This window comes from Vigna unguiculata, chromosome 1, assembly GCF_004118075.2.
Source record: "Vigna unguiculata cultivar IT97K-499-35 chromosome 1, ASM411807v1, whole genome shotgun sequence".
Lineage (NCBI taxonomy): Eukaryota > Viridiplantae > Streptophyta > Magnoliopsida > Fabales > Fabaceae > Vigna > Vigna unguiculata.
This window is the reverse complement of record NC_040279.1, coordinates 27,592,927-27,700,095: the sequence shown is the minus strand read 5'-3', so window position 1 is coordinate 27,700,095 and position 107,169 is coordinate 27,592,927. Positions and strand designations below refer to the sequence as shown.

General features: G+C 29.9%; 7 protein-coding genes across 11 annotated transcripts; 2 read left to right on the top strand and 5 right to left on the bottom strand.

Moving 5' to 3' along the window:
• The first annotated feature begins 4,701 nt into the window (after positions 1-4,701).
• LOC114195486 (rhomboid-like protein 20) lies at positions 4,702-12,682 on the top strand. Its single transcript, XM_028085976.1, has 8 exons — positions 4,702-4,945; positions 5,091-5,191; positions 5,727-5,867; positions 6,197-6,263; positions 9,638-9,789; positions 9,879-9,980; positions 11,630-11,758; positions 12,116-12,682. Exons 1-8 carry the CDS (start codon positions 4,921-4,923, stop codon positions 12,278-12,280), a joined length of 882 nt encoding a protein of 293 aa, XP_027941777.1. The 5' UTR covers positions 4,702-4,920; the 3' UTR covers positions 12,281-12,682.
• Positions 12,683-14,033: 1,351 nt separating this feature from the next.
• LOC114184890 (protein arv1 homolog) lies at positions 14,034-20,356 on the bottom strand. 3 transcript variants are annotated; one of them, XM_028072314.1, is made up of 10 exons: positions 20,263-20,356; positions 19,715-19,878; positions 19,557-19,604; positions 18,917-19,006; positions 18,229-18,274; positions 18,021-18,103; positions 17,828-17,922; positions 15,181-15,247; positions 14,992-15,067; positions 14,034-14,368 (listed from the first exon to the last, which is right to left on the bottom strand). In XM_028072314.1, the coding sequence occupies exons 2-10, from the start codon at positions 19,799-19,801 to the stop codon at positions 14,208-14,210; spliced, it is 753 nt and encodes a 250-aa protein (XP_027928115.1). In that variant the 5' UTR covers positions 19,802-19,878; positions 20,263-20,356; the 3' UTR covers positions 14,034-14,207. The 3 variants fall into 3 exon arrangements, with proteins under 3 accessions (XP_027928115.1, XP_027928195.1, XP_027928269.1); XM_028072394.1 differs by having other exon boundaries at positions 19,557-19,601; XM_028072468.1 differs by lacking the exon at positions 20,263-20,356 and having other exon boundaries at positions 19,557-19,593; positions 19,715-19,783.
• A 1,788-nt stretch (positions 20,357-22,144) lies between these two features.
• On the bottom strand, positions 22,145-25,447 carry LOC114164152 (dual specificity protein phosphatase 12-like). The gene is made up of 6 exons (XM_028048699.1): positions 24,897-25,447; positions 24,759-24,811; positions 24,041-24,105; positions 23,858-23,936; positions 23,013-23,318; positions 22,145-22,785 (listed from the first exon to the last, which is right to left on the bottom strand). The coding sequence occupies exons 1-6, from the start codon at positions 25,310-25,312 to the stop codon at positions 22,631-22,633; spliced, it is 1,074 nt and encodes a 357-aa protein (XP_027904500.1). The 5' UTR covers positions 25,313-25,447; the 3' UTR covers positions 22,145-22,630.
• Positions 25,448-39,931: 14,484 nt separating this feature from the next.
• LOC114183168 (CDPK-related kinase 1-like) lies at positions 39,932-45,070 on the bottom strand. 2 transcript variants are annotated; one of them, XM_028070088.1, is made up of 11 exons: positions 44,579-45,070; positions 43,768-43,898; positions 43,467-43,508; positions 43,233-43,341; positions 42,900-42,975; positions 42,518-42,814; positions 42,308-42,423; positions 41,405-41,512; positions 41,262-41,324; positions 41,001-41,168; positions 39,932-40,531 (listed from the first exon to the last, which is right to left on the bottom strand). In XM_028070088.1, exons 1-11 carry the CDS (start codon positions 45,068-45,070, stop codon positions 40,394-40,396), a joined length of 1,740 nt encoding a protein of 579 aa, XP_027925889.1. In that variant the 3' UTR covers positions 39,932-40,393. The 2 variants fall into 2 exon arrangements, with proteins under 2 accessions (XP_027925889.1, XP_027925898.1); XM_028070097.1 differs by having other exon boundaries at positions 40,140-40,531; positions 44,406-44,637.
• Positions 45,071-61,513: 16,443 nt separating this feature from the next.
• LOC114164432 (general transcription factor IIH subunit 2) lies at positions 61,514-65,507 on the top strand. 2 transcript variants are annotated; one of them, XM_028049105.1, is made up of 5 exons: positions 61,514-61,654; positions 62,053-62,336; positions 62,777-63,238; positions 63,416-63,788; positions 64,835-65,507. In XM_028049105.1, exons 2-5 carry the CDS (start codon positions 62,058-62,060, stop codon positions 64,975-64,977), a joined length of 1,257 nt encoding a protein of 418 aa, XP_027904906.1. In that variant the 5' UTR covers positions 61,514-61,654; positions 62,053-62,057; the 3' UTR covers positions 64,978-65,507. The 2 variants fall into 2 exon arrangements, with proteins under 2 accessions (XP_027904906.1, XP_027904913.1); XM_028049112.1 differs by lacking the exon at positions 61,514-61,654 and adding an exon at positions 61,746-61,881.
• A 21,956-nt stretch (positions 65,508-87,463) lies between these two features.
• On the bottom strand, positions 87,464-89,280 carry LOC114174445 (transcription factor bHLH106-like). Its single transcript, XM_028059287.1, has 2 exons — positions 88,826-89,280; positions 87,464-88,299 (listed from the first exon to the last, which is right to left on the bottom strand). The coding sequence occupies exons 1-2, from the start codon at positions 89,153-89,155 to the stop codon at positions 87,871-87,873; spliced, it is 759 nt and encodes a 252-aa protein (XP_027915088.1). The 5' UTR covers positions 89,156-89,280; the 3' UTR covers positions 87,464-87,870.
• Positions 89,281-102,828: 13,548 nt separating this feature from the next.
• On the bottom strand, positions 102,829-106,595 carry LOC114164391 (probable auxin efflux carrier component 1b). Its single transcript, XM_028049051.1, has 6 exons — positions 105,137-106,595; positions 104,175-104,445; positions 104,012-104,097; positions 103,769-103,926; positions 103,573-103,649; positions 102,829-103,486 (listed from the first exon to the last, which is right to left on the bottom strand). Exons 1-6 carry the CDS (start codon positions 106,239-106,241, stop codon positions 103,420-103,422), a joined length of 1,764 nt encoding a protein of 587 aa, XP_027904852.1. The 5' UTR covers positions 106,242-106,595; the 3' UTR covers positions 102,829-103,419.
• Between the last annotated feature and the right edge of the window lie 574 nt (positions 106,596-107,169).

Here is a 107,169-nt window from a genome sequence, read left to right as displayed (position 1 = left end):
CCAATAAACCTGACATGTTTTAATATCCTTACTATTGAAAAAAAAATACATAGGAATTTCCTCCAAGAAACAAATTAAAGAAGACTTCTATAAATTAAAAGTATTAATGAATAATGCTTGTAATTTAAAGTCTCAGGAGATTTTCCAAGAATAAAATTTAATCTTAATAGTTAAAAGGAATCGATTCAGAAAAACCTACCACATTTATTCCTCCTTCTATCTGTACTTTAAAACTTGCTTTACAAAAGATACACCATCTCTAATTTTTACTCCAAAACCTACAATCACTTTTATTAATACTAGCGTAACACAAGCGCTATCGCGCTTATGTGTATGCATTTTTTAAATATACGTGATATTATATTAGTAGGTGATGATATTATAATGTTATTAAGTTAATATATAAATTAAAATTATATTTATTAAAAATAAAATAAAATATATCAAAACAGATAAAAGAATAACCATTGATAAATAAAGAAGAAGAGAAGAAGCAAAGACATCCGATTTTATAAAAAGTTTGTAAAAGTAACGGTCAATTTTTAAAAATTTAATAAATTATTATATTTAAAGGGTAAAATCGGTATTTTGAAAAGTGGACACAAAAAGGAGAATCCCCTTTATATATTGTTATAGATTTCATTTTATATTTTAAGTACATAATTTAATTTAATATTTCATTATTGTTTAGAGTTATTGAAAGGAACAATTGAGGTTAAAAATTTTATTTCCTATAATAATATAAAAATAATTATTATTGTTTATTTCTAAAAGCATAATCTAAAGTATATAAAATATTTATTTATGTAAATTTTATTATTATTTAAAAAAATTATCATTCATAATATATTAAAAATAAAAATAAATTATAATTTATTTATTTATTTGTTAAAAATATTAAATACTTTACTTAATTGAATTAGACACATAAAACAATCTATACAATGATGTTATAATTATCAAAATTAATATATAGGAAATAAATTATACTATTTAAATGTTTAAAAAATATTTTGATAAAATACATTTTAAAAATATTTATACGTAATTAATTTATTTATATTAAATAATAAATATATTACCTAATTAAATTAGGTACTTAAAAAATTAATTATCTTAATTTGAAATATTATTTGTCAATTTAATTATATTATTTGATTTTAGTTTTTTATTATTTAAATACTAGTTATTGATTTTTGTAAAAAAGAAAAAATCATGTGACATCCCATTTATAAATTCTATTAAATAAAACATCACATATTATAATATAAAGTAGAGCACGCGATAGAAGTATATGAGAATCAACCTTCTACAGTTATCCAAAATATACCAAACCAGGAGTATTATAAGCACAAAACAATATCATAAACAAAACTTAAACATTAAATAGTTTTGCAAAAGGACTGCTCAACAGAGTAAAAAAATACAATTAAAATTGTTCTTCAAAAGGGAGCTCTAGTCTAAACAGCGACATCTCCCCATCAGAATGATCTCCAAGATTCTTCACATCTACTCACACCAAAATTTAATGATCTTTGCAAAAAGGAAAACCATACAAAAAACATATACAAGGAGAAAAGAGTAAGCTAATTGCAAAAAGAAAAAGAAATACACACACGTGTGCGCGTGTGTGTGTGTATATATATATATATATATATATATATATATATATATATATATATATATATATATAACACTCAAAAGAATTGCAAAACAATATACCAATTACACCAAGCTAAGCAAAATCAACTAACCCATCACACATGATGACACTCTAGACTCAATTATCCGGATCTAGACATTGATGTATGATTCTTGGTGGTTTTTGCACTTGTGGTGGCTTCTACTACCTACAGAGTCATTGTCAATGGGTTTCACCCTACCACACAAGGTTGTCCCTTTAACCGTCATAAGAACCCTGAGACTATTCTTAGAGACATAACCTCATACCCCTCTTAATACATGACTCATTCCACTCTACATGAGTCTTGAATGAGCATTAGAGTATCAGGATAAACCAGTACTGACTCCTTACATCAATGAACACAATACTAATTAAATCAAATATGATTTCCCTCATGGAATCTCCTATGTTCTCACACAAGGATTTAAAAACACATATTAGAAACCATACAACATATGTCTCTCTTGGACGAAATTGGGTGTTGACAAATATGAGATAAGAGATAAGAGATAAGAGATACAAAACAAGAGATAAGAGATAAGACATAAGAGATAAGATATAAGAGATCAGAGATAATAGATAAGGGATAAAAATTAAGAGATAAGAGATAAGAGATGAGATATAAGAGTTAAGATATAAAAGTTAAGAGATAAGAGATGAGATATAGGAGGTAAGAGATAAGATATACGAGATACGAGATATGAGATAAGAGATACGAGATAAAAGATAAGAGATAAGAATAAACAAAAATAGTTTTTTGGTTGTAAGGGACCCGACAAGGTTAAGTGATAAGTGATAAGAGATAAGAAATAAGTGACAAGTGATAAGCGATAAGTGATAAATGATAAGTGATAAGGGATAAGTGGTAAGGGATAAGTGGTAAGGGATAAGTGATAAGTGATAAGTGATAAGTGGTAAGTGGTAAGTGATAAGTGGTAAGTGATAAATGATAAGTGATAAGTGATAAGTGATAAGAGATAAGAGATACGTGATAAGTGATAAGTGGTGATAAGTGATAAGTGATAAGTGACAAGTGATAAGTGACAAGTGATAAGTGATAAGTGATAAGTGATAAGTGATAAGTGATAAGTGATATGTGATAAGTGATAAGTGATAAGTGATAAGTGATAAGTGATAAGTGATAAGTGATAAGTGACAAGTGATAATTGACAAATGATAATTGATAAGTTATAGGTGATAAGTGATAAGTAATAAATGATAAGTGATAAGTGATGAGTGATAAGTGATATGTGATAACTAACTAAAGGGAAGAGACAAGAGATAAACGATAAGAGATAACAAATAAGTGATAAGAGATAAAAGATATTATCGTAACCGGCATCGCGACGGGATGATAAATTAAAAATATAATTTGAAAAAACTTAGTTTGAAGTCGCCACCATAGTTTGTTTTAAAAAACTACGGAAAAACCAAAAAAATAAGACAATGTCTGCAAAAACTAATTTTAGGTATGAGAGTTGGTTACGCGTGAGACATGTATTAGCACTCCGATATTGTCTGTCCTAACCTAAGACAATTTCCTTTACTTAAATTTGCAAAAGGATGTAATTTTTTCAAAATATTTGTTTTCCCAAAATATAATAATAAAAGAATGTACAAATGAAACTAAAATATTTTTATTTTGGGTAGTATCTCCATTTATAAGGGAGAATGAAGGTTACATGTAGTTCTTTATGAAAAATCTATTTGAAAAAATATTTGATTTTTTTTTTATAATTTTGAAAATATTGTTATGTTTTTTTAATATTTTTAATTATTTGAAAATCATATGACTTGAACCGTCAGAAAGATATAAAAAGTAAAAAAAAATTATTTTTTAATTTTAGTTTATATATATATATATATATAATAAATTTTAAAATGGGGTCGCACGAAATTCTAACCACAATAAAAGCAATAAGATAAACTTTTTTTTTATTTCTAGAGTAAAATATCTGTGAATAATAAAAAATAATGTTCTTAACCCGTAATACAAATGTCATGTGTAAAAAAATTGCTCGTAAAATATTAAAACAAAATATAATAAAAATTAAAAATTCACAAATATTTTAGTTACTGTACATGAAAATAGTGATTTAAGAATGCGAAATTGTTGAATTTAAAATTCACCATTTTTTAATAATATTAATAATAATTTATATTTATACTTTATATTGTTTTTCTCTGTGACCGTTATTTAGTGACATATTTTATTATCTATTTTATCTATAGTATTATATAAAGAATGTGTACATTATTTTAAATTTACCCTTTAAGTAATATATATATATATATATATATATATATATATATATATATATATTTATATAACCGTTTTTTATTTAATTGTTTTCTAACTTTAACCATTTTTAAATTAAATAACTAAAAATTGTTTACAAAATAAATAAAAATTATTATAATCAAATTTTAAATTTATTTAAATTTATTTTTATAATTATAATTTTACTATTTTTTGTTATTATAAAACATAAATACAAATGTGTATAAACTTATGTGTTTTAACTAATTTTATTGATATACATTATTTTTTTTATCCTTTAAATTTTGTATTATTTTTGTAATAATTTTTAAAAATTAATAATTTTTTTATTTTAATAATAATTAGAATAATTATTTTTATTTTTTTATTATCGTAAGATATATGCACGGACAGGTGTTTATATTAGTAATAAAAATGATAATTATTTGTGTTTATTTTCATTTTTCAATTACTAATAATTATTATATTCTTTTAATGTTTATATGTTTTTTAACTAATAACATACATTTATAAGAATAGTGTTTACTATTGTTTAATTTTTAATTTTTTGATATGGAATATCGGTTTTGTGTATATAGCTTTGTAGTTTAATTTGTTTATACTATAAATAGATATGGAAAATATGATTTTTTAAAAGTATTTAAATTCTTTAAATAAGGTGTTTTTATTGAATATTCTTTTAAGTAGAAAAGAAGGGTAAGCCGCCTTACTCTTTCCATGGGAGAGGCTGTTAGACAGAAGAGAAGAGTCCAAAGAAAGAACTCATTCAGTCACTTTTTTAATATATTTTCATTTCCATTAATATATTCTAATTCAATTAAATATTAAAATTGATTCATTATAAACTAAACTCAGAAAAACTCTAAGGAGGAGCAACACAATAACAGCGTAGAGAAGGCAAAAAACCCCAAAAACACACTGTCGAAAGGTCGTTACTTTCTGCTTCACTGCGAAGATGAACGGAGGCCCATCTGGTTTCAGTGCGTCAATTCTCTTCCCCAAGCCGAATAATCATCTGGGGTGTTCATTTCCACACCCCCTTTATGTTTTTGTGTTAAAGTTTTGCCCTTTTTGATTTGTGTTCATTTTGTTCAAATGCTCTGTTATGTGTTTGTGTGTTCACAGCAAATGCTCCTGTCACAAGGCTTTTCATCGTGGCTTCGGCTATTTTCACAATCTTCTTTGGGATCCAAGGCCGTTTCGGCACTCTGGGGTTGTCTTATCAGGTGCTCCTCTGTATTTTATTTTTAATTTCTCGTTTTTTTTTTCTTTAACTTTTATGTAACAAGGTGATTAGGTACAAGGTGTTGTTTTAACAATGTGTAACTGGTTTTTTGTGTGATGTTCGTGTGTTTTTGGACTTAAGGGTGAATTGGGTCGGTCATCTAGTTTTGAAATTTTAATTTTGATCCAAAATTAATTTGAAGGTCGTTTTTGGGGAATGATTTGGATTTGTTTAGAATTTCCTGGCATAACATGTTAACTTGTGATGATAAAGGTACATAGGATTGATCCACGGGGTAAAATCGCCATTTAAAATTGAGCTTCGGATTCATTTCATTATTTCTCTTTGAATTGTAGTTATGGAAATGGTACGAGTAAGCAAATCTGGTGGTATAGAATATATGCTACATGTTCGACATTTGCTTTCTCGAGTGTTTAAACACTTGAAGCACTGGAATTGTGGTATCTCTCACACGGAGCTGAACTTATTGTGCATTAACTATATTGTCTTAACCTGTTCTTTTCTCATTCTGGCAGGATATTTTTGGAAAACTTCGCCTTTGGAAGTTGATCATGTCCATATTTTCCTTCTCATCAACGCCAGAGTTGATGTTTGGACTGTATCTGCTATATTATTTCAGGGTCTTTGAAAGACAAATAGGCTCCAATAAATACTCAGTAAGTAATTGATCTTTTCTAAGTTATATTCAGGAGCTTATGTTCCATATCTATATATATTTTTTGGAACCAAGTTCTAGCTCATAAAATACAAGGTACATGATTTGTTAGATTGATTTGTAAGATTGTCCCCTGATAAAAAATAACCACTTATTGGTCATCAACATGTGCCTTGATGTGTCAATGCTACCATATCTATCCCTATCATTGGTTCTCCATCTGCATGACAACAACCTTACAAATGTGCATGTGCACATAGTTGAGGGAGTGGGATGTTTTGCTTTATACATTTTTTGTGGTTTGAAATATCTGTGTTCGCCCTTATGCAGGTCTTTATCGTGTTCTCAATATTAACTTCACTACTCCTTGAGGTCTTTGCTGTAGCACTTTTAAAAGGTATTATTCTTGATATTGGTCTTTATATCGCTTTCTTTCAATCTTTAACTTCGATTAATCTTCGTATTTGATTTTTTTCTTATGATACATTTTGCTTAATGTTCAGTTCTACATTTCATGTCTGTTCACTTGCTGAATTTTTCTTCTTGACTGTTTCTTGTCTTATCTTTTGACCCTTTTTTGACATTTGGTGACCATTTTCTAATATCAATCTATTAAGGAACATATGGCAGTTTATATAGTTGACTGTTTGTCAGGAACTTCCCATCATATGAGATGTTAATGACAATAATCATAAGCTACAAATTTTCAGATTCAAGAGATCAAGTTATTTTTGCAGAAAAAACTTATCTTAACAAATTTAGGTTATTATCACAAACACAACTTATTTTACTAACGACACTTTTTTCTCACTAAACAGCTGAAATTCCAGACGTGCTCATCATGTGATTATTTTCCTTCAAAATGTCTATTATCAACTAATCAACTATTAATAACTTTCTGTTCTAACAAACAGGTTTGAAGTTTACTGTAAAAATTGTTTGCTAATCATCCTATTGTTGCCCACTAATTTCCATTAAAACTAGTTCCTAGTTCAAAAGTGCTCTTGGCATTACATGTAACAAACTAGGTTCTGAGATAGTTTTTCCTACTGATCATTTTAACTAAGTAGGGAATAAAAGAGAAACAATGCCCAGAGTAATAAATTTATGCTGATATTTGATGTAAAGGTTGTATTGCTAAACACAATGCACTAACCTAGGCGTATACTAGTGTTAAACTTCTAGTCATAATTAATAAGAAACAATTCGTGCAATATAATGAAAGGTGGAAACAAGTCCCAAGAGATCATCTAAAGTGGTTTACCTCCTCTAAGTGAGGAGCCATGTAAATTTAGAAAGTAAGAAATATCCACCTTAGTTCAAACTAAAGCATTTCATTAGCATAATCCATTTAAATCAATGATAGATAAGCCTTAGCTTTCTTACATTACACATCTTATGGTAGAGGAGCCAAATTCATCTTATTAGAAAATGGAATTTAACTCTAACTCAATCTCATAAAACCGGCTTTTAAGGTAATGATTGCACCTATTTATATATTATAATATGACCTTGTTTCTGGTTGATATGAGATCACCAATACACCTGCTAATGCTAAGAATTGGATTTCTCTAGTGTGGAACTAAATATTGTATGGGTAGTTTGATGGAAGATGACATGATAGAACCATTGAACCTCACTAGGATAGACTCTAATATCATATTAGAAAGTGGATTTTAAGCTTAACTCAGCATCACAAAATTAGTTTTTAAGGTGGGCTTTGCATCTAGTAATATATTACTATTTGATTTTATCTCTAGCCAACGTGGATTTTTTGACACATCTAAAATACACTAAATATTTTATAATACAACATTGATCATGAGGTATTTTCTAGGTATTCTAAAAGATCCTTGGCAGGGACAACACACCCACCCTGTTTGATTAATGGTCTGGAACTTCTTTTAAGCTTCAATTCTGTTTTGAATTGAGTTCCAACACATTGTGTTGTGGGTTCATTCTTTATTCATTCTTCAAGCTCAAAGAGCGTTCACATGATGGGGTGTTTTAGAAATGAAACAATTGTAAGTCATATTGTTGAAGATCCCTCATTGACTGTTGATATGGCAAAATCATAATGTATAAGTAAGTTGTAAACTTCACCTTACAAGCTTGTGGTTGAGTTTGGCATAAACTCATTTACTAAGGTGGTATCAAAGCCATTTAGAGCCTATGCTAGAGAAGTTCTTTTGGGGCTATTATGCCATTGTTGTCGGGCTCCTTTAGACCATCCACAAATATCATTCCCACGATCAAGATGTTCATTCCTCTATGTGAGGGGGTGTGTTGAAGATCCCACTTTAACTTGTGATATGTTAAAATTATAATAGATAAGGTGAAATATATGTTCATAATATATGGCAAAATCATAATACATAAATGGATGAAAACTTCACCTTACAAGCTAGTTTTTGTGAAGTTGAGTTAGGTATAAACCCATATACTAAGACTCATAACCAACATTCCCCTTTGTTTTTCATCCTAACAAATAACTGGCTCCAATATCAGAAGTATTGTGAGAAATCATCATTATTTGAGAAGTCATCCTTTGGAAGGCCTGAAAGGGTTTTTCTTTAGGTATATTTCATCTGCCCAAGCATGAAATTTTGATTCCTAAAACTCTACTTCAAATCTTCATATTGTGAGCTGGGTTTTGAATTGAAATCAACGCATGACCCATGATTATGATATCTTCCATCAAGAAGGTTGAAAACCGTGAAACATATTACTCGTTTATTGTAGACAGTTTGGTCTGCAGCAGCATACCTAAGTTGCAGTATAAACGAGTTATACTAAGCTGATCACATAAATCCCAAGCCTTGCTTGCAAAAAAAAAAAAAATGATGCATAGTATTGACTCTTCTGTTTAGAGGAGTTAAATTTAAAGCTTTAGTTACTTGTTTAATAATGCAAAGCTTGAGCTGAACTTATTTAACTCTATTAATTTAGTATTTGATTAACAATTGTGGTAAAAGATGAAACAGTGATTTAAATCAAATGGGCTAAAAAATCTCTAAACATGGGAGTTTGGAAATAATTGATTTAGATAAAATATATTTTGCTAAGTACACAGTTTTCTTATCTAAAATTTATACCTCCTCAGTTATTTTATACAAGAAACAACAAATGAGAGCAATTTTTTGGTTCTAATTATTTGAAAAATTATCTCACTTAGAAATGTTTGAATTGCTAATTGTCTTTCACACTGTTAGTTTATTGTGAAATCAAGTGATGAGATATTGGCTCATTGAGAGAAAACGGATGTATTCATTGGGTATTGACAATATAAGTCAATATAATGCATACTAGGTTGAAGAAATTATCCCTTAAATTATGAGTAGTGTCATTGAATATTAACACAGTTTATAATTCATTTAATTCTATGGACTCTTGTAGAATGAAAATAAAATTTATAACATTGTTAATTAAAATTAATTTATGATTGGAGGTGGTATCCTTTTATCATTATATGAACACATACAGTCACGAGTGACTCATGAGTTTCTGGTGTTGAACTTAAAGTTTGAGCTTGGCCGAACTATCTATTTGAGTCTGTAGTCAAGCTTGAGCTTGTTAGCTTTGTAAACATAAACATGCCTGATCAATATTCAACAAGCGGAACTCAAATAGTTCACAAATAGTTTTTCTCAGCTGTAATCCTCTTTTGGGAATGTTGAATGATATTGAATGTTCTGCCTTCTTTTTTATAGTGTCAAATGAAGCATACATATTATGTAAGAATTTGATACATTTATGTCCAACTCTTTGCAGATCCTACAGCAAATCTAGTCACTCCTGGACCATATGGCCTTATATTTGCTTCATTTGTACCCTTTTTCTTTGACATTCCGGTTTCAACACGGTTTCGTGTGTTTAGCTTCTTCTTCTCAGACAAGTCATTCATATATCTAGCTGGTATTCAGGTATTGATCAACTTAATTATGGGTGCTTATTTTATAACTTGCATTTCTAGAATCATTCAATGTCTAAAAATTAATTTAAACTATTGTAGCTTCTTTTGTCATCATGGAAAAGGTCCATCTTACCAGGAATGTGTGGCATCCTTGCTGGTTCCTTGTACCGTTTGAATGTCTTTTACATCCGCAAAGCAAAGGTAAGTTAAAGTCTGAAATTTGAGTTTTTTCTTTTCTAATTTTATTTTAGTTCAATTCAATTATGTGTTATGGCATTCAGATGCCCTGTAATATCATCACCTTTTATGTATATAAAATTTTATATATACTGTGTCAGGTTTCATTGATATTGATAAATTGTGTTAGTATATGTTAATATGATTAACTAATACAATCATATTAACATATACTAACAAATTGAAATCAATCTTAATCAAATTAATCACATTTACTAGGTTGAATATTTCGTCTGTCTCACTGATAAGGAAAGTTCCATCATTCACATAATGTTTTGTCATTTGATGATGTATCTTTAGATTAATAGAAGTCACAATTTTTGAGGAAAAGTTCATAACCTATGTGATCCGTCAAGGTTATTTTAAATTTTAAAAAGTTGGTGAGCAAGTTCAACATATCAATTATAATTAAATTATCAGATTGTGTCCCTGTATTTATACACAACATACTTTTGGCTGTTTATGTTTATAAAGTTTGAAATGCAATATCGACATTTTAAATACAATTGGTGCTTAATTTTATGTAAACACCTTCTATATTGAGTCACACGCACATATACAAGTATCGATATGCATTCATACATATAATTACATAAATGTATTTTAAAATTTTCAAAATTCAGCACAAAAAAGTCAACATATTCATTACTCATGATTCCATAGTCAAATTGATTTAAATCACTTTTCAGGTTATGCATGTTTTGAACATTGCTTCTTAGAGGTAAAACCAAATGAAAAATCTTTCTAGTATTTGACTATTACTGTTGACACACAATTTGTATCGCTACCTAGTGATAGCCAGATTTTCAAGTGTACTCTAGCCACTGTTATCAATAGCACACTTTTGCAAAAGTGCGTGGCGGAATGGCCACTGGCTGCCATCTTTTCAATAGTGGCGTGTTTTTCATTTGCATGTGATGTCATTTTCACAACCCAAAATATGGCATTTTGCATTTGCATGTGCTATTCACCACTATCCAAGATTGATTACTATGATTCTACCAAGTGAGTCTATTCATCTAGGTTTGTGTGAAGTCTATTTCATCGAGCATGAGGATAAACGATTAAATTCCTCATTTATCAGTGGCAGTAGTTGACTCTATTAAAATTCACTGACAGCTTTAGGATATGCATCACGCAACTTAACAAATCCATCTTCAATCTTCGTGGGTATTTTTCAGATTTTGCCTGCCCTTTTATCTTTAAACCAAATGCTAGATATTGATATTTTGTTCTGATTTGAGGTGGATGCTGATGATAAATTAAGACTTTGTTTCACTATCAGTATGACTCCACAATGTGTTTCCTTCATTCAGTGCATTGCGTAGGTATTAGATATCTATCTGTTCTCTTCATCGAAGTCTGCTATGTGAAGTATATTCATGTTTCTCTTGTTACTGTCCATTACATTGACATCTATTATTATGAAGTGCAACTGCCGTAAAAAACTATTTTTTGAGTTTAGACTATCTTGTTATTTCACTGTCTCCACTTTTACTCTTCCCCCATAATCTAAATGTGTAAATTTCAAACAGTATGCAGTATATTATTAAAACCATAAGTGCATATTGATAAATTGTTATTTGTCTTGTTTATGTAATCTTACACTACAGTTCCCAGAGTTTATCTCGTCATTCTTCTCACGAATTACATTGCCATCTATGGGAAGTACACATGCAACATCATCATCAACAAGGCATAGTGTTGGGAATTTACCTTCCCATCCAGCTCGCCAAATGGAGGCAAGTTTTGCTTTGTGCCTAATTCTTTTATCGTTACAATCTATTTACTGTGATTCATCAACATCTCAATATGCAAGGCTCATGAGTTGGTGAACTTTGCTTGATACTCAACTTAGCTTGGGGCATTTCCAACCCTAGAGCTAGTTAGTAGTGTGTAATAAACCCAGAATGCTGTGGCTAAACTTTTTCTGATAAAATCAAGTTTGTTTCAAGCTATGATTTGGCTTAAGAAGTGTGTGATAAAATTTGATGATGTGATTTATGGCCTTGCAATATTTAATGTGTCAACAACATTCCTAGAAGGAACATTTAGGATTCTATACTCTCTTGACAATGAGTATGATCTTTGTACTGCAGAGAAACTACCCTCCTCCAATGCAATCTGTAGAACCATCGGAGGACTCGATCACTACACTTGTCTCGATGGGCTTTGACAGAAATTCTGCGAGACAAGCTCTAGTGCAGGCCAGAAATGATGTGAATGTGGCCACCAACATTCTATTGGAGGCACAGTCCCACTAATTGCATTAATGTTGCAAGTAAATGAGAGCCACATTGTTCAGAGTTGATTGATGATAGATGAAATCCTAATCATGAAGGATTGGAAATTCGCTAATGATGTGAGGATGTTTGTGAACTTCAGGCATTCGTATATATTCATATATATTATCATCATCATCCTCAAGGACTCCTCCTTTCTCAGGATCATTTTTCCCACCTTAACTTGAATCTTGACATTTTGATAGACAAATGAGTTAGGATCTGTACAAATTACTTCAATATATTCAAAGTATGCACATTTATGAATTGTGAATCAGATATTTGTTTGTAGTTTCAGGTTCTATGTGCTGTTTGTTCAAAGCACATAAATGCATACCAGTTCCACTCTGTTGAGGTTTGCTATAATATTCTACAATGAAATTACTTGCCCCTCCACTCCCACACTAAATAAATCAGAAAAAGAAAATCGTAATATTGCAAGTTGTTGAGGATGATTTCGTATCCGAATGGTGAAAAAAATTTAAGCTTTTCTTGAGGAAAGTAATTGTGATTAGTTATCCTTTACTGGTTTTCTCTTCGGTATATAATTAAATCGAGAATTGCCAGCAACATTATTTTTCTCCTGGTTTAAAATTTATTGAAAATTATATATTTTGGGAAACATCACTTCATATTTAAGTTTTTCAATAAATTTTTATCATGGATTATATTTGAAAGAATGTGTTCTTGTAATGCATTATTAAGGCTTGTTGATTGTCAGTCATTGTATGTGTTACTTTTGTTATGTGAATAAAGGTTTACAAACAATTATGAGATTAGATTCTTGTTTCTTAGGGCAGCAACATGGTTGTTTTATTTGCAAATTACTGAAATTAGTTGTGATATTCATCCATCATAAAACAGAGCTCTCCTTTTTATCCTTAAATTATTAAGTGCTGATCATTTTAATTATTAACTTCATAATATTATTGTTTTAAAGGGAGGTACAATCTCCAGAACAAAAATATAAGTTTTCCCCCCTTTGTATAAGAAACCGCTGGTTGCTTCAATCAAAGCTGAAAAGAGCTGAAATTGGATTATACTTATTTCTTGGGGAATAATGAAAAACATTCAAATTACTCTATTTTTCAAAGATTTGACAGCTCAACATATCAATATTGAAATCTAAATTATGCTCATCTTATATTAACAAAAAAAAAAAACATTCACATTAAAATAAAAAGTTGTTTGAATGCAAATGAAAATCCTGATACAAGAACATATTTCACGTTATTTCTAAATTCTGGAAAAGTCATTAGATGTAAAAATATTGACAATTTTTTAAGAATAAAATTCTTTAAAGGCTTAGACATTTAATAAATTTGAAATAAAACTAAAATAAACTTTATATAGATCTTTAATTGATTAACAAAATTTTGTTTTTAAATAGTTATAGATATAAAATTTTAATTATTTTTTAAATATCAATTCTTTTTAAAACTGACTTTTTGTTAAACATTACACTATTTAATTGAAAATTTGAAACAAATAATATCAAAATAATTGAGATATGCATTGAGGAGATGCTTTATTAAAATAAATCATGTCATATTTAATTAAGTAGAGGATATAATTTTATTAAATACGGTAAGTAAACATGAAAAAAGATAAGGCATAAGCTCAAAATGTTATGCCAAGTGATGTTTGGAAAAAAAAGGCTATAGGTTAAGATCATGTTTATTAATATTGTATTCAAGCTTAGAAACTAGCCATTAAAAATACTTGTAAAACACTCTTTTAAACCGAAAATGTTCAATAAGGAACTCGACAAAATTTGTGAAGCATAATAACAGCGTTCAGAAGCACACTAGAATTTTAAGAAATAAAAGAAAGTCAAGGAACATATATACAAATCAGAAACACTTCCTACGAAATTTTACTTCTTATATATTAAGATGAGAGTGCAAAATTAAATCATGCTGGCTTTCAAGAATGAGCTTGAAATTTGACTCCAGCCTTGCATTAATTGCCCCAATAATATGAACTCCAATATCTGAGTGACCAAAAACTTCATAGCATATGCAAAGAAGCAGGTCCAAACACAACGACTCATTGTTGACTCAGTCATCACTAGTTGACAAGAAAAACTTCATCAGTGCTCAATAAAAAGCATTAAGATCGTATTTGAAATACAAGCAGCAACCCTAGATTCAATGTTCCGAAACAGTCACATATGGTAGCACTTGAACAAACGCAGTTTGGAAGTGGACATATGTTCGGATCATAAACGTGGGAAAGAAACTTATTACACAACTTAAGCAATTAATGCCACCAAAGGAAATCAATTGACTGTAACAACAGTTGGATTGTCAATCCAAGTGATATAATCAAGTGACATGTCAGGTAAAACACTCAAATAATACTTTCCTTTCATCTTTATTTCACTTAGCAACTTAATTCTTGTATGAGAGCAGGTATTCATTTTATTACTACCACTGGCTACTCAAACTAAAACAAAAATACACCTACTACATTGTGTGTAAAGAACCTAAGCAGAAAAATGGCTTAAAGTTGGGGATGAAATATACAATATTGATGGATCAAGGATTCATAGATGATACTGAGTTTTCTATGAATCCAACAACTGCTTATGAAAAATATGGTTTGAGAAAACAAACAGTCGTCTAATGCTTGCATTTTAAAAGAGTATAATTAAGATTTTTCCAAGGATTCAGCAACAGTTTACCGCTAACCTTTCAATGCAACAGCATTCGATGATAAACAGAATAATTCGATGATGAAGATCACTGAAGATGGAAACTCCCAGACCTATTAAAGTTAAACATGTATTGCATTTAACATCATAGACATTAGAAGCCAGAGGAAGCGGTCAACAATAAAACTAAAAGGACCAACTTAGATTTCCTCATTGCATATATTACCATCATGGCAACAAGAAAAATCTTGAAGTAACTTGAAATCATTAGTATGAGCAAAAGGTCAATGCCCCTGCATACATGGATAATTTAAGCTGAAGTGATCATGATGGTCCAGAAACACCAAACTGACATGATAGAATTATAGAAATTTAACAGAAAAAAAAAAAAAAAACTAATGCTTCCATAACAATACAACGAGAAGAAAAAGTGTCCCAAAATCTATCATGCATTATCTTTTCTCATCCCATTCATTACAAGGTTTAAAAGTTGCAACTTGATTGCTTATCATTAGGTCTATCAACTTATGGCGGCCATCTAGGGCATTAGTATAGAATGCTAGTCCATTACAAGTCAGTCACAGCAATAAAGCCACAGCTGTCCTAAGGCTAATTCAGCTGTAACCTACATAGCACAAATTCTGACATGAACACTGGACACAGACACCTCTCAACACATGTAGTCTCCAAAATGTAGGATACCCGGACATAGATTTATATATTAAATCATTATGAATTATTTAACTTAATAACCAACATTTTCATATTCAAAATCATCTATAAATTAGGTTAGTCAAATATAATAATCTACAAATATTGTCACTTAATACAAAAATAAATTTAATCCATCTATCTAATATCCAAAAAGTTAAAAGTAGTGATCATATAATATTTGTTTTTTATTTCTATAATCATAGTAAAAACTTATGCAATAAGTTTATAAGTTTATGACTTTTAGAAAGTCATTGTATTTGTTCTTATTAACATTGTATTTCAACCATGTCTAAATTTTGTAAGCATAAGCAACAAAAATATATCTTCCAAACTGGACACTTCACATGTGTCGTAGGAGTGTCATACGCGTGTTGGTGTCTAGTACTTGTCGGACACGGACACACCATTTGTGAGGCATGTCTGAGCTTCCTACCATTTTCAGTCACTACATAAGCTAAATTTGTACTCTTGCAAGTTAAAGCAATGAGTTTCTTCTTTTTACCAAATTACTTAACTTTTCTAAATCTCTCTCTCAAACTTTAACAATATATCATGTAAAAATATTTCTAAACTCATACTCATTTTTGTAACAATAGAAATAAGGAACTCATTTTATATAATCTAAGAATGTTGAAATAAGGAATTGATGGCATATAATAAAAAAAATTCTAGATTATATATGTATTATTAGGAACATTTTTATTTATTCCCATATCATATCTTTGTTATTAAAGAATGTAAAATCTCCCCAATTTATTATATTAATTCCTTTTTTTCTCAATATAAATAAAGCACCTGTGTTGTATCAGAAACACACTATTTCATCTCAATGTTTTTTTCTTCTCTAGACTTCTGAATACAATATTGGAATCTATCATAACGAGTTTTGTTGAGTATAGTGTATTACTAGCTATTAGATAACTATTGGATCACTCACAAATATCTAGTTTCACACTTAAGATATTCATTCTTCAATGTGACGTTTGTTGAAAATCTCAGATCATCTAGAGATATGACTAAATTATAATACATAGGTGGATGCAAACTTAGGGCCGACTCGCATGGTATGTGTTGAAAGTGTCCCATATCGACTAGAGATAAGGCCACTTCACAATATATAAGTGGGGTGTAATTCTCATCTCACAAGCCGGTTTTGTGGGGTTCAGTTAGACTTAAATTCCACTTCTAACATGGTATCAGAGCCAAATTAGAACCTATCCTAGCGAACTTTCTTGGATATTTTGTTCCACTAACGGACCACCCACCCCACTTCTAACATAATGTGATTCAAGTCAGGTCAGGCTTCAAAAACAAGCCAAAATAAGTATAGCCAATTTGGCCCAATGCCCATATGGGCCAAGGCCGGGATGGCCCACAGGCTAATACACTGTCCAATTTATTCTTCTATTTTAAGTTCTTAATTCTTATGAACCCATATGAAAGAAATAAATCCTTAGGGAGCTATAATGGGCGAGTTAATAACTTGAAACTAGAATTGGTTGTGTTATATTTGGGGAGTTAAAATCTTGAAGAAACATCTTAACTATATGAATCTTTACATGTTTTAATTACACATGTTATGGACGTTGGAGATATTAACAAAATTGTTTTAAGCAATATTTAGACTAAGAGGCATGTTGCATCTATTAAACTTCAGATTTTTGGCCAACGATATATCATGATTTTAGTTATGGACAAATAGTAATCTTTTTAATTGTCAATTAGGCCAAAAATGAGATGTTAGTGTGTCGGCCTAATATAGGCCAAGGTAGGAAAAACATTATGGCCCATTTTAAATATAAGTCAGGCTGGGTGGTCAATTTTTTTTAACTCGGGTGTAAGCCTAGGTCAGGTTGGGACAGATAGCCTATTTTGGTAATGCAAACCTCAACTTACAAGTCAATATTGTAATGTTCAGTGAAGCTTAAAGTCCACCTTCTAATAGTCAAAATAGGCAAGACCCTAGAAGCAATTATCCTTATCATATATAAAAACACACAAAATGTCTTTAATTTATAATTGTGATAGACTCGGGGACAGTTTTGTTACTAAATCTTTCTTTCAATTGCTAAAATAACAAACATATTTTTACTTTTTCCTGTATTACTAATTGTCCTTTCTTCATCACAAGGTATGGCAAATAAATAAAAAATATATACCTGGAGATGGTGATTGATACATGAAAAAATATCTTAATCATAAAGAAGAAAGTTAAAAGAAACATAAAGTTCCCAAATAAAACATCCACCAGCACCTGACAATTGAAAGCCACAAAACATTCATCATAATTGATATAAAAATCCAGACTAAGTAATTTGAGAAAAAGGGTGATTTTAATATAGATGTCTGAACCTTCGAGCATATTGATAATAATGAAGAGAAGCTCATTGATGAACCCGTTTTTCCCTTGCCACTTTCCAAGATCAAACATCTGTCTTCAACAAACAATGAAGTCCTCCTATGTGATACACGGTTTCGTAAAAGAAAACCAAAAGCTAGAATATATGATTTTATACTGCCTAAGCATTAAAAAGAATGATGTCTGCAAAAGAATGCATACGAGCTTCAAAGAGAAGAAAAACGACAGCCAATTTCCAGAGTAGTCCCTGCAAAGTCATGGAAAGTATCAGCTTGTTAGTGTTGTAAGGTAAAAATTAACAGAGTATGGAGTACAAGTAAAAGAATAATGATGAATTGGATCTCAATATTCTGAGCATTACACATGCCACACGTTAAAATGAATTTTATCAGTGTTTATTCTGTGAACGTTCATTCAGAAAATGCACTCTTACATAGAACCATGCATATTATTCAAGTTCTACCTGATTATAAAACCAAAAGAAATATCTTGTCTGCATTAATCAGGCAAAAATGCAAGTAGCAACTGAAGCATATTAATTTATTTATTTGACTATCCAAAATCTAATGATGAGATATTCTTAATATAAAGATTAGGCTTCTCCAAAAGTAACAATGTAAATACTGTTGGAGATTCCAAATATAGTTCAAAACTAAAATGCTTCACGTTTGTTATTATCAGACAATAAAATTACGACTGCATAATAAAGCAATACTAATGTCAGCAGCAATGCTAACCGGAATAATTTGATTGCCAATATGTAAAAAAATAATAATCACAATTGCACTATTCAGAACAGCAAAAATAAATTTAGTGCTCATTAATAAACATAAAAAAACAAGACTCATGCAATAACAGCAGGAGGGATAATGGAGGAGCTCAACCATACCTGAAACTTCATTGTTTTTTGATTGATGACATTGTGGAGGAGATGTCTATAGGCCTTGGGCTTGTGAAGTATCAAATCTATTACCAAAATCTACAAAGGGGAAGGGGAAACAGAGTCATCTCAAGAAAAAAACTACGGGTCCGCTTGGCAAGAGGGAAAGAAATAGGGCAGATGCAAATAGAAGTGGATGAAAATAAGTGAGAATAAAGTGGATTTTATGGGTGTTTTGTTTGAGAGAAATAGGAAAGACACAAATAAAAAAAAAAAAAGTTTGTAAATCATTTTCAGAGAAAGACAATCCATTGCCACCTTCATAAACAACGAGAAAGAAAATAGATTATAGGCAGCTGAAAATGAACCGATTTTATAGTGTGACAATCTATTGTAGACATATGAAAATCGTTCCACGACAATCAATTGAGTTTGCTTTGAAACTGTTACTGTTGAATTTTCAAATAGTTGAGCAAAGAAATAAAAAGGTATTATTCTCCTTATTTCTACGCTGCCAAATGATTGCAGATTTAAAATCTCCACTCTTTTTCTCTGTCCTCCCTTCTCTCGTCCCACCATTTCCACCATACCAGACAGACTGTTAAGACGTTTTAACTCATAAATCAGTGGCAAAGGGAGTACTAGGCACCATGATTTCACATTCAATATATTCGTCTGCCACAGCCCTGCAATTCTTCTACGACACAAAAAGGGTCCGAAAATCAGTTCACGAATTGGGTAATTCAAGACACAATAGAATGAATAATCATGAATTTCATCTTATTCAGTAAAAAGAAAAAGACCTACGCATTTCATCAAGCGAATGTTGCCTGGAGAATACTGCACGTAAAGCGTTTTGACAGGGCACCCGCACTGAATGCATTTGTAATCCATTGGTGATGAATTTATAGTTTAGATTTTATCAAAACAGCACCTTCATGACAGTCAGCATCCGGAAACACACCGAAGTTCTACAAACAGAGACAAAGGAACCTCAGGTGCCAAACCCGATAAGAACATAAAGAAAGAAAATATATTAAAATTTAAAAGTTAGGGTGACGCATTTTCTTTCAAGGAAGGTTAATCAAGTTGCAAATGAACTCAGAACAGCAAAAGAAAAAAAATGCATGCGCAAGGTCAAAAACACCAACAAAATTGAAAAGCCAATATGATAATAAAAACATGAGGAATAGAAAAAAAAAAAACAAAGAGAAATTGCAAGCAGATTTTATCATCTAGCATTGAAGGTGGAAGTCCTCTGCACTATCTACGGCAATGCAACCATTAAAAAGAAAATGGAGCAGAGTGCAAGATTTATCCTTCAATCAAAGAGACAACGAAGCTTACAAAATTACCTCAAATAAGCATAAATCAATTCAAACTGTGTCACAGATGGCGAAGTGGTGCAGTTCTGAACCCGCAAATTTGTTGGGTGCTAGCAATTCTAAAGTCTCTCTCCTCTGATTTTCAAAAATGGACTGGGCCTGTTTTGGGCTTTTAATAATTTTAATAGTTTCCTCATTGGTGTTTGTTAACTTTACTCCCCAAACTTGTAATTTCTTTTATCATGATAGAAACTTATTTATTTTGTAAACAATACACAACAAAGATGTAATTTTGTCAGGTAATAACTGGTGTGAGCGGTTGTGACATCGCATTACTTAAAAATACTTTTTTTTTTCTCTTATTGGAAAGTCACATAGCCTAATAATGCAATGAAAATACATTTTTGTTGTGCTTTGAAATGTCCAATGAGAGACAATAAATAGATACAAACACTTGTCATTTGAACAGATTCTACACACATTTTTATAATTTTTCTAAATTTAGGTTAATTAAACAGTTTTAATTATAAAATAATTAATTAAAACTTAAAACTACAACTTTTACTAAACATAAAATATATTTTTTATTTTTTATTTAGTTTATTGTTATTTGTGTATTTTTTATTTAAATAAAATTAATAAATTGATATATAATTTAATTAACATGTATGTAAAAATAAAAATTGTCAAAAATGATGTAATAGATTATTTACAATTGATAAAACTCGGTAGATGGTCATGGATATTAAAATGGTTGATGGACTACACGAATCATCTTAAAATAGTTACTATTTATTTTCATTTAAAAATATCACATGCTTCTATGTAGGATGTCAACGGGGCGGATAGGGATAGTAGCTCCTCGTACCCTATCCACTGGTTAAATATTCATCTTGTACCCGTACTATATTCGTCGGGTATCCGTTATGCGGGTACTTACCAATTTTATTTTATATTCGCGGGTGTCCAAGGATACCCGCGAATATTTACAAAATTATTTACAAAACAAATATTTAATCATAAATTCAAATAAAATAAAATAAAATACATCACTGTCATAAATATAAATATATATATATATATATAAGGGTATTTTGGTGAATTAAAGTTTAACAGATACGGGTATCCACGAGTACGGATATTATGATACTCGTACCTGTCCCGTTAACATGCGGGTATAAAAAATATTCGTACCCACGGATAGCAGGTATCCATTTTTAATATCCATTTCCTATCCGTTGCGAGTTTTATCCGCAAATACCTACGAGTACGAATTTTTTTGACATCCCTACTTCTATGTTTTGTTATTTGACTGATAACAATGAAAATATATCACTTCTAACTGGTCAAGGGGATTTAGGTCATTTTATTGAGCATGGTGCATGGGTTATTCTAAACTATCTAATATATATATATATATATATATATATATATATATATTCATACAAAAATTGTAACAACTCATTTTTTACATAAGTGGAAAACAAGCCTTGGTAGTAATATTTTTTGTTAAAGTCTAGGCATAAAACCACTTAAAGCTACTTTATCTTAATCAGTTTTAATTTACAATCAGTTCATAAAATATAAAATCAAGCATACGAATATTTACTTACAATAATATTAACTAGTGTTTTAGTATCATGTTAAGTGATGCCACGCAAATTTAAACACCCACAAGAACTAGATGTATACAAAAAATGTTAAGCCAAGGAGAAATCCTAATTTTTTTTAATATATTTTAAACCGTATCCTAAATCAAAATTTGACAAGATATCTTTGTACATCCAGCGCATCTTGCGGAGACATGATAAGATCTGATGTAATGTTTAACAATTAATTGTGATCTAAGCAGCAATCAAGTTCTTATCCAATTGCCTGGTGGATAATGATCAAAAGAGAAGGGGCCTGGAAATGATAGACTAGAAATAATATATCAGCATTCGGGTTTTCGCGTATGTATTTCAACTTGTAGCCAATTTCTTCACACCACAAGAAAAAATTTGCATATTTGAGAATAATGAAAAGAAAAGTACAATGGTAAAATCATTCGAAGATTGCTTATGGTAAAATCATTGGAGGAACAAATCCTAATATTGAAAAACCCAAATCATGCCTCTCCATCTGCTAAAACCCGTAATTTTTTAATATCTAATCGTAGCTCCAAACGCCATTCTGGAAGAAGCGCAAGAGTGTAACACTATAATCCTCCCCCTTTCATAACAGCATTGGTTTTACCTGGAAAACTTGAACAAGACTTCAATCTTCTTTCCATTACTTCATTGGCAGTGGACCGACTTGGAAAGCTTGAGGCAGAACACAAGTCCAAGAACAACGACAAAAATATAGGGTGCATCCCTTATTGAGGAATGAGGATATGCATAAAGTGGCGAAAGAAGGGTTACATGGGGCTTATGTCTATCCGACTTTTGTGGAGTTGAAATGCTGGGGTTATCCAGCTTCCGCAGCTGCACTGTAAGCCTGCCCAAGTGAAGTATCCCAAACGAGCATCACAATGAACACAGGACAGCTTTCCCTCCAGTGCACCTTCCTCAACTGAGTAACAAGAAATATCAGTAAAAAATTGTCAATTTTCTGCATATTTATGTGTATAATTTTCCAAGAGGCGCAAGAAAAAAGTGTTAACACACTTCAAAATATCAAAGACCATTCTTTATCTATTATACAAAAGTATGGGAACATTCTTCACAAAAAGTGTGGCATAGATTCCCATCTCGTTTGAAAAATAGACATTGTAGTATTGTAGTTGAATGTTTTCTTACCAGCTTTCATCCACCGTAGAGGCTCAATAAATATGGATGAACATTCCGATTCTTTAGATTTGTTGAAAGGGTTGCCACCTCTTCGCTTGTTCCACCCAAAGGCTGTCTCACCCTCACCAGGAACATGATCTATGACATGTTCATGCAATGCAACAAGTCGTCGGCACTTCCTACAGCGATATGTAGGTCTTCGATTATTTTCTACTTTAGTAGTTTCTTCAGCCCCTGAAGAAATTTCGACAGGCATGCCAGGATCTGCACCAAGTTTAGAACTGTCTATCCTCAACCCTGATAAATGATTCTCACCTGAAAAAAACATCCATTTCTTTCCTCAGATTGCATAATTTTTTCCATATTCAAACTAAAACTAGTAAAAAGGATTAATATGAGCACAAAATAAGCGTAATCAAAACACTAAAACAGAAACTACAAGGAATAACTCAACTTGAAAATTAATACAACTAGATAGGATGATGACACATAAGAATGAAGAAATAATGAGAATAAACACTTAACTTTTGTCAAACGTGTTTCTGTACAGAATTTGGGAGATGAAGGAACTCTAAAATCTAGCCCATGATTTTCCTACTTCCTAAAAATGTACTGGGCATGGTGACATGTGAAAATAAAGTAAACAATGCAAGTTGAATCACTCCAGCGATGACATGTGACAAACAAGAGGGTACCATACACACCAAAATGATGCATGATGTAGCTTAGACCCACCCACTATATTCTTTTACTAAGTAGGGTCAAACCAAACATCTCCATTCTCTTCAATACCGCCATGACACTTGTATGAATAATAATAAGTACCAAAATAAGTCGGGGAGAAGAAGTCATACCTAGTGCTTTTAGACGAAAGCGCTTGTATATAGGGCTGGAGTGATCAACCTTGAAACCCATCCCCTCAAACAGTTTCAACTAAGATTTGTGAGAGAGAGGAAAAAACGTCATAATTTTGATTGGTGTTTCGTTAAAAAATAATATCTTCACGACCATACAAAGAGACCTTTAACAGCACACACCTGCTCTAGAAAACCATCATTGGGACAAACATTTTCACAGCTCTGCCTCAACGATTCAAGGGCATCTGAAGTACATAAAAATACATTTAAAAACAGAAGAACATATAAGTCCGAGACACAGACCATTCAACTTCTAAAAATAAGCAATAACTACTCAGCCTATTTTCAAAAAAAATACTTACATCAACTTTTAACAACAATACTGAATTGATGATAATGATGTTAATGCACTATGCACTATAGAAACTAACAATAATATTTAGGTTTAATTATGTATTTGATCTAATACCTACATAAATCTTTATGCCTCATCTCTATGTCTAGAAACTACTTATTTTAGTAATACACTTTTAAACTCGTCTTAATCCCAACAATTTTGGATGACAAAGACTAAAAACGGATTAAATATCATTTGTGTAGTGACTAATACCACCAGTGTTTAGGTGTAGAGACTAAACCATCAAAATGTGAGGGTAAAGCATCAAATTAATAATTAAATATGGTATTTAAAAATAGCTATACATAATTTCTTGAACAAAAAATTTTCAACTCAATTTAATAAACTTGGCAGAATAAACTTATTTTCAAGCTTATTTCACTCAGCTTTTAGGTAAAGCTTATAAACAAACAAACTTTGTATTGAATTATTAGTGTTTATTCAATCGCGCGTCAAATACACGGTATCATAACTTTTTAAGTATTGGTTTCAGTTTCACACCTTCTACAGATAGACGTTCGATTCTCATCAAATAAGCCGTAATAACCGCCGCACTACAAGAACCACCGCAAAATCCATCAAACTCAGAAAAATGATAATAGTAATAAAGAAATCGACAAAATTAAAATCAATCGGCACCTTCTGGAAACTCCGGCGAAACAGTGGACGAGAACGGAACCTTCCTTCCGACCGCGATCAATGAAATCGATGCAAACTTCCAGGTAATCCAACAAGTTCTCGTTCTCGGTATCTCGGAGAGGCACGGCCATCCTCACGAGCTTCAGGTCGCGACCGGCGTACTCGAGCGAGTAAAGAAGCTTATCCGACGCGAGCGCCGATTTGGCGGCGCCAGCCCCGGCGTCCGCCACGTGGACTTTGGTGATTTCCTTGGCAGGGATGGAGATGCTGGGACGCCATTCAGAGAAGAAGGAGATGGAGGCGGAACTGAGTACGGAGAGAATGTGCGTGACGCTGTGAACGGTGTCGTTTTGAAGAATCCTCGCCGCGTCGCCGATGTTGCCGATCGAGAGGTTCTCTCGTACCGTGTAAGGCATCACAGTGAATCGAAATCGAAATCCAAATTCAAATTCAAATTTAAATTCGATTGCGTTAGGAAACTGGACTTTGTGTATGAGAAACTCAAGAGAAGTGCGAAATTAGGGAATCGAAGGAAGACGAGTAAAAGGTTGGGACGATTGGAATAAATAAATAGTGACGGCCAAGTGGGCCCCGCATGTCTTTATTCACAAGGGCTATTATGGTCAATTACTGCTTATCCATCAGTTTGTTCATATTTTTGCGGGAAGATGGCAAGTGATCTAAATTTAGTTGAATTTAATTTAATAAAATTTTGAATTAATTTTTTAAGCTTTCAAAATTATAATTTAGCATCATTTTATTTTGATGGAAAGGAAATACAGACAAAAATATAAACTAAGTCAATGCGTCTAAATTAAGAAAGTCATGGTCCCTAACTTGGAAGAGTATACGAAAATATTAAATTTTACGATAAATAAATAAAGGAGATGAACTCCATATATATATATATATATATATATATATATATATATATATATATATATATATAAACAAACGGAGACTTACGTTTTAGAATACAAAATAGATTTGATATAGTAAATTTAATTTGAAGGGAGTGGAATACATATAAATTTAAATTTAGGAAGGAAATTCAAAACATTTTTTATGTCAGGTCTTATCGAAAAAGTTTCATTAGAGAGATACAACACCAAATCGACCACACTGTACTCATTTGAATAAGTTTTAACAATCAGCTCTGATACCACTTGTTAGCTTTTATAAAGACATTGATGACACCACTCTCAACCCAAAACCTTAAGACAATGAGTTTATGAATTTTTGTTTTATATGTGATTCTAGTTTCTCATTTATAGTCAACATGGATTTAGACTTACATTGATCCCTAAAATTTAATATCACTTATACTTAAAATTAGAGAAAACGTTATATTATATATATTTTAATTAAAACATTGATATAACACCAATTTAAGTTAAGAAATTTTACTGTTAATATATAACGGTTTGAAAATTTAAATACGAAAACACCGAATCATATTTGAATAATTAAAATTATAATTCAAATTTATGGTTTGTGAGAAGTAAATTTTAGAATATGATTTTATCAAAGTTTATCGTCAGTTAAAAGACTAAGATGGGGTGGAGCTACTGACATTGTTATTATTTAACTCTAGCATTGGATTTAAATTTTAATTATGTATTAATGCTAAATATGTAAACACAACATATATTATTTTCTATTATAATTAATATAGTTAATTAACATTCTTAATTATATTATTGATATTTGATTCCTATCTATGTGAATAAAAAACTTAGCAAGAAAATATAATTTTATTTTATTATTTTATGCAATGAAAATAACTACTATAAAGATAAGAATAGTAATATGAATTGGTCTATTCTCGTCTAGTTCCGTATAAAAAATATTAGTTTTTCTAACGTTAGGCCAGTTGCAGGAAAGGAAATAAAAATGAATAAGTTGCTTAAAAGAAACACTACAATATTTTGTATTGATATTGCTGAATTTTAAGAATTTAAGTTAATATAAACTGGACCAGTTTTTTATTGACCTGTGAAACAGAAATCATCGAACTAAAATATTAAATCCACCTCACGATTTTTTTTTTCGAATTGACCCATCCTAGTATTATTCCTAAATATACACATTTTATACATATATATATATATATATATATATATATATACTTTATTCAAATGATTTTTTTTTTGCGTCATCAGAATTATGTTAAAGGTAATATAAATATTTATAATATCACGAAGGTCCATGTCATTTATGGTACATTTAATTTGATGATAAAAAATAAAAACTAAATACATTAATTGTAAGTTGAATTGTGAAGTCTAAACCAGTGAGTTAGGTTCCATTTTTCGAAATTCTTGGCTGTAATGAAAATCATGCCTTCAAGTTTCACTGATTATAATAAGCTGAATTTTAAAGTCTTAATGACACATAATGAAATCAAATCTATTGACTCATATTGTCTGATCTAATTAAATGTTGACATGGGATTAAAATGACACTTTTAAACACTTAAGTTACCTATAATGTCAATCCTTTATGTATATAAAGGTTATGTTACAACTTTGACGCATGTAAAATTTATGTAAAAGATAAGTGCTTTATTTTATTATTTAGAAGATAAAAATGTCATTGATAATTTATTTGATATTAAAATGTAATTAAGTAATAAAATAATTATATTTAATATTACTAAAATTAAAATATAATTAAATATAAAAATTAATAAAAAAAAATATTGGTTGTTTTTTAATACAAACAATATTACATTAATTATTTTTTATCTTTTTATTAGAAAACAAATAATCTTTCATTTCTTGTTAATTTTAGTTTTTTTAGGTCTAATTATATTTTAATTTTTAGTAAAATTAAAATATAGATACTTTATTATTTAATTAATTTTTTAAATTTTTTTTAGTACGTAACAAATATATTATCAATTACAGCTATATAATATTTATGGACAATTTTGTCTTCTCAACAAAATAAGTCTATTAATATTTATTAAGGTTATATAATTCATTTAATAGTGTAGTTACCTATGAACTTTTACAGAACTCAATTTTTATTAATTACACCTTCAACAAAGTCTCCTAAATCTTACGATACTAATTAAAAATAATTAATATGCATTGAATCTTATAAAAAATCAGAATTAACTCTAATTTATGACCGTTCTTGTTTCCCAAGAACACTGCCTCTACATAGTTTTCTTGGGTACCTTCATCAAAGGTTATCTGATTCTCTCGAAAATTGTACACTTGCACTCTTCGTCAAAGCCTCTCCAACTGAGGTATATAAGCATCTTGTTGTAAGAATTTGGCTTCCAATTCTACACCCCTTTAAGATAATCTTGCATGCAATCTTATTTCTTCAAAACTCTTCGGTAGTTGAATATCTGCAACTATGGTTTTCTCCAAAGCCTCCATTCTTAATTTCATGATTCTTGTAGTGACCGTGTGCAATAAACCACAGAGTTCAAATTGAGCTCTGATACCAGCTTATAGAAACCTATTTGATACTTCAAGTGCCATCTAGTTTGAACTTTCATTTGAACAATCTACCTCTAAATTTCATAAATTCAATAAATACATTGAATAAATATATTAATTTGTAAAAGTTGACTGAAACTGTGTAACTAACATTAAACATCATTAAATGTATCTAAATGTTTTTATCTAAATGTTTTTAAGGTATTTTATAAATTCTTAAGACAACTTCTATGCCTACTACTATTTTGGCTCTAAACTAGTCTTATCCCTTTATTGCTTTTTTAACACTAAAACTCTTCTCGCCAGCTCATGAGACTCGTCAAGATGTGTTCATGCAACATAATCGGTCGTTGTTTGGTGCTTGTTAACTAACTCACCTTACTAGCTTACGTAAGTGCTTTGAAACTGTAGCTTTTTAATATTGTTAAGTTAAGATAATTATATTCATTCATTTTTAAAGTTTGAGAATCAAAATGTATCAAAATTAAAATTGAATTTCGATCTCACATAAAAATATTGAGACTAAAAATATATTTAACCCTTAAAATAAATCTCATAATAAATTAATTATATAATATGTTTTCATCTAACATATTCATTTATAAAAATTTATTGCATCCAATCAATTACGACAACCAATTATATCTATTAAAATAATCTATAAATTCTTCAACACACATTTAATGTTGTTCTGTAATTAAAATTATAATATTTCCTTTAGCTGTCTATTCTATTTAATTTAGTTATACTCATCCATAATATATAATATAGTTTTGAAAATTCTCATCTGGTAATAGCTCAATCTTCTTTCTCGGTGCATGGGTGCGTGGCCTCTCTTATCTATATGCACTTACTAATAATAACTTGAAAACTCCACATTTAGAATAATTCCACCTAATGACATTCGCAACGTGGAGTTATACTGAGAGTCGTAAATTTGTATTTTAAAACACTTTCATTGAAACTTGTTGATGTGATGTAAGAAGTTCATAAATTTAAGATAATTATGTGTCATGGAAATAAAAATTTAATAGAATTTGTTAAGTTTATTAATCTCTTCCTTTAAGTATGATATTATTTTTCATTAGATCATATAGTGGTATTAAAATAATATATAAATATAATAATTGAATTAATTTTAAATTTTAAAAATTTAAGTGTTAATAAATATTATTAAAGTTTGAGTCTTGTACAATTTACATTTTAGAATAAAAGTTGCAAAAATATTTTTAAAAATTTGTAGTGCAATTAGATACACATAAATTAAAATATAGTCATATAATATGACCCCGTAGAGATCACTTAAGGTCAACATTATCATTCCTTTATTGAATTGATGTATATAATAGAGTTCAATTTATGTGCTCCATTGTTTCTTTATTACACATTACATCATGACTCTAAACTCTAAAAATAACTAAAACAGCCTCACATTAGTTGATCATCGTGGTCAGTGATATATTAAATTTAATCTTATATAAGTATTAATTTATATTTTTAATTTTGTAAGTTGATTTTAAATTTTAAATTTTGGTTTAAAGTAATTTTATTTAATTTTTACATTAGATATAAATTAATAAGTCTAATATTAAACGTTACTGCTAATTAATTTTTTTTAGAATAAAAGTGTCTAGACACATATCACTTTATTGTAAAATTAATTTCGTAAATGCCTAGTCTAACATTCAGTAAATTAATACAAGGAAGTCTACTTGGGGAAGAATTTAAAAAAGGAGGACCAACAAAGAATTGTTTATTTGTTTAGATCAAAGGAGAGGAAACACACTTTTGGTGAGATCCATTTCAAATATTGAGTAAATTATACTACCCATTTCAAGGATAAAATCACAAAATTTCGCTACTTTTTTTTTATCGCTAATTAACTTCCACTACTATACTAGTTCAAAAATATTACATTCTTGTTATTTATATATTATATTACCTCCTTTATTCTTTGAAAAATAAACAAAAATATTCACTGGTTTTTTTATGTTAAATAATGTTTTCAAATGTATAAAATAAAAATTGTGTTAAAAGGTGAATTTTAAGTTTAATTCAATGTCTCTATATACATATCGATGAGACTAGATTTTAATTAGTGGTCCGATAGGGGCCTAGTGGATGACAAGATAGGCCTAACAAATAACAAATTTCGCTAAGATAGGTTCAAATTCATGACCTTGAAACCATGTTAAGAAGTGAACTTTTAAGTTTAACTCAATCAAACAAAATCACTTTATAATGTAAGGTTTGCTTTGCACTCACTTTTATAAACTCACTTTATCTCTAGTCGATGTAGGAGGTTTGCACTCACTTATATACTACAAATTCATTTTATCTCTAGTCGATGTAGAATTTTCAACATTGTGATATCGATAATACTAATACTAATTCACTGGTTTTAAAAATGATTCATCTCTTTAAAAAAACCAGGTAGATCACTTATAACAAATATCTTTTAATTTTTGTTTTCATCACAATAGTAAAACTAAGGTATTAACTTAAAGGGAAAAAAACTTAAGGAATTTTAATCCACTCAAACCATTAACATTAATGAGAATTTTCAGTGGAAATGGTTTTGGCTTATCATTAATCCAAATGAACAAAGTTGAGAATCATGGAACCAATTAATTTGCTTAAACTTTGACATAACTATGCAATTGCCAAGAAATTTGAAGTTTCTTGCGAAGATAGTGGTCGTAATTTTATATACGGGAGGAGACACAAAATATCATGTCCTATCATTTAGCAAATTATATATATATATATATATATATATATATATATATATATATATATATATATATATATATATATATATATATATATATACTTGTTTGGTGTCAACCAAATTGCAGATACCTCTCTTGGCCAATAATGGGAGGACAAAAGAGTTGGAGGCAATGAAAAAGTCAAGATACTTGCTATGGTACGTGAATGTAAGCTTCATGCACCAATCTTTTTCTCATGAGAATTATATCAAGAAGGGATAAACCTACCTCATACCATGTACCCATCTGGGTCCCAAAGACATGTTACTTCTCCATTTAATAAAATTTAATTAAAATATTATAAGTAATTGTTAATTTCTATTGATATTAAAAATTTAAAGTGATAGTTTTTCATTGTACAAATAAATTTTGTATATATCATTACGTTTCAATTCAAAATCTTGATCAACTGTACGATTGATCTTCAAAATAATATTTTTGTAATTGTTCTTGATTAATCTCAAAAATGAATTGTGCAGGTTTATGAATGTTGGGATCCAAGTGTGAGTTTAAGTTTCACATTGAGTAAAAATGAAAAAGTTGAACATCATATAAGAATTGAGACTCATAAATCTATCGCTTATGTGTTGATCCCTTATGTGTTAATTGGACTCATGTCTTATTGATGTTGTATCTCCCAGTGATCCTCTCTAGAAAGACCCAACAATGAAAAACTTGAAATTTGAAAATTAAATTTATGCACTTACTAAAATAGAGAAAGAGACTTGAGACTTCAAGATACTAAATTCTATGATCAAGTTTATTTTCTAAACAATCAAAACCATATTTTATTGATTAAGTTATTATTTTTTATATATTTATCTTCATTAGTGTATCATTTTTTATTTCATATATATATATATATATATATATATATATATATATATATATAACTAGAAAATATGAATCGGATTATTCAAAATTTCATAAAAAAAAAGAAGAATTGATATTTTAATTGCATTACAAAGAGATATGGATAAATTACAAAAATAAATAAGAAAAATAATTAGAAATTACATGTGTGATTTATGTGAAAGCAACACTAAAGAAAAAGAGATAGTTAGTGATTAAAATTTATGTAATTTTATATTTATGTTTGATTATTAACGTGTGCATACCAATATAATAATAAATATATGTCATCTCTTTTCTTGAATTGAAATTCCATCCACAACAATATAATTTAGAATTAATATTTATACTACTTGTAATTATTAAAGGAAATTTAAGCATGTAAGTCATATAATGTTTTACATGCATATAAATTGTTTTTCATATATTGAAGTTATACCTAATAAAATTACAACTATTGATAGTCATCGCCATATAATTTTATCATCATATTATTTCATCGTCATATTATTTCTGTGCAAAGGAAAAGTTAGACTTTACATGAGGTTAGAGTAATAAAAACGTGTAACCCAATGAAAAAATTAACATCAGGAATAATATGATATGTTCTCAAAACAAATGTATCTTCTAGAAAAGTAATTATCATGTTTTCAAATTCTTATTTTCTTCATATTTGTTTGACTCAAATGATTAATTTGTTCAAATTATATGGTATGATGACAATATGAAGAACTTGAAGAAGAAAAATAACGTTTGAAATTTTCGCCTTATCCACACCATAAATTTCCTCTTTTTTGTCTATTTCTCTAACAACAATTATTTGGGTCTGAAAAACACTTGTGCATCACCTTTAACATTATTGTGTGCCTTCTTAAAATTATTCCAAAATGTTTGAGTGATATATGCATTTTATTTTTGAGTAAAAAAATTAGTTGAGTTTGTAATTTAAATGAAAACATATCATTAAATTGTATTTTATTGCATATACATAGCAGTCGAGAAGCCTTTAGAGACATATGTTTCTATCTTTTAATTTGTTTTGAATTTTTTTATAATAAACAAAATGATATTAATTAAATTTCAAATAGAATTTATGTATAAAATTATTCTTTAATATAAGTTAAAGAAGTTATCATTTCTCAATAAAATATTTTCTTAAAAATAAAAAAAAAACAGTTGATTAAAAATAGTAGTTTATAACATTTACACGTCTTTGGGGCTTCATCTATAATGTATGAGCAGTTTTCTTATACTCTAAGCGTATAAGAACACATACCATGATTTAAGTACAAGAAATGGTACCTTTTTGTTCAAAAAATTATTTGTATTTTCACATATTTTTATTGAATACTTCCAAATAGCATTAACCTTCGGAATTTTGAGGAAGCTTAAAAGAGCTTGTATTATAAAATAGTAGAGTTAAAAGATTGTGCGAAAATGCTTGAGAAATAAGGAGATAACGTTGCCTTTATAAAGAATAGTTGGTATACGTCATAAAAATCTTATATTTTTGACCAAGAATTAAACGAGAATTTAAATATGTAAAATGAATCATTCCATTTATAATTAAATATAAAGGTTATATAAGAAAAATATTTTACTACCCTCTAAGATTTATTTAATTATATGGAATAATTTATTCAATCGTATTGATATAAATCAGTTATAAATTCTTTATGGTCCTAACTTAAAATATAAAAATTAATGTTTAAGTAGAAACCATTAAACCAAAGTATATTTTTTAAAGTTATAAAAGACCGTGTTTAAAATCTAAATAAACTTATCCAAATATGAATGAATTATGACTCTAAGTTTTTTTTTTTTTTCTGTATAAATACTGAAAAAGAAAATCTCTTTGCTACCAAATTAATGAATTTATGTATAATGAATATGTGATATGTGAGAAATCAGGAATTGAATTTATGTGATATTCATTCTCATACCAATTATTAGAATTGAGTGTTTATCATTAGATAAAGTTATTAAAACTGATAATCTGATCCAGTCCAGCTTAACCTGCTACGGACTGGTCACTTAGTGAGCCAACCTAACCTGACCAATTTATTAGCGAGCCAACAAAATTTGAACATGTTCTGATTTATCACAAGTTTGTGAGTTAAACGAGTTAACTCACTTAATTAAAAAAAAAATTTCTTCAATATAAAAAAATTTATAATTCTGATTAAAATCTAAATAAACTTCAATAAAGTCCAAATGCAATCTAAAAGGATGTTAAACTCCAACTACAAACCAAAATAACAAAAAATATAAATGTGTTGCCTAAAAAAACAACTTAACCCAACCCAAATACAAAATTCAACATAATAAAAAACACTTGTGTGATTCTTTATTTATGAGTTGGTGAACCGAGTTTCAGGTGGATCGGATAAAAAATTAATCCGTATTAAAATTTTAAAAAAATTTCAACCCAATGCGTAATAGGCCAGTTGGCTCGCGAATTCCGACATATTTTAACAATTCTACCAATAAGACAAATATTATAACTATTAATAAAAAGATAACTTTTTTTACTTACAAATATAACCTTCCAAATGTATAATTTAATTATGATCTGATCACTTAATATCGAGATAATTAATATCAGATACGATAATTAAATTCTGATGTGCCAACTACAAAACAGTATATTTAAAACCCTAAGAAGACTCCTAAGTGAGACCAGTCACTATTTAGATAAAGGAGGTGCTTTGGAATTTGATTCCAACAAGAAATGTGGTGGAAAATATAATAAAAAGCATATACACATGCATATGGTGAGGTCAAAGAATGAAGAACGAGTGTTTACAACAATACAATAATTCAAACACTTTTTTCCATAATTTGGTTTGGAATTGGTGGTGCCAAACAGTTCCAACATGCAGTCACATCTGAAGTTAATATCAGCAGGATTCAGGGGTAACATCGTGTGTGTTACACCTAGAATGTCTGGCCACGTGGATCTCACTTCTTGGAACATTATAAACATCACAACAACTATCCAAACAGGTGGCCATTTCCAGACTACAAAATGTTACTCATCAACCAACACATCACATGCACACATATTATTCAGAGTAACATGTTTTTTTTTTATGACCAACGAAACTAAATATCATTTTTTTTAACCTTTTTTTAATAATAAAATCAACAAGTAATCCTCTATACATAAGAAACTTCTAAATATTCTAATTAGGTTATTGGAGTTGGAAACAGGTGTGGTACTATATTGCATTGCATGGAACAAGCTCCATTTTCTATGGGACACATATGCACCACTCTCACTTCTCATCGTACCCTTATCTTATCTTCTAAGTATTCAAGTTTATTTTAAAGTTTTATCTATTTTTCTTAAATGGTATTTTATACTTTGAAACTTGGTAGCTCCAATTCTTATACTTTTGAATAGAGAAGTAGTAATTAAAGTAGTAGCTTTTGTAAAAGTACGTTGAATGTGTCATCCAGGATAACTTAAACAACCCATTTCAAATTAACTATTACATAATTGTACTTATCTGTTAACATCTACCCTACCCTCATCCTTACATTTTTTTTCTTTTGGATTATTTAAATATATATATTACAATTATCAGATTTAATTTCCATATTATTTTTATGATATTTAAAAAAAATCAAAGTAAATATATATAAACTAGCTTTTCTTAATTTTTTTAAATTGATAATAAAATTTGTTACGCAATTTAGCTATAAATAATATATTAATCATTGTTTAGTATTTAAACTTATATAATTTATTTTTTAAATACTTTTATAAAGTTTTGACTTACTAACTTCATTTGCTTCACATAAAACACGTTAAAATGGTTTTGTATAAGAGCATTTTTTTTTTCTTTCTTTGATTGCGTGCATTAATTTGTTATTAAAGAGACATCATATGTGCACATCTTAATCTTAATGCATAGAGTTATGTAATGCAATTAGTTTCCGCATTAAATCAAATTTTTAAAATTTAATGAGTTCAAATTGTAAACTAAATTATTTATTAAACTAATTTAAGGATTGTAACATATAACTGTTCAAAAACTTAATTAGCAAATAATCTTGCATTAGTGTTTTTTTTTTCTTTTAATAATGAAGAATGTCTTGTAAAATGGATGAGATCATTGTCATACCAAAGGATAAGCATAACTTGTGGTGTTGTTACATGCGCGACTTCTTTCTAAAAATATATTACATTGATTAGTTATTTTGATGTGTTTTATATGTTATCCTTTCTTTTATATACTTCTGAATATTGAGTAACTTTTTTCATAACAATTTATATTAAAGAGGAATATAACAATAAAACATTATTTATAAATTAATACTAATTTATTCATAAAAAGAACTTTATAATTTAGCTACTTTTATTTAACTTCTATATGCATTATAGTTTCATTATAATTTCGTCCAATACATCTAATTTCATACATTTATAAACTTGTGAAGGATCCAACCGTGAACAGTAGCTTGTTTCCTAGCCTCTTTTTCATCGTCTATAGTACATATGTGGATTTGAATAGATCATTATTTAGGAATAATAGAGATCGACGATATTTGATGTTAAAATTTTAAAATTTTTCTTATTCCTAAGTAATAACACTTGGTATCTTAGCATGAGAAAAAGATAAAACAAAAAATGTGTACATCTTTTCAACATCAAAGGAACCAATAAATTTAAAGAAAAGAGAAAACATTATAAAATTAATATTTTTTAACTTCTTTTTTTAACGAACTCATGTCACTCGAGCAATATTAGTTTTAAAGGAGTGAAAATTGATATATTATGTGTTTCGTTCAAGCATGCACTTATAACTTAAATAAGCAAAACTCTAGATAAATAACATCAACACTAAATTTTCTTTACTCAAGTGTGTCATTATCTCTTCTCGATTCTTATAATGCTTTTAAAAAAATTTATGTATTGTTCATCGCTTAAGCAATCATTTGATTCTTGAATGATGATAATTCTAGAGTAGATAATTACTTTGACATTTTCTTTTGTCAAACGTCAAGTCATAATTTGAGTGAGAAACATTGTCATCTAAATAACAATACTCAATGCAAAAAAGATATGTAAATAAATATTACTTAGATTTACTCAATCGACAATTTGACACTCAAACAAGATATGCAAATAAATAAATACAACAACAATTTCATAATCATAGATCTTGTGTACTGAACTTTTTTTAAGATGTTGTGTCTGATGATCGTAAATGATAGCATAAATGTGTCTAATATAGTAGGAGCATTTGATTACTCTATTATATGTTATCTAGTGAACCAGTCGTCCAATATATACATATAATTATGTTAACTAGTTGTTGTCATGTATTTCTAACTAACATGTAATCGTTTTAAAACTCTATGTACAAGTATCATGTACTTCTTGTGAAATTATGAAGAAATATGATATGAGTACTCATCTTTAACATGTTTTAATGTGCTTTTTGTTTGTTATCTTTTGTTGGTGTGATTTGTAATCAATATTGCACTAAGTGTACAACAAACTAGTATTAGAGCCAAATTTTATCTTGATTCATGTTTGTTATTATTTCTTTTAAACAATAGATTGTTTTTTGTTACATATGAAGAAAGGTATATCCCTCACGGTCAATTTTGATGAGTTTAATTCAATTTTGGTGGAACTATAAGATAGAAAAGTCAAGATAGAAGATTAAAACACAACTAACTTTAATAATCTATCTCAATTCTACTAGAACTTTGTGGTTATTTGAATATATAAAATGATTACATTACAGTTAACAAGATTAAATCTAAAATTTACATAAGAGATTTTTATTTCAAAATTCATTGTGTATCATCATCAAGATTGATGGTCTTTAAATAAAGACAAAAAGTCATCAAATAAAAAAATGTTTATACTATGAACAATCAAGATGTTAGAGAAAAAATTGCCAAAAGACTAGGAAAGTTAAATCATGTGACAATTGCAATTCAAAAGGAGAAATTAAAAGGTATGAATATGAAGTTCATATTTTAGAAAAAACGAAATAATAATAATAATTTACTTTATGAAAGAAAGGAGAAATATATAATAAAAGTTAATATGGTATAAAACAGAGTAAACCATTTAATAAATAATATAAATAAACACAAAAATATAAACATAAAAAAATGAAAATTTAGAAACTAAGTATTTTTTTTAAAGTAAAAAAATTAGTAAAAGTATATTTATTAATGTCCATCAATATATAATCAAATAAGATTTTGAAACCATAAACAAATCTAGAATGTCAAATATAATTTAAAAGTATATTAAAAGTTACCAACATTATTTGATGGTAGTGCACTTCACTTCTATCTCTCTATTAAGTTGATAATCTACTACTTTTTACACTCTTTTCATGTTTAATTGGTTAATTTAATTTTTCGGTATGTAAAACTCTACTTGTTGATTTATTACTAGCAGAGTACTATGTTGTTTATATTTTATCCATAAATATTATTTAAAAAAATAATTTAATTATATTCTAACGTTTTATTATAAAAAAAGCCATATAAATGTTTCAACTTCAATAAAACTTTGATGGTAAAATGTAAAAGTAAAATAAAAGTAAAAGTTGTATTTAAATATATGAATTTGTTTTAAAAACTACAAAATATATAAAATTTTATGCAACGAATTTAATATTATTAAAGGGAGGTGTTGAAATATATGATTTTTTAATAAAAAGTAAGAAAGAAGAAATCACATTATAAGAAAATGTTTTATTAGTAACCAATTTTAATTATTAAAAGTTGTTAGTAATTATAGTGACCAATTTTGATACCAATTTACAAAGTAAAAAATTATTAATTACTAAAATAGTCACTATGATAAAAAAAAATATAATTGATCTTTAAAATTAACTATCATGATTCTAACTACAAAAAAGAATAATTGGTTACTAAAAATTAGCTATCTAGGTTTTGACTACCAAAATGACTTAGTTTATAAATTGGTTTTAATTAATTAATTAATGACAAATTTAATAATCAATTAAAATTTTTTATTTATAATAATAAATATTTTATTAATCAATATTTTTTTATTTTTTGAATTGGTATTTAAATTGGTTGAATAACAACTTTTAATCACCAAAATTAATTATTAATGAAGTATTTTCTTTTAATGTCATATGTCAATTGATAAAATAAAAAAAAAACGTAAAAACTAAAATACTAAACCCAACGTCTTCGTTAAAAGTCTTGTTATTGAAACGGAATGTATTTATTTATGTAACTATAATAACCTAACCATTTTTTTAATTTTTTGTTTTAAGAAAATAGCCATTCGTATAAAGAAAAATTACTCGATGGTGATATTCTGAATAGAAAATATGACGAATAGGTTAGGATTTTTTTTTTCAGAAAGCTAAAACAAAACTAATATTTTTTACAAATTCGAGTTAATTTGTAGAAGTTATTTTCTATTAGTTTCTTCAAATTGATTTTTAACTCTCGTTTTAATTTATAAAAAAAAGTGATAATATATTTTATTTAATATTTATCATCTAAAAATTCTTGAAAAAAAATAGTTGCTCCAAAAGACCTGGCTTTCTTCATAAAAACTATTGAACACAACTTCCAAGATAACAAATTTCCTTTAATGGTGCTCTCATTTCTAAATTTTAATTTCCATTAAACGTTGGTTTTAGTCTTCATATTTTTCAAAATACTCAAATTTTGATTCCATACGCTACATATAGAAGACAAAAATTAGAAAATAAAGTTTGAATATTTCTAAAAAATAAAGACTAAGAGTATTAATTTTAAAAATCCGATTATTTTTTAAGTAAGCAAATTTTCCAAAACACTTAGCTCTCTTATATCGAGTATGACCTATTTAAAAGGAATGTTAAAATCACACCATCTGACAAATTCTTTTAATAGATAGTTGAATATCAGATAAAATTTATCAAAATCTAAAAAAACCATTAAATAGAACGAAAGATCCATAAAAAGTTACCATTTTTCAATCAACTTGAATAATAATGTATGTAGTTTTCCTATTATGAGAAGAAAAAGAGATGTAAAAAGAAAAAGCAGTTGAGATAAGTAGAAATAGTTTATTGACAAGTGTGATGGGTAACAGAGATAGATAAACCCCAAAACACAACTCACTTTTATGGAAGTTCCACTACTTTCTAAGTACAACCTGTGCTCTACTTTCATCTGTACAAGCCTTAACTCCAGCACCACCAATCAATCTGAAGCAAAGTGTTGTGTTTCAAGAACGCATAAGGAGGGAACTTCACAGAGGGAGATGTTGCAGATCACCACCCTTCTTCTAGCTAAAGCTTTTGCCTTTGCTGAAGCCATGTGTGCAACCAAGATCAAGAAACTCTGCTGCTGTTGGAGTATCATCAATAAGGGTCACAAAAAAATAGTACCAATCATGTCTCTTCTCTCTCTCTCAAGCCTTCTGAAATGTGCGAGAAGAAACGCCATGCAGGAGTCTCACAAACCCCAAGAAGCTAAGCTTCCCATCTGAGTGTCTTATCCAATCTTGCAGTACCACATGAATTGGTACTGAAGGGCTAAGACCAAGTTCCTGAAACAAATCAAATTGCATAAGCTTACGATATAATGTGGTATTGAGAATTTGGATTATCTGTTAAATTTTTCTAAATTTTTCTCGATTTTATCTTCAAAATACACTGATTGACACTTAGTTTGATGTTAATGTTTGACAGATGACAGCGCCAAAAACTCCGATAAAGAATCTGGACTCAGTAGAAACAACATGTTGGTCATCAAGAATCTGGTTTTAGGTAAAGAGAACCGTAAAATGCTCTCTTAAAGTGACATTGTATGTGAAATGCACAGATGAAAGGGTATCCACCCCTAGACACATTAAACTTTGAATATGTGCACGTTAAAAAATGGTGATTGTTGGGCCTTTTTCTGAGTGGTTTATTGCAGTTCATTGGTTCTGATTCTCTACATACATGAAAATCAAAATTTGAAATGTAGTGTTTGTTAATATTAGAAAAAAAAAGGTATTGGAACAAGAGGAGTACCGAGGCAAGCTCTTCAATCATAATTGGTCTATTTCCTTCCTTTTCAAACAACTCATAGGCACGCCTTGCATGTTGCTCCCAGCTCTCCATGCCCTCTAGCTGATGGACACTTATAGCAGCAGCACAAAATTCCTCAAAATCTAATTTGCGATATTGGATTGAACTAACCTGCAAACATAAATAGTAACAGTTCAATTTTCAAGGGAAAACAACTATGTCATGTGAGTAACAGATATGAAAAACATTCCCTCATAAACTTACCATGTTCACATAATCTAAGACCCTTGAATCCTTTGAGGCATCGGTGACACTCCTCAAAATACCCTGTTCATGCAAATGTGTTAGTGGCTCCAAAGTTATTTGAAGAAAAAACTACACAACAACTTTTGACGTGTGCCACTGACCGTCTTGAAGTTCTGCATGGAGATTAACCCACTTTTGTTTGGCCCTAACATGTTGAACTGTTCTCTCAGATATGCTAGCTGCACTAATGTTAATGTCTTTGCAAGAGCCTGCCAAAATGACAAAACCGATCAAAACATACGTATTCAACAAGAATTACCGAGGTTGTACCAAGACATTTCAAGGGTTCATTACACATAATGATAAGCAAGTACACAAAATTCTCCTACTTGTGCTCAATTTGTCAGTAAATAACATAATCTGCAAATGCAAGCTATTATTTCATATTAACAGATCAATCAGAATAGATAAGATTATACCACTTAAGATTCTCTCGCTTCCATATTTATCTAAAAAATTAGCAATTAAAAAGTTTCTATTTTCTTTGGGTCCATTCTATTGTTGCCATTATATCATATTTGCAGGTGAATTCATTTTCGGCCACCAATATTTGAATTTAATTTCTATATTAACTACTGACCCATATTTGCATGATTAATTTTAAAAGCTGAATATTGGTTACACAACTACACCAGTTACAGAAACTCTGCAAGCTGCAGTTATGATAGATAGAAGAATAAGAGAATATGAAAATAAGGAAGGTGGTGGTTAGTGATTACCAGATGTGGATCAAAAAATCTAATAATAGATTAAAAAGCTATGAACAGACACTTCAAAATTGGTAACATGTTCATATAATACCCCATATTGTATTACTGCATTTGTATCAAACGTAAAATCTTTTATTTACACATTGTGTTGTGTTGTGTCGTATCCAATATACTTCCATAACCGAAACCAAAACCATGCATCATTGTGAACAAGAAATATCCAAACTCTATTCAGATATAACATGGAAGGGGCAAAACATAAGCAATAACAAATGACTAGGCAATATCACATACCCCTAATGCTGATTTGCGTAAAGAAGATGAGCATATATAAGCTTTAACAAGCTTGTGGATTATCATATCAAAAGGTATCTTCACATCATCACAATGACTCGTCAGCCATGGATGACCTGTGCATAAAATCAAGCTATGAGCAAGAATTCATGGGATTATAAAATGCAGAAGTTAATGCCACACACAACCTATGGGAAATGGAGCACATACTGAGAGCCTGAGCTGCAGTTAGCCTTTTCCGATAATCTTTGTTCAACAGTCTCTTTACAAAATCTACTGCATCAGCTGATAAAGATGGCCAAGGAGCTTCATCAAAACTTGGATCTGCCTTCAGGACAGCCCGGAATATGCCAGATTCTGTCCTTGCCCAAAAGGGTCGGCTTCCACATAGAAGAATGTAAGCAATTACACCAATGCTCCACATATCTGCTTCTGTCCCATAAGATCTATGCAAAACTTCAGGAGCTACATAATATGCACTTCCAACAATATCATTCAACCTTTCATCTGCAAAAAACTTCTGATCGTTAACCCTGATTGTTTTGTTTTCGGTAAAAAACCAGAGAAAATAGACAGATGCAATAGGCCAGACCTGGCTTCACATAGTCAGAGAGTCCAAAATCAATGACCTTCAGAGTGGAATTTTCCTCAGAAATATAGAGAAAATTCTGCAGCAGAAAATCAGCTTTCTTGAAAATGAGGAAAACAGTATAAAATGCCCAAATGAAAGAATCATTTGGGGTAAGGAACTATATCAGAGGGTAGACAAGGTCACTATTAAACTAGAATAAACCGTGCATCTTGAAGCAAGTAAAATTTATATCAGTGTAACAACGTCGTTCTGTAATCTAATAGAACCGAAAGGTAAAACCTATCCTGATTAATTTTCCCAGATAAAAATTGGTTAGCTTTATGAGCTAGTTACCTCTGGCTTGAGATCACGATGAACAACACCCTGCAGATGACAGAAAGCTACCACACTTAATATCTGAATCATAACAGTTCTTGCATCTTCTTCTGAGTACTTTCCACCCCTATATAGATCAGTATTAATTTGTTAGTCAGAATGGCAGCAGCAAAAGAACAAAACCGGAATGCCTATCTTGGGTTTAATTCATTTTTTCCGCACAGAAAAATGAAAGTTGGAGAAATATGTTACCTGGAAAGAATCTTATCAAGCAGTTCACCTCCTTTGCATAACCTGAATAGCATATGACAGTAGACATGAGATACTGGTGAATGGAATTAATCAACAACTTTCAATTCCCAACAAATACAACATTTCCAATCAATTAGCATTACAAACATAACTATAAGGAAGTATATCAAAGATATATTAAAGAACTAATGCATATATGGAAGTTCTGCCTACTCGGGATTATATCCCTAATTTAGCAGTAGCATCAAAGATTTTGAAGATGGTTCATACAAGAAAAAAGAAAACTTCAATATGAACTTACTCCATAACTATATAAACATTATCGTTGTCTTCATAGGCATCATAGAATTGCACCAGATTCTTGTGCCCAGTCAAAGCTCGCAATATCTTTACTTCTCTCCTTACATCCTCTATAGCAATTGCTGTTGTCATCTGCCAAACATCCCCACTCTCATAAGAACAAAGACCCAATTACTGATTTTCATAACCAACAACAAAGAACACAGATCCGAATCATCACATAAGACTGGAATATAAACAAATCCATGAAAAACAGAGATAGATGCCTACTGGCAGCTAGAATCCACTGCAATATCACGATCATATATACAAGGTTTCTGAATTATACCAAATAAATCTAAACATGGATTCCCCAGATTAACATGTATTCTCCCAGAAGTAATAAAATCACAGAACAAGCATACCCACGAACTTTCGTACAACACGCATTCTTCCAATAACAAGAAAATCAGTCATCAGTGAAGTAATACCACCAAGATTTCAAAAAATTGTGGGTGATCGCAATTTTAGTCACACCATCTAGGATTTTAGAGTCTCTATAGCAGAGATTATGGCCACATTAGTTGAATTTGTCCACGATTTCTTACAATATCAATGATAGCAAGGATCGCAGACAAAAATGTGATCACAATTCGAAACCTGGGATTTTACGATCAAGTGACCAAACACCTAAAAGTTACATCTCTTGGTACTTCCACAACTCAAAGCAAGGTTTCGCAAGATCACGCAAAGACCATTCATGAGTCACCTGTAACCAACACAACACCCAATTTAAAAGGAAGAAACTCAAACAAAAACTTGTAAAAATCAACCTTGGACTTTGGAATGACTTTGACAGCAACATCATGACCCTTGAAGGCGCCCTTTCTTCCCTTGGCAGAGCAAGTGTAGCCAAAGTGGCCACGGCCCACTTCGGGCCCGAGCTCATAGTGAGTGTGGAAGTGGTTGGAGAAGCCGAAGCTCTTGTCGAGCCCAACCTCACACTCACTCCCTTCTGGGATGGAGGCTTCATTGGGCTTGACGGAGCCGTGGCGGCGGGCCAGTAAGGCCCGAATGTGCTTCGCCGGCGACGGAGGCGGAAAGGGCCGCTTGAAGAGCCGCAGAGGAGTCGAACTCACACTAGAGTTCGCCGGCGAGTTCTTGAACAGGCTCGGCAACGGGCTTGGGCTGTAAAACGGAAACTTTGAACCTTTCGTGGAGGTTTTGGGACTCGCAGCCACCACCACCTCTTTCTCGCCGGGGAAAACGTGGTGCCCACCTTCACTTCGTGAGGTTTCAACGGGTTTTCCATGACACAGCCCCATGGAAACAAAAACCCAGAAGCAGAATTCAAAACACCAGACAGAATTACCAGAAAGTTCAGATTTTTAGATCAGGGGAAGTTCCAAAACTGGATTTTGTTTTCTGGCCTCTTGCGGGGTGAACAATGGGACCCTGAAAGGAGATCAGGGCATGTAGTTTTCTAATTGAGAGAGGAGGGTTTGAATTTGGGAGGGTAAAATATTGAGAAAATTAAGAAAAAAGGAAGCAAGCTTTTGTGAGTAAGAAAATGAAAACCTGCAAGAATTCACCTAAAGAAGAAGCAATTTATGGGAGAGAAGGGATAGCAATATATAATGGCATGTAAGGAATAGAACTAAAAACAAGGTAATCTGGTTGAGAAAAGAGGAAATTCCAAGAGGAATGAAGAAGAAGGAAGGGAGATAAAAGAAGAGAAAAGTGAAGAGGCAAAGATGCTTAGCAGAGTCTACAAGGAAAAAGAAAAAGGAAAGAAAGAAATCAATCCTCTTCCTCTTTTTTGCTTTTTGTAAGGCTCTTTATTTTTTTAATTTTATATTTAATTTTGTTCTGCTGCTGCTGGTATTGGTGCTGCCTTGGTTAAGAGGGTGAAGAGTTTTGTGTACAGAAATACACTTTATTGGAGAGGGTAGTGTTGTGTTGGTTTCTTGCTGATAATAATAATGGTGAGTGGGGTTGGTTTTGGATCCTTCCAGGCTGTCCTTATTGATCCCAAAAAAAAACTAGGATGTATCCATTTCATATGAGGTGGAGAATGTAGCAATGAAGGAGTTAAGGGGCTGAAACTGTGTGTGTTTATGTATTTAGCCTTTGAAGTTTGACCTTCTTTTGTTAGGCTCTGAAAAATTGTCTTTTTCTGCCTTGGATTTTTATATCTTTAGTTTTTCCATGGTGGGTCGCTCTTTGTTGCCAATAAGTGACTTGAGATCTGAGAAGAATGGTTCAAGTTAAGGGCAAATTAAAGCTGAAACTATGCCAATTTGGTGATTTGTTTTCGTGGCATTCTTTTGTGTCAGAGACAGATTGAACACTTTCTGCTACTTTTTTTTATTTTATTTTTGTAGCATCACTCAGATTAAATATGAAAATGTAATGAGCAGCAACAAAAATGGAATGTTCCATGGAGGGAAGGAACCTCAGTGCCAGAGAACAAGCGACAATAATAGTTGTAGAGTAAGACAACCAATATACTATAGTTTCTGCACTTCTCATGACAGTGTAATTATTTAATATCAAATTTTAATTGTTGTTAATTGTTAAATTGGATACATAATTTTAAAAGATAAAAGTTAAAAAATGTACGAAAATATTTTTACTATTCATATCAAACATTTTAAATATAATATATTTTTTTAAAGTAGAGAATTCTCTATTCTTAAAATCAGTTTATATGTAGAATGAGCATTGAAACAGAAAATGTTTTCTTTTTTTATTTCAGAAGTATGAGGACCTGTATTTAAGTACAGTTTTGTATTATTGCAGAAGTAACATCTCCATCATTATATGCATTTTCAGAAACTGTGCACCTACAGTTTGTCCAAACAATTGCTAACCAAATACCCTATATTTAGGTGAACCCTTGTTTGCAATACTCTCATTGCATGTGCTTTTCCAATAATGAAGTAATTCCACATTTCATTTCTTTCACTTTTTTCTAATAATCACTTCTGAAAGAAATGTCTTTTGGCCTATCTTATAAGCATCTTGAGAGTAATTAAGAACTGAAAGATCCCATTTTTTTTTAAATATAAACTTTAGAGAAAAATGAATCTCAAACCCTCTTTGACTTTAGACCCCAGTTGGCCACAACTATGCAATGCATATTTTGAATAAAATAAATAAACATTGAATTGCTTAAATTTAGACAAGTTTGACTTGGATGATTGAATATACAAGTTTTATTCAACAGATGAACTGGAATAAGTTTATTCTTCAACATTTAAAATAGTCAAAATTATATTGGTTTACAATAAATTAGATGGAGTTGATGAAAATTTAATTTTTTTTTGAGGCAGGTGAGTTAGTTAGATTAGATTCAACACAAAAAAAAATTATTCTCCTTAGTTGGTATTGATTGAGTATTCTCTTTTTCTTCTTTTCTTTATAAGTATTTTTAATCATTCCAAATCATTCACTACTTGACTTATTTAGGTGGTTAATATAATCCTAACGAAAATGACACTGATAAAATAGACAAAATGAAAAAGGGTTCAAAATAATAGACCATGGACCACTTTTTTTCAAGATTTGAAACCACACCTTCTTTATGCTATATATGGACATTGTTCTCAATCAAAGATATAATACTTATAGTTGAGATCACCTTGAATGTAAGCATACAAAGCCAAACAAAAATAATAGGTAAGATTAACACTTACTCCACTTTTACATAATGCATTTTCTTATATGTCATGCTAGTTGGTCAATTACTCCATCTTTCTTATTAAAAATATGATTAGATAATTAGAAGTAATAATGTACATTGTTACCGTTTATTTTGCTCCGTTTCACGTTAGACTCACAACAAAAATGATTGAGATTGTGATTTTTTATAATTATAATTTTTTGCGTTGTCATTTTTATATATTTGAACTATGATTTAAAACAAACAAAAAAATATGATAAAAGTAGTCTCAATTCAACTAATTGAGTTATCATAAAAAGTACAAATAATTGGTATTATGTATACTTGTTAATGATTTGAGACATTAAAAAAAAAAAACAATTTACCCACCAACAAAATTAGTGGTTAAATAGGTAAAATTGGTGACTAATACCCTTAGTCACCGAAAATAAATAGTGACGAAAACTATGGAAGTAAAACAATTAGTCATTAATTTTAAAAATGGTAGCTAAACAACCACCGCAATCAACGAAATTACAATTGTTAATTTGTCATTTTGAATTTTGTCACCTTGAAATATTGGAGACCAATTTAACAATCGATATTTCGGTCGTTAATAGGGGAAATAAGAAATTTATAAATAAAAGTCTTTTAACCTCATGATCATTTTCTGTTAATTGTATCTAAAATCTACATTACTAACATTATCCTAAACTATCACCATATAATTGAATGCAATTAAACAATTAATAACATCATCAACTGACTGTAAGTTGAAGCTATCTTTAATTTCTTTGACCCGATGTGTTGTTGCATCATCATTCTTTAAGTGTATATATGGGTAGCAGTCCTACTAGAACAAGCACAGAGTTCTGTGAATGAAGCTAGAAGCACAAGTTTGGTTAGTGAATATAGAATAGAGTTTGGTCATAATAGAAAAATTCCACACAGAGCAAGCACGAACAATTAACAAAGGCAATAAAAAAAGAGCATGCATGAGTTGTTGACGAAGGTAGAGTTTAATTTTGGACAAGCTGAAAAGATTTGAAACAAGTGTAACACGAAATTATATTTAAGGACAAACTAAAAATAATTTAATTTGAGGCAATTTAAAAAGAATGGAGGAAAGCAATGAAACTAGATTAACAACAACAATTTAATTTGAAAGTCCAAAGGCATTAAAATTTAAAGATGAAACCAAATAAAAGTTAAGATTCATGATAAAAGCGAGATTTGTATCAAGCTTTCTTTTTCTTTGTAATTTCTAATGCACAATTAAAAACTACACCAAGATAAAGGTGAAGAATTTTTTTACTTAAAAGCTTAAAAAATATCTTAAAATTCTCCTGCTTTAATGTAAACCATGACTAGAAATAACATACTTTGATTGAACTGAGGAGAGGGCAGCATGGTCCCAAAATGCAAGTGTCACATGTAGCTTTGTTGTTGGGTGCATTTGATTTTAAATAGATCTTGCTCCAAAGTTGGTGAAGCTACTTTTTTAGTTTCCTCATAAAGACTTGAGATTTAAGAAGGATGGGGGTTGACTAACTAGAGAAAGGAAAATAAAAGGAAAATAATTGCAAGCATATATAAAAAACTTGAAACAAACCTTGTCTTTGAACATCACTTTTTCCTTCCTACCACTATTGTTAGTGCTTTAACCCTAATTAATCAACTTTACTATCATCAATCAAAGACATGCATATACAACAAATAACTCTATTTAGCACATCCAACAAACCAAACACGTGATCACATTTATGCATATGCAAAGAGAAACATTTAATACACATATATATAGCATAGTCTTGAACATTACTTGTAATAACTTCTTATATTATGTGTAGGGAACTTTTTGGTATCTATCAACTATCAAGCATCAAATGCATGTTTATGTTTAGTGGGAAGAGTGTGTGAATGGCCCAAAGCTTTTATGACATTTAAATTCTGAGTTCGTCATTTCCTGCCTTGGAAAAAGCATAAAACAACTCCATTTATCTTCATAAAAGCTACCCAGAGAGAATAGTATATATTCCATGCCCACAACACAAACCTTTTTACTCCTTTTTTTTCTGTTCATTTAAAAAATCAAGGTACAATTATTGCTCTACATATTTTTCTTTTATTGTTATAGGATACTAAGATTAATAATATAGTTGCTTTATGTTATCATACAAGGGATAGTGCATTCGTTAAGTTACCTCAATACTCAATAGATAAATAGAAGCTTCTATGTACCAAATCAACATTCTTGTCACCCAAAATAACTATTACGCAATCACCTCTTTACCTAACTGCCACCTTTTTTTATACCTTTTGTTAATTAATTAATTAGGAAAAATAATGAGAGAGGTAAGTACTAATTAATCTCCATTAATTATCAGATTTGTTTTTCACTTATTGAACTCTATTCAATGGATAAGAATAAATGCTGTCAATAGCCAATGAGGTAAGCAATGAATCCAATCAAACCTCCAAAATCAGCAATGTATGTATACCAATTTAATAACTTACATGCTCTACTTTGGATAAGGTTAAAAGCTTTATATTATTTACAATAAATAACATTTGAATCCTTTAACGAAAATATAGAAATAATAAAAGTTTTTATGGACATCAGTATTATTTTCTCTGTTTCTTTATAACAGTTGTGGAAGGTTTTTGTTTCGGATAAAAGGACCTAACATTTATCTAAAAACACTCAATTTTGTTTTTACTCTTCCTTCGTTACACTTTCTACATTTTAAGTCTTTGATGCTTAAGTCAGTTCAAGTACTTTCGGGTAAATGCAATTAATGTTGTAATAAATGTGAAGTAAAAGTTCTTACCAATTTACCTTGGGTTCCTAATTACAGTGTTTGACATGGCCTGTGATTAGGGTTTTCTTAATCATGGTCCAATTGCTTTTTAAACTTGATTACTGACTTGTATTACTTTAATTTACAGATTTAGTTATGATGTAGCCGCTCGACCAAAGGGTCGTGCGTGCTATCGAAGCCCTCATAATTATGATAACAAAGTTTCACTAGAATGAGCGGCTATGACCACTCGAGTCGTGGGCTTCCTAAAATCACTCCGGAGAAATTACCACATCAACAACCTACGGGATTATCCGCCTATAGCGAGCTGCCTTCGGCCGCTTATTTTTGGACCGCCTGACCGAGGGTTTGGCTATGAATGTCAATAGATCATACGGTACAATTTCTTCATCAAAATTCTAAAAATTATTTATCTTTTTATTTTTAGTATAATTTTAACTGAATTGTCTATTATATTTTTATTTGTGTGTTTTTATATTTTATCTTTTTGTTATCATGACTATTTTTCCTCTCTTCACGTTAACTAACTTAAGGGTTCAATTGAAAATAAATTATATTATCTTGAAATTAAAAAATAATAAATGAAAAAATAAACAATTTCTATTACAAAAAATCAACTACTAAAAAAGAGAAGGGAGGAATCATATATGTGAAACCGTCTTACTAAATTAATTTTTGAGATAAGAAGGAGGGAGATGGTTAATAATATTCTTCTTCTTTCTATTTTATAGCATAAAAAATAAAGCCCATTTATTTCACTTCTTGAATAAATTGTAGGCAGTAAAACGAATAATTCAAGTCGCCAGACTCGTTATCAATTTCGCAAGTATGTTGACATTTTATATTTCTAATTTATTTTTCTACTTTATCTAACTTATCAACTCATTAAGTCATTAGTGAGATAGGAAAGGATAGAACAATCCTTCTACAAAAAAGTTGCCATATCTGTACAGTATTAAAATTAAAATAAAACTACAATTTAATTTTTTTTTGTGTGTTACATTGTTTAAAGATACCACCACACAATGTTTTAAATAATAAATATTTAAAATTATTAATTATTAACTTTGTTAATTTCTCTAACTACAACTATTAATTAATTAATTAAAAATACCCCTCTTAAATTTCTACATACATTTGAAAAATAATGGAGGAATACAAAATCCGCGACCTACTTCATCATAGAAGTCAATCAGCCCCAACCAATACTTAAAGAAGCAGAGAACCGAATCAGAAGATTTCCGTTTTTGACACACCTAATTCATAGAACTGTGTATGCTTATTATTACGAAAAGAAGAAATGACTAAACATGTGAAGTTAATTAACTCATGTGATAATATCTCACTAATGAGTATCTTAAGATACTGATTAAGAAAATATTTAAAACAAAAACACTGAATACTACTAATATGTTAGGTTACTGATTCCTAGTACTATTTTGCCTGTATGATGATAGATGAATTAAGAGAGTCATCATTGCATTGCAGACGAAGTTTTTGATATTGGGTCGTTATGTAAGAAAGGGAGTGGAAAAGCAAAGCTTTTTTTATGATGTGTTTCTCTTTCCTCTTCTCAATCAGAGTTTGACCAACTTTCTTAATTTGTTTCACACATTACATTACCCACATCACATTCAATACAAAGTCTCTTCTCTATTATACACCCCTTCACTCATAACACTCTATTATTTTGGGTTAGTCACAAATACACTGAAAATCAAAAATATTCTCTCAACCATATAAATATAAACACTTTCTTGCCCACTACTTATAATGAAGATGCCCAGATGCACAACAATTACCCTTTATCTTGCAGTGGACTTTTTTTTTTCTTTTCCAAAATCAAATTAAAGAAATTCTTATTCTTTGATTCCCACTCTCATTTGTCATCACATCACTACCCTTTCTTTCTCTCTCACTGTGATGTAAGAAAATAAAGCTGATTTGAAGAAATGTGAGTAGCGGAATAAAATAAGCACCCCACACACTCGCTTTGAATAGTGACGAAATGAAAATTTGTTTCGAAATCTGGTCAAATGTTTGTTAAAACCCACAATTATTTTGAAGAATCCAATGGCTCTGCGCGTTAATCACGACACACGTTAAGCTGGTTATAAGAATATATATAAGTTGGGAAGCAAAAAGGTGTAATTAATAGGATGTCACACTTTTCCATTTGAAGTTGTTGGGAGGAAGACAAAGTGGAGTGGTGAGTGAGAAGTGAATGCATCGGGGAATGTTATTAATTTGGGTACCTATCATGGTTAATTATTAACTAATCGATACCCTATTATGCTTTGTGTTTCTCTAAGCAAAGGGTATGAAAAGTTATAGACCCTTTTTTTGTAAGAGGAAGTTTTGGTGGTTTTCTTCAAGGTGGTGTTTCTTTTGGAGGATGTAATGTAATGCCTGGAGTGTTACTTAAATAAAGCATATTGTAATTGCAAAGGTATTTATTTGGGTGATGTAGTTTAAGGAGTGTATTATGTTGAAAGTTGAAGCTAGAAATTTAGTTTGATTAGGTTTTGGTGGTGAAATGAATAGCCATAAGAGGATTTGAATGAGAAGTGATTTTTTGGTAGGTTTGGCCCACTTTATCTTCATGATTGTATAGGTAGTAGGTGACCCACCACAAGGAGTTTTCATGTTGTACCAAAAACATATTGGAATTGCTCTGACCACTGACTAGGAATGGAGGGAAAGAGAAGAAAGGGACATCATTTGGGAGTTTTTGATCATTCAAGATCATACCATTGCATTTCCCACTCTTCTTTTATTCTCACAATGTCTAAACACCAACACATGTCACAGATCAGTGGCTGGATTCTCTCACACTTTCCTATGGAAAAGATTATGCTTTGCACAACTTTATTAGTTTAAATATGTTTTTTTAGTTTATATACTTTTTTTAGTCCATAAATTTTAAAAATTAATACATATAATTCTTTTAATATAATGGTGAAATTATTTTAAGGTGTTAAACAATGTTTTAGTTTGACGTTTAAGTTATTTATATAGTTTGATATTTTCTAACTTAAATATTATTCAATGTTATTAAATTAAAATGACTATATTAATTATTTTTTATATTTGACAATCAAAATATATTAAAATTTAAGATATGAATGAATTATAATTTTATATTTAAATTTAAGGACTAAAAATATATTTAACTCTTAATTAATTTATTTTTATGGAAGAAGTTATAGGGTGGCTTAGTGGTACAGTTGGAAGATAAATGACAGAAATTGTGAATATATTATTCACTAATATTTGAAAGTTATAAGATTTGTTTCAAAGATTTAGAAAGAATGGTGAAAAAAATTGTAGATTCAACTTTCCACTAATAACGGTGGATGAAAAAAAATTATTTGCATGAAGTTAACAAATAAGTTATATTTCAAAAGTACATGGTAAATAATTAAAATTCAATACTTTAATTTTGTAGTTTTGCAGCACACATACTCCACTTTGATTCCTATTTCACTTTTCTATTATTTAGCATTATTCTATCTTTTCTTGTTTGTCTTGTTGCACATAAACTCTTAGCGTGGACCTGGAACCCAATGGAGAGGCCCAATTAATAGCAATAATTGGGCCCATACGCGATTCTTAGTTTTGCGTAGCTTCCATGTTTTAGCTTGGATTATTATTATTATTATTCGTTTCTTTGTCTGCAAAAAAGGGGTTGATTGACTTTTTTTGCAAATCAGAACAGATTAATAATAAAGACAAAGTGACGGTTAAAACTGTGTTGTTGCTTGAAATGAACTTCTATGATTAACTAACTCACTAGTCATTAGCGTTAATCTAGCAATTAAAATTAAGATAACTACCGCGCGTGTGGGAATGTATTTTTTAAATATGGATGATATTATATTAGTAGGTGATAATATTATAATGTTATTAAGTTAATATATATATTAAAACTATATTTATTAAAAATAAAGTGAAATATATCAAAACAAATAAAAGAATAATCATTGATAATTAGAGAAGAAGAGAAGAAGAAAGACATCTGATTTTATAAAAAGTTTATAAAAGTAACGGTCAATTTTTAAAAATTTAATAAATTATTATATTTAAAGGATAAAATCGGTATTTTGAAAAGTGGACACAAAAAGATAATCTCCTTTATATATTACTAGTGTAAACACAGGCGCTATCGCGCCTGCGTGTACGCATTTTTCGAATTATATTTATAATTGATGATATTGTAATGTTATTAAGTTAATGAACAAAATAAAAGTATATTTATAAAAATTAAAGTGAAATGTATGGAGAAAATATGAAAAAAATAATTGTTGATGAATAATATGAGAAAAAAGAAAAAGGAGATAAATAAATAGTTTTATAAAAACTTGTAAAATTAACCGTTAATTTTTAAAAATTTAATAAATAATTAAATTGTAAAAGGTAAAATTGGAATTATGAAATGTGGACACAAAAGAGGGAATCCTCCTTATATATAGTTATAGATTATAGATATATGTTTTAATCTTAATATAACTATCAGTAACTAATATAACCTTAATGAGAAGATGAATTCCCTTGTCAACGACCGAATTTTTTTAATAGTAATTATGAGACCTAGTTTTCAAAAGTCAACGATGCCTATATTTCCATGAAACGAAAATGTGAGAAGGAACCAAACCCACGTGAATATATTATTATTAAAAATAACTTGAAAACCTACTTTATCCAACGTACAACTTGAAATAATGTATGAAACAAATTTGTGAACAAAACAAAAATCCTCCAACACTAAGTGGTCATTATTAAAAAAATATGTCCTAAAGTTAAAGTTAAAGCGACAACATTTACTACATTGCTTACTTTAGAACTGTTTCTCGGATGTCTTTAACTATTTACATATCTAAATATCTTGTAACGTGTTATAAATGTTAAAACTTTTACCTTATCTAATTCAAACTTTGCCAAACATATATGATATTTATATTTATCAAAATTTATTATATTATCAAAATTGTTTGTTTTGTATAAAATTATATATAACATAAAACATGTCAAATATAAATATATATAATATTTCTATTTAAATTTATAGATATATCAATTGATTTATGTTTATTTTATGTTTTTAAAAATTTATTTATAGAATCACTGTCTTACTAATAAATAAAAATAAAAATAGATAATTTACATTTTTATAGCCATTCTAAAAAATACGTTAGAATTTTTAATATTACACCATACAAAAGATAAGTAACATTTTTTTAATTAAGATTTATAATGTCAAAAAATATTGAAATATATTGTAACAAATTTTGAAATCATACTAATTTAAAATATTTCAAGTTCGGATGTGGATGGTGATCCCATCCGATTGCTACTGACATTTTTCTTTATATATCAGGTATAGTGTATGGGAAATACTGGCAAGTTAATGGAAGATGAAGACCAAGCTAGCTCATGTAAGAATAAAAATAAATAAATGATAAAATTTGATGCAGTGGTTTTAAGGTGCTGAAACCTTTGTTTGATTAAGGTTGTATTTAGTGATGAATCTTGGAAAAAAGAATTTAAGGATGTTAAATTATATTTTTTATATATAATTTTTTTTAGTTAATTTTTTTTTTCTCTCTTCTTTCTCTATTTAAAAAAAACATAATAGTAGAATCCAAAAAAATATGATCATCATTTATTATTATATCATTATATCAAACTAAGAATATTATTTTAGGTAAGTTATTCATACTTCATTAATTTGATTTGATAGGTATTGTCAAATTTAAGGACGTTTTTTTGAATCGTGTTCTAATGAATTTTTAAATTCATTATATGTAACTTTAGGAATGTTATAGATTTATTTTTATTGTCTTGAATTATAGGTTCTCATGAAATTTCTTAAGTTTAGTTAATGTAAATAGATACATCTTTTTTTATCTTATCACAAACTTTCCTCTTTATAAAAAGAATAAATTTTTTTACTCTTTATCATAATTTATACTTCAATCTCAATCTATGTGTGCCACACCCTCTGTTTCCAATCTATCTCATTGTATTTCTTCCTCCTCACACACTTTCATGATAACATCTATTCTATAAACTAATGTCTCCATTAAATTTTTTATTTTATTTTTATTTTATTTTTTATTATAATTTTCTATAATATAAACTTAATATAAATAATATAATAATATATAAATATAATTTTAAAAAGATATATAAATACATATAAAAATAAATTCCAAAAATTTTGGGGGAACCATGTATCTTAGTCGATATTTGTGGGAAATTATATATTTAATTATGGATTGCCATTTTTCCATCAAATTCTTGAATTCATTAATAATTGAAATCAATATTAAAATTTTCAGTTATTTTTTTTCTTCAATGCAAATAATCATATCGCCAGCAAGAAATTCATCATCTGTATTATTTCGCAATCTTGTTTTGATAAATTTTATTGTAGAAAATCATCTCTTTGTTATGACCGTAGAAACAATAAAAGTTAAAATAAGACTAGAGGAATTAAAGAATCAATCAAATAGATGTAGTTAACTTTTGTTTTTGTCAAAGATTGATTTTTTCTATTTTCTTCCCCACGGTAGCTTCTCTTTTATCATTTCTAAATAATTAATCTTTTATTTTATTTCTTCATCAATATACCCATGTTTAAAAAAGAAAGACTAAAATATAATTTATCATAATCTAATAAAAAATTGCGATACGTAATTAATAAAAGAAAAATATATGATAATTAAGTCACAATTAAAAATCCGTTATGAAAAAACCTTGGTGCATTACTTTTTCTTCTATATTTATAAAAATGAATATGCTAAATGTTCATAAGATAAAAATTAATATTACTTATTAAACTAATATTTCACTATCAATTGAGAAAAAAAGAATTACCTTTTTTTCTTCAATAATATAAGAAAGCATAAAAAAAATGAGAGCACAAAATAATGATTATATTCAACTTTTTTTTTCTTCCTAAACAAAATAAAACAAATAAAAATCTAAAGTGGTTATGAGAAAGAAAATAAAAAATATTTTAATAAATTTATTTACTTTTTATTAATTTTAATTGTATACTTTATTAGTTATTAACATTGTTGTATTTTATAAAATAAATAAAGTGATACCTAATTTAGTTTTCATCGATTTCTAATATATACTTTAATTATTTAAAAATTTTAAACAAATCAAATTTCCTGCTATAATTTAAAAAATTTAAAACCAAATCAATTTACATAATATATATATATATATATATATATATATATATATATATATAAAAGAATTTCCAAAAAATTAGAGTGTCACGACTCTCCTATCCCTTCAATGGTCTGCCATTGGAGCCATGGTTCCTGTCACAATAATGTTCCACCCCGATTAAAATACACATAAGTAGAATTTTGAGTATACCTAAACTTTATGAAACTAAATTACCGAGTCTTAACAAAACAATTATTAATTATTTAAGGATTCAATTATACTCAATATTTATTTCATTTTGTAACGGGGAGGTTTAGGAGTTTGAAATTAAAATGTATAACAAATAATTTATTAACTAACGTAATAATAATAATATCAGGTAACACAAAATATATGTTTTATTTTGAGAATTTGTTTTAAGGAAATGCTAACCAGTGTTTTTCAGTGTCCTAAAAGCACATATTAAGATATAACTAATGATTTTTAATTTTATGATGAAATCTGGAATAATTAATTTAATTACTTAAAATTATATAAAATCACAAATGTTATGAAGCTGTAATGTAATTGATTCTCAATGATGAATTTTAACTCCAATAATTATTAATATAATTTTATTTTATTTAGAGGAACACAAATATTGATAACATAAATGTTATACAACTGCAATTAATAATTTATTTGATGTAAAAAAAATAGTGCAATAATTTTAACACTATTGTTTGTACGTTCCTATTTCTTTTTAACTATTTTTTATTTTATTTTAATGTTGTTAAAAATTAAAATATTATTAAATGTAAAAACTTAAATTACCACAAACTAGACAAACGAAAATAAAAAAAATTTAAGCAACCCATTATATCAACTATCAAATAATAAAGTTTTAAACATCTAAAACTTTTTATGCTATGTGCATCAAAAAATATTATCAATTAAAACTTTATAACACTTATGAACATTACAAATATATTTTATTATTTGATTATTATATGTCAAATAAATTATTAATTCCAATTGTATAATATTAGTAGACATTTTTGTCCTCTAAATAAAATAAAATTACATTAATAATTATTAATACAAAAATTCATTTAATATAATAATTAATTATAAACTTTTATAAAATTTATCGTTTATTAGTTATTCTTAATCCATGATCTAAGTACTTTATTAACGATTTTAGTCCATTCTAATAATTAAAAACTTTATTTAATAATACCAAGTAACATAAAATTATGTTTTTATTTTTAGAATTTTTTATTGATAGTCCATATTAATAATTTAAAAAATTTATTTAATTAATTTCAACGATTATATATAATAACTCAATTTATAGTATTTATTAGAAACATAAAATTAAAATTATAACTAAATGTTATTATTAAAGCAAACACTATATTAAATAATGTATATATAATACAAATTAATTTTATCATGAAACAATAATTAATGACATGTTAACTTGAACTTGAACAACATTATTATGCTGATTTATACATATCAACTATTGATTTGTCTGTTTGATTAATGACACAGTTGGTCGCTGGTCCAAATTGTAAAACATTGAAACGAGAAAAAAGAGAATTGAAAGAGACAAAGACAAACAAAAAAGGAGTCAAATTTTTTTAGCTGTGTTAAATTCCATCTTCAACAACCTTATACAAAAATTGGCATAACATTTAAATATACATCCAATTTAATAGTTTTTTACTACTAAATAAAATATTAATCATAATAACCAAAACAGATAGTGGAAAGGAGAATATATATATATATATATATATATATATATATATATATATATATATATATAAAATACCTAACGAACTAGCTATATTTACAGCTGATGCTAGAAAGGGTTAATAAAAACACTCAAAGTTTAAATGGAACATGAAATAGAAACTACTACTAGATATTCACTGTTACAGTTCAACTCCCATCGAGGAAGGGAGTATCTTCGCCTGTATTTGTATCTGCTCACACCAAAATAGACGATCATTGCAAAAAGAGAAAAACACACAAAGGAAACAAACATAGACAAGAAGGGTAAGCTAACTTAATTAAGAGAAATCACACAATTCGATAATAAGTATAAATCAGAACTTATCACATCCGTCATAATAAATCAAGCTCCCATAACACAGTATAATACACATGACTCTAGACTCAATATCCAGATTATGTAAGGAACATTGGAGCTCTTGGTGGCTTGCACCTGTGACGATTATCAAACTCTACAGAGTTTGGACACATGGGGTTATCTTATCACCCGACCGCTCACAGGGTAAGTCCCCTTCGCGTCTAAGACTTGATCAAGTCCAAAAACTAGGACCTCCTGCTACTCCTCACCATTCTGCTCTACCTGAGCGTGAATGATCATTGGAGTTTCAAGATACCAACCAAATTAGGAGTCCTCATGTCCTCACACATACACTAACTTATTCTCTAAAATTTCCCTTGAAATTCTAGTGCAACCACACCTTCTGATGATCTGATTTCATACAATCCTACCACATGTACTATCAGTCGCAATAATCCAAGCATAGTATAAACAAACATCACATTATATCATTTATTATAGCTTCCAATAATTAAAACAGAGGAATCATCAACAATTCCGTAGAGAAACTCGCTCAAGCTAGAAGGTCTCGCCTGGGCGAGAGGGTCATCCTCACTTAGGCGGGTCACTCTCGCCTGAGCGAGACTCAAATAGTGGGCAACTCTAAAATTGAGCAAATTCTTGCTCAGGCTAAGCTATTTCGCTTAGACGAGAGCGTCTCTCGCTCGGGCGAAACCAACTCGCCTAGGCGAGACCTCACGCAGTTTCAGGGGTGAGTTTCTGGTGTTTTCGCTCAGGCGAGAGCTACTCGCTTGAGCGAAAATACCAGCTTCCCAATCTGTTTCAACATGCAACAACACAAGATTTTGCACAATCCATTCATACATTCAATCACACCGTTCAAGCCCTCATACAACACTCAATCATGAACTTTAAAACCATTAGAAAGACTTCTATGCAAAAATTAAAGAAAATTGGCTAGCTTTCCTTACCTTTTTGAAATCATCAAGAAGCAAAAATGCTTTCAGCAAAGGAACCTCTCAAATACACAACCTAAGAAGCTACAATGTATGAACTTAAAGTGAGAATAGGGCTCCCGTTAGGTTTTAAAGAAGGAGATGTTCCAACATTCATATTTGTAGAGAAAAGAGAAAGAATTAAAGTGGACTTACGAGAATGGGAAGGAAGAACAATTTGAGGGAGAAGTTCTGCTCCAATTTCAGTGTTGCTGGATGCAACAAGAAGAGAGGTGGATCAGAACGAGAAATTCAATTTTCTGGTTGGAGAGGAGTGAAAATTAAGAAGGTGGTTCCTGTGTGTGGTTCCTGTGTGTGGACAGTGGAGAGAAGAATGAGAAATAAATGGGTTTCACACATATTTTGCATAGTTTTAGAATATTATTATTAGTTATAATTATAAATACCATGTAAGCCATGAAATAAATAACATTAAATTTTGCTTTCACGAGAACTTGATTGTGAAATTTAAATAAAATCTCATTTGTTTTTTACTTTTTGGTGTGTGCCATTTTGGGTTGAATTATTAGGTTTCATAAAGTTTTCCCTTTTTCCCAATTATTTATAAATTATAAACATAAACAAAAAACAAGAAAAGAGTTTGGTCTGGTCTACGGGTTAAATTTTGTTCTTATAATACGACGATTGTAATTTATAGTTATTGAAATATTAATATTTTAATTTAATTGTGATTAATAAAATGAAAAAAAGATATAGTTTTTCTTTAAAATTACGAAGTTTGGCCGTTGTCTTGGAAGGAAAATAGATTAATTTTGTTTGAAATGTAAATTTTTATTTTTGAAATAATTTGTACGACAATTAATATCGAGACGAAAATGTTATGCATTTATTTTTTTTTGAAAAGAAGAATTTAAATAAAATTTCAAAATATTTAGAAACATATTTGAATTAAAAGAAAGTAAAAGTAGAAAGAGGGACAAAGAAGCCTAAAAACTCATTTAGTAAGTGTAATAAAAAGCCCAAAAAGGCCCAATTTGTTGGTTTGGGAACTGAAAAGAATAGGACTTGGGCGTGTTGCAGTGTGACTTGCGTGAGAGAATTTTGAGAGTAGAGTTGCAGAGAGCGAGAGGAATCTTCAATACTTGGGGTTTTTTCCACTTCGGTATTTGAGCTCAATTTGAACTCATTGATTCATATTTCAGGTAATTTCTACACTCTTTGGATTCATTCATTTCCTTTTCGGTGATTGTAAATGCCGTACGTAGGTTCCCGCTTCAATAATAACACCTACAATGCTACTCCCTAGATCCTTTAAATCCCCTCGCAATTGCTTTTCACTTTGCATCTCTTCAATTTTGTTTTTCTGTTTTATTTTTCTAATTCCGTTCATTCCTCGTAAGCGGATTGCGACTAAACTCACAATATATAGGTAACGCAATGATCGAGTTACGCCTTTTTTTTTTTTTTTGTGACAATGATTCATTTCCGCGTGTTTGGTTGCACCGAAATTTTGTGATGTGCTGAAGTTTCAGTATAGAATGCGGATTTTTGTTTGGTTCATGCTGTTATTGGTTAGTTAACTGTGCCTATTTTGGTTTAGAAATTATGAATAATGCTGCTGAAAGGCCACTTAATGGAGACGTAGAGGAGGAGGATGACGATGATGATGCAGACCTTGAAGCCTGGGAGAGAACTTACGCAGAAGATAGATCATGGGAGGCTTTGCAGGAGGATGAATCTGGACTTCTTCGCCCTATTGACACTACAGCCATTTACCATGCTCAGTATCGCAGGCGCCTTCGTAACCTTGCTGCCACTGCGGCTACTGCACGAATTCAGAAGGGGCTTATACGATACCTGTACATTGTCGTTGACCTGTCTAAGGTATTTAATTATAGCTTCTGTTTATGCTTCTGAGTCTTGTGGCATGGAGTGGTACTTTGATTACTTGAAAATTGGATTTTGAATGGAGGATGTGTCCTCGTGATAGGTACACTCTGTCAATAAAATTGGGAAAGATGAGTTTACTAGGTTTCTTGGATGGCGTTAAGTGGGTTGTTCATAAGCGTGTCACACTCACACTAGTGTTTCTGTGTGATGCTGTATGCCTATAGAACTGTTAAGAAACTGGTTATGGGCCAAGAAGAATCTTGTTCAACTTGTAATTGATGTAATATTTGTGATAATAATAAAATTACGGGTAGAACTATATAATAAGAAATATAAAACAGAAATAAGAGGAAATAAAATGGTGAACATTACAGTTACATGCATATCCTTTTAATTCGTAATGTATATAATTCGGTTTCTGTTATCATGTGAAGGCAGCTTCAGAGAGAGACTTCCGACCAAGTAGGATGGCTGTGATTGGGAAACAGGTTGAGGTATTTATCAGGGAGTTCTTTGATCAGAATCCACTTAGTCACGTTGGTCTGGTGACTATAAAAGATGGGATTGCTAATTGCATAACAGAACTTGGTGGCAGTCCCGAGTCTCACATCAACGCTTTAATGGGTAAACTGGAATGCTCAGGGGATGCCTCCTTACAAAATGCACTAGACCTTGTTCTTGGATGTCTAAATCAAATCCCATCATATGGTCATCGAGAAGCTCTTATCTTATATTCGGCTCTCAGTACGTGTGATCCTGGTGATCTCATGGAAACCATTCAAAAATGCAAAAAAAGTAAAATAAGGTGCTCCGTCATTGGTCTTGCTGCTGAAATGTTTGTATGTAAACATCTCTGCCAGGAAACTGGTGGGACTTATTCTGTTGCTCTAGATGAGGTTAGTTTGTTGGTTTTGATGGAAAGCCCATGTAGATGTAGTATCCTCTATATTTCAACCTTAGTTTGAACAAGTACTTTGAATTTTTTTTTATTACCTTTGAATTTGTTTGCATTTTTCAAATGCTTGTTAGTTCATGAATGTTTTCATTCGGATATTTATGTACATCTAATGCAGTCCCACTTTAAAGAGTTGATCTTGGAGCATGCACCACCACCTCCAGCAATAGCAGAGTATGCTACTGCTAATTTAATTAAGATGGGTTTCCCACAACGGTCAGCTGAGGGTTCTGTCGCAATATGCACATGTCATGAAGAGGCTAAGGCTGGAGGGGGATACACTTGTCCACGATGCAAAGTTCGTGTCTGTGAGCTTCCCACTGAATGTCGAATCTGTGGATTGACCCTTATTTCTTCACCCCATTTGGCAAGGTCATACCATCATCTATTTCCTATTGTGATGTTTGATGAGGTCTCTCCATCTCAAAATGATTCTAGCCGCAGTTTTCCTAATACTTGTTTTGGTTGTCAAGAAAGTCTTCTTAGTCAGGGTAAGTTTCTTCCTACATTTCCATTTCTGGTGCCTGTACTAATTTATATTGATGGCCCACATATTATGTCTACTACATACATATATCATACCCCTTTAAATGTGATACGATGGTAAAGATTGCAAATAGGTCTGTAATTTCATAAGATTTTATATAAGGTCATAAATCGGTAAGGGAAGTTGTTTCGGATTTCATTCTGTTTAAACCGGTTTGTATATGTATTGTCTTATAATAAAAGGACCTGACCATAGTAAAAGAGATTAGCAATAGTATTTTTGAGAGATGGGGTTGGCTTTTAATCTTTTTTACGTATCCCAGCTTGAAAATTTAACACCACTTCCATTGTGCAGCCTAAACGGATGAAAGGAAAATATCATATCTGTGATAAACATCCCTATTAACCACCCAGAGCATTGAAAGTTGTAACATATTACCTGTAGAGTTCTTCCCTCTGACTGTGGCGGCTTAAGTTTTTTAGACGGCGGATAAACTATTTATTATGCAATATGCTTGATACAATGTGTCGAAATAGATTCCTATCAACTATGATGTTATGTTCATGATAATAGGGAATACTTTATAACTTGACGCAAAAGCCATGGCTTTCTTGTCATCATGTTGATGCATCTATGTTTCAAGCAAGAGTTGCTGAAGTTATATACTAGACCCCAAATTTTTAATAAGAACCATGGCTGCATAGAGAACATGTGGACAATGTTGGTTTCCGATAACGATGTGTATTCTTTAAGCTGTTATTACAAGTTTACAATTACCAAAGAATTTGAAAATTTTGTTGGGACATACGATGTTAAGTGCTTGTGTTCATATTTCATGAATATATGACAGAAAATATTGACTTCTTTTGGTAAGGTATTTAAGCTTTACGTGAAATTGATTGGTTTACTTACAGACTCCCACTGCTTAAAATCTTCAGTGAAGGCTCTAAATTCCTTTTCAATTTTCTCTTTTCTTCCAAATAGTATTGCATATATAATATGTTCTTACTCAGTTTTCGTAAATCCCGTCTATGAACTCTTGACACACAGGAAACAAGCCTGGACTTTCTGTCGTTTGTCCAAAATGCAAACAACAGTTTTGCCTTGATTGTGACATCTACATTCACGAGAGCTTACATAACTGCCCAGGCTGTGAGAGTTCCAGGCATTCTAAGTCTGTAACTGCTTCTTAATGATTGCTGATCTTCTGCCGCAACTATGGCTATCTTAATGGTGTTCTATGTTGTCTCTCTGTATTGACGTATTGCAGCCACCTACTGCACCCACGAATTAGTTCGGTGCCAAGTGACTGACCGACATTATCATCCTCTATCAATGGTTTGGTGGCCCTTGATGCCAGCCTTTGATCAGCAAATTCTTTGCAGGACAAACAACAGAAGTGATATTATTTATACAAGGGTGAGATTGAACCAGCATCCGATAATTTTCCTTCTTTCCTTTGCTGGAAATTAAGGCACATGTAAAATGTCTCCATTGCGTTTTTTAATCAATGGGCTGACACCATTCTTGCCGGCCGATAAATTTTGATCATTAATGAAATTGCCATTGCTAGCTTTGTATGAGATATTTACGAGTGTTTTGCTTAAAAAACAGTTTTGAACTTCTGATTTCAGCCAACATATTTCATTACCGTGGTGGGAAATGAAGTTGGTCAGAATCTTTGATTTTGAAAGAGAGTTCTACATTCTCATTTGGGGGCCCATGATGAAATATTTCTAGGGTGTAAGGTTGTTAGAGTTTATGACTCTAAGCTTCATATTGTTTATTTAACAAATTTCATAGTAAAATTTAGGATATTAACTCAATAAACCCTTGTAAGTTATAGTACATTTTCCAAATGTTGAAGTGGCTTTTACAGTAACTCTAAATAAGAGGATCCCAAAATTCTAAATTAGAGGTTTTCTGCATAATGCAGGCACTAGGGGATTCCAAAGGTTGCCTGAATCCATTTTCATTTGATTTAAAGTGCATCATAATTTAATCTGCTAAAGTTTAAGAATTGTCATATTCTTATTTGCTCACCTTTCATGTTCCATTTTTTCCTTGGGTGTAGTGTGTTCAAACATTTCATTTTAAAAATTTTAGTCTTGTATCCTATGTTTTCAATTCAATCTGTGCATTACAGAGATTATCATTAATTTGTCGAGTCTTGGTTGCAGTAATGATTATCTTACGGAATCAGGAGAATGCGGAGGGAAGGACGTTATAGAATAAGTGCATTTCCTGATTTGTCTAGTTGGCCTCGGCTATTGAAGTTTAATAGTAATGTAGCCTTTGTTTGGATATTCTTTTAGAAGCACTTATATGAATTAAAACAAAAGTGATTGTTTATAAAATAAAATTACTTACGTAAGTTGATTTGTAGAATGTTTTGTAGAATGTTTTTGTATCAGTTTTTCTGTACGTTGATTTTTAATTTATACGTAAATTCAATAATGTTGACTTCTGAGGAGTTCTATTTTTTTTTTTATAATTACTTCTAGAAAAGTTTATTCTATGATCCTAAAAATGTAACGTCTCCAATGAATTGGGGTGCATGGATCTAATATTCTCTTGGCAGATGTCATTTGCACCTCCCTGTTTTACTAATTTTACTTCTATTTGAAAACTCAGATATAAGAGTTAGAAAACTAATTTTATAACATATATTTATTAGAACGAGGATCTCAAGGTAGATGGAGAGGTACGTGTGGTGTGTAAAGTAGTGTTTTCAGAAACCATTACCCATAATGTAAATTATAAAAGCTGAGGTGATTTCTTGAAACAAACCTTTTTTTTTTTTTTAAATTAAAAGGGTAAGCAAGGACATTGGAAAAAAAGTGTATAGCAGGACAAGGGGGAGGTGTAAGTAAGAAAAGGCTATTGATTATCTCTAAGGCCATGGCCACCTAGTCCGTGGGCTCTGAGCAACATAATATTTCATCACCATAACTTTGGATACTGTTCTGCCATATACCAGAAAAAAATATATTTGTCTGAACTGGATTTAATATAAAGTTTAAGATTTAATTATGTTTTAAGTCCTAATAAATGTAGAAAATTTTAATTGAAACTTAATTAAAAAAATTAAATTTATTTAATGAATCACAAAAAAAATATTAAAGACTTGAAAGTTCTAAATTTAAGAGAACTTACAAAAGTCAAAACTTAATTAAGCCAAAATTTAATTAGTAAGGTTGGAATTCCTATTGTAGAGATGAATTTCTACCCTTCAAAATTAAAAAGAATGAACTTGCTGGTGCCATAACTAAAAGCAGAAAAAGCATTTCCGACATATAAATGTTTTTTTTTTCAGAAAAATAATAGAATCAATTTTGTGAAAGAAATGGCCTTGTTCAAAAACATACAACAGGTGACAAATTATTTAGATCTGCCACACAACCCTGCATCTTAATACAATACAGACCCGAAATACTAGAAAAAATATCAACTCAAAATTTGCTGCATAATAATCAGAGGAATTGCTGCACAAACCAAAACCACTGAGAAACATAGGTCAAGGATCGTTTAAAATGTCTTCGACTTGAATTTTATTTATATTTCTTATTGTTCACCGTTTTAAAGTTTTCCAAATAATGGTGATAATCAGTTTTTTTTCTTTTAATTAAATTTTAGTCTCTCAAATTTAAAAATAAGTCATTTTATTCTCTTGAAGTTAATAGTTAAGAACTTAAAACATTTAATTAACATATTATTTTAAATTTAAGAGGTTGAAGTGTTTTTTTTAATCTAAAAATCTAAAACCAAAATAACTTATAACTTCATTACTGAACATAATAATTCTCTTTTTCCTTTTTTTTTTACTTTTAACTTCCAGCTAAATTAAAGTAAAAGGTAACTATTTCAGAATCATGCATCATTATAGTAAAACTAAAAGTTCTATTCTTTTTTCGTTTAAAAAGAAAATGTATTCTTTCTTCCTGATTGTTTGATTTCACCTTATCAAGTTGACGTCATTTTGGGAAACTACAAAAAATAGTTTTCTTTTACTGTATATTAATTGTATTTGAATCGTTAAACTTATTATTATTATCTGTTCTTATTTTAATTTTATAAGTATTCTTTGTTAATCTATCCTCTTCCTTTCTTTCTCATACAATAGATGTTTGAATTGTTCAGTTTTACAAATCAATAAATCTAATACTATTTATGGATTTAAAGATTTGAAGAGAAACACTTCATAAATTCAACCATAATGGGATATGAATAAATCTACATAAAAGATTAAGATACCAGTTTTAACTAAAATTTTTAAGATAACAGATTTATAAATTTTTATTCTTTGTATATATTGTTTATTTATTCATTATCGTCCAATACAATACTTTTTAACACACTTAAATTCACAGTACTTTGAAGACGCTGAAGTTACCCAGACATGTAAACGTAGCTAAATATAATGACAACATTGGAAGAACTTAATATCTGAAGGGAAAACTAATAAGGAAATTAGTTTCTATTAAACTAAAGTGAGAAAATTGATTTTTTTTTTTATAGTATTCTAAATGATAATAATCTTAGTCTTAAAATATACATTTATTTTACTTATGATAGTCATAAAATCAGCGCTCACTCTTTTTATTTTTTTTAAAAAAGGAATCTTTTATATTTTTAATAAATAATATTTGCATATTTTTTTAATAAGGTGAGAAACCTCTATTGTGAGTTTTATAAATTTTTTTTTGTTTATCTTTTGTATTACAAAATTTTAATTTTTAACTTTTCAATCTTTTGTTTAAATCTTAGTCAATATAAAATTTTTAAATAAAATAGGAATAAAAATTATTTTATTAAAATATCAGAAAAATGGATGTGATGTCTTATAAACATGAGTACATACATACGTAAGGATGTCAACGAGGCGGGCACGGAACATGTAGTAGCTCCTCCATGCCATATCCACTAATAAATATTTGTCCGTACCCATACTCATATTTGTACAAGTATCAGTTGTGCGGGTACCTACATATTTAATATTAATGGATATCCATGGGTACCCACATATATTTATAAAAGAAAAAATTAATATTTAACAACATATTTTAACCATAAATTCAAATAAAAATATAATGCATAACATTCATAAATTTCAAACAAAGTACAAATAACCCGTTTAAATAGTGTTCAATAACAGTTTACAAATAAATGAAGATTTTTTAAGACCAATTAATAAAAAATAGCTCATTCAAGATCAGTGTGTTAATGTTTTAATCATGTTTTTTTAATTTAAATTAGACTATAAGGAGTACGAGTATTCACGAATACAGATACCATGTTATTTGTACCTGTTCCGTTAACATACGGATATAAAAAAATACTCGTATCCGAATTTTATCCGTAGATACTTACGAATACAGATATATGTATTTAGAAAAAAGATATGAATATTATTTTATTAAAATCATAGTAAATATTTATTTTAAAATCACAATATATGCATAAAAAAGTATAATTTTGTCGTGTTAAAAATATAATTTATATACAAAAATTATCTTGTAAAAACATTTTTACTGTAAAATTCTCTAGTTTCCTTAACTTATACATAAATTCATTTTAACTTATAAAAAAATTATCCTTTTAAGTTTACTTAAATAAGATGTAGAAGGTTTAAAGAGGTGAAACTTTCATCTGCATATTCAAGTATAAGTAGAAAGGTGGTGAAAGAGTTAAAAGATAGTGGAAGCAATCATTGCATTGCTTAGCAGAGGAAGTGTATCTGTGAGATATAGAATACAGATACATATATATGGAATTGCAGTTTGTGGTGCTGGAACAAAACTAGTATCAGATTTTTCCAAGGAGAGAAAAAGTATCACTAACTTATCACATAAGAGAGTTTTAATCCAAAACCTTAAAATAATAATTCTTTTTACTTATATATTAATCATTATATTACTTTTATTGAACATAAAATTTTTAAGCACAGAAAATGACAAGAAAGAGAGTGTAATTAATTAAATGGGGTAATCACAGTCTGGAAGAATCGAGAAAGCATACAGAAATGAAGCACGTCTCCGACAAATCACCCCATGCACAATGCATTCTGTCTGCACTTTCTCTCATACTTCTTCAAACTTTAAACCATTCTCCATTCTTCCTATTATCATCATCATTATTTATTATTATTATTATTATTATCATAACTCATCAACAAATGACCCCACTTCTAATACATAATTAATATTAATTAACCTTCATTACTGCTTCAAACTAGTCCTACGTGTGCCTCTGTGTGTGTATATATATATATATATATATATATATATATAAACAACTAGCTATAATATCTTATTCTTCTTTCATGTTTTCTATCTTCCACTCCCACTAGTGGTATCTTTTGTCAGCCTCCTTTTTGCACGCTTCTCCCTCGCGTGTTCTTTCGTCTTTATATATTTATATATCAGAGAGAGGCATTGTAGGGTACTATAAGGGCAGAACAAAGTTATTGGTTTTGCATCCATGAATGTATGAATGAACACAAGTTATAGTATAGTTTTAAACATATTAAATGTAGGTTGGTAATGGTAACACAACATTATTTGAGACTCATTTAATAAGAAATCTGTATTCAACTTTAATTACATATGAAAATTTATGAGACCAGAAGTGAAGAACAATAATGATTCAAAAAGCTGATATAGCACACGCTTGACCTGAAAATGGTGTATCTATCTATCTCTAATGTATGTGTACGTGTGGACGATGGAAAAAGGGTATTATTGAAGGTCCTTTTCTGTTACTCATTGCTTTGCTTTAAATTCATTAATTCATTTCGAAGATTGCAAGCTATAGCTACCTAGCTCACTCACTGCTGCTAAGTTTATTTATGACAGTTCATGAAAAGTCTTCATTCTTTACAATAATATGATCCAAACACGCAGGCTTTTTTCAATTCTGTCTTTGTTTTCCTTTACTTTCCAGCTTTTAGAGTCGCGACTCAGTTCGAACTAAAGTTGTTTATAACCTATGTTTATCTAAGGCAGAATAAAGTTGTAAGCTAGATCTTTAACAATAAAGTTTCTACCAAACAAAGAAAATCAATGTATCTTTTTTAAAGCAAATTATTATAATGCAGTTGTGCCAGTTAGATAGGTGTTCTTTCACAAGTCTTAGCTTAGAATGATTTTTATTAAAAAATAGTAAATTTTGATGGATTTTTTAGTGTATTTAACAAGTTTTATTTATGATTTTGTAGTGTGCAATGAATTGCATCTTACAGAAGAAATGACTCGAAAAGGTAGTGTATTAATGAGTACGGTAATAATGCTTAATGTTTTAGGTTACTATAACACATACAGATACTGTTCCTGATCTCTAGTACATCTTCTAATTTTTTACATATATTGACTTTCAGGATTTGACTCATTTAATTTGGGATGAAGTTAAATAAATAAAAAGTATAGACATTAATGTCAAGAATTCAATAGGTATATATATATATATATATATATATATATATATATATATATATATATATATATATATATATATATATATATATATTGCATTTGCATGGGTGTGAAAGTTTCTGCCCCCAAAATAGTTTCTTTCTCATTATTATTATTATTATTATTATTATTATTATTATTATTAATAGAATAAAATCCAAGAAATAACGAATCTATGAAGATATAATATGACTTTCAAACTTCCAAATGTTGATATTATCATATCAATATATAATATTATAAAGGATAACATAAACGTTGCTACGCATGCTTAAATTAGAGAAATGTGACCCAATTATTTTCCTAAAGCAATTAAAGGTATTTTTTTTGTTTAACTCAAATTAAGATTTTATTTTGACTTTTTATACGAGTTTGTGATGAAGAAATACTAGGATAGATAAAGAAAAATAAAATAAAATAAACAATATTTGTTACATTTAGCTTTTGTTAGGAAAAAAAAAAAGAATTAAACCCACCATATGTCTCTCATTCCTTTATACTTTTACTTTTGTTTTTATATACAAATTAATATGGTAATTGTTAAATAAATGTTACACTAGTAAAACATTACTAATTTGGTCCTTCTCACGGTTTACCACCTTATCTATTGTTTATTAAAAACTTATAGATAGATATCTAAGATGTTAAATGACACTTAGAGAGAGAAATATAGGTAATGCTTAATTACTTATGATTTATTTATTCTATGTTCAATTTCATTTCACTATTAATAAAAAAAATATATTGATTCACATAGTCCGATTCTATCCAAAATGGTATGCTAATTAGTGGCAACAATTTTAAATTAATTGGCGAAAATAGTATTTCATTGACATTGCTCCTAATCAAGACTAATAGTGTTAAAATTAAGGATTAAATATGTTTTAGTTCCAAAATTTTGACCTAAAATTGAACATGTTTTTTTTTTTTTTAACTCAATTAGGTTACATTTTTTTACATGTCAAACGTATTTTATGCTAATATTTGAATTGTTTATACCGTTTGACATGTACCCACTTCAATATTTGTTGAAAAAAATGCATTTGACATGTCAAAATAATTTAACGTAATTGAGTTATAAGGACTATATTTATTCATTTTTAAAGTTTGAGAATCAAATATATCAAAGTTTGAGACATGGACGAATTCTAATTTCATGTAAAAGTTCATGGACCAAAAACATACTGAACACTAAAATTAATTCACCCATAACCTATAAGATTGCATTCATTTTAATAAATAAGAGATCAAACTTTTCGTTGGAGTCTTATATCAATTTTGTAAGGTTGAGTTAAGCTTAAAATTTATTTCTTAAGATGATATCAGAGTTATAAGTTAGAGCCTAGTTTAGCGAGATTTTGTTGTTTGTTGGGTGTCTTATTTCACCCACTATCGGATCATCCACTAATATTTAGTTTCATGTTTGAGATGTATATATTTTGGTGTAAGGATATGTGTTAAAAATCTTATATCAACTAGATATATATAAGACTAATTTATAATATATGAGTATAAAATTCACCTTACAAATCAATTTTGTAAGATTGAATTAAATTTAAAATTCTATTTCTTAACATAAATCAAGGAAGTAAACAATAATAAACACATGATGATTCTAAAAATGTAATTAAATATAGATAATATAATTTACCAGAAAGACAAACGATATGACGGTTTTTATGTATTATTACTTTTGTAAACTTTATGCTTGTAACACATTTTGATCTTCTACATATATGGCACATTTTTTTCAATTTATTTAAGGATCAAATTAAAATTGTGGACACTTCATGCACAAACATCGAATAAGAAAGTATAAGATGAAAATGATATCAGAAACTAAATTATATTTGTTTACATATATGTAAAGTAAATTATAAGTTTAGTATATATATATTTTTCTAATTTCACATGTGTAAAAGATGATAGAAGTTTGAGCTCCCTTATCAGCTGTCCTTTTCCCTATCCTCTTTGGTGTTCAAAGTGAGGGTGGTATACCTCTCATTCTGTCTTTGCAAGATGGAGAAAGTTACAACCTTTTGTCTCTCTATCTCTCTTTTTGCTGCCATTAAACATGGTGAAAAAGAAGGGTCAAAACCATTTTCTTCATGCACTCTTTTTTGCAGGCACAATCCATAATTTTCCCCACCCAAAATCATGAAATCCCCATTTATCATTGGTGGGGTCATGGCTTGTGACTTCCAACTTTTTCTTTTCTTGGAGGGTAATATTGTGTACTTTGTAGGGTGTTTCTTGATTTGCAATTTTCTATGATCACCTTCCTCTTTAGCCAATCATCTCTTCAATTCCATATTTTATAAAAAAAAAAAAATCACTATTATGTTCAACACAATTATTGACATGATGTGATTATATTTGGAATATTTTACACCATGAAATTTAACCCCGGCTATCACCAACTTTTTCTATTAACCTTTTATAAAGAAAAATAAAGTATTTTTGTTTACAAGTTAAAAATAATTTATACATAGGATAGAAATATAAAAATTTAGAGAAATTATGAAAAAGTGAAGTTTAATTTTTTATATTTTCTTTTAAAACAAACTTATGAAGAAATTGATACAAACCTTTCTATATTTCGATAAGGGACCATACAAATATCTTGTGTTTGGAGGATGGGTTTTAACAATTTCTACCAACAATTATCTTGTGTTTTTGTGGAGGGTTTTAGTGATTCCGAGAAATTAAAATAAAAAGTATTTGAATTACTCACAATTAAATTTTATTTATTTCTTAAATAATTTGTTTGGTTTGAGTAATTGAAATATCTTAGATTTCAATTTTTTTATTTGGATAAGGCATTTTAATTTCTATTTTAAGGCAAATTCAACTATCTTTAAGCTCAAGTTGAATTAGTTCGATTTTCGATTCGAGAAAACTCGTTTCGACTTTCGATCGGGTCGACTGTCAAAGATTAAACTTAGGTTGACTAAGTTTAGCCTTCGACAAGAGCTGACTCGGATCGACCTTTGGCTTGAGTCGACTCGGCTTAACCTTCGGCTTAGGCCAACTTGGGTAGACCTTTGGCTCTAGTCAGATCGATTCTACCTTCGACTCGGATCGACTTGGCTCGATTTCAGTCCTGAGTCGATTTGACTTGACTTTGGCCTGAAGCAACTTGACCTGGGTCCACTTGACTTGACCATCAACCTCGACCAACACGACCTGACCTTCGTTCCTAACCGACTCGACTCGACCTTTTACCCTGGCTGGTTCAACTCAACCTTCGACCCAGGCTAATTGGGCCCGCTTTGGTCTCGGATGACTTGGCCTGTGCAATATCTACTTGACTTTCGACCTAGACCATCTAGATTTGATCTTCGATACGGGTCGTCTCGACTTGACCTTCGGTCCAAGCCTAGGCTGATTCGGCCCAAGCCAACTGAGCTCGACCTTCTTCCTTGGTCAACTTAGCTCAACCTTCGTCTTGGACCGACTCAGCCCAACCTTTGATTCAAGCCATCTGACTCAATTGTCGTGAGTGGAGTAGTAATGGAGTGAAAATAAGTGAAATTTTAAATTTCTTATAGTTTTAAGGGTATTTGAAATTCTTCTATTTTATTCATTTAAAATATTTTTCAAAATTTCTTAAATTTAAATTTCTTTCTAATTACTTTATCTAAACAAGTCCTTTTAGAATAAAAAAAAATGTTTAAAAGATGAAAAGAGGGTTGTTAATAATACAAAATATGTATAAATTGGAGAATGTGAAAAACTTGTACAAATGATTTATATATCCTAATTCGACCAGAAGACATTTGTCCGATAAATCCCCAAGCAAAGCAACTAATGGGTATTTTTAATTGTTGTTATAGGAGTGCGATTAAAAAATTTAAAATAAAAAAGATTTTTATGGGGATGCATAAAAATATTTCTTATATTTTTGTAACACTTTCATTCTTCTTTTTTTTTTAATTCTTTAAAGCTCTAAAACAATAATGTACTACCGTGTATATGAACATATATATAAATGTTAACTAATCCATGTTGACATGGATAAGTAACAATTTTCATCATTTTTCATCCTCAAATTGAAAATGTTAATATGGCTTTCAAAAGACAAATTTCAGATGTGATACATCAAAGTCAAAGTATTGGCATGAAAAAAAAAGGGAGTATAAATGTGACAATAAATTTTAAGAATGCGAGTGTGCATTAGGATGCTAGAAAAACTTGAGAAAATTTTCTTTACTTTGTGTATGGATTACAAATTTTATGAGGATATTTGATTTTTTTTAGAGTTTGAAATACTTTATTATAAAATATGTTGTTTAGGTAGATGATTTTGAAAGAAATTGAAATTATACAATTTTATTAGAGTATTTGAATTACTTAAAACTTAAGAATTTAAAATTTTATTTAAGTAGTAAAACTTTGAAATACTTCATATTTAAACTCATATTTTGATATCTGTAGTTTGGGTTAACCTGTGTTTGGATTAATTCAGCTCCACCTGAGTTTGGTTAGACTCAGTTTGACCTCACATGTGGTCAACCCAACTTAGTTTGAGAGGACCACAACACATGTCATGACCCAACTTGACTTAGCCAAACTTGGATTCAAATGAACTTGACTCGAATGGGACTAGCCAACTCTGTTGAACACGATCTTGCTCTAACTTGGCTTGACTTATACTTAAGTTAACTTGGCTCAACTTAAAATCGATCTAACTCGACTCGACTTAGGATGAGACTAGCGTCTTGACCTAGGCTCATCTTGACCTGATATTTATCGGACATGTCTGATCTAGTCTTAGTCGAACTAGGACTCATTTGAACCTATCCCAACTCAATTGAATGTGGGTCTATCCCGAGTCAGATGAACGTGAGCCTATTCCGACTACGCTTGACTTAAGCCCAAATCGACTCAACTCGACTTAGGACCCAAACTTAGCTTGACTCAACTTTCTCAAGTAGACTCAACTCAACTCGCTTGAGCGAACTCAATTGAACTTGGACTTGGACAAACTTGGCTCGACCTGACTTGACTTGGTCTTGTTGGGTTATGTTGGACTTGGTCTTGATCGGACTAGGACCAACCTAGACCTTGTCAAACTTGGCTAAATGTGGGTCAACCCAAACTCAAATTAATGTAGACTTGCCTTATCTAGATTGAATGTAGGCTCAAACTCGGTTGAGACTGACTTGGACCTAATCAGACTTGGGCTAGGACTACTTGAATTTAATTAGGCTCGAGTCTACTTAGCTTAACTCTAACACAAACTGACTTGACACGACTTTACATGAGCATGACCTAGTGTTATAGTATTTGGGTATGAGTCAATTTGGTGCTATAGAATTTCATAACTTAGAAATATCTTAAATTGAGAACAAAATTTGCAAACATAAAACAATAATAAAAATCTTAGAAAACTTTAACTAAATAATAACATCACTCGAGATCAATTAAAAAAGATTATAAATATTGGTATATTATTTTTTAATTTTTAACAATTATTTGATATTTAAATAATTTTTTCATTTGATGATAATAGAAATACTTTATTTAAGAAAAATAAGATTTAATAAATTTAAATTGCCTTATCTAAACAAAACATTCAAAAAATAGATAAATTTAAAAGAGATCAAATTCAAATAATGTATTTGAATCTTGTAATATTCTCCACCAAATAAGGTTATTTATTAAGAATAATTAGTAAACTCACTTCTCTCATTTAAGATTCAAACCTCGGAAGTCATTGAAGATTTAATGAAATCATCATCATCTATATATGTTTTATTATTTGTCATTCTTTACTTTAATGTTATTTTCAGATTTTCTTAATTAGGTCAATGATAGATAAATATATAATAATCATTTGTAATAAGAATTTTTTTACGGGAATATATAAAAGAATCTATTTAAAAGTGGATGGAATATGTTATCATAGTATTGAAAATACAATATTTTCTTATATGCAAGAAAATATGTAATTAGAGATTGTGTTCAGTAAGGTTGCTTTTTGGATTCGTACGGGTTATATTGTAAATTATGATGTATATGCCGGCGATGAAAACAGAAACCTTCATAATATATATACAGGGGCGGAACTACATAGTGCAGAAGGAGCCATGATTCCACAATTTTTTTTTAATTTTTTATATATATATTTATGTACTTTTTTAAATTATATTTATATATTATTTATATTAAGTTTATATTATGAAAAATTATAATAAAAGATAAAATAGAAAAATTGAATGGAGACATTGATTTATAAAAGAGATTAAGATTTTTTTTTTGGCTATAAGATCTTTCCACCATGTAAATTATCATGAAAGTATGTGAAAAGAAATAAATACATAGATTGGAAAATAGAGGTTGAGAAACACATAGATTGATATTGAAGTATACATTCTTGCATGATCTTTAAGATCAAGGTTAGTATCTTATTATGATTTATGTATATTAAACTTATGATTCTTTTTAGGATGTTTTTCCCAAATTAAGTTTATGTCAAATTAATATAAATCCTAATTATGATTTTAGGGATTCTTTTATGAAATTGGTATGAACCCTAATTATAATTTTTCCCAAATTATTATAATCTTTAATTATGAAATTTAGGGATTTTGTGTTTTTCGCTGCCTATGGTAATTTTTTTAAAAGTTTTAAATTTATACAATGTTGCTTATTTAATTAAAGTGGTATGAGTTTTGTTATGTTTTGTACGGTGATAATTGTGATTTGTGAATATAAATTTTATTTCTTCTAGATAGGCGAGATGTGATAAATTTATATTAGAAAGATTATGATAAAAAAAAAAAAAATTGGTTCTTTTTAATAAAGAGGAATGTTTGTGATAAAGATGAAAAAAAATGTATTTACGTTAACTAAACTTGAGAAATTTCATGAAAACCAAAAATTCAAGACAATAAAAAACAAATCTCTAAAGTTTTAGAGTTACATATAATGAATTTAAAAATTCACTAGAACGCAATCCGAGAAAAACGACCTCAAATTTGACTATACCACCAAATCAAATTGATGAGGTACGAAAGACTTATCTAAAATGGTATTTATGGTTTTGTATCATGATATAATAGCGAATGATAGTAATATTTGTTTGAATTATACTATTATGTGTACTTGTTTTAAGTAGAGGAAATGAAGAGAAAAGATGAAGAACTTTTTTTTCTAACTAAAACCAAATTATATATAACAAATCGAATTTGGCACTCCTATATTTTTTGTCTAAGTTCCACCACTATATATATGAGATGGAGTAATATTTTTATTTCTTAATGCATTCTACTAATTAATTGATAATTGGTGAAATTATTCAAAGTTATGTTTATAACAAATAATTTTGTAAATATAACTAATTTAAATTGAATGTCTTGTAAATAAGTTTATAGATAGAACTTCTCGATCCCCATGTTGTTTTAGGTTTTTGAACTTAATTCTTATATCAATCCTGGTGAAGCTACAAAATTAGACACTAGGAATATTATTTCAAAGGAGTTATGCTATTTGACGAATTGGACTTAAATTAGTTAATTTGAATTTCAATGACTGTAAATAGCTTTACATTAGGTTCGCTGAGATTATAGAAGAAGGGTTATGGGATTTCAACTCTAACCATTCTCATAGTTTATTGTTCTTTCATTTTTATTTTTATTATTATAATTTATAAAATTAAATGTAAATTTTTTAATTTTATTGTAAATAGTTTTTGTTTATTTTGTAAACAAAATTTTTAATTAAAAATATGGTTAAACTTTAAAAAAATAGTCAAATAAAAAAGGATTAAATTTAAATAAACAGACACTTAAAAAGTAATATGTTAAAATAGTTATTTTAATTTAAAAAAAAATTAAAAGGCGAAATTAAAAATAGATGTGAACAACAAAAAGAAAAATACTTTAATATATTTAGACTAATAGAAGCACATGTCCATTTGTGTGTTCACATTTTTTTTATATCACGATAAAAAAATAATAAAATTGTTATAATTATAAAATTAAATTAACTTTTGTAACTTTATTGCAAATAATTTTCATTTATTTTGTAAGTAGTTGTATAATTAAAATTAAAATTTTTAAAAAAATATTCAAATTAAAAAAATTCTACATTTAAAAAAGTAAAATTGATAAAATAATTAATTTAATTTAAAAAAAATTATATGTAGGTACAAATGTATAGGTATAGGCATATTATCCCACAATAAATTTATATAATATTATGGTTTATATTCATCATCATATCAGTTATTTTATTTATTTCTTTTTTGGATAATTTTAAATAAAAAAAATTTCAAATATTATTTAAAAGATTTGAAAATATATAAAAGGTTTAAATTTTGTAAAATATATAAAAATTAAAATTAAAATTAGGTTGATCAGAATCTTAATTGTTTAGCTATTCATTTATAAATCAGAATCTCATCATCTTTTTCAAAAAAAAATTCTTATTTTCTTTGTTTTTTGTTTTTTGTTTTTTTTACTTTTTTGTATTGAGTCCCAACTGTTTGGCGACCCGACAATACTATGAAATAGTAGCATGGTGATGATTAATTCTGATCAATTATAAGTTTTTTAGAATACGTTTATTTTATTTTATAAATATTCTCTATAGTCTTTTATGAGATAATAAAATGATGTTTCAATAATATTATTATTCAATCTTGATGTTTTGGATGTTTTTTAGATGATTAGAGCTCTTAGAAGTAACTTAAATTGTTTTTTTCTTCGGTAAGATATTTCTCTGGTTTAGAACAAACAATTATCAAAGGAGAGTCCAAAACTTAGATTTATTTTAATTTAATTTAGAATTAAGATGAAGATTTAATTGATATGGATTATGAATTTATGATGGATTTATAGATTACAAAATATCAAATTTTTGTAATTATTATTTTAAATTCGGATTAGTTTTTGACAAAGTGCATAATTGGATTTGCTACATTTGATGTAATATTATTACAATAGATAATTGTTAAAAGAAGGGTATAAAAAAGATTATATTTGTTCTTGTATTTATATAAAAAGTTAAAAAAATGAATTTCTATTAATTGTTTTTTATGTAGATGATATAAATATTTTTAGAACTCTTAATGACATAAATATAGTTGAAACTCTTAAAAGAGCTTACAAAGATAATTGGTTGCTTAAAAAACAAAATTGGATGAAAGGTGTTAGAAGGACAAAGTTTTGTTTGAAATTACAAATTGAGTATTTAAATAAATGTGTTTTTGCACATGAAGAGCTTTATATAATAAAAGTGCCTAAAAAGTTTTATATGGACAAATCACATCTATTATGCACTTTAATGGTTGTGAGTTGGTTAGAAGTTGATAAATATCATTTTAGGCCTCCAGAAAAGATGAAGAACTTCTTGGTTTGGAAGTAACATTCATATGTTAGTGCTATATGAGCACTAATGTATCTTGCTGATTATACTCGATCTGATATAATATTTGTTGTAAATTTGTTAGGATATAGTTCATAATCTACAAGAAGATATTGAATTTCGTTATCTTAAGTGTATTATGAATATGGACTTATTTTATCCAAATGATTTAAAAACAAATCTAATGGGTTATTTATCATATCCTTACAATGGTCGATCACAAACCTGATATTTGTTCACATGTGGTGGCACAACAATTTCATGGCGGTCTGTGAAACAAAGCATAACAGTAATATCATCAAATCATTTAGAAATATTTGCATTACATGAGGCAAGTTGTGAATTTGTTTGGTTAAAATCTATATTTCAACATGTGCAACAAACTTGTGGTCTATCCACGTAAAACATAAAAATCAACAGCCACATATAAAGACAACAGTGCATATATTGTTCAACTAAAAGAAATATATATTAAAGGAGACAAAACAAAACATATTCTTTACAAAATTCTTTTTTACTCACGATCTTCAAAGAAATGGTGTTATAAATATCCAAAAGATTTTTTGGGATAATTAATGTCACTCGCAACAATCTCCTCCTGAACAATTGTCCATTGAGAATCAAACTTGTGACATTGGCTCTTCATACTAATTGTTGGATCCAACACTTATCCGTAGACCAAAAGTTATAGCTATTAGTCAAGGCACAACTCTTTCTATTTAAGAGTGTAAGAGCTCAAACTCCACAATTTGATTGTGACTAGGGATGACAATGGGTCGGATCGGGTACGAATAATGTCTACCAACAAAAAATTCACCTGTTGCTTGTCACGTTACCCATGTGAGTACCTATTTAAAAAGTATTTGCGGGTATTTTAAAACCTGCGCGTACTCGTGGATACCTGCAAATATTTAAAAAAATATATTTTATAAATATTTAAGATTAGATTTAAATAAAATTACAAAAAAATGTAAAATTAAATATAACTTAATAAAACATAAATTTAATTTTAATTTTTTACAGGTAACGGATATGTACGGGTACAAATAATATGATATCCGCATCCGACCCGTTTATAAGCGAGTATTAAAATACCCGCTACCCGCTACCTGCGAATAATAAATATCCGCAGATACCAACTATCCATCACATATTTTATTCACGGATACCCACAGACACAAGTATTTTTGTCATCCCTAATTGTGACTTTAGTCTACTTGACTCCACCACTACAAGACAATTGATGTCACATGAATGTATTAATGATTGTCCATTGATTTTGTTTCTAATATGTGATAGAAATTAGTCTCTTCCATTCTCCCTTATTCTCTCTTCTTCCTTTTTTTATTCTTCTATCTTTTATGAACTTTATATTTCATAACAATACACAATAAGTTCTCTTAAAACTTCTAAGAATTAATATATATATATATATATATATATATATTCTTTTTTTCTTTAGAATAATAATACAAGAAAATCTCATTGAGTATTTAACTAAAAGACAATCAAATACAAAACCTATATTATGAGTTAGTTTTTGTGCACGAACATAATATACTATTAACCCCTAAGAAATCACATTTTATAAGTCAATGTGATATGAATACTTTGGTTATACATCCTAATAATAACTTCATTCACTAGTACAGTTTTAACTTTCTAACTCAGCCTTTATGCCTTGGTTACAGAGCAAACGAGACATATAAATACGCGGTGGCAATTTTGAAATTTTTACGTCTTTTATGCCTCGGTTATTATAATACCCAAGGCAGAAATCCACATTCTGCCTCGGTTCACACAAACCCGAGGCCTAATGCCTGCCAAAATTTTCAAATCTCCCGCAATTTTTAAATTTTTATTTGAACGAAAAAGTTCTGCCTCGGTTGTCCAATACCCGAGGCGTATACTTCTTATTTGCTTCGTTTGATTTGCACCCGAGGCATAAGAGTTAGGTCAAATAAATAAAAACCCCCTCTCCAAAATCAGACCCAACACACACCAAAGCGGGATAAGATTGTTCTCGCATTCATGGTTCCTGGTGACGAGGTGCCCGCGACGCCGATGATGGTTTTCGGTGGTGGTTCGCAAGCGTCTCCGGTGAGCATCATGACCATCGTGGCGGCCTGGTTTCGCAACGCCGTAAAACCATTTTTCCTCTGCTGGTTCTGGGTTTTCCTGCAGGTTCTGGTTTTGGCTGCGGTGGTTTGCGTCGATGGTGGTTCCTCCAACGGTGCGCGATTCGCGATGACTTCGTCAAAGGTTTTCGTCTCCATCGTCACAGCGGCGCCGATCTGTTACGCATAGGGGTTTCGAGTCAGTGACGATCTAGTTCTGGGTTTTCCTGCAGGTTCTGGTTTTGGCTGCAGTGGCCTGCGTCGATGGTGGTTCCTCCAGCGGTGCACGATTCGCGATGGCTTCGTCAAAGGTTTTCGTTTCCATCGTCACAGCGACGCCGATCTGTTACGAGTAGGGTTTTCGAGTCAGCGATGATCTGGTTCTGCGACTTAGGGCTCGCGTTTTGGGTCCTCAGGCTCAATCAGGTCCGGTGATGGTGCGTCGTGACGGTGGCAGGACTGGTTTTTCTTGCTGCTGCCATTTCCAGTGAGTGGGTGTGTGGGAAATGGTAATGGGAAAAACGATTTTGAAATGGCCACTGCGTTGCTTTGGGTGCGTGGGTGTTTTAATTTTTTTTTTTATTTTTAATGCCTACATTAGGCCTCGGTTATTCTAGAACCGAGGCAGAAAAGTAACATTTTTTGCCTCGGCAATATATGCCTCGGGTTTTAAACCGAGATCAAAGATTCAAAATAACCGCGGCAAAAATACTCTCCTGCACTAGTGATTCATCAATACTATTTTTATTAACAAGCCAGAGTAAACATATGACCTGTAGATTAACAAACCCATTAAGATGTTAAAACAAGTACACATTTAGTGTTATTTGTGATATCATCGATATGTGTATGGACAAATATTGTGTAACTCCAATCCATATCATAGTTGTTTCCTTAAGTTATTTGTTCGATTAGCATGACTAAAATTTTTTGTATTATATGGAATTTTTTTAAAAAAATTTTAAAAATATTTACAAGAAAAGATATTTTTTTTGTTATTTTTTATAAGAATTTCAATCGGTAGGCAATTTCTTCATAGATAATTATTTCTTACAAAATTATAAAATTCGTAAGTATTTCTTACAAAATTTGTTGTGAAAAGTATTTTATACAAAATATTATATAAAAAAATTGGCAACAATTTCTTACATTTTTTTTCATAATAAAATTTATAAATATTTCTTACAAAAAAAATCAAAACAAAATTAAAAAGAAATATGAATTTTTTTTAGTAGTGTAGGTTAGGAGACATTTTATATCTTTAGGCTGTGTTCGCTCCAATGTATTTCCTGTTGCAACGTAAATGGAGAGATGGATCAGCAATGATAAACCTTGTTCGGTTGGCATGATTTGCAGGTGGGTTTCCGAAAGGATTTGAAGGATCCATCCATTTTGGTATCGCGCTTATGAACCAGAGATTTGAAGGAGAGTGGTAATAAAAGATGCATTTATCCTCATCAAAAATTATTCACGTGGATACCATTCCCACAATTTACCAAATGCAACATCAATGTCTCCATTCCTGATTAGCTTCATTGAAAAGAAAAAATGTAAGCTAATTACGATTTTAAATCAGCAAGAATATACAACTTGGACACCATTACCAACAATAACAAAACAAAGAACAATAAAGCTACAAACACAAATTTATACTATTTTTTACAAAACGAAAAAATGGTAAACTCTTTTTTATATATATTAATTTTTTTTTAATCTATCATATCAATCAAATCACTCACTAACTCTCACAAACTTTACTACTAAATTCACTCCTAATCACCTTTAAATCCCTTAAAAAAAATAACACATCATTCACTTTCAAATTCACCCAAACCCATCCTCTTCCTCTCCCTCAAATTCATCTTTAGAAGTGAACAAAACCTCAGTTCCTCTTTGTACATTTCTGTGGTTGAAGTATTCTCAAATACTTTATATACCTTCAATATTTTTTTTCTTCTCACAGTTTTTTTATTGAACAATTTGAATCTATTTCCTTAAATTTAAAATATGCTTAAAACATATAATTTGTTTTTTTTTCTCTGTCCCTTGAGATTCATGTTTAACTCTATATACTCAAAGGAAATGTGTGGAGCGGTTACAGTTCTATAACATCAACCATTGCGGCGAAAATGTGAAAAATGTTTTAGGAGTTTCTGAATTTGGGTACTATTCACAAAGATATGAATCACAATGTGTGGTATAGGTTTTTTTTATTATTATTATTATTAATAATGTTGATAAACCCATGCATTACATCACTTTAGGCTTAAATTTCAAACTCATGTTTTTTCCATGCATTGCACACCACTTGTTGTAAATGAATGTAAATCTCAACACAAACAGTAACAGAGCAATGTAACTAATTATGAGATTTAGCAATTATTTGATTTTTCTTTTTTAGCTTGCATCCTTAATCAATGCTAAACTCCAATCACATGTGACGTTACTGTTCATTTTAAAAGCTTTAAATAACTCCTGTGCTTAATTGTTAATTGTTTGTAATTATAAGATAAAGCCATTGTGTGGTGAGAAAAGGATAAGAGAAAGAAAGAATGCAATGATGAAGGGACGCAGATTTGTAAGTACATGCGGCGAGAATTGCACACTGTTAGTCTCACTCACACTTTTTCACCACAAACACTTTGATTTGATATTTTACTACACATTTTATGACCCTGCGATGCAACATAGCATGCAGCATGGTCAAAGTTTTCCAGAAGGAAATCAATGAATAAATCAATTTTTACATTTCTACAATTCACCTTGTTTATCAAACATACATATGAAAAATTGCATTTATCTTGTTAATTTGTCACAAGTCTCAAATCGATCAGAGATAAGATAATTTAATCAGAGATAGGATAATTTAAGTGAGGTGCAAACTTCATCTTAAAAGTAGATTTTGTAGGGTTGAGTTAGACTTAAAATTCACTTCTAACATGGTATCAGAGTCCTTGTTTAAAAAAAAAAATTATCCTAACAAGATTTTTTGAACATTTTGTTCCACCTGCTAGGGGTGTGTTGAAAGTCTCACATCGACTAGAGATAGACAATCTCATAATATATAAGTGAGGTTCAAACCTCATCTTACAAGCTGATCTTGTGGAATTGAGTTACACTTTAAACCTACTTTTAACACACTTAATTAATAAATAATATAGACATGCATAACACCATTTATTTTAAAAAGGATTTTATTCAGCCAACACCATTTTATGATATTTCACTTTTTCACTTCATATGTGTGATGTATTTCACCTTTCTCTTTTCTATTTATTATACAATAAATCATCACAAGATTGTTGTATACATATACTTTTTCTTTTTAAAATATAAAAAGAAGCAAGAAAATTGTAAAATCTTTTAACTTCCTAAACATTTAAATTATAGTATTTGTAGCTGTGTGTTATAATACATTTTACCACGTATTTCTTTCTTTTAACACAGTCTCTTGTTAGTTGAAATTTATTTAAGACTATAACATTATAGAGAAGATATATTTATATTTAAGACTATAAGTTTATACAAAATATATAAATAGGAATAATACTTGCAAAATATTTTATAGTTTTTATCAAATTTTAATCCATAATAAAAAAACTATTAGAAAAAATGTAATAAGACCTGTAAATATCTAAATAGTAACCCCACAAGGGGTCAAGTAATTTTTTTCTTAAATAAGGTTTTTAGCCGAAAGAGCTTTGCCCTTTTTAAATGGACCCATCCAAATAGATTTAGATAAGTTTGAAATTTCAGATAGTGAGAATCTAGAATGGAAGAAAAAACTTTCAGATTAATTTCACTCATGCATTGTTCAAAAAATGGATGAAATCTCTTAATCATGTCTAAGATCCTGACAATGGATTAAAGTTTACATATACCAATGGTAACCAAGGCAATAAAGCAGATTAATGTATATATAGTACTTTAAACCTTTTTGTTCTTTTTGACATTCTCAACTTCTCAAATCTTAAAAGCAAACTAAACCATTTAGTTTTAGTTCAGTTCAGAAGTACTTGTAAGCCACAACATATATAGAATCATTTGTATTATGTTAGAACAAATTGGCAACAAAGTTAAAATGCTAATAAACAAATAAACAAATTGAGAACAAAAGCTAAGTACATTCTCTGCACTGACACCTGAAGCCCTGGGCAAGACAACAATTTCTGACCAGTTTTTTTTCTTCTTTTTTTCTTTTGGTTGGCATAAATATATTCCTCACCCCATCAATAATACATGGAGTGAGATTAATTAAAAAGGCTTTTAACATCATATGCAGAAGCAGAAGCAGAACTACCTCTGATTCTTTCAATGACCTTGCCCTCTTTCTCCGACCACTCACAACACCTTTTCTCCTTTTTCTTCCCCAAAAGCAAGATTTGGAAACACAACACATTCTTCCACTTCCATCGACCAAAACCCCTGTCCATTTGCAGCCCCTTGTCATTTCACTGTCTCACACGCAAAAACACTGCTGTAATAATACTCACATAACTTTATTCTTTACGTATTGAAGAAAGAGTTAATCAGAAAACTAAGATTGTGATTAAAAAACCTCAGCATCAATTACAGCAACAATCCAACCCAAAACCCAGTTCCCAACACACAAGCATTCCATGTTTCCCCACCCAGTTGCTTCTTTAGAATCAGTGTAAGCTCAGCAAAAGGAAAAACAACGACATACAGTCACAAAGCAGATAGATATGAGAGAAAGAAAGAGCATGAAAGAGAAACGAATATGCCATTTTCTACAGCTTGGAAACTCACAGAAGCATTGCTTTTACAGAACAGACAGGCTCCTTTCCCTCACTGTCACAAGCCACAACTTGCACAGCACGTAATTAAACAAAACCCCTCAGATTCTTACCATCCTGTTTCTCCTACTTACATGCAACACTAAGTTCACATGCAAACATTCCAAACAAACACCACACAAACCCTAACTACCTACCTAACTACCTTAATAACAACCTAAACAATTATAATATAATAATATCATATAATGTAATCCATCATCTTAGTTCAACTCTCTTTACATAACCAAACACATTAAGACCGATGCTTGCAAGCATGCATTTGCACGTCTAGTTATACAAGATTTGTGTGTGTGTTTGTGTGTGTCCGCTTAAGACATTAGCCTTCGGTCTAGGCCACGGCGACGTTTTGATCTGTCGCTGGAATTGGACCTGTCTAGCAAGGACTTGAGCGAGTTCTGAAGGAAATTGATGGATTCGATGCTGTGTTCTTTGTCTGCAGCCACCACCAGAACGTTGCGTGTTCTTCCACCCAGCGTCGCCATTTCTGCTTTGAGGGTTTTCAGGTGAAGCGAGTTCAGGATTTCTATGAGATCCGGGATGAGGTCGGAGCGGTCCTCGCAGCACAGCGAGGCCTTGAACACCAGCCTCCCATCGCTGCCGTAGTCCCCGCCGGTCGAGAGCACCGTGATCTCGTCGGTTTCCGACGGAACCGTCTCCAGCTCCGTTATCTCTGACGTCTGCTGCTTCAACTCCTTCACTCGCTGCACAACCTTCGCCAGAAGCGAAGCCTTGTCTGTCTGAAGAACCAAAGATTTATAAACAACCATTATATCGCATGTTGGTAAAAGCAAACTCACTTTCCCAAACTCACTGGGGTTTCCTTTTGAAACATGACATGAATAAATGAGATTCTAATGCAGGTAACACTTTGGATTTTATGAGTTTCTTTCCGACAACCTAATCTCGTTCTGTTGCTGTATGTATGCGAAGTACATATCCATAGATACATATTTCATGGCAATTAAAGTGTAGTCAAGTAAAACACGCCCATTTAGCTTTGTTGGTCAAAAAGTATGCAACCTTTGAGAATAAAACAAGGTGCGTACACAGTGAGTGGGAAAAGGTTGCAAATTGCTCAAAAACAAGCACAGTATCAATTTAATAATGACATACATATTGAAGAAACACATATGTTAGGTTTGCAGCTACATAGGTCACATAAGGGTGTTCTTAGGAATTGAAGTTGAAAGTGTTATAATTATGTTGAGGAGTATAAGGAGTGTAAGATATGGTGATGGATGTGTGAGTGTGGTTGGTGTATACCTTGGAATTGCAAGGGAGAAGAGTGCGAAGCTCATCGAGGTGGGAGTTGATTCGCTCCCTCCTTCTCTTCTCAGCTTCCTTGTGGTTCTTCATGGCAGCAAGGGCTCTATCATGGTGGGAGGGTGTTGGGGTAATTTGGGAGACATGAAAGGGATAGAAGTTATTGGAGGAGGAGTTATTGGAGAGGGTTTGGTGGTGGTGCATGATGTTGGTGGTGTGTGGAGCAGTGTGGAAGAAGGGGTTGTTGTTGGTGGTGGTGGCGGCGGTGGTGGTGGTGGTGTTTGGAAGGAATTGAAGAAGGTGAGAGTTGTCCATGGCGAAGTGGTGCATGAAGAAGATTAAGATAGGGTTGGTGTGAGAGGGAAGGGGGAATAAGAAGGGAAGAGAAGAGTTAAGAGATTTTGTGGTGGTGAAGGTGAAGGTGAAGTGATGCTTATGATTGCACTTTTTGACTGACCCAAAACCATTCTACTGTGTCCCTCACTCACCAAATTCAAACAATCAAATACCATTCGCCTTCCAATTTGCCTTTCGGTGCCCATTTTTTCTTTCTTTCTAACCAAAATTATAATCTTTCATTTTTAATATTCATCTTATTTCTTTTCTACGTCAAATCTCTTCTTCACTTTATCCACACAATACAATAAACATATTAAAAGAAGAATGATACTTTAACTAATTTTTTTTAACAAGTTTGACAAATTATTTATCTAAATAAAAAAATACTCTTTTATTATTTTATTTTAATTAAAAAATAAAAATGAATATATTTTAATTTATTTATAAAATTTTGTCAAATTTATCAAAAAAAAAAATTTGTCAAAAACTCATTTTGCATTTTTATAACACTGGAATCTATTAGTATTCTCAGTTTTCAGTAAAAGAAGAGTCAAGATTCTCATGTGAATATTCCTTCATTGTATTTTAATATAACAGGAATTTATTAAATTTATCAGCGACTAAATAGATTATATATATATATATATATATATATATCAAATTGTTTGGATTTAATTAGTTATTTTGAGCTTAATTTCAGTATATATCACTCCGTTATATTCTAACTCAAACATTGTTTACCTCTTACGAAACAACCTTAATTTAAAAAAGAAACTCTACATTTTTTTTCATTATTATATGTGTTAAATAAGTCAAATGTATTCAATATTTATTACGATTAAGAGTTAAAAATCTTATACTTCAATTTATGTAAAGTTAAAAGTTGTTTAAAAGTCAGATAGAATATCTGTACCAAAAGCAAGTTGTTTTTACAAACTCTTAGAATAATATACATTATCAATTTTTTATATTATTTTTATAGTGTTTTTAATTTTAAATATTTTATTAAAGCACTATAATCAAGCAATTCTACTTTTTATTCTCGAAATAGTTGAGATTATTAATTTAAAAAAAAGGTAATCTAATTTTGAATCTCTTCTGACAAAATAGACAATTTTAGGTATTTTCATTACTTTTTTTTTTGTAATAAATAATTACACATTTTAAAAATTATTTTTTGAAGTAGGTTAATAAATTTTCTAGACTGTTAATTTTTCTCAATATTATTTAAACAAACCAATGTAGTAGTACTCAATTAATCAATTATAATAATTATTAACTTGAGTGTCCGATCATGATTTTAAAACTAAAACCAAATCAATCATTTTTATTTATTTATCATAACTTATATAATTTCAATTAAAACAATGGAGACCTATGGCATTATAGCCTAAGTGACCTTACTCATAATTTCTATTTATAATTTTAAAAAGGAAAACTCTATAAGTATAGTTACACGACACTATCAACATTGCATATTAATGATCATATCCTACCCTACCTGGATACAACATCTCAAAGCAAATAATCGAGTAATAAGAATAACTCAATTTTTTTAACTGATATTTTAATAGTGTAATCTAACCATTTATTGGACCAATCTGACAAATTTATCCCAACTAAAAATAATAACATGGCTTAGTATATAGTTCTCAAATGTATGTGTTTATAGAAAAAATATATATATAAAAAATTAATAGGTCAAATAACATGTTTTTATTAATAAATAATTAAAATTTATTGGAAATAATATTACAAAACAAAACTATAGTACTATTTTACGTGTCCTAAATATAGCTTAAAAATCCAAGAGCAAGTTAAAAAAATGGATTTGATGATAAACTTTTATCTCTATTAACCATTTTTCTTTACCAAAGAATGGGAAGATTTTTCAATATCATTATGAATCATATCCAATGCTCCACAACTTTCCTTCACCATTGAAGGTCATACATTAGTTTAACATTGTTGTTCCTTAATCTTTCAATTAAAGGTTTTAGAATTGATTTTGATGAACAGCTTCAGAATTGGTCTTAAAATTGAACTTTCTTAAAATTTCCAAACTATCACAAACATCTGAATAGAATGATTATTTAGTATAATATATGTAGCCTCAAGTTTGAATAGTGAATATGAAAGTATGTTAACGTTGTGTGAAAAATAGAATCATGTTACCAATAGCTTGCAATTGATTTCGTGCATTAAAATCAAATTACTTTAGAAAAATAAAGTGGTTTTATTTGAAAATTAATTTTAAAATAGATTTCATAGCTGTTTCATCCACTTCTTGCTTACAGTTTGCTTTTTAAGAACCATTCTTCTTCATTGACAATTATATTTAAATATTATTATGCATCATGTCATGGCATGACAAAAACAAAGGGGGTGTATATATGGTAATAGTAACATTGTTTTTTCACTCTATCAAGCTCTGGGTTTTGATTTTTCTCCCCGAATATTACATTCAAGTGTCATTATAAACATGGTTAATTTATACTAAGAGATGTGAATTATAAGATGTGAGCTATAGTAAATAAAAAAAAAACCAAAAGGTCTACAAATAGATTTAAAGCTAATTTAAAATTCATTTCAGTTTAAATCTCTTTAGAAATATAACCTTTTGAATATTGTTTAAGATTCTAGACTAATAACTAATTTATTTTGTAAACAAATTACACCTCGCATTATACAATCAAGATCATCTAATGATGGTCTTGATTTGAGTAAGTTGTATTTTTTTTTTTTTACGACAAACCTTGTTTTTTCAAGAATAACAATTAACATTTTGCTGATAAAAGAAAAACAGCACAGTCTAGTGGTAAATTTTTTTACAAAAATTAAAAATTTATCTGTTCTGAGATTTTCACCGCTTAAGAAAAAAAATGGTCTCATAAATAATGAACATTCATATTTTTGGTTAGTGTTTTGGAATTTCATTAAATGTGTGCCGATTCATGTTTTTCAATTAAGAAAGTGATGCTTGAGTGAGGGAAAGTCGATACTAATTTTCTCTCTTTAATGGGTCACTTAAACAACAAAATGGTACACGAGTGAGATAGAAGTCAAATAAACTTTTTGTTCTTTGTAATCGGTATCACTTAATTAACATGAGGTTATTGAAGTGAGAAGTATGCAAGATGTGTTGGTGGTGTATATGATATTGGAATGCATATGAATGAATATATGTGTGTGATGATATTTTACATATATGATGAATGAATATAAACAATAGTGTATGTAATTTTGTTTGGATATTTGGAACGATGTGATGGTGAATTGGAGTTTGTATGAGAGTACTTGAAATGATATTGTAATTGTAATAATATAAAGTATAAGTATAAGAATTCATTAATTAAGGAAAAACGATATTTTAACCTTAATTGGTAAGTTAAATAACATAATATCAAGTGTTTGAGAAGTAGAAAAAAATTCATGTATTAGACTTTGTATAACGGATGAAATGTAAAAGAAAGTTAAAAGTGGATTTCAATATTACTTCCAATAAAAATGAAATACACATATTTAATACGAGTTTTATAGAAAACATTGAGTATAACGTATTATTCTAATTGTTGGAGATACCCAAAGATCCTTATAATTTTGAATTGTATATACTTCATTGTTAAAGTTATTATTATTCTCCTTTCATTTCTCTTTTCACTTTCTCATTGTTAAACAATAGTGCTAATCTTATTATAGGTTGATTATATTGTAATTCTATTATAGAATATAAGGTAAATTAAAATAATTTTTTTTCTTTTAATTATTGTTAAAGTTTTAGTTTATCTACATCTTTTATTTCTGAATTAAATAAAAAGTAATAATTTTACATTCTAGTTAATAATTATACATAATGATGATAATATGAGTTGAAATGTTTTTAAATTCAACATACTTTATTTTTTATTTAATTTAGAAGCTTTCATGTAATTAAATAAGTTAATAATTTTATTGTATTGGTAATAACTTATTTAATCAAAACTTATAAATTAAATTAAAGTAAAGTCTTAATTGAATTTAAACATCCTTCACCTCATATGATTATCAAGCATGGACAATTATACTATGACTCTCATTTTTTTTATCCTTTACTCCTTACTTTGGCTTAGTATGAATCATTGATTAATGTACTATTATTTCTTTTGTAAAAAAATTAATGACTCACACTAAACCACGTCAGAAAATAAAGAATGAGAATCAAAATATAATTTTTCTTTCAAACATATAAATTAAAACACTTTGCTAATGAGCTAAGATATAAAATTATTACTTTTTATTTAATTTAAAAATAAAATACATAAATAAATTAAAACCTCTAAAGTAATCTCAATAATAATGAAAAAAAATATATTTTAAGTATAATCAACCATGTATATATTACTGGATTATGTAGTATATATCCCATTCAAAAATGTCATTCAGTTTTTTGGTCGGTTACGTAACTTTTGTAAATCATCCTATCTTTAAAAGAATATGTTTCCAAGAAAAGCTAATTTCAGTTCATATCAAACTTTTTTTTTTTCTCTTGTAAGTGTTTACATTTAGTTTGTTTGGAAAAACCTAATCTTTATATGTTCAAATTATCTCTCTAAACAGATTTTTTTATGCGTAAATATCTGAGTTAAATTAAAAATCTTAATTAATTTAAAGAGCAAAATCATACACATGTTCCTTATTGTTAGGATTATCTAACATGTTTTCTTGTGTCTTTAACTTCTGAATGTTGGCAGGCCTTCTGCTATATTTTGATCTTAATTATTTATATACTGATTTGGTTTAAGAAAAATAGTTGGACTCATTCATATTTTGAAAAATACGGAGGTATTCAATTTTAAAAATTCTGTCATATCACTAATATTTTATGTAGTAACAATTTAACTTAGGTGTTACCGGAGGAGGAACTTGGACAAAAACTTTAGGAGTATCAAATTAGATTTGTTATATATAATTTTTTTTAGTTAGAAAAAAAAGTTTTTCATTTTTTCTTTTCATTTTCCCTATTTAAAACAAACACATAAAATAGTAGAATTCAAAAATATTTGCTATTATATCATGCTATTAAATCATGATACCAAACCATGAATATCATTTTAGATACGTCATTCGTACCTCATCAATTTAATTTGGTGGGTATTGTCAAATTTGAGAACGCTTTTCCCGGATCGCGTTCTAATAAATTTTTAAATTTATTATATATAACTCTACAAACTTTAGAAATTTGTTTTTCATTATCTTGAATTCTTGGTTCTCATGAAAAATTTAGTTAACGTATATGCATTTTTTTCATCTTTATCACAAACCTTTTTCTTTAAAAAAAAGAATCAATTTTTTTACTTTTTATCACAATCTTTCTAATATCAATTTATCACATCTCACCTATTTAGAAAAAGATAAAATTTATATTCACAAATCACAATTATCACAATGCAAAACATAACAAAACTCATACCACTTTAATTAAATAAGCAACAGGGTATAAATTCAAAACTTCAAAAAAAATTTACCATAGGCAGCGAAAAACACAAAATCCCTAAATTTCATAATTAAGGGTTATAATAATTTGGAAAAAAGTATAATTACGGTTCATACCAATTTCATAAAAGAATCCCTAAAATCATAATTAGGTTTATACTAATTTCGAATAAACTTAATTTGGAGAAACATTCTAAAAAGAATTATAAATGTAACATACATAAATCATAATAAGATACTAACATTGATATCTGAGAGATCATGCGAGAAATATACTTCAATTTCAATCTATGTGTTCCCCAATGTTTGTTTCCCAATCTATCTCTTTGTATTTATTTTATTTTTCTTCACACACTTTCAAGATAATTTACACCGTGAAAAAATCCTATAGCCAAAAAAAAAATCCTAATCTCTTATATAAATCAATGTTTCTATTAAATTTTTTATTTTATCTTTTATTATAATTTCCATAATATAAATTTAATATAAATAATTTTAAAAATCCTAATATTTTATTATAATTATATATATATATATAATAAATTTCAAAACAAAAAATTGGGGGAGCCGTGGCTCCCCTCTGTCATGAAATAGGTCCGCCATTGGGTGTTACATATTTGGGAATTTCTTTGAATTATGAAAATTATGACATGGAATTTGACTCCTTTTACTTACCCAAAATTAAAGAAATCTCAGTATAAATTTAATCCTTTTAAAATGAAAAAGAATATGTTAGGAATTCAAGTGTGAGTCTAAGTCTCGTATTGGTTAAAAATGAGAAAGTAGAGCACTATATAAAGATAAAGACCCATAAACTCGTTGTCTTAAGATTTTGGGTTGAAAGTAGTATTAATGTCTTATGTAGTTGAGTTCATGTCTCATTGGTATTTGTTGTCCTCAACGAAAGCCCCTCAATAAACCTAATAAGGCTTAGGCTAACATGTAAGTGTGTCCCATTAAAAAAAACGGCGGTACAGAAAAAGCGTGAAACCCCCTTTATAAACTTAATATATATAATTAATTTTTTTAAACTTAATCACTTAAAATTAACACTAAGTAGACCTTTCTTAATCACTTTTACTTTAAATTTTTTTTCTAAAATTAAATCTCTCTACCACAAAATCAACTTTTTACATTGAATTCAAAATGCTACATTATCTCATCATTGTAGGTTATTTTCAGAGCCTATGATTTTCTTTGGGTAGAGCTTATCTCGTTATCAATTAGCTTGAATCCACTCATGAGCCATGATAAGTCACTATATCAGCTATGTTGAAGAGAGAAAGCCACAAAAAGGTATAATACCTTAAAAAACATAAAATTATAGTGTTTCCATCATTGATATGTTTGAATTACTTGATGTGAGGTATATTGATGTTCAAATAAGGAAAAAAAAACCCTAAAAAGATGTATTTTCTCATAATTAGGGCTACCTTTTCTTGTTATTTTGAATTGCATGTGGAAAGTATTAAAAGCAAAGATGGTAGGAAATAAATGAAGATAATTTTGGAGAGAGTTGAGCCACGTTTTATGTTTTTGGTATAGAAAGAGAGTGTCCACTTAGAATGAATGATTATAATGGCGTTTTAGGGTTTGATTAGGTCCATGTTCCCACTTGGCTAGTGGGCTTTTTTTCTAATCCATTCACTACACATTCATAGTGCCTCGTATTTGGGAAACACCAATGTGTCAAACACCTTCAAATACAGTGAAAAAAACTTCTCATTATAGCTCAAAACACTAGTTGGTTAAAATTTTGAAACCAGCTTTTACCTTTTTGCAGGTGTGGAATCAAATTTTTCTTATGTCACTTTCACTGTTTCATACATAATTATTTAAAGAGATTCTTTTACTGTTCAGGAATCAGTTAAGTGGATGTAATTAAGTCAAATGGTTTACCTTTCAAACTTCTTTCATATATCTTCCTCTAATATTATTTTATTTCTAGCTAAAAGTACCTGCACTTTGAACTTATACTATCATTTGTCGGGTCATATTTCTTCAACTACATTAATACTTATATCAATACTTATATGCAAGTGCACTATGAGTACAAACACTTTAATTTCATTAAAAGAATAAAAACTTTAATTTCGTTAATTTTGTTTGAAATTCGCTAATAAAAACTTTAATAATAATTCGTCTAATTTTTTAGGATTGTTTATTAAAAGAAAAACTAATCAAAACTTTAATTTCGTTAGTTTTGTTTGAACTTTTCTAATAATGTTGTCTTTAGTAATTATCATGTTTGTCTATTAAAAAGTTTTAATATTATATAGAATTAACTTTAAAAAAAAGTATACAAGTTTACAAAAATAGATTTTGAAACTTTATTTCCAAAGAAAGATGAACTTTTGAAGATTGTTTTGAAAGAAGAGACTAACAAACAAAGAGCATGTGTACAAACTTGGCATCCCAAAATCTCCATAGCCCTTTACAAAAGTTGGAAAAGAAAAAAAGTCTCAAAACATCACACCTTGTGTTCACATGTGAGAGGACAACAATTTCATAAAGTTGAATCAACACCATGTTTATATAAAACCAGTCATAATACAATCACATAAAAGAATTTGAAATCAAGTTATAGTAATAAAAATACAGTAATTCAAATAAAAGACATTATAATATAAACTCAAAACATCATGGAAATAAAGTGGAGTTTTTAGATAGTTATTTTGGTGGAAAGTTGAATTAATTGAAAATGTGGGCATGGTGGTGCAGGTCTAATTAATTTTGTGCCACATAAAATCCTGAGTAGTGATAGACTTAGGTACATTGGTCGGTCAAATCCACGAGATTCGACGGTGTGTTTCTTTGGCTTTTTCCACTTGTTGCAGAAACCAATTTTTCTTCCTTTATAAACTGTTCGTACCATCATCAAATTAAAGCCACAAAAACCTAAAATTTTTTCCTTCTCACCAATCAATATCAGTGCATTTCATTATTATTGAATTCACAAATCATAACCCATCTCTCTTTTCTGAACTTCATATCTACTCCACTTAAGCTCTAAACCAATTATTTTCACTTTGATGGAAAACATTAACACTAGTGCTTCCCTCATTATCGTTTACTTTCATTCTTCATTATTTTAATACCCAAACATATGCACCTTCTTTACACTATAATGTGTATATATACTTTATTTATCAGAGATTTCATATTATATATCTTTGACATTCTAAAACAACATTTTAAAACATTAACGAATGATGTTCATATTTGATGAGAAATGTTCCATTTCATGATGGTGTATACAATATACAATGGCTTCCAGCTTTGACTTTACAGCTCCATCTAAGAATTTTGCAGTGGGTATGAGGGCATTATTCATTGGCTGGTTGTGCTTCATCCAACATGCCAATCAATAAGTTCCACCTATTATTGAACAAAGGAACTTCATTACAAACAAAACATGATGAAGAGAAGAGAAAAAAAAAAGGGAAAAGTAGCAGTGCATAGGCCTGAGTAAGTACTGATTTAAGTGGCACACGCATGTGCTGCACATTCTTTGAAACATGACTAAAATATGAGGGGAATGAAACTGGTTTCATCATTATATTCACAAGCTTACAATAGTTTATAGAGCTTTTCTGACTTGAGCAAATGAAAAGAGAGGGCGAAAAAGTTTGTGGCCCTTTTATATACCTGCACGACAGACAATACCTGCTTTGATTGAGATTGGTGTCATACACACAGAAAAGCACTTTTTAGTTCATCACTTTCAGCTATCATTGACTAAATTTGCGGGCGTGGAGTGGAATTACACTATTCAATAATATTGCATTTCTCATTCACATTTCTGTGTCATCATCCTTCTTCTTTCGTGAACTATCTCAGCTTTGCTTTAACACGAAATGCGGCCTTTCAGAATGCCTGAAATCATTCAACATCATGAAAGTGCCTTTAGTGTCATGTAGCTATTATTATTACTCAACAACAAACCTCGGGCAGTTGCAGAAAACCATAAACAAATTTGGGAGGTAGCTTCATCAAATTAATATTAAACACCACTTCTATTGTATTGTGCAGAAAAAGTTTATCACATATTCAAACACTTTTTAGCACCCTTTTGAAATACTAAATGGGGTGTCAAACGGATAAGATGTTCAATGTTAACATATTCAAACCATGCTTCAGCCATATGCTGCTGCTAAAATGTAAAACATAAACGATTCACAGTTCATTTGAGGTGTTTTAGGTGATCATTTGGCGTGATTTCGTCATAAGTCTTACGTCGACCAGAAATAAGACTAAATTCCATATATAACCAGAAGTAAGAGTAAATTATATGTATAAGTGGATGCAAATCTCATCTTACAAGTCAATTTTGTAAGATTAAGTTGGACTTAAAATTAACTTCTCAATATGATATGAGACATGATTAGAGTTATCATAGCAAAATTTATTATTTGTTAGATTTATTGTTCCACCTGCCATGAGATCATTATCAAACCACCTATTCATAGTTGGTCTCACGCAGAACACTTCAGTGTGAACGAGTGTGTTAAAAATTTCACATCGACTAAAAATAAAGTTATTTCAATATAAAAATGGATGCAAAACTTATTTTACAACTTAGTTTTGTAAGATTAAATTAGACTTAAATTTCTTAACAATTTATGTTTATTTAATTTGTCTTTTGTTTTTCATGTCTTTTTTGCAGATACAACTGATTTTTGGTTTATAGACTTTGTCTCTGTATCAATTGTATTGAACAATTTCTGCTCAGTTTGAAGATTTGAGTTATAAATGAAATTATGTTTATAAGAAAAATCACAATTCACTGTACAGCTCAATTTCAACTGGTTATCTTAACTCGGGTGATACTAAACTGAACATGAGGAAACTTTATGGTTCTTAACAACTCAAGTTTGAATAGGATGAGTCAAACCAAAACTTTATGGCTCTTAAATAATTCAACATAAGTCAGGTTTGAACATCATCAACGACTATATATTTATGTGTGTTTCTTTTAATCTTACTTTTTCTAACACTATTGTAAGCATCAATGATGGCTTTAAATTGTGATTACAGTTTTATTGTAATCTTTTCACATCATGGGAAACTGCCATTTTCCAAAACCATGATATTAATTAGTAATTTGTGCCACATCATTTTGTTTAATGAATGATTATGGAAAGCAACATCATGGAATAATAAACATATGTAAGTCATATTAATCTTAAAAGAGTGGTTGTGTGGATATAATAGATAGAAAGTGGATTAAGAATTTGAAACCTAAGATCAATCTTCATTAAAACTTAAAAAGTAAACAAACTTTTTCGTAAATTCTTTTAATAAAATAAAATAATATGAGTTTTTTATTAATCTAAAATCAATTTATATACAAGTTATAAAAATAAAAATAATGAAAAACTATATCAGAAAGACTTTATCTTTCTTTTTCTCATATTTTTGCTATGTGAAATGCATATCGAAAAGGAAAAGGGGAAACAAAGGAATAAGAATATATATCTAACTGAAAAAATTGTACATATGAAAATTAAACTTAATTTTATTTGAGATATAAATGTGTATAATATAGAAAGTGGTCCATGATGGACCACCAACGGCCCATTAACCAATCCCTTAAACGTCACTAACTTCCAAAATAAATGTTAACCTCAAAATCAAGAAAAAAGTGTTAAGAGCATAAATCTTTAACTCAACAAAAACACACAAAAGTCATTAACAAACATGCTCTAACTTCTTAATCTTTATTGACTTAAGAAATAAGGTTTGTGTAAGTGACTCTACCACTAATAATATATTTATTGATAAGAGACAGACAAAAAATTTTAAAATAATTTCAAGTTAAGATTGACTAAATTAAGTTAATATTCAAACTTAATTCATCCGAACAAAAAAAATGTTCAATTTGCTATAGTGTATTGGGATTCATTTAGTATTGTGATGGCTTAGCACATTCATCTTTTACTAAAAAAAGTGTACCTGAGATTTAAATTAAAATGTTAAATTAGGCTAAAATTAGAGAGATACAAAATCCTTAAATGTTCAATACAAGAAAAGTCATGTAATTATACTAAAAAGCCATTAACTCTTAAAAATACTTTAAGAATGATAACTCATATTTTATAATATAATAATAAATATATGGGTTAAATATGTTTTTGGTCATTCAAGTTTCAGCGAAAATTGGAATTAGTCCCTCATCAAAACTTTTGACCAATTTAGTCATTCATCTTTCAAAATGCGTGAATTGAGTCCTTTTAACCAAATTTTGTTAAGTTTATTTGACGTTTCAAACCATTTCATGATAGTATTTAAATTATTTACACTGTTTGACACATTTTTGCTTCAATGTTAACTTAGATACTATCATGAAATGTGTTTGAAACGTCAGATAAACTTAACAAAATTTGGTTCAAAGGACTAAATTCACGCATTTTGAAAGATGAAAGACTAAATTGGTATAAAGTTTTGATGATGAACTAATTCCAAAATTCACTGAAACTTGAGGGACCAAAAACATATTTAACCCTAAATATATCAACCAAAATTTGTAGAAACTATGTGCCTAATTAAGTAGCTTAAGTTTCACAATTTAGTTGGAAGAATAACTTAAGTTGCAAATTTCCACTGATGATAATCGAAGAGGAAATTTAATGGAGAATGTTTGCTTTTCGTATTTTGTTTATTATATCAAGGAATATTTTTTTAGAAAATAATTTTTTTGAGAATTGAATTATAACTATAATGTGTATATAATATATAGGAAGCCTCAAAAATATACTTGTGAAAAATTGAATTATAATTATAATTATGAATAAATATGTTTTTGGTTCCTTAACTTTGAGTGAAAATTGAAATTAGTTCATCTTCAAAATTTAAACTTTGCCTCAATTTAGTCTCTCAACTTTAGAATTGCGTGAATTTAATCCTTTAAACCAAATTTTGTTAAGTTTATTTGACGTTTCAAACACGTTTTATGACATTTCTTAGCTAATGTTGAAGTGAAATGTGTCAAAATATATAATCAACTCAAATGTTATCATGAAATGAGTTTAAAATGTTAAATAAACTTAACAAAATCTGGTTAAAAAGATAAAATTTTTCACACAATTATGAAGTTAGAAACTAAATTGGACCGAAGTTTCAAAAAAATACAAATTTTAATTTTACAATAAAAATTAAAAATTAAGGAATAAAAACATGTTTAATCCTTGTAATTATAATTTCTACTGCCAGACTGTGCTTTAAGGTCTTCCATTTTTTTTTAAATTGTAATTACTCCCTGAACTTTGAATTATTTTGAATTGAATTCTTGGAAAAATTTATATCACTTTTATCTCTCTGGACGCATTTTAGAATTTGGTGGCTAGTTTAGTTATTCAGTAAACTTTTCTATAATTCAGATTATAAAATTTACTTTTAGAAGATAAGGCTGAGGATAGAAGATCAAATAATTAAGTTACATACACTAAATTAAAAAACCATTGTTTTTTCAAAAAACTTTAATATTATTTTGTTTTGAACCCAAGTTTTTGTATTTCACAGAAGTTACGGAGAAATTCCATCACAGTCCCGATTAAAATAATTTCCGAATGAAGGGACTTTATTTAATAGGCATTAAATGAAGCGTAGGAAATTATGTGCAATTCAGTGTAGCATCATTAATAATCATATCTCGGTTTATCCATATAGCAGTAGTAAAAAAATTTAAAAGACCACCTAAAATGGTAAAACCCGTAACAAGAGGAATTGGCTATATTACATTAATCATTGGACACACACCCATGGACCCTTTTGGAAATAATTCCAGTCTCTCAGAAAAAGGCAAGATCAACCATTACCATTATGATAATCCTCAACACAAAGTGCTTTTACAAGATTTTAGAAATGTTCATCCCTTTGAATAAATAATAAAACAAATTTTCAGAGTGGATATAAAGATAGATTTTGAAAGGTATGATAAATATGATTGAATCAAAAGAGTAATTGTGAAGGCATGGATTATTGGAAGTGAAGAAGAGCCAATGAGAGGTTGCAGTAGCATGTGACATGCTATGCAGACCAATCTTTATAGCAAGCTGTGATTAGCGGCTAGGCTATGTTGTAGTGGTAGTAGTAGTTGCCAAGAGCAGGGACAATAATAATAGCAACCTTAGCCATAGCCCTGCACTAGCTTCAATTTCCAACAATACACAATTAAATTAAACTCGCGTATGTGGATGACAACTTGTGCTTTGCCATTCAAAAACAGCACCGAAGAGACAAGGCAGCAAAAGTTGCTGTTTGGTTTGGCACTTTTTTTGCCCTAGAAAAAAAAACACCACTTGTGTTGTTTGTTGGTTGATATGATATATTCTTAAGTTATACACTTGCGAGCATAGGATGGAGATTGAGATTCCCGATCGGCCTCATGCTCCTTTTGGCCTAGAAAAAAAAAGTACTTGTGAAAAGAAAGAGAAAGGTGTCGACAACTACCAACAAGCTTCACTTTCTCTTTTTCATTCATCCAACCAAAATATAAGAGAGTGGGGTTCACAGTAAAAAGGCTAAAACCGCCAAAACAAAAGTTTTTTTCCTACTACCCACCACCTAGCTATAGCCCTAAAATATATAATATCACCTTCTCTTCCGACTCTCACCACCACCACCCCACCACCATTCTTTCTTTCTTTCTGTCTCTGCAGATTACAACGTCACTCCCCCCCTCTCACTAACTTCTACATTGTTAGAGGATGCCAAAAAAATTAACCTATAAATATAACAAAAGGGTAGCTCTGTAATCCACTGCAATTAGTCTTTTCCTTGCTTCAAAGCCCAAGCAAAATGTAGTAAACTAGCGTAATAGGAAGAGCGATTAGCATCCCAAATATAACCCTGCAAAATATTAAATAACCAAATACAAAAGTTATAACAGGAACATCGTATCCAATCATCTACAATAACAATTCACGAATACAAACCCGGTGCTAAGGATGTCTGGGTGAACGTTGTATTCCTTGGCAAACACAAAAGGGACAATCCCTTGAGGCAGAGCAGCCTACAAATACATGCAATACAACACTCAATACACTGAACAAACCACGAAATGGAGAGCAGATATTACATTAAGGAAAAAAAATGTTAAGAAACACGACACGACACGACACCCTCTTTTACCTGTACAATAGCTATGTGCAACAGAACTCCCCTGAGCCCCACCACTATTGAAGCGACAGCCATGACAGCAGGTCCAGTGAGGAAACGAACTGCCATGGCAAAGGAAGCAACCGAGTTTCCACATGCAATGATTTTTGGTTGCAATGCCATGAATAACCCTACAAAACCCACCAAGGACTTCAAATCACCAAGGACTTCAAAACTACACAACAATGCCAGATTTATATTTCTCAGAAAACATACCAAGGCTAAACATTGCCATGCCAAGGCCAGCATCAGATAAAATTGATATGGATCGAGCAACGATAGCAGGCATAACCACATTCCACCTGCACACAACACAGCACGGCATTAGCACCTTATGTATAAAACCATTAAACTGTGTATGAACATGGAATAATCGTACTTGAATGAGATCAAAGACCAAGTGAGACCAAAGAGGCTTGAATATGTGTTGGGGTTTCTGATCAGCTTTCTCCAAACCATAATCAGAATGAGTCTTGTCATAACACTCGTGGGTGGCATGGACGTAGCTTTGGATTCGCCTTGTGCTTTAGGGTGAAGCTCGGCTGTAGAACTTGAGCCAAGCTTTGAAAGTACTGGCCCTTCCTTGTCCACTCCATTAGCGACGGTTCTGTTCCCAAAGCTAAACTCGTCGTGACCAAAATCGTCGTAATCTGACCACCAACGTGGAAAACAAAACACCCCCAATCAAAACATGGGAAAATGACAAGCCCCAAACAAAATATTACCATTATTGGATCCAGAAAAGACCAAATAGCAGATACACTCGAGGATTAACAGACCAAAAAACCTATTGTATTGTATACGAGAAAAGACAACACAGGGAAAGTCCAAGTCAGTCCAACAAATCCCACTCCAACTTTAACACCAAACCAGAAGAGACAAAAACAACGGATGCACACTTGCAACAAAACTATGCTAGTCACATTTCAACAAGATTACAGGCCTGTTTGCTACGGTCAAAAGAAAACAAATTGCCCGTTTGATTCCACGTGCTTTTTTCGTTTACTAAAGGTCATACTTACACGACAAAGCTTTCACATTTTCAAACCAGATTTCTTGTTTTTTCATAAATTTACAAAGATTAGGAGAAAAATTAAAGAAAGATATATACTTTTTATAATCGAAGAAATCAGATTTTCTTTCTTTTTTTCTCTTCTTCCCTTTTCTGTCCTTCCAACCAAATAGGTCACATAATGGTCCTACCAACTCGAGCAACGTTATTGCAAGATGCATGACGGAAAAACACATTAAACAAGTCCACACAGTTTGAACAGGCACCAAGCATAGAAACAAAAACAGGTTTTGAAAACAAAAGTCAAAAGGGGATGGAAAAAAGCAAACCTTTCTGGTGAGCCACCCCACCAACAGGAAGTTGGTCATTTCCATAATCCCCACCTCTGAACACATGGATCCCACCTTCCGACACCGGAGAAGCACTCGAACTCCACACAAACATGTGAAGATCCTTCCCTCCACCTTCTCCACCACCACCACCACCACCCTTCTTCTTCCCCACCGGAGAAAAAATCCCCGCATTGTGAGGTGCAGGGTATGCTCCCGCACCCCCATTAACCCTCACACCACTCTCCTCATCAAACGGCACCCCCCCAAAACTACTCTGCCTCGGACTCACGTTCCTCCCATTATTCACCATCGAGTAGAAATCCGTGTGGTTGAAACTGGACCCTCTCGGCGTTGGATTCCTCGAAGACTGAAGCGAGTAAATCTCTGCATTGGTTAAATTGGAAGGCCTCGGAGTCAACGAAACCGAGTTAGGACCATGCGAGCGCCGCGAGAAGATCTCAGAGCGCGAACTGGCAGACTTCCTGACAGTTACATGAAGCTTGCCATCGTCACCAACCTCGGCTTCAGTCTGAAGCGGTTCCTTCCCGTCCAACGATAAGATATCAGAGTCAACCTTGAAGGAGATAATGGAACCGGCAGTGTCGGGAAACTGCTCCACTATGAGAAGCTTGGCACCCCTATACTCAAACAAAAAGAGCATGAGAGTGTACCAGATGATACACTGAAGCACCACTATCTGCACCATGAGGGTCCCCGAGGCGTCCCCGTACATGCCCTTGAGCAATGGGATCCCCATGACGAGCGTGTTAGGGAGCGTGGAGAGGGAGAAGAGCGTGATGGACCATTCAAGAGAGCCCCTTGAGCTGGTCCTGGACCAGACGAAGAGCACGGCGAGGACTATGGCTTTCTGAAGCGAATCCGCAGCTATGAACTTGTAGTTCATGGCGTAGGGATTGTTGGTGGAGATGAAGTGGAAGGAGAGTAAGGGCACCGCGAAGAGCGCGACGAAGCGGTTGATGCCGGAGCATTGGTCCGGCGTGAAGATCTTCCACCACTTGACGGAACCGTAGGCGAGGATCATGGCGACGTAGAGCGGCACCACCGCGGTGAGAACGTGGTAGAGGTCCAACAAGGTTATCATTGTTCGGAAATAATAAGGTTTGAGTTTGAGGAGGTTGGAGATGTTAGGAGTTAGAATTTAGAAGGAAGAAGAAGAAGAAGAGAAAGAGAGTGGGTTTAGTTTAGTAGTTTATGGCATTATGATGGGAGACAAAGGAGTAAAAGCTGGGGGCTTTTGCGAAGCTTTTATAAGTCTTTTCTGTTGCTGCAAAGACACAAAAAACCTTCTCCTGCTTTTACTACTTACTGCTACAACTTTCTATTTCTATTTTCTCCATTACTTAAGATTTTGGTTAATTATGAATGCAGTGAAAAAAAATGTGAAATGAATTAGCTTTATTATATTTTTGGGGATGAAATGAAAAGGGGTTTGAATGAGAGGGAAAGGAGGAAGAGGGCATCGCAGAAAAAGGAGGAGTTGTAAAAAGATTCTCTTAGCTTTTTGCAGTTTATATGCTGTCTTCTTATGGCACATGAGATGCAAATTTGCAAAACCAACCAGCCAGGGCTAGAAAAAAAAGAAAATTCTTCTGTCCTTTCATCGATTCATTTCCCCTTTTTTTCTGTCGGGAACCCCAAACTTAAAAGCTTCGCTGCCAAATCGGAATCCACTTTCCACCCTTTTCAAAATATATACTATCATTAATTTCTAATCTCTTATAAATCTATACAACTTTACTTTTTATTCTTCTCTGAAACAAATCGATATTAAACATAAATCATTTTTACTTTTGTCAAGATTATGTAATATTTCAAAACTTAAATTCATCCAAATTTATTTGTCTCCATTTTAGAGGACCTTTGACCTGAATTAAATTTATGTTTTGCATTCTTATTAACAAGTTCTTTTGATTTCCACCTATAATTTTGAAGAGGGAAATTCGCATTTATCACTTTTGCATGGTGGTCAAAATTTAGGTGTTGCTTTTAGACTTAAACTCGTGTGCACC

Excerpts from the sequence above, each read along its gene's own strand:
- LOC114195486 (XM_028085976.1), top strand. The coding sequence starts at position 4,921 with ATGAACGGAGGCCCATCTGGTTTCA. Across the intron at positions 5,192-5,726 it reads CTCTGGGGTTGTCTTATCAG|GATATTTTTGGAAAACTTCG; the intron begins GTGCTCCTCTGT and ends TCATTCTGGCAG. Across the intron at positions 11,759-12,115 it reads ATCCAGCTCGCCAAATGGAG|AGAAACTACCCTCCTCCAAT; the intron begins GCAAGTTTTGCT and ends TTTGTACTGCAG.
- LOC114184890 (XM_028072314.1), bottom strand. The coding sequence starts at position 19,801 with ATGGATTACAAATGCATTCAGTGCGGGTGCCCTGTCAAAACGCTTTAC. Across the intron at positions 18,104-18,228 it reads TTTTCTTCTCTTTGAAGCTC|ACAGATGTTTGATCTTGGAA; the intron begins GTATGCATTCTT and ends TGTTTGTTGAAG. Across the intron at positions 15,248-17,827 it reads GTATCAATCACCATCTCCAG|GGGCATTGACCTTTTGCTCA; the intron begins GTATATATTTTT and ends CCATGTATGCAG.
- LOC114164152 (XM_028048699.1), bottom strand. The coding sequence starts at position 25,312 with ATGCCTTACACGGTACGAGAGAACCTCTCGATCGGCAACATCGGCGAC. Across the intron at positions 23,937-24,040 it reads ATGATGGTTTTCTAGAGCAG|TTGAAACTGTTTGAGGGGAT; the intron begins GTGTGTGCTGTT and ends CACAAATCTTAG. Across the intron at positions 23,319-23,857 it reads CTTTCGTCTAAAAGCACTAG|GTGAGAATCATTTATCAGGG; the intron begins GTATGACTTCTT and ends TGTTTTTTTCAG.
- LOC114183168 (XM_028070088.1), bottom strand. The coding sequence starts at position 45,070 with ATGGGGCTGTGTCATGGAAAACCCGTTGAAACCTCACGAAGTGAAGGT. Across the intron at positions 43,899-44,578 it reads AAGTCATTCCAAAGTCCAAG|ATGACAACAGCAATTGCTAT; the intron begins GTTGATTTTTAC and ends GATGTTTGGCAG. Across the intron at positions 42,424-42,517 it reads AACTGCAGCTCAGGCTCTCA|GTCATCCATGGCTGACGAGT; the intron begins GTATGTGCTCCA and ends TTTTATGCACAG.
- LOC114164432 (XM_028049105.1), top strand. The coding sequence starts at position 62,058 with ATGAATAATGCTGCTGAAAGGCCACTTAATGGAGACGTAGAGGAGGAG. Across the intron at positions 62,337-62,776 it reads TTGTCGTTGACCTGTCTAAG|GCAGCTTCAGAGAGAGACTT; the intron begins GTATTTAATTAT and ends TATCATGTGAAG. Across the intron at positions 63,239-63,415 it reads ATTCTGTTGCTCTAGATGAG|TCCCACTTTAAAGAGTTGAT; the intron begins GTTAGTTTGTTG and ends CATCTAATGCAG.
- LOC114174445 (XM_028059287.1), bottom strand. The coding sequence starts at position 89,155 with ATGCACCACTTCGCCATGGACAACTCTCACCTTCTTCAATTCCTTCCA. Across the intron at positions 88,300-88,825 it reads TTCTCCCTTGCAATTCCAAG|ACAGACAAGGCTTCGCTTCT; the intron begins GTATACACCAAC and ends TTGGTTCTTCAG.
- LOC114164391 (XM_028049051.1), bottom strand. The coding sequence starts at position 106,241 with ATGATAACCTTGTTGGACCTCTACCACGTTCTCACCGCGGTGGTGCCG. Across the intron at positions 104,446-105,136 it reads TGGGGTGGCTCACCAGAAAG|ATTACGACGATTTTGGTCAC; the intron begins GTTTGCTTTTTT and ends GTTGGTGGTCAG. Across the intron at positions 103,650-103,768 it reads TGCACATAGCTATTGTACAG|GCTGCTCTGCCTCAAGGGAT; the intron begins GTAAAAGAGGGT and ends ATGTATTTGTAG.